Here is a 129,080-nt window from a genome sequence, read left to right on the forward strand (position 1 = left end):
GGACAATTTCCTAGACAGATACCAGGTATTGAAGTTAAATCAGGAACAGATAAACCAGTTAAACAACCCCATAACTCCTAAGGAAATAGAAGCAGTCATTAAAGGTCTCCCAACCAAAAAGAGCCCAGGTCCAGATGGGTTTAGTGCAGAATTCTATCAGACCTTCATAGAAGACCTCATAACAATATTATCCAAACTATTCCACAAAATTGAAACAGATGGATCACTACCGAATACCTTCTACGAAGCCACAATTACTCTTATACCTAAACCACACAAAGACACAACAAAGAAAGAGAACTTCAGACCAATTTCCCTTATGAATATTGACACAAAAATACTCAATAAAATTCTGGCAAACCGAATCCAAGAGCACATCAAAACAATCATCCACCATGATCAAGTAGGCTTCATCCCAGGCATGCAGGGATGGTTTAATATACAGAAAACCATCAACGTGATCCACTATATAAACAAACTGAAAGAAAAAAAACCCACATGATCATTTCATTAGACGCTGAGAAAGCATTTGACAAAATTCAACACCCCTTCATGATAAAAGTCCTGGAAAGAATAGGAATTCAATGCCCATACCTAAACATAGTAAAAGCCATATACAGCAAACCAGTTGCTAACATTAAACTAAATGGAGAGAAACTTGAAGCAATCCCACTAAAATCAGGGACTAGACAAGGCTGCCCACTCTCTCCCTACTTATTCAATATAGTTCTTGAAGTTCTAGCCAGAGCAATCAGACAACAAAAGGAGGTCAAGGGGATACAGATCGGAAAAGAAGAAGTCAAAATATCACTTTTTGCAGATGATATGATAGTATATTTAAGTGATCCCAAAAGTTCCACCAGAGAACTACTAAAGCTGATAAACAACTTCAGCAAAGTGGCTGGGTATAAAATTAACTCAAATAAATCAGTAGCCTTCCTCTACACAAAAGAGAAACAAGCCGAGAAAGAAATTAGGGAAACGACACCCTTCATAATAGACCCAAATAATATAAAGTACCTCGGTGTGACTTTAACCAAGCAAGTAAAAGATTTGTACAATAAGGACTTCAAGACTCTGAAGAAAGAAATTGAAGAAGACCTCAGAAGATGGAAAGATCTCCCATGCTCATGGATTGGCAGGATTAATATAGTAAAAATGGCCATTTTACCAAAAGCGATCTACAGATTCAATGCAATCCCCATCAAAATACCAATCCAATTCTTCAAAGAGTTAGACAGAACAATTTGCAAATTCATCTGGAATAATAAAAAACCCAGGATTGCTAAAATTATCCTCAACAATAAAAGGACTTCAGGGGGAATCACTATCCCTGAACTCAAGCAGTATTACAGAGCAATAGTGATAAAAACTGCATGGTATTGGTACAGAGACAGACAATGGAACAGAATTGAAGACCCAGAAATGAACCCACACACCTATGGTCACTTGATTTTTGACAGAGGAGACAAAACCATCCAATGGAAAAAAGATAGCATTTTCAGCAAATGGTGCTGGTTCAACTGGAGGTCAACATGTAGAAGAATGCAGATCGATCCATGCTTATCACCCTGTACAAAGCTTAAGTCCAAGTGGATCAAGGACCTCCACATCAAACCAGATACACTCAAACTAATAGAAGACAAACTAGGGAAGCATCTGGAACACATGGGCACTGGAAAAAATTTCCTGAACAAAACACCAATGGCTTATGCCCTAAGATCAAGAATCAACAAATGGGATCTCATAAAACTGCAAAGCTTCTGTAAGGCAAAGGACACTGTGGTTAGGACAAAACGGCAACCAATAGATTGGGAAAAGATCTTTACCAATCCTCCAACAGATAGAGGCCTTATATCCAAAATATACAAAGAACTCAAGAAGTTAGACCGCAAGGAGACAAATAACCCTATTAAAAAATGGGGTTCAGAGCTAAACAAACAATTCACAGCTGAGGAATGCCGAATGGCTGAGAAACACCTAAAGAAATGTTCAACATCTTTAGTCATAAGGGAAATGCAAATCAAAACAACCCTGAGATTTCACCTCACACCAGTGAGAATGGCTAAGATCAAAAACTCAGGTGACAGCAGATGCTGGCGAGGATGCGGAGAAAGAGGAAAACTCCTCCATTGTTGGTGGGATTGCAGACTGGTACAAACCAGTCTGTAGGTTCCTCAGAAAATTGGACATTGAACTGCCTGAGGATCCAGCTATACCTCTCTTGGGCATGTACCCAAAAGATGCCCCAACATATAAAAAAGACACGTGCTCCACTATGTTCATAGCAGCCTTATTTATAATAGCCAGAAGCTGGAAAGAACCCAGATACCCTTCAACAGAGGAATGGATACAGAAAATGTGGTACATCTACACAATGGAATATTACTCAGCTATCAAAAACAATGACTTTATGAAATTCGTAGGCAAATGGTTGGAACTGGAAAATATCATCCTGAGTGAGCTAACCCAATCACAGAAAGACACACATGGTATGCACTCATTGATAAGTGGCTATTAGCCCAAATGCTTGAATTACCCTAGATGCCTAGAACAAATGAAACTCAAGACGGATGATCAAAATGTGAATGCTTCACTCCTTCTTTAAAAGGGGAACAAGAATACTCTTGGCAGGGAATAGAGAGGCAAAAATTAAAACAGAGACAGAAGGAACACCCATTCAGAGCCTGCCCCACATGTGGCCCATACATATACAGCCACCCAATTAGACAAGATGGATGAAGCAAAGAAGTGCAGACCGACAGGAGCCGGATGTAGATTGCTCCTGAGAGACACAGCCAGAATACAGAGGCGAATGCCAGCAGCAAACCACTGAACTGAGAATAGGACCCCCGTTGAAGGAATCAGAGAAAGAACTGGAAGAGCTTGAAGGGGCTCGAGACCCCATATGTACAACAATGCCAAGCAACCAGAGCTTCCAGGGACTAAGCCACTACCTAAAGACTATACATGGACTGACCCTGGACTCTGACCTCATAGGTAGCAATGAATATCCTAGTAAGATCACCAGTGGAAGGGGAAGCCCTGGGTCCTGCTAAGACTGAACCCCCAGTGAACTAGACTGTTGGGGGGAGGGTGGCAATGGGGGGAGGGTGGGGAGGGGAACACCCATAAGGAAGGGGAGGGGGGAGGGGAATGTTTGCCCGGAAACTGGGAAAGGGAATAACACTCGAAATGTATATAAGAAATACTCAAATATAAGTTAATAAAAAAAATAAAAAATAAAAAAAAAAGTAAAAGGGGAACAAGAATATCCTTGGCAGGGAATAGAGAGGCAAAGATTAAAACAGACACAGAAGGAACACCCATTCAGAGCCTGCCCCACATGTGGCCCATGCATATACAGCCATCCAATTAGACAAGATGGATGAAGCAAAGAAGTGCAGGCCGACAGGAGCCGGATGTAGATCTGTCCCGAGAGACACAGCCAGAATACAGCAAATACAGAGGCGAATGCCAGCAGCAAACCACTGAATTGAGAATAGGACCCCCGTTGAAGGAATCAGAGAAAGAACTGGAAGAGCTTGAAGGGGCTCGAGACCCCATATGTACAACAATGCCAAGCAACCAGAGCTTCCAGGGACTAAGCCACTACCTAAAGACTATACATGGACTGACCCTGGACTCTAACCTCATAGGTAGCAATGAATATCCTAGTAAGAGCACCAGAGGAAGGGGAAGCCCTGGGTCCTGCTAAGACTGAACCCCCAGTGAACTAGACTGTTGGGGGGAGGGCGACAAGGGGGGCAGGGTGGGGAGGGGAACACCCATTAAGAAGGGGAGGGGGAGGGGGATGTTTGCCCGGAAACTGGGAAAGGGAATAGCACTCGAAATGTATATGAGAAATACTCAAGTTAATAAAAAAAAAAAAGTCACCAGTTCGTGTTTCACCAGTTGTTTTGAAACCCACAAACCTAGTGTTGAGTAGCTGTGATTCTGTGTTAAATCTCTTGCCTCTCCCTACAGCATGGCTATCTACATACAAGTCCTTCTTTTTTTTCTTCCTAAACTAAGATACTATTTCTGGAAATTGAAGAAGAGGAAAGGGAAAAAAAAAGTCTGAAGCACACCAGAAAACTCTAGGCTACTTTCTTTTTCATTATAAGTCAGACAAGGTTCACGAGAGCAACCATCAGTGCCTCGGCGCTGTGGAAGTTGGAAATTAGATCAAATGAATGGGAGGGCAACTGCATCCCGTGTTAATGTTTTCTTCCTCGAATGAAGACAATGAGGTGATGTGAGCCATGACTCTGTATGAAAATGAGACTTTGTATTTCTATTTTCTTCTACATTAAAGCACTCTTTTTTTATCATTTTAGACTCTTTATGTTGGTAAATGTTTCAATATTTTACATTTATTAGGATCAGGCCCATTTACTGTTGTGCAAGTTAGACAAGCACAGATAGAGAATCTCTCTAAAGCATTATTTCTAAATTACACAGTAAACATATGAGACTGAGCTAGAAACCCACCCCACAACACTTCCACTAATGTGTTAGAAAATACTAACGCTCTAGTCAAACTTTCCTACTTTTAAGAGGTAAGTGCACATATTGGCCACTGCATTTTTCCTGGATCAAGTGAACAGATTAGTCAGGAATACACTAGGTACCCTATCTGTCTCATAACGTTCAAAAATGTTCTCGATTAAGCCTAGACTAATCAGATTTTTTTTGCCTATGTCTTACAAATAGCAACACATAAGAAACTTGATTTTGCTGTGAAATGCCCGTTGATTTCTGATTAGCTGATTATAGAAGTCAGAAGCAATGCCAAAATGAAGTGATGACTCACTACGAGATGACAGTGAACAAGGGTCTTTAAATTTATAATTGCCCTTGGATCTACTTAATTTAGCCTAAAGTCACGAGGTATCATTAAGACAAATGGCTGCACAGGGCAGGTATCAGACATGACAAGAGGCTGCCTGTGATCATTTTGTTGCACTATTTCCACCTGAGGACTTTTCCAGCCAACACTTCTCCTATAATGGCTATTAAATTTTATAGGATTTTTTCCCACCATTAGCCGTAATGGCATTTACATGTTAAATGCTCACAACAAATGAAAACCATGATTCCATTGTTTCACAGGGTGAGAGCCATGATTACTGCTATTCTGAATGGAGAACAGATCTAAAAAGCATCATTTAATTTCTCCTCCTTTTGTGGTACCTATGTAAGCTCTGTGGGAACGCCTGCTTACTTTGCAGCCCTTCTATTTTATGAAACAGAATGGGTTCTTACACATGCTTAAAGGGTAAAAAACTGAGGATTTCACAATCAGCCAAGCAGAAGACACTTCAAATGTTATTTTTGTCTAGGAGACTTGTTTACAATTAAATAAAATTCTCTCTCAAGTACATTTGACTAAGAAGTTGTCCTTTTACAGTGCTTCAAGCAAACAGTTCGCTGACTGCTTTTGGCTATTGTTTGTCTGTTTGGTTTTAGTCATATAGCATAGGACAACACTCTCCAGGACCTGTATCAGAAGCTATACTCAAACACAGAAACAGCAGGGATGGGAGACATTTAGGATTTCATAGCCAATTTTCTCTGCCAAGAAAATTCAGCAACTTACTCTAAACATGTTAGAGTTTATTGGTCCAGGAGATTATTCTGGGTTATAATTTATCAGGAAATATTAAGGGTCATTTAGATCTAGTAAAATAAGTATAATAAAGTATAGTAATGACTTTATAAAACTATTAAAGTCTACAGCTATTTGATCATTCTAGAACTTTTTGACTTGGTGTCCCATTTTTCTGATCATTTCTCTGCTACCAATAACTTCCCAAGACACTTTGGCCTTCACCTAGAGCAGCAAACAAGCTACAGGATGCTCAAATTCTATAGACCAAACATCTTCATAAGAACCCAGAGGTTTCAAGGATGCTTCCAAAGGAGTGGGGTTTCTATAGTTATGTAACCAATGTTCAATTCAACTTTCAAGCTTCTGGAAATTTTCATTCTTCTGTTTTTTAGTTGTTTGTTGCAGGAGGTTTTTATTTTTGTTGTTGGTGGTGGTGGTGGTCTTTAGTGTGTTTTTTGTTTGTTTTTTGTTTTGTTTTGTTTTTTGCTTTGATTTTGGTTTTGTGGTGCTATAGATTGAGCCTAAGCCCTCACACTTGCTAAAACTACTCTGTCAATAAGCTAAGGGATCCACTTTCAGACCCTGAATTTTCATCTTTTTTTTTTTTTTTTTTTTTTTTGGAGCTGGGGACCAAACCCAGGGCCTTGCACATGCTAGGCAAGCACTCTACCACTGAGCTAAATCCCCAACCCCTGAATTTTTATCTTAGTTTGACCTCTCACTGATATATATTTGAACTTTCTTATGTTTCTTTTCCATATATTGAGAACAAGAGTAGGTCCCACATAAGAATCTGAGTTGATTTTAAACTGCATGACACGTGTTATCATGGGACATCCTTGTAAATTGCTCAAAACTCCAACCTAAACAGGTTTCTATGTTAGCTTCAATGAGAATGCACCCTCCCCTTCATGGGTTGATATGTTTGAATACCTGGTCGCCAGTTGGTGGAATTGTTTTTGAAGGAAAGTGTATGACCTTGTAGGAGTCATGCCATGAGGGTAACTTTGTAGCTTCAAACTCCTTCTGTCAGTCCTTATGTACTCTATGCCTCCTGCATGCAGTTTAAGATGTGAGCCCAGCTCAGTTCAACTCAATTAGGCAATTTATTGTATAAGCTGCCTTGGCCATAGTACTTTATCACAGCACTGAAAAGTTCCTAACACAGAAATCGGTACCAGAAATGGAGTATTGCTGTGACAGGTCTAACCTTGCTAACGGTAGTATCGTGTGCGATTTTCTGTTTTGTTTTTGCTGTTGTTGTTTGTTTGAGCAATGTATGTGGCTTTGGAACTTTGTACTAGAAAAGTGGTTGACGATGTAAATGGAGCTTAATGGTCGACCCCAAAAGGAACTTGGAAGATGGTGGTGCTGAGAGCTATGTGGACTCGGAGGCCCAGTTCCAGAGGATTCAGATAACAATATTAGCAACTGGCCTAGAGATCATTCCTGTATATTCTGGCCAATGATGTGGCTGCCTTTCACCCTATCCTAAGAACTTGCCAGAGGCCAAATTTAAAAGCACTGGACTAATTTCTTTAGTGGAGGGCATTTCAAGACAGCCTGGTGTTGGTTCTGTTACATAGTTATGAATAATCACGCCCCTGTGGGTACGCCATGAAAGAGAGCAAGTGGGGCAGAAAGAAATGGAAAACTCCAGTTTCGGTAGAAAAGGACACTGGCAAGATTAATGCTACCACTAAAGCTTGTTAACTGTTAAGAGATTAGCTCCATAGTAAGACCCAAATCTGCATTGTAAAAAAGAAAAGATACGCTCAGGGCAACACCCAACTCAGCTAAGCTTCCGATTTGTAATGAATGTGGCTTAAGGAATTGTCTGCTCCAAGGAAGGAACAACAAACAGAAGCTGCCCCAAACGTGGTTCAAGGAGGCTTAATCCCAGCAAGTAGACAGACTTGGCAGCCTCATCCCTGTGGTGCTGGATTTAAAGTCAGGACAGACAAATGAGTAAAGGGATTGTAAAATCTCCCTCCAAGGTTAAAGAGGGACACCGAGGGCAGGAAAGGTCTGTGGCAGGGATCTCCCTTCATGGAGGCCATGAAAAGGCTGTTGAACGAGGCTGTGAAAGTGAAATATGGATTGAGGTTAGAGACCCCAAGATGTTAAAGATACCAGAGCTGTGAGACATCTGCCAAGGAGAGCTGCAGACAAGGAGTGGAGCCATCTTGAGAGAGGACCTATGATGCAGTCAACAAGGCTGGAAGGACAGAATCACATAAGTTCTCTGACTTAGAGCTACAAAATTTGAAGTTTCCCTGCTGAGTATTGGTCTTGCTGGGCCAGGATTGTTTCACTATACCCCCCCCAAATTTTCCCTTTTGGAATGTTAATGTATATTTTGTGCCACTGTATGTTATAATTCGCTTTATGATTTTACAGCAGTCTCAGGAGAGACTAGACGACTTTTAAACAGTGTTGAGACTAAAAGAGTGTGGAGCCTTTTAAAGTTAAATTAAATGACTTATGATATGGCCACGAGTATATGGGCACCAAGGAGGGGAATGGGTGGTTTAGGTAAGACTTGTCTGTTTGAATACTTGGTCTGCAGTTAATGGAACTGTTCAAAACTATTAAGAATAGAGAAGAATTGATAAGTGGCTATTAGCCCAAATGCTTGAATTACCCTAGATGCCTAGAACAAATGAAACTCAAGACAGATGATCAAAATGTGAATGCTTCACTCCTTCTTTAAAAGGAAAACAAGAAAACCCTTGGCAGGGAATAGGGAGGCAAAGTTTAGAACAGAGGCAGAAGGAACACCCATTCAGAGCCTGCCCCACATGTGGCCCATACATATACAGCCACCCAATTAGATAAGATGGATGAAGCAAAGAAGTGCAGGCTGACAGGAACCGGATGTAGATCTCTCCTGAGAGACACAGCCAGAATACAGCAAATACAGAGGCGAATGCCAGCAGCAAACCACTGAACTGAGAATAGGACCCCCGTTGAAGGAATCAGAGAAAGAACTGGAAGAGCTTGAAGGGGCTCAAGACCTCATATGTACAACAATGCCAAGCAACCAGAGCTTCCAGGGACTAAGCCACTACCCAAAGACTATACATGGACTGACCCTGGGCTCCAACCTCATAGGTAGCAATGAATAGCCTAGAAAGAGCACCAGTGGAGGGGTCAGTCCTTGTTCCTGCCAAGACTGAACCCCCAGTGAGCGAGATTGTTGGGGGGAGGGTGGTAATGGGGGGAGGATGGGGAGGGGGATGTTGGTCTGGAAACTGGGAAGGGGAATAATAATCGAAATGTAAATAAGAAATACTCAAGTTGATCCAGCTATACCTCTCTTGGGCATATACCCAAAAGATGCCCCAACATATAAAAAAGACACGTGCTCCACTATGTTCATAGCAGCCTTATTTATAATAGCCAGAAGCTGGAAAGAAACCAGATGCCCTTCAACAGAGGAATGGATACAGAAAATGTGGTACATCTACACAATGGAATATTACTCAGCTATCAAAAACAATGACTTTATGAAATTCATAGACAAATGGTTGGAACTGGAAAATATCATCCTGAGTGAGGTAGCCCAATCACAGAAAAACACACATGGTATGCACTCATTGATAAGTGGCTATTAGCCCAAATGCTTGAATTACCCTAGATGCACAGAACACATGAAACTCAAGACAGATGATCAAAATGTGAATGCTTCACTCCTTCTTTAAAAGGGGAACAAGAATACCCTTGGCAGGGAATAGAGAGGCAAAGATTAAAACAGAGACTGAAGGAACACCCATTCAAAGCCTGCCCCACATGTGGCCCATACATATACAGCTACCCAATTAGACAAGATGGATGAAGCAAAGAAGTGCAGACCGACAGGAGCCGGATGTAGATTGCTCCTGAGAGACACAGCCAGAATACAGAGGCGAATGCCAGCAGCAAACCACTGAACTGAGAATAGGACCCCCGTTGAAGGAATCAGAGAAAGAACTGGAAGAGCTTGAAGGGGCTCGAGACCCCATATGTACAACAATGCCAAGCAACCAGAGCTTCCAGGGACTAAGCCACTACCTAAAGACTATACATGGACTGACCCTGGACTCTGACCTCATAGGTAGCAATGAATATCCTAGTAAGATCACTAGTGGAAGGGGAAGCCCTTGGTCCTGCCAAGACTGAACCCCCAGTGAACTAGACTGTTGGGGGAGGGCGGCAATGGGGGGAGGATGGGGAGGGGAACACCCATAAAGAAGGGGAGGGGGAAGGGTTAGGGGGATGTTGGCCCAGAAACCGGGAAAGGGAATAACATTCGAAATGTAAATAAGAAATACTCAAGTTAATAAAAAAAAAATTTTTAAATACTCAAGTTAATAAAGATTAAAAAAAAAAAGAATAGAGTAGAGACAGAGAGAATGGCCAACCAATGACTGGTCCAAATTGAGATCATCCCATGGGCAAGAACCAATCCCTGACATTATTAATGATACTCTGTTATGCTTGCAGACAGGAGCCTAGCATAGCTGTCCTCTAAGAGGGTCCACTCAGCAGCCAATGGACAAAGATACTAGCTGGAGCTCAGGGAGTCTTGGGGAAATTGTTGGGGGACCCAAAGAGGACAGAGACTCTGCAGGAAGACCAACAGAGCCAACTAACCTGGACCCTTTCGAGTCCCAGAGACTGAACCAGCAACCAAAGAGCAAGCATGGGCTGGACCCACCTCCTCCATTCACTGCGCACATGTGTTACAGATATACAGCTTGGTCTCCATGTGGGCCCAACCACTGGGGTGTGGGGGTCTATCTCCGAAACTGTTTCCTGCCTGTGGATTCTGTCCCCTCAACTGGGCTGCCTTCTCAGGCCTCAGTGGTAAAGGATATGCAGTGACCTGACATGCTGGGTAGGCTCCCCTTCTCAGAGGAGGAGGACAGGGGGAATATCTGTGTTAAGGGGGTACTTGGAGGGCAACTGATATCGGAAATAAAAGCGAATACATAAATATTTTTTAAAGTTTTGCCTTGTGGAAGGGCGTGTAGTGTGTCACTGGAGAACAGACTTTAGTCAAAAGACTCACACCATTCTCTGCTTCCTGCTCACTGTTTGAGATGTGAGCTCTCAGCTGCTCTAGCCTCCATTCTTTTTGTCCCACCATCGTCTAACACTCTAAAAGGATAACCCCAATTTAGCACTTTCTTTTATAACTCGCCTTGGTCATGGTGTTTTATCCCAGGAAAAGAAAAGTAACTAATACACTAACTTAAAAGCTCTTTCTCTTCTCGTTCTTCTGTACTTCTCATTCCTACCCCCTCGCAGTCTGTCCAACCCCTGTACTACTCCTCATAAGAAACAGAATTAGGGGCATTGTTCGCTGAGGGAACCCATTAGAAGAAAATTAAATTAGCTGATTCAGCAGTTTTTTCATTTGCTCACTTAGGCACTTTTGGAGTGGTTTTTGTTTGTTTGTTTGTTTGTTTGTTTTTATCTTTTATAGCAAGGACCACCAGAATTTGTATCACTGTTGTTTACCCAGAGTTGCCCAGACTTTGAGAAAATAGACCCCTCCCGACAGATGGGGCCTGTTTTCGAGCTGTGAGATGAAATAAGAGATACCCTGTTGGGGGCAAGTTTCTGTTTATTGAGAAGCATTAGTTTTATAAGCATTAGTTTTCTTTCTGTGTCGATACATAAACACGCATGTACACTACAGTAGACTTGCCAGAAGTCCAACATAAAAGGGAGGTGGATTATGACTGCAGCACAAGTCAACAGACCTAACTGAAGCAAATCCCTTTGTTTCTCTGTGACTCGGTTTCCAAATCTTCGGAATCAGAGATGGTACTCACATCCCTGCAGGATTTGGGGTTCTCAGTGTAAGAGAAAGGAGTCACACCTGCACTGATAATTCACTTTATTCTAATGACACATTCACAGTTCCAAGATTTTCTTCCCTTCTGTTTAACCTTTCCAAATATTCTTTGTCAAAGTGTTTCCTTCCAAAAGCACTTCAGGAAGCGTACCACAAATTGGTTTCAACAAGGTCAGTGCAATCTATATATCCTGTTTATCAAAATTTTTCTTTTCTTGCATTGTCTAAACACTCAGTCCAGATTCATTCCAATCGCTGTGTTTCTGAACAGCTTCTGAAGTAAAATATTAAATCTTTTGTTACTGTGATGCGAAGCTTGGAGCAACTCTAGTTTATCTCAGAGAACACCAATACTATTGAAAGTAGAAACCACCTCCCAACTGTTTTCATTTTATCTAATGAACACAGAGGAAAGACTCAGGTCCAAGGAAGAAAAGGTCAAGGACTCAGCAGCTGGAATTGTGTGAGGAATGTTGGCTACAAATTTTAAAGACACAGTTTGCTTAAGTTACAGTTTGCTCACTAATCAGAAATGTCAAATCTACTTGAGATGTTCAAATAGATCACAATCTTTAAAATGCTGAATGGTCATCTGCCTGGGTTTCTTAGATCATTTTTGTATGTTAAGTTACATAGAGGTATAGACACATGGAATTGCATGCTTACTAGCCAGCCATGACACAGAAAGTTGTTGATGTTGGATAACATTGACTGCATTGTTGCTAAGCCCCCAAGAGCTCGTGCTGACAATAGGCTCAAATCCCCAAATATTGGTTCATTTTATTCAAGGCGTCGCACACGGTGTTCAAATCACTGCGCAGGTCCTGCACCACATTCTCAATACTTCTGGTGTCTTTCAGAATTTCAATGCTCTGTGTGTAGGGGTTGAAATATACTGAGAAAGGACGGGTAATTGACTTTGCAAAATCCCTGTAGAATAAACAAAAACAGAAGGAAACACAATCAACCACCCTGGGTACAAGAGACAGATAGACAGAAGGAACAGCCGTTGAAATTTAAGTTATTTTCTACAGAAGGAAGAAAAGCAAGCTTACCTCATCTTCTCTTTGGCTTCTTCAAAACTTTCAGAAACAAAGTAAGCATCTTGGAAGGTGGTGATTAGGCATTCCTGCAAGCAGGTTGTCTTCGGGTCAAAGGCTTTTACACACGCCTTGTCAGAAAGAGCATGCTGCAAAACATACCACAGAACCTATTCAAGACCAGAAAGGGGCTTCCAAAATGCCAGGGCAGCACATTTCCTAGCTTGGCAAGCCATAGAACTTCTCAGTTACTAGTCTACCACAGACATAGAAGCCTCCCTGCAGCAAAGTGGGTGTTAGGAAAGAGATATGTTTGTTTGTTTTTCTTTTTTAAGTCTCTTACAGAAGTTGAGGGAGAAAATGAGCTCATCTTAATATTTCATATACTATCAACCAATTTCTGCAGCAGGACAGTTTAGCGCTATCCCCTGACACAAATGGAATTTTAAATCTACCCTATGAATAGAAGCAGGTATAGCAGAAATATGCTCCTAAATGTGTTTCTATAAGCAATGTGCTGAAATTTCACTTAAATGGCAGAAGTAATAATTACCTGCGTGGAGAGGTAATTGAGACTCTCACTCAACTATTTGTGGACTCATTGGGAGACATTTTGAGGCCAGGTACTGTGTATCAACAGAGAGTTGGGGTGGGCCTGTATATTGAAGGGTGCTTGCAAAGCACTCATTCACCTTCGACAAAGTACAGTAGAGCAATACACAGCAAATAAATATTGCTGGTGGGAGTGCAAAGAACCAATATTAATAGTTATACTTAAACCCAAAGCAGGCATTAGAAAACCAGGAAAGCTGGTATGATTACTCTTTGAGCCTCCATTTAGCTCACCACATGCCTGACACTAAGAACAGTAAGGAATCCTGAATGACTATGTCTTCAAGATAAATTCAGTGGGGTTAAAAGTTAATGGTCATTTCTTACCACGGGCCACCTGCCTGTTTCTAGACTCTCAATGGATGGTTCAGATACCAAGCCTCCATTCTATCTCGTAAGTCTAGATGAAATCCAGAAAAGAGGTTTTTTAAAAGCAACCAAGGTAACTCTGGTGTAAGAGTTTTTGAGTGATACTCGTGTAGATTTCATTCTTAATTTAAGAGGTAGTTCCATTGGTAGAGAAGGAGAAGGAGGGTAGCAGAAATTGCCCTGAGCTGAGTATTAAAACACAGAGGCTGTAGTCAACATGCTGACGCATCCATTTATCCATCCAAAGAATTTCTCTCCAGTCTTTGCCTTCTCAAGCAAACAGTGAGAAATTCCTGAAAGCGTACAAACCAATGCCCTCCCCATCAATATTCTAAGTGCATTCCCTCCAACAATTTCAAAGTGCACACGATTATTTACAGCCCTTGGTGGGGAAGGCTGTGGTCTTCCGTGTTTGGAAACACAATTGAGAATCCATACCAACATGAACAGAAGGGGACCAAGGGCTCGTAATTTGTTTTCCACAAAATCCTGTTGTCCAGATCAAGATCAATGCATATATGGATCATGGAGTGTGGGGGATGTGGAAGACCTTCAGAATGAGCTCATTCTTTTTCTGGCCTGCAGAACAACTTCATTCTGAAGCAGAAGGTCATTACACCTACAAACACTCTTTCGTGGGACTCAGCACAGCACAGTGAACATCAGGGCAGTTTGGTTCCACATGACCAATAAATCCTGTCCACATTTTCCTAACAACTTTACAGTTTTACAAACGAAAGTGTCTTTTGATGAGAGCTATTGCCCCTTTGAGAAGAACTGGCTTCCTGTTGGCTATGGCTTTCAGAATTAGAAGTTGTTTTCATTGCAGTCATACACTGTGATTACATTTAACTGATGTGTCTTACTCAAATTGTCCATTCATTCATTGGTACGTGGAAGGAAGGACACTGATTGACTCCGTGTCCTCAATCTTCCAACTCTCTTCCCTGTCCTGGGAGCCAGAGGCAGACTGGTAGCAGCAAAGGCTGTAAGAACAATTAAGCCGTGGATCCTTGGGACATCTCTGCTGAGCCAAACACTTTTCACAGAGTTGAGGACAAGCACAAAGGGAGATGAAACTCATCAGTGACTCCCATCCATCTCCAAAGCCTCTAGAAGACTTTAGCAACCAGTCACAGTGTGCGCAGAGCACCTGCACAATGTGCGTACCCGATGACAATGACTAAAAACAGCATAGGCTCTGAGCCATTCATCATGTGGTTATTTCACTGACTCTCTAGATGTCTACATTCGTTCATTTTTAGCAGGAAAAGAGGATTAAGAGTAGATCAAGAAAATCCTCAGAGGACAAGGTGCCCTGCCTTAGATTTCACGAGAGAAAACCCACTGAGTAAACAGTTTATCCTTTAAAGCAAAGACCATTAGGTCATACATATGGCACTTGGCCAATATAATAGTTTAGTGAAAATTGGTAGTTGCCTGGAATTTGTTGTTGTTCAGTAGTTGTTTGGTTCTTTTTTTTTTTCTCCCGGAGCTGGGGACCGAACCCAGGGCCTTGCGCTTCCTAGGCAAGCGCTCTACCACTGAGCTAAATCCCCAACCCCAACAGGTTTCACTTTGTAGCCCAGGATGGCCAGCACTATCTTATTGCCTTAGCTTCCCAAGCATGAGGATTACAGAAAAGCACCACACAGACCCAGCAGGAAGTTTACTGTTTTAAGTGCTCAAAACTATGATTTATTCTCAGGAACTATATATGATGCTCTGTTTTATAGAGTCCTCTCCGCCCATAAAGCATCAAGGCGGGACTACTTCTTATCTGTTAATGAATGTGAGGTCACTAACAATAGCCATGGATTAGCCTGAAAAATAGTAAGGGTCTGAACTTGAGAGAGCGGCCTGTGAACGAAAAGCCTGTGCTTAAAATCTCATCCACCTAACATCCAGCTCATCTTTGTGGTGACTGGCAGCAACATCCAGGCTGTCCATGAGGTCTCCATGTCTGAACGCCCATGTGTTCCAAGAGATGCAAAATAGCATCCATGTCTCCTTTGCTACAAAAAGCCACTGACGAATTAGGTTTCTTGAGTCTATCTCTGTTCTTGTAGGTCACCTCTCTTTGGGGAAACAGCTACTACGCTCTCCCCTGTATGTTATGGAAGACGCCTCTGAACACTGTCTAAGTTTTTTGATGTCCCAGACGGACTCCATGGTGAATTCCGTCTTAAGTGTTTACCTTCTGAAACCCTAGAGTATTCAAGAATTAATTGGATATTCTATAGAAAGCTTTATAATGCTCAAGCCATTGCAAATGTGCAAAGATATTTCAGAGTCATCTGCTCCTGTCTGAATACTTTGTAACAGTGGTTTTCAGCCCTCCTAACACCACAATCCCTTAATATAGTTCCTTATGGATGGTGACCCCCCCAACCATAAAATTATTTCCACTGCTACTTCATAACTGTAATTTTGCTACTGTTATGAATCATAATGGAAACATCTGATATGCAGGATATTTCATATGTGACCACTATGAAAGGATTATTCAAGCCCCAAAGGTCAAGACCCACAAGTTGAGAACCACTGCTTTCCTATAGTGCTAAAAACGGGGATATACGATTGGAATCAGAACTCCTGGCTTCTCAATGTGACCACGTCAAAAATCTAGACATATTAAGCCTGGCTAGGTACAGCGTTAGATATGAAGTAACCTAGAAAAATGGCAGCTGGCCCTTGGAAGCTTTGTTTCCTGATAGCCCAAATGCCCCTTTGCCATTTAAGCATCTTGAAAGCTATAGTTAGGCTCCTGCTGCTGTCTCAGAGACTAAAGCACCCAGAAAACCTGCACAGTTGCCTCATACATACACTAACAAAGATTCTGCATCCTCAAAAGATGCTGGCTTCCACATAATGTCATTTGCATCACGATTTTAAAACTCCCACCCACTTCCAGTCTTTTCAAGATCATGGGAAGAAAACACCTTAAAGGAGATAAATAAATATTCATCAAAGTTTCTGAGGAAATCGATTCATAACTCTCCCTTTGAGGTCTCCTGTTCCAATCTCCCTTTGGGGAATCTACACTTCTTTGCTAAATAAACTTGTACTTGATCTAGCTGTTTCTCAACTGAATTATTTCATTCAAGAAGGCAAGTACTGAAGAGAAAACATCACCCAGTAACACTGCAATACCAAATAAGGAAGTGTCTCGAAATGAGCTGCGGTTTCCTCTGTGGCAAATATAAAAAGTCTGACCTACATGGATCTGAGAATCCTCTCGCAGTATAATTTTAACAAGACCTATAAACACAGAGCACAGTCCACTTTGCCCGTGTAAACTGACCAACACTGCCTTCCCTATTTGTCCTGAGGTTGGTTACCCATGTCACCCTTGACTGCCAAGCACCAGTTACTTGGTACTGGTCAATATCCTTTGGACATCAAAAAATTTCCAGTTGCTGGTAGATAATAAGACAAGATAATTCAGAGCATACATCTTAATCTTGGAGATTCGATTTGGTTCCGTTCCTTCCTAGGAATTAGGTTCCATTCCTTGGGGAACCTAATGGACTCTAGAGCCCAAGGTTGTGGTCAGAATTAAACGGGAAATGCATGCAAATGGCTGTCACGGGACGCGCTCCACATATTTACTTTTCATTCCTAATTCAGTTCAGAGACGATTGTATGTGCTGCCCCATAAGCATTTCTTCCCTCGCCTCCAGAAGTCTAGAACCTATAGGGAAAGAATGGTCCCAGGTATGACACTTGTGAGACTCAAAGTGCAATAGTAGCTTTCCTAACTCAACAGCTTGACATCCTCCTTCCTCTCAGACAACCGTTTCTACAGTGACACAAAGGTATTATCTCAGCTACTGCAGATGTAAGCCCGTTATCCTCACTCTCTATATTAGGACTGGTTAAATTTGGGGAGGGGGGAACTCAGCTGTGAAGTCAGATTCATAAGTAGTTTGGGTCCTAGAATCCAAGCAAAGTTTTGCAAAAATTCCTATGCTCACACCACAATGCAAACACCCCTGTGCTCACACCGTAGTCATCTCTTCCCCATATCAGCACAGCAACGAATAGGTAGATTGGACCATGTATACAGATACTATGCGGGCACGTAGGCAGTAACTTTTGAAGCCTCACTTGTTTGCTCACCATTTTAACCAGGCAGGATATAAATTGTGGATGCTGAAGCTTTGAAGCACTACTTGGCATCTCCTTCCTTGGAGGTCTCACTGTTTAAACATAACAGATTTGATAGCTTGTTGGTAAGGTGAGGTCCAGCTTGTCTCCACTAGGTCATCTTCATGTGAATCTGGTGGTTATACGGTTTTGTTCTAGGGATATTTCATTTTTTTAATAACGGTTTTAGCTGACATTCATGGAGAGAATGAATCCTTAGAACTGTGCCACTAGTGAAAGGAAATCCTGTCTAGAGTATGTTTCTTTACAAAGCTGTGTCACACCATCCTTTGGGCCCTCTGCTGGAAAAGTAGAATCAAGTCTCAAATAATGCCTTTTAAATTGTATCTCTAGTATTATAGATGTAGGACAGTACTGTATCATACCTCTGTGGATGTAAAATAGCTTGTACCTGCTTTATGAAAAAAAAAAAAAAGAAAGTCGGAGCTACATTCATGTATCAAGCAAATGTCTGCCCACCGAAGGCTGCTTAGGTAGAATGGTTTATCGACTTGTTCAGCCTATTGTGCAGCTAAAGCTTTCCTATGCTATCAGATTACATCAAGAATAAAGTAACCTGTGCATGGAAATAATCATCCACACACCTTACTCTTGGGAGCTGAAATGTGTGGAGTAAGTAAGATAGCACCTGTACTGTCTAGTTTTATGACACAGGCTATAGTGATGTGTGAAGAGAAACCCTCAATTGAGGAAATACCCCAACCAGATTGGCTAGTGGGAAAGCCTGTGGTGCATTTTCTTAATTAATGGTTAATGGGAGATATCCTAGCATTTAATAAAGGATGCCACCGCTGGGCTGGTGGTCCTGGGTTCTATAAGAAAGCAGGCTGAGCAAGCCACAAAGAGCAAATCATCATGCAAGACTCTTCCATGGTCTCTGCATCAGCTCCTGCCCTCCTGTTTGAGTTGCTGGGCTGACTTCCTACAAATACAAGTTGGACTATTTGCAGCGCTAAACCTCTGAGGAAGGAGGAAAAAGCCACCCTCCTCTCAATAAAACGTGAGCTAGCACTTTGATCGCATAGATCACTGTCTTTAAATTACAGCCATGCCTGCTTCCGGGTCTCTTACTGTTCTTCTCGCTCTACCTAGCTCTGTGAACCTCGAGAGTACGTTCTCTTTTCACACCCAAGTGCTCTGCATTTTTTTTTCCAGACCAGATTCATGACTTGAGTTGTTTGTTTCTGCTATTAATAAAAGTTCTAACGGCCAGATTCTGAAGGAAAGAGTTCATGCAGTCGCTGGATGGGTAAAGAGGATGGTAGGCTCCTTAAGAACCGTCTCCGAGAGTGTCCCAAGCCTGATTGCAGGACGAGTGCTTTCTCAGTCACTTACATCTTAAGGGAAGGCAGGATTGAAGCCTAGCCTTTTGACCCTCACCTTTAGTGGAAGTTCTCTCCCACAGAGACATGAAGATGGATGCTTTTAAGGGAGCTCTTATGGGTTATGTTTTTCTGGAGGCTTTAGGAGGCTTGTTTCTGGAAGGCCCCAAATTTCTTGGATCATGGTTTCTTCCTGACATCCTCTGGCCTGACTTCTGCCACATTGCCACCCTTCATTCATATCGCCTCCTTATTTTGTAAGTAACCCTGTGAGTGTATTTGGTTTATTTAATAATCTTTCGATATGATAAAAACCTTAGTTTACCTTAATTGTCTTTGCAAAGTAATATTTCCCAGTGGAAGTAACATATCTGCAGGTTCTGGGGGTCTAGGATGGAGAGAGCCTTGAGCTCAGCCTCCTGCTGTTCCGGAACAAAAGCAGCAGTGTGAGCCTGGGTCCTGTAATCACCGCCACCACCACCACCACCACCACCACCACCCACCACCACCACCACCACCACCACCACCACGGTCAACTGGAGGACCTGGCATCAGGGGCTGAAGTTCTCCTCCCAGAGATCTAGAGTGTTGGCTGTAGCTCTATCTTTCTCACTGGACGGTTGTAAGAATAAACTGAGCAGACAGACAAAAAAAAAAATAAAAAAAAATAAATTGTGGATGCTGAAGCCTCCAGCAACTGAGGGACCACCTCAGGCCAACAGTTACAACAGTAGAAAATATTTCAGTGCGATATATAATCCTTGCAGTCCATTCGAAACTGCAAGGATGTTTGCATAGGGATTATGATAATGCTATTAATTAAAGCCATCCCTCTGTTGGATCAATATCTCTATCACGCAGCTCAGCAATGGTTCCTCACACTTAATTTTCCTCAGTGATGCTAGGCTTTCTTGGTTTGAATAAGATTCACAGGCAAGGGAGCAGCCTCCTTCTTCAGTGGACACAGCCCAGGAGTTTCTGCCCTTCAGTCCTCCAACATTTACTCTATCTTTATTAACAGGCCTCCCTTCAGGAAAGGCTGCAGAGCTCTGCAGCTGAGTCTTCACTCCGGCAGCAACACTGACCTTCCAGGTAACCTCAGAAAACCTGCAAGGCCCGTGAGACTTTTCTCCACAGCCTGGCAGTAATTCTGACCACCTCCAAGCACTGCTGGAAGTGGCAATAAATACCAATGATTGTAATAAATAGAGAGCTGTTTGGAGAATGCTGATTAATAGCTAGATAAAGGTAAAATAATAATTAACCGTGCGAGGACATCCTAAAACCAAAGCCAAAAACAGGTAGTCAGATTTGCTTAAACCTGAAACACAAAGGAGATATATTTATATGCCGTATTACAGCAATTACTGTGCGACTAAAGCCACCAAATCTTTGCCTTGAAGGGAAGAAGGAACTAGAACTCACCCTTTTCCATCAAAAGGAGTAGAAACTGCCACTTTTGCATTTGAAGTAGATCATTTTCTTTTTCAAGGCAAGACTCACATTTCGTCGTTAGCACTCACTTCCTAACCACCTATCAGAGTGTGATGTGTGCTGTACCCCGACAGGCTCATGCAACTCCACACTCGGTTTCCAGGCAATGGCACTGTTCTGTGAGGTGTGTGTGGCTCTTTCAGGAGGTGGAGCCTAGATGGAGGAAGTGAGTCGCTGGGTGGAGAGTTGCAGCCCAGCACCGCTCTTGCTTCTGGGCCAGCTGGCGTGGTGAGAGCAAAGCACATCACCATCTCCCTCCACCAGCCGCTCCTGCCACCATGATGATAAACTGTCTCCCTGGAACCTGAGAACCAGATGAAACCTGTCCTTCCCGATGTTGCTTTAACCAGGTGACAAGGGGAAATAACTCATGCCCATCCCAGAGTGAACGACTTTCCCTGTTGGCTCTGTAACGTACTAATCCCTTTCTCGGGCCTTCCCTACAAGACTCCGTTTCTCACAACTCAGGCCATCAGCTTTGGAGTGTGGTGAAGAAAATGAATGGATAAGCAAGGGCATAAGAAGCGAAAAGTAAGTTATATTGTTAGAGCGACTGTAGAATGGGGAGAAAAAGGGTGACGTGCGAGACACGGGCTAGGCAGTTGGTAAAAGAGCCCACTTATCGCGTTTGTACTTAGCGCATGGTTAACCGTTCTCTGCAATGATGAGACATGTAGAAAAGCCCCACCTTCACAGGCTTCTGGAGTTCCTCCTAGCGTGTGAACCCTCATACTGAGGGTAGGTTTTAATCAGATTTATGCTCACTTTATAAGTTTTCTCATATTTGCTTTATTTTTGTCTCTGAAAATAAAATCAACTATGATATTCATGATATCATATATGTATGTGTATGCTTATGTGTATGTGTGTGTATGTGTGTGTATGTGTGCTATTAATAAAGCCATCCCTATATTCAGTCTAGAATCATAATATCTTTCTTCAAATATATGCGTGTATTTGTGTGTATATATAATATAATATAATATAATATAATATAATATAATATAATATATATTGTGTGAATAAAAAAAGTGAAAGTCCTCCATTAAACTACAGATACTGCTCTTAGAAACACTTCTAAGCCACCGCTTCTCAGCCTTTGGCTAAGATCGACTGTAGAAACACTTGGCCAGCTCTGAAGAGCAGCATCTCTGCCCTCGGGAAAATTACAGCCCCAATCTTAGGAGTTTTATGTTCTGAGAGAAAAGGTGAGTTGTGCCTACTTAGATGAAAGTTATGAAGACTATACTAAAAGCCTCCAGCAACTTAGGGACCCATATTAGAACATCAGTTAGAAAAAATACTTTCCTGATATAAGATAACGTTTTTTCAAAATTGTAAAAACATTTACATAAAACTTGTGATCATGCTATTAATAAAACCATCCCTACATTGGGTCTAGGATCATATCTCTCTTCAAATTAAAAAAAAATATGTTCAGGGAACTGGAGAGACAGCTCAGTGGCTAAGAGTGCTTGCTGCTCTGTCAGAAGATGAGACCACCTGGGGGTCTGACACCCTCTTCTGGATTCGGTGAGCACCTGAATTCACATGCACACGCATACACACACATAAAAACACACAACTATAACTGTTAAGTGTTTAAATGAGCTGTGAAGTGCTCTGGACACTTATAAGAGCAAGACAGACAGGGAGAGAGGGGCTGCTAAAGAAAACGCCAGTGTTCCAGATTCTCTGTGAACAGTTAGAAGGTATTTCTTATGCAACAAACATCTAAATTGTATAAACGGTCCAAAACAGCAATCATGGGGATGCTGGAGTGTTGAAGTCTGAGAATGGAAGAATGCTAATGTCCAGAGGTGATGGACCTGAACAGGAAGCTGCACGGCAGACAATGCCCTTTGCTCTACATATTTCTAGCTGATTTCCATTTCTAGATGATTCTGTCCACACCAGGACAAACAAAAACAACAGATTCACCCCAGTGCTGCCTAACATATGCCTCATTAACCAGACCAAGAGACCCTGTCAAAAGTTGGGAGCCACAAGAGAGATTTGTTTCTTTTGTTTCTGGAATAATTTACAAACCATCTGAAGGGAATGTAAATAGATATGGCTCAGGAGTTTTGTTTTCTGACTTTTTCAGGGGAAACTAAGAAGCATTCCTAGTGGGTACGGTCTTATAGGCAGTCATGCCATATTATTGCTGTAGGATTTGACCAGTGGATTAAGATTAGCACTAACTATATTGACTATTTTTTTTAAGAGCCGGCAAAATGGCTCAGCAGGTAAATCGGCTCGCTGTGTGTCCCTACTGACCTGGATTTCATCCTCAGAACCACACGGTAGGAAAGAACCAATTTTGCAATGTTGCTTTCTGACCACGCATGTGCTGTGGAATGTACACACACACCACACACACCACACACACAAACTACACACACACACTACACACACACACCACACACACACACCACACACACACACTACACACACACACATGCTACACACACACACTACACACACACACTACACACACACTACACACACAAACTACACACACAAACTACACACATACACTACACACACACTACACACACATGCTACACACACACAATACACACACATAATATACACACACATACACACACACAAAAATACACACACAATACACACACACCACACACACACATGCTACACACACACAAATACACACACACCACACACAATACACACACACAATACACACACACAAACAATACACACACACTACACACACACAATACACACACACAATACACACACACAATACACACACACACAGTGGAGAACACTTTCAAATGTTATCACATTATACCAAGTTTCTGTTATTTTGACAATTACCTTTTGTTCTAACCACACCCAGCCTTAGTCAGCTGCCCAGATGTGCAGGGCTCTGATTGCAGCCCAGCTGGTACTCCCTTGGTCCACTGCTCGTCTGAGCATCTTCTCCTTTCCCAGTACCCCCTCCCGAATCCTCAAGCCTCACTGTGAGCAGCAGGGTCCTCCTTAGCAAGCCTTCTCAAGCATGGCCCGGGATGTACTAGACACAGTTGTCACGCTTTTTCTATTAGCTACTTGGTTTTTTATCTGGCACTAGATGTCAAGTCCTGGCTAGTAAGAGCCTCAGGCCATTGAATCTAGAGCACGCTGACACTGCGGTCTACACTGCCTGCCTTTGGGGCTGGCTCTAGCACATTAGCTGTGTGGCTTAGGCAAGTCCTGTAATGCCTTTATGCCCTCAGTTGTCTCATCACTAACAATAATGACATCATGTTCCTGTGGGGCTGAGCTAATATGTACAAAAATCTGAAACTCAGGGGGAGCTGGAGAGATGGCTCAGTGGTTAGGAGCACTGACTGCTCTTCCAGAGGTCCTGAGTTCAAATCCCAGCAACCACGGGGTGGCTCACAACCATCCCTAATGGGATCTGATGTCCTTTTCTGATGTGTCTAAAGACAGCCACAGTGTACTCACATATAAAAATAAATAGATAATTCTTTTTTTAAAAAATCCGAAACTCTAAGAGTTTGGTACGTTTTGTTATTTTCTCCACGTCCTTCATCACGCTCTGACTTTCAATCTCCAGTATTTGGCACACTGTAAGGAAAGATTTTTAATGAATGAGTAAATTATCTGATTATAGAAGTTATAAAACTGCCGTGCGATTGCACCTCTCAAGAATACAAATAAGCGAGCCATTGCAGGAACAACGCGTTCCCGCTGTAGTACAGGACAGCAGTCAGTGCTGAAGACAGCACCCTAAGCCAGTCTATAATCCTGATCTCAGGCGGAATGATAAAGCAAGATTAAGTTATTTTTCAGTGTGATTTCCAGATTATACATCATATTGCCTTCTAAATGCATCAAATCTTACTAGAATGTTAAAAATTATCAGAGTGTCCCAGAGCCTACCATTTCCAAATAAATGATCATTTTACTATTTAAGGAAAAAACTGACAATTTTTAAGCATCACTCGTACATACAACATCTCTCCTTGAAACTATCTTCACTCAGTTTGTGCTCTTTTAAACTGTTAATATGTACAGATCTTTTTGGTTGTGGTTCCTGCCGCTGCTGCTGCCGCTGCTGCTGCTACTGTTTTTAGAGACAGGGTTTCTCTGTGTAGCCCTGTATGCACTGGAACTCACTCTGTAGACTGGGCTGGCCTCAAACTCAATGATCTGCCTGCCTCTCCCTCCCAAGTGCAAGGATTAAAGGTGTGCACCACCACTACCATGTTAATGAACAAGTATTTAAAATACATTAATTTGGGGGGAGAAGAAATCTCCAATTTCCCTTTGAGAGGTAGAAGCTGAGGTGTCCATGGAGCCACAGAGAAGACGGGAACCAGAGTAGCAAAGCCAGGCTCCCCAGCAGTCGTCAATCAGGAGCATCGCTGTGAATTCATTGCCTGCTCTCAGCTCTAAGTTCAAGACAGCCATTTGTTGTTCCCCAGCATCTGAGTATGCATTTGTCATTCCTGTTGGCTCGGACACATGGCTGCTCATCCATTTGAGTCACACCACGAACACAGAAAGGCTTGACCCATTTTCAGAGCTGCAAAAAGGGAGGTCAGCACCCACATCTGAGGTGCCAGATCGTATATATTAAATATGTATGGGGAGCTGTGAGCAGAGATGCTCAGACAAACAAATCAATATCTTCCATGACCTTGAACCAGTCTGCTTGGGAAGGGTATTTTCATTCACAGCTTCATACCTTCAATTCTCCGATGGAGGAAAGTAACCCTGCTCCGTACGCCCGCAGTTGACCTTCTTGCTTGCAAAGGCCGAACTCGATTGTGAAGAAATAGCACTAAAAAGAAAGAAAAGAAAAGATGGACACCCATTCAGTGAACTGGTCAACAAGCTCCTTCACGGAATAAAATGGCACCCAAAATAAAATGCTGCACTGTACATAAATGCCTTAAAATTTTAAAATAAATTTAAGTCCGGAGTATTTATTGTAATTCATTCTCTTGCTTAATGACCCTGCCCTGGTTTGTATATCTCAGTGAACTTTGGTTAATTTCAGCACATGATTTTTTTTGCAATTTTTTATGATACCATTTTAAATAATAATCCTGCTCTAAGTTGAAAAAAATATAGGAAAAAGTGTAAATCACAGGGAGTCTTTTGATTCCTGTATGCAGACTTTGTGCATCAAATCTTATCTCCTGTAATAATTTTAAAATTAAAATTAATTTTAAAATTTCAGGAAAATATGAAAAAATGAATTGGAATCTAGTCACCTCAAACTTATATTTTCAATTTGATTATTCGTTCAGAAAACTCTTTTAAGTTTTATTATTATTATTATTATTATTATTATTATTATTATTATCATTCTTACTATGTACGCAGTGTTCTGCCTGCGTGTATGTCTGCAGGCCAGAAAAGGGCACTAGATCTCATTAAAGATAGTTATGAGCCACCCTGTGGGTGCTGGGGCTTGAACTCAAAACCTCTGGAAGACATTAATTATGTGCTGTGACTCTAAGGTGAGGTCTAAGCAATAAAATGCATATCCTGATAGAGTTACAGGAAGGAAATAAAAAAAAGAAACTAATTAAAAACAGAATATTTGGGGTTGGGGATTTAGCTCAGTGGTATAGGAAGCACAAGGCCCTGGGTTTGGTCCCCAGCTCCGGAAAAAAAGAACCAAAAAAAAAAAAAAAAAAAACTCTGGAAGAATAGCCAGTGCTCTTAGCATCTGAGCCAATTCCAACCCCTCGGTAGGCACCCATTAAGCTGGAGAGAAGACGGTTATTATCAGTGGGCAAAGCGTGCCCTGAGCAAGCACAATGGTCTGAGTGTGGAGGGTTTGGACCCCTGGTACTCCCATAAAAGCTAGGCATGGTAACACATCTGTAATCCCAGCACCAGGGAAAACAGGCAGATCCCAGGATCTCACTGGCCAACCAATCTAAAACAGTGAACTTCGGGTTCAGCAAGAGACCCTGTCTCAAAAACTAAGGTGGTCAAAACCAGAGATCAATAGTGATGACCAACGTCAACTTCTGGCCCTCACTCGAGCAAGCATAGCCAAGCTCGTAAATAAACATAAACACACAAACAAATAGGTGAATAACCAAATCTTTCCAGTTGCATTTGTTGAAAAACTACTGGGCGCCTGTCTTTCAGAAGTGAAAGAGAGACAAAGAAAACAAAAACACACTGACCTACCTATCAAAACTATTGTCGGTGTGTTTTCAGGAAAATCTTAAATGGATACTAATGTACGCATATGTATACGCGTGTCTATGCATAGTTTTTAAGGAGACCGTTGGGTGGGTTAGAAAAGGGAGTCTGGGAAGAGCTGGGAACAGGGTGGATGTGGTTAAAATATATTATACAAAATTCTCAGAGTAATAAAAGAGCAGGGGGGAAAAGTAAACAGAATCTGCAATTGCTTCTGTTGGGTTCAAGAAATCAACCTGGACAAGAAAAAAAAAATGTCTGCACAACCATAAAACTCTTGCGAGGGGCTGAAATCACACTGTTCTTGTTCTAATCGAGAAGTGAGAAGCCAGCAACACGTAATAAGAATTGAATCAAATTAGCGCTGTCCTGCGTCCGTGGTGCTAGGGCACCGAAGGTGTTGAGAAAGAAGAGAGTTTAAACACTCCTGAAAGGGGACAGAAAATAATTATAATTTCTAGCCCATGACAGCCTGCTCTATTTTTACCCAGAGGTTGAAATGCCCTCTGATTCTGAAGGGTTTTGTTTGCTTGTTAATGCAGGGATAACCTCCGAGGTCAGGCGGTCCCATGCTCTGCATAACTGAGCTGCACCCAAAGGAGTGGCCACTTCCAAGCCACGGGGCCTCACCTCCAGAAGCAAGGCCTCCTTCCTAATTCAGTTGCCAAAGAAATGCCAAAATTAAAGACCGTGTCGCCAATGAATATGCCTCCTTACCCTGTCTGTCCCACATTTTCTTTGTTTTACAGTATACTGCTTTTCTGACGGTATCTGGGGTACTTTTATGGGTGATATAAAACTGCTTTAATCCGTCTCACCGCATTGAAGTATAAGGCCTATGCAGCACGTGTTATCTCCTAAAAGCAAAATAAATTCCAGTGCCATTGATACTGTACAACATTCTTTGTTTGGAGAGGCCGTCCTGTGTTACAGGCTGCTTGGCATCATTCTAGGTATCAATAAAAATCCCCCACCTCAGGCTTTTGGGCAGCTCCAATAAAGTGGCTGTGATGCTTGGTTTTGTCAATTGACACAAACCCTAAACATATCTCAGAATGGAGGCTTTTAATTGGAAAAAAATATATACCTCCATAAGATTGGCCTGTGGGAAGCATTTTCTTGATGCCTGTGGGTGGTGTCACTCCTAAGGCATGTGATCCTGGTTGCCGTAAGACTGAGCAAACCACATGGATCGAGCCAGTGAGCAAGCCTTCTCCTGGCCTGCTGTATCGGCTCCGGATTCCGTGAGTTCCTGATCTGCCTTCCTTGGATAACAACTCCAAGTTGTGAGATGAAAGAAATCCTTTTCTCCCCAAGTTGCTTTTGGTCACGGGTGTTTCATTGCAGCATTAGAACCCCTAGCTAAGACAGGGACTTGTTTACTAAAGCTTTGTTATAAAGAATTTGCAAAAAAAAAAAAAAAAAAAAAAAAAAACCCTCACACACCAAAATTAACCAGATCCAAAGTCTGTCGTCTCAGCGAGCTTCTCCACAGTTACAAGTGGAAATTCACACTGGATTTTGCAGTCTCACAATTGATGATATTTTTATGCCCAGCTTGACATGATGTTTTAAAGGCTACAAAAGGACATGTGTTTTCCTGCCAAGAACCATACAATGGCATTGTGATGGCCCTGGAAACATAGATGAATCTGGCTGCAGAGCTTTGCGCTTACTATCCCCTGTAGCAGTGTATTCCTCTCTATAGGTATTCGTGGAGTGGTCATTTTCTTTCTTTTCTGTGAATTTTTCTTAATTGGAAATAAATTCTTCTCTCATAAAACGCATCCCAACCACCCTCCCTCCATTCCTCCTAGCTCCCCCAACCTCCTCTCTCCCCCAGACTTGCTCCCCCTCTGTTTCCTCCTCAGAAAAGAGCAGGTCTCCAAGAGATGACAGCTAGATGTGACAAAGCAAGGTACAGTAAGTCAAGGCAAAGTCCCTCTCATCGAGGCTGGACTAGACAACCCAGAAGGAAGAAAAGAGCCCCAGGAGCAGGCAAAAGAGTAAGTATGCGCTGGCTCCCACCATGAGGAGTCTCACAAGAACACCAAGCCAACGGCCACAACACGCAGGCCCTATGCTTACCATCTCAGACTCTGTAAGCCCTGATTAGCTGATTCAGTTCTCCTGGTGTCCCCCATCCCCTGTGAGTTCCTACAGTCTTTCCTCCCTCCCTTCTGCAGGGCTCCCTGATCTCCAAGGGAGACCTCAGTTTTAGACACGCTCTTCACACAATGTCTGACTGCTGGTCTCTGCAACCACGCACGTTTGCTGCTACAAGAAGCCTCTCTGAACTTTCCTTTCTCAATGAAAAGTTAGTTCGTGAAAATGATTGCAGCATAAATGTCAACCATGCTCTCTGTTTAGTATGAGTCTGAAGTGCTACATGAAGACCATCTTCCACCCAACACCATCCTGCCCATTGACTGTTACCGCTGCCATTGCCTACGTCACTCAGTAGTATGAGCCATGATAGGACCAGGGTCTCGCCTCCTTCTTCACTGCAAGATCTTAATATTTAGACAAGAGTCTAGCATCAAATAACTGCTAGAAATGTCTATAGAGTAGGTGAATGGGTCCGCGGGTGGAAGCCACTGTCAGGAGGGATCCGGTCGCCTAGCTTAGAGAGGCAGATGCTAGAGAACAACTCCGGTCTTTGCTGCCTTCATTTTCTCTTACTTCAGAGTAGACGCGAAAACCGAACCTGTCATCCATTCGCCCATCAGTTCGGTATTTATGCACGGGTGTTCGGCAAGCCCTTACGGTGTGTTTCAGGAGTTACTAGGAATCAACCAGGGACGAATGGTACCGCATCTCTAGGAATAGTTTGTTTGTTAAAACTGAGTGTTATCCTCAGCTCCACGCGGAGCGAGGAGGGGCCGTAGGGCGGGATGTGGAGATGCTAGAAGTCAGTCTCCCTAAAGTCTCGTGAGAATAACCAAAAACGAGAGTTGCTAACGTGTTGGAAAGCTGCAAATAAAAGCCCTCAAGTCTGCCATCCGAACAACTGTGTACAGGCTGCTCACAGTGGAACAAAGTTCTTGCTATTCACAGAGAAGCCTAGAACACACGTGGAGACAAGGCCCTTCTACTTCACCAAAATGGAAAGCTTGTGTAGGAAGGCAGGGTGATCTACCCAGCACCCATCGTGACATTTACAAGATCCAGAGCTCAGTGTCTTACAAAGCCCAACATCAGCGTCGGCCTTCCTGTAAGGTTTCTAAATAAAATAATTATTATTATTATTATTATTATTATTATTATTATTATCAGTGGGTGTGTGATTTCCCTTTACAACCCAATGACAGGCAAATGAAAATCTGGAACAAGGAAGCTGGAAGCTCACGGTGTCTCCTTGGAGTGCCTTTGGTTCGCCTCCCTGATTTATCTTACCTTTTCAGCTCACCACACAACATCCTTGGAAACTTAACGTTGAATATAGAAAACTCAGTGGGCAAATGTGTCGTCTTAGTCAAAGGTATCCGAAACACACATGCGGTGCCCGCTGCAGGAGCATCCAGGTCGACTGTTAAGTGCGTTTTTAATTCCCCACACTGCATCATTGAAACAGAATGCACAGCCCCGGTTAGCACCAAATCAGAACAGGCTGACAGGGCTCCTGAGAAGACTCCACACATCACACACCAGCCTCGGCGTCTTCCCCTGGATGTGGGCCTCTGTCTGGTTTTAATAACAAGAATTAAAAGGCCTGCATTGGTTTGACTAAAGATTCAAATGTTGAGTGGAGGATTATCCAGTGTATCCTACGCTAATACACTTCTAGCAACAGAACGGCCTCCAAGGGAAGAAGAGCCCTGTGGATCTTCCTTCCCATGGTTCTAGTGCTCTCTGGCCCCTTCCTGCATCTGGGAGTCCCTCCAAAATGTCTGCCCTTCCATGGCTCCGTCTGCTCCTTGTCTGCCTATCTTTGCCTTCATCATCAAGAAAGCCCCTGGCTGCAGCTTCGGCAGCCCGCTTTCCTCATAGAAGCAGACATTTTGCTCTGACGCGTCTTCCCATTGTCAGCTCTGTGTGTGGCTGACAGATAATAAGTAATGAAGAATTACATCTAAAACTGAAGTGTTGGCGAAATTGGAATTAGGGACTTACTAGAGATGCTTTTTTGCTCTCAATAGTAATGAAGACCTCTCTCAGATCACGAACTGAAGGAAGACACCGGCCACACATGTCTACTGCCTGGCTTTCTAGGCAGAGCCAGCTCACAGTTGAACTGAATGACCCCCCCTACAAATGTCTTAGAGTTCAAGGATAGCTAACTGCTTCTGGAAATTTTAAGAAAATGTAATTTATTTTCCTCACACAACTCTCCAGATGTGGATCTATAATATATTCCCTTGAGGTTTTTTTTTTCCCAGACAAATATCCTACCTATTATCACAAAATAAATATGCAAGAGGTAAAGAAAAAAATAAAAACACTGAGCTTTGTAAAAACACCTGCGAAAGAGAATTGCTGATTCTTGGCCGCTAATGTCTTTTAAACAGAAACAAATAATAATAGTAAAACTAACACCTCCCAAATTGAAGGCTACCTTTCATCATCAGCGCTGATGTTCATGAATTCTAAATCTTACACGCACTCGTGATATATAATTATTTGTAAATATTTTATTTGAATATAATTACATATAATTATTAGCTTAAAACCAAAACAGGAATGATAGATGGGACCTCTTCCGCAGAAGAAAGCAGAGTAATTTACATTCACAGTCATTAAGCAGAAAAAGACAGAAGCGTGAGTGACAATCTGAACTCTGAAGGGCTGTGGAACACACCTAAGGATTGCTCAGAAAAAAAAAAAAAAAACAGATAGGGTGCACAATGCTGCCATCTTCAGATCACTGCGGGTAATACACCATTCTCAACCGCGATCCAAGTTTGAAAGAACCACCAACGTGAAATCATGCCAACATAATACAGAATGGTCTCATGTGGTGATTGAAGAAAGGTCTCTCTGCAGGGCCCAAGTGATGATGCTTCAATCCCACTTGGGAAGGAGAAGAAAACAATCATGGGAGGCAGAGGGAGGGAGGGACCTGGGTGGGAAAGGAGAGGGGGAGGGGAAAGGGGGAACATGATCAGGTATGGAGGGTGTGGAGAAACAGGAGAGAAGCCTTGAGGGCCAGCAGAATGAAAATATACAACCTCGTGGGGGTGGGGAGGACGCTCTAGAAAGTACCAGAGACCTGGGAGGTGAGAGACTCTCAGGACTCAAAGGGATGAACCTTAGATGAAATGCCCTACAGTGGGGAGAGGGAACTTGAAGAGTCCACCTCCAGTAGAAAGACAGGATATCAATTGAGGCATGGGGTTGTCATCCCACAGTCAAAATTTTTGACCTAGAATTGTTCCCGTCAAAAAAAAAAAAAAAAAAAGGAGAGACTGAGGGGAAGGCAGTCCAGTGACAGGCCCAACTTGGGATCCATCTCAAAGGGAGGCTCCAAGGCCTGACACTATTACTGATGCTATGATGTGCTTACAGATGGGGGCCTAGCATGACTGCCCTCTGAGAGGCCCAACAAGCAGATGACTGAGACAGGTGCAGATACACCCAACAAATAGGCAGAAGCCAAGGACCCCTGTGAATTAGGGAAAGGCTAGAAGAAGCTGAGAAGGAGGGCAACCCCATAAGAAGACCAGCAGACTCAACCAACCCAGATCCCTGAGATCTCTCAGACACTGAAGCAGCATACACCAGCTGGTCCAAGGCTTCGACACATAAACAGCAGAGGACTGCCTGGTCTGGCCTCAGTAGAAGAAGATACACCTAACCCTTGAGAGACTTGAGGCCCCACAGAGTGGGGAGGGTTGTGGGAGGGTGGACATCCTCTTAGAGATGGGGAAGAGAAATAGGATGAGGAACTGGGGGAGGGGGGCAATGACTGGACTGTAAAAAAATAAAAGTAATAATTTTAAAAACAAATGAAGGAAGGAAAGGAGGGAGGGAGGGAGGGAGGGAGGAAGGAAGGAAGGAAAAGCAACACTGTCTTTATGTTTGGGGTTAACATCTTGAGGGACTTGCTACGGCCGCATATTCCAGTTAAAGAGAAATCCAGGTCTATCATGGAATACTAAAAATGGACATTTTCTCTTCTTGTCTCTCTGTTGAAGAGCCTCTCTGTCTTCTAAAATCCCCTGTATGCTCAGAAATAATTAGGTTTCCCTTTTCTGAGAATCATTCTGTACTGATGAATCAGGTTTAAATGGTACGTAGGAGCTTCAAGGCTAAGGATGCTAATTCTTCCTCTTTTCTCTAGGGAACAAACTTAACATGTCACTTAACAAATTCCTGAGTAGATGGGAACACGAGTGGCATATTTTCTGTCACCTTTCCAAAACAAAGCCTTTCTTGCATAGTAGTAGTATTTTTATTTAATAATCACACACATTCTCTCACATCTAGAATTCTATTATCCACTTACCCAGGCGAGAAGTAAAAAGTTCACAAAGAAAGCTGGAGAGAGCCTGACTGAAACTGTGATCCTTGCAGAAACTGCACTAAGTTCCATGTCTCTTGTTTATACAAAAGACTCCTTCACTCCCTTATTCCAATCTGACCTTCCACACGGCTCTAAGCGAGCTTAGTTACGGGGCTCCTAAACCCACCTAACATAAGAGAACAAGAACAATACACCAGAAGGAAAGCCAAAATTGTCCAAAAATGCCAAAGCACAGTATCCGGCAACTGAATAGCAAGGTGCTTCCTAACTTGGGGTTATCACTCCATAGTAGGACTTACCTCAAGCTTCAGGGCATTGACTGGCAACCTAGGCAGGCTTAACAACGCGTTCTTTTACAAGTTGTCCTCCTACCTGCCCGTGAAGCAGACAGAGAAGTTATTGGCTGCATTGTTTGCGTGAGAAAACAGGGACCCAAAATTCTGGAACTATTAGTTATGAATCAAACTTGAGTTTGCAACCTCAGATCATCCAGCAGTGATCAAGCTTCTACATGCAGAGCTACTGTGAGCTGCTGTGCTGGCAAGACAGGGCCTAGTGCTGAGGTAGTTCCAGGGGGAGTGAGTAGCCATTATCCTCACTCCTCGGGAGTCATTGGAAACCCTCCCTTCTGCAATCCCCTGTGAGTTCTGTCTCCACCACCACCACTACTTCTTTGTGGTCTAACAGATCAAGGCTCGGTGCCTGCAGAAGATGGGTGTTCCAGCACAGGACAGGAAGAACATCCAACAAATACCTGCCCCAAGGTTGTCCCTGTCATGGCCAAAGGATAAGGCTCAGAAAGAAGGAATGGTTCTGAAAGATGTTCCAGTACCAGCAATCGGTCATGTGGTCAGGATAGAAACACGTAATGTAGAAAGCTCGCTAGTCCTTTGAGGGTATTTGCTGGATTGTTTCCACTTTTGTCAGTGTACTGCTTTGCCAGGTTGTCGAGAAGGAGGGATCCAAGTCCCCCTCCCATATCCCTTTACGGCACTCCCACCACCATACTCCCATCCCCTATCCCAGCATCTACCCCTGGCTAGTTCAAATTTTAGCATCATTGAGATTTCAGCTCTCAAAGAGTGCATGCCTTCCTGCCTTTAGCCAAAATTCCTTAAGCCTGATTAAATCGCAATTGATAATAGGCTAGCAGTAAGAACTATGCCTAGGAGCGGGGCAGAAAGCTTTAGAATAGAAATATTAGCACAGCAAAAATAAATATTAGAAACAAAGGTGAAATTAATGACCGTGTTACTTAAACCATGGGGCGGGGGGCAGGGAAGTCTCCATGCCCTGGTAATGCCACACCACCTCCTCACCTCCCCCTCTCCACACACAACCATTTCTGTTGTCATTTCTTAAACCCTTTGAGCTCTTAACCACTTCTAAGAGTCATACACAAAACAGTGACTGCCCAGTTCTGCCATCTTCAAAGCAAAGGTTCCTGAGGAGGGAAATCCCCCCCCCCCCAGGAATCTGGCTTGTTGAAAGAAAGGAATTTTGCATGGTTTGTTGGTCTGCTCTGAGTCTGTGGGTTTCACTCTGTAAAATAAAAGTGTGAAATTAAAAGTATCAGACTTGGTCCAGTGTTCTGATTCCCAGTGAGATAACATCTCTAAATAAAACCTGTTAGATCGCTAAATAAAACACGCTATTAGGTCACAATGTAGACCAAACCTGTAATGTGGGGAGGCAGCCTAGGGATATGGCTCAGATAGATATAGAGCACGTACCTAATATGCACAAGTTCATGGGTTTGATTCCAGTACCAAACCCAAAAGTGTGTGTGTGCGCATGCGTGCATGCGTGCATGTGTGTTAAATTCTACTATACTGTTCTTCAGTTAAAATTCAAGGGAGGAGATTTCTCTGTTCTCGGGGATGGAATAAAATGGATCAGGAAAGAAAACTAATAATAACGATTTTTAAATGGTCCTGGGTGTGATTCTCCCCTATGTTCTCACTCTACTTTAAAACTATGGTGTTGGGAGAATTTGAAACCCATGTTGGATTTTGAAGAATTCCTAGGTGAGCTTTAAGGGATGAAGTTTCTGGAAAGAATGACACAGTGCTTCCTGCAGAACCTTGAGACTTGAGGTATCAAGAGAAGGGCTTAGAAGAACCCAAAGGTTCATCCCAGGAAGGTGCATTATGCAATGGCCAGATTGTCCTGCAGGGACTTAATGCACCAGGGTGAGGATACTCAAGAGGGCCACCCTCTCAGAGGTGAAAGGGAGGGGGTTGGAGGAGGAACCTTGTGAGGAGGGACTGGGAGGGGGCAGCATTTGGGATGTAAATATATAAACAAGTAGAACAACTACAACCACAGAACCTGCAGTTTGGGAAGTGGGAATAACTCAGCGGTAGAGCGCTCACCCAATACTCACAAAGCCCTGGGTTTTGATCCCTGGTTCCACGTAAATCAGGCATGATAACGCACACCTGTAACGTCAGTGCTGAGGAAGTGGAGGCAGAAGGATCACAGGATCAAGGCCAGCCTTGGCTACATAGCTACATAGTGAGTTCAAGGCCATCCTAGGATACTGAGACTGTCTCAGAGAGAAAGGAGAGAGATACAGAGAGAGAGGGGAGGGAGGAAAGGAGGAAGAGTAAATGGTGGGGGCAGGGGGAGAAGTCATTTCTTTTTCCAGTAGCTGTCCTCCAGCCAAAACAGAGAAAACCAAGTAGAAAAAAAAAAAGGGGGGGGGCCGGATTTGAGTGCCATCCTGTTAGCTACGATGACCCCCAAGTTGTGAGAGCAACAGATATTGTCTTAGTTGCAAGCGCTCATTGAATGAATTAAAATGCAAAGTCCTACGCTCTGAGGAAGCATTATGGCAGACCTTGTGGAAAATTGATCATCAAATATAAAAGGCACACTAAAAGAGAAAAAGAGCGTCAGCAAAAAAACAAAACAAAAACAAAAACAAAAAAAAACTTTTATTGAAGAATACGGCATAGGCTGTTTTCGGCACCTAGTGATAGTGGGAATTTTCCTGTATGTTTAAATAACTGCTGCTCCTCACAGCTCTGTGTGTGTGTGTGTGTGTGTGTGTGTGTGTGTGTGTGTGTGTGTGTGTGTGTGTGTGTACAAGCTCTCGAGCTTTTGGAATAAATGCATGATTTTTTTTTAAGAGCCCTCTGGTCATTTTAACTTTACTGCCTCACCTCCAGCTTATCTGAGAGAATTTTCCATTTCAAAGAAAGCGACCTGACTTATTATCGTTTAGCATTTACCTTTTCTACATCAGAATTTAATGGGTTTTTTTTAATGGAAAAGAGAAGAAGAAAGAAATACCCCTGCCTTCTTCCATCCACTCAAGAGCTAATGGGAATGCTATGCATTTATTTAACATGAGTACCACCTAAGCAATGGGTCCATCCTTCTACTCAGACAAGACCCAGTTAGGACACGATCACATCCAGAGCTCCGGGTCAAAGGCTGGAGGTTTCCATATGACTCTATAGTAGGAATGCTATGTTGGGGGTATAAGGACAGCCATCTAACAAGGCTAGCAGGGATTTGACAAAGGCCTGTATGATGGCAATGGCCAAGTGGTAGCCCCATCATGACTGCCGTGTACCACAGCCCTGGAGTAGAGGTCAAAACTTACTCAGGTGGCAGAAAGACTCCATATTCCTGCCTGTGCCTTCTCCAGGTTCCAAATGGCCATCATTCTCCTGTCCTACTACCCTCGAGCTGGTTGCAACTACTCAACTGACCTTCCTGCTTCTGTCTGCATTTTTATACTTGTGTTTCCACTGCACATAAAGCTCTCTCTATCACATAGCCCACTGTCAAATCCCTGCTAGTCTCCGGGTTTGATGGCCCTCCTTACATCCCCAACATAGCGTTCCTAGTACAGAGTCATACTGAAACCACCACCCTTTAAGCCTGTCCCCTCCACTACACTAAGCTTCCTGACACCAGGGAACATGATTTATTTTCTTGTGGTGGTATTTCTGTTGACTGACTGGCATATTCCACTAGCTGACACGTAGTAGGTCCTCAACAAATATGGAAGATAAGAAGAGAATGTGGATAAGCTTGAAGAGGTTTTTGGTTGGCCATGCCTACAAAGTCAATGCCAGCCAACCTGGATTATTAGTCACTAAGCTCAGCCAGTTTTTCTAATATTAAAGATTTGGGGGGAAAAGAGAGAGAGAACTTCTCTGTAGTAGCCCTCAAACAGATTTCTCAATTACAGGTTCAGAAATGGATCTAGCCATTCATGACCTCATCCAATGTTTTACCTTAACAGTAGCCCCACCCCCACCCACCTCAGTAAGGAAAGGAGGAACTGGCCTCCTTGCCACAGTCAAGCCCTGAGCATCGCAGGACCTTAGCAGCATGACTGGAGGCTAATTGGCAGGCACTGCCTACAGAAGCTTGGAAGCTCAGGCAGCCTAGTGTTTAAGTAGCTTCTGGCCTCCTCGTTACAAGTGGTGACTGAAAACTCTGTTGATTCTGACATCTGGATCCCTATCTGAAAACGTCAGGGGGAAAGTTTCTCAGTTTGCTGTTTGTGAGGAATGGGAGCCAACTGAAGCCTAGCCAGGGAAAATGCTAACAGTCCTTGGTCAGAATGTGGAAGAGTTTATGATGCGACAGACTCGAGCACTAAAGTGCCTCCTAGTCCAGACTGTTCAGAATTAGCAGCTACAAGGAATTTCTGTCAGCATCACCGTTCAGACCTTCACTCGGCTGATGACAGCACGTGAGATCAGAAGGATGCTATTTTCTCCAGGAGATGAATCTCTAAGATGTCCATCCATCCAATTCTGCTTCCCACAATATCCACTGCTCTTTTAAAAGCATATTAGGAATACAGATAGGCTTCTCTTCATGCTCCATGGACCTGCAGGTATTTTGAGTTTCACAAATCAAACGCTAGTTTTGTATTCCCCATATTGCCTCCCGGACCCTAGATGCAGTACAAGAGCCCCCATTATAAAATCTCTATAACAGGAATTCACAAAATATGGTTATGATTTTAAAGCAATACCAACATTTCTTTCCAAAAGCCTTCATTGAACTCATTAAGCAACCAACCAGCTGCCTTAAAACAACTTGACTTTCCTGTGAACACACACACACACATACACACTCACACACACACTCACATACACACATGTACATACACACATACACACCACACACACATACACACACTCACACACACACTCACATATACACACGTACATACACACATACACACATACATACACACACATATGCACACTCACACACACACTCACATATACACACGTACATATACACACATACACACTACACACACATACACACACACTCACATACACACACGCACACACTCACATACATACACATGCACACATATACACATATACACACACATACATACACACACACATGCGCACACACATGCACACACATATACACACACAATACATGCCCACATCATTTTCTTACCAGATGCATGGATCAGCATTCAATCTATATATGTGCTTAATCTTCCTTGCACGGAAGACCCACTGAAGCATATGTTACAGGTTTGGAACTACCCACGAACTGACTGGTAACCTAAGCAATTTTGTGCTCCCTGAAGGAGAAGTGAACTGATGAGCATATCCTTGGCCATCCATCCTTAGGCATGCCCCCAAAATGTTCTGCATCAAATCACACATTCTCCCCAGATGTGGTGAATTTAAAGGTCAGCTCTCCAATGCTCTGATAAAAAATGAGGTTTTTACTGACTTCCAAATGAGCTGTGGGTAACCACTATCTTTAGAGGGTCATTTTATTTTTATCCCTGCATTCCTAAAAGCAACACCCTCCCAGACATTAGGGCTAACAACCTTACACTTACTCACTGACTCCTTTCCAGGCAAGACCGGGGATTCTAAAAGATGATTATATATCTGAAAACTTGTCGAGGGGAAAAGGTATTTTTAGCAGGAAAAATAGCAGATCTCAGCACTCCACTGCATTGATCAGACTTCTTACTTTATGATTTTATTAATGAGATCCTGTTTCTCTTCTAGTCACCAACACCACCACCATCCTCATTTCTCCAGCTCACAGCTGACACCAACCATCTGTATGTGGAAAGGGGGTTGGAGAGATGTACTCATGAATCTGAGTACCTGTCACATGATGGTCTACAGTAATTGAAACTCTAGACAGCATTCAAGCTCACTTGAGCTTCCCTGTCTCTAGCAATAATCACCACCAGATATTGGAGCCTACACTCTACGAGACACAGTACTGAGAACTTTACAACATGCTCACAGCAGCCCTAAGAGGAAGACACTGTGGAGATAATGTCATTTAGAAGTCTGAGCACATTGACTTCGAAATGAGAACCACAGTTTAGGGGCAACCTCTGCATTGACCTCGTGAAAGTTATTTCTACCAATTCTGTGTCTTAGGCTCTTTGTCTATAAAACAGGAAAAGTATCATGAATAACCATTTATTAAACTATTACTATGTTTCGATGCTAAGTCCCCCCCCCACCCACCCATTTTACAGGTAAAATGACTAAGTCTTGGGTTGAGTAGCTTGGCAAATTTAAGGGACAAATAAAGATGAATTACAAGCATGTGAACCTGGCTCCTAACTCTGTGTGGTTTGCTCTATACATCAATGTCTGCCTTCTGTTCCCAAGGTGACTGGACACTGTGGGACACTACAACTGGGGTTCTTAAGTGTGTCATTCACAGAACCGGAACAGATTAAGGTCTGTCTAGCCTTTCCATGACCATCCTCTGTTAGACTGCTCTGGGCTGGGTACCTTCACCTCCTTTGTGACCCCTAGATCATCTGGGCATCACAATACACACCTGTTGGAAGTCAGTGAGTAGCCCATGCTATAAACGAGGCAGGAAAGAAACTGAGTCATCTGGGACTTACTGGGGGAAACAGTACTGCAAAGAGCATAGTTCAAGAGGGCCAAGACTATGACGAATGAGGTTAGGTCAGAAGTATAATGCACCATTTTTATAGCTTAAAAGTCATATTACAAAGCACAAAGTCGAGTAAAATATAGCACTAAAACTACACCAGTCCATGTTTGTACTTGATTTAGAGGCATCGTTTATAGCCACAAGATTAATTCTAGATCATTGAGAATTCATGAGATAATAAAGAATACCATGACTTGAGCTATTTCTGAAGTCTTCCGGGAATCATTGTACCAAGCTCTCTGGCTACTAGGCAAGCTGATGTTTTGTGACTGCCAGGGATGATGGCCCCATTCCCCCCGGCTTTCCCTTTTGCTTAATACATGGAGAACATAGAAGTCACACTGATCCCTGTCTAGCGGGACAAGAGTGTCTCAGCTCTAGCCAATTGTCACACTGCACAAGGGCATCAGATTGCTTTGGAAATCTGAGAACCGAGGCATTTGTATAACTTCTGCTGGGCAAATATGGGCAATTTTTTTAATTTAACCAAGGTATAGGGGTGTGTGTGTGTGTGTGTGTGTGTGTGTGTGTGTGTGTGTGTGTGTGCAAGAATATATTTACACATGCGCGCACACACACAAATTACAAGTCAGCTTCTTTTGGTCTGCTAGAACAGCTTTGTAAAGAATCAGCGTCCGTTGGCCATCCACCAGCCAAAGCCTTGATTTTATCTAAGCTAAGACTGTATCTCAGCTAAGAATCAAGAATTCTTAGTTGCATTTGAGAAAGGAAAAAGTAAGCAACTAGATTGATAGATAAATAGACAGAGAGAGAGACAGACAACCCACCTTTGTAGAGCTCAGCATTTAAGTGTTTCTAAAGCAAACCATTTAAAGGTACTTCCCCTTGGCTCGTTACAAAGAATTTTTAAGCCTTGGACATCAAACATAGGGCCCGTGTGTGCACATTGGAGATGAAACCAAAGTGCATCTGAAGCCAGAACAAACAACCTTTTTTGGCTCTCCTCCAGCACCTGCTTTATGTAATTTTATATTAAATTCAGTCGTCTTCCATCCAAACTGCGAACACCTGGACGGGGTTATCAGAAGCACGAGCTCACAGGGTGGAGCAGCCAAGATCTGAGCCCCCAAACGCAACGCTTTGCTCGGTTATTAAGGGAGGGCTGAGTTGACTAACAGCATCACTCTTAATCTGCTTGAGAAGTTCCATCAGGAATTCATATTTCACGCGCTCTCTCTGGCACACACGATACTTCCTCATTTATTTTCCCAAGCTGTTCCCTATGACTTGTCTTTCTCTCTGTGTTTGCTCAGGGGAGGTGCGCTATTAAGTCAGAGGCAGCTCCTCCATCTCCAGGGAGAAGCTTGACATCTTCCCGGAGAGGCCCTCCCTTCTATTATTTATAGATAAAACATTTTACACTGTAAAATAGCAGACCGGCCCCGTCTAAGACCCTTTTATGAGTAAACTGAACCATCTGCATTTCAGAAAGACAGAGCTGGGGTACTGAAAGTTGGATTACCCCCCCAAGGTCACACGCAAATGCAGAAACTCTCCAGGGTCTTTCCTGTGTGTGTGATCACTCCCATGGCCACCTGGGTGCCTAGGAGCATAGCGATGCGAAATGGAACGCTGGCACGATTTTCACACTCACCACTGTGCCAAGCAGCTTCCCGGTGCATTAGCTCATCAATTTTACATCTCTCTGGCATTAGAGAGCAGTATCAGTCTCCTTTTAAAGATGATGACATTGAAACACGGAAGATGTTATGATTCTGTCCTTGGCCACAGTCTTGTCTGTCCCAGCCAGGCCTTGAATTGTACGCTTCCGAGTTTGTTCCTACATTATCCCGTTTGAACGAGAAACTTGTTAGTTTGATGTAGCCAGGCTCCCCGATCCCCAGAATCGAAACGGGCTCCTTTCTCCCATCATCTCCCAGGCAACCTCAGCAATGGTCCTATAACATCAGATTAACCAGAACACCTCCTCATCCCTGGGAATTCTCTTAGGAATTTCCCATGCAGTGACCACCACCTTTCTGCACAGTGGTTATAAAGTCCCACTTGTCTTTGTTGTGTTGGAAGTTGAGCCCAACTATCTCCTATTGCAAAGCCCATTGCAGGCCCCCTGGACCAATTATGATGCCAATGAACCAAGTTTGCCTTACTATTCTTTGGCAAGGATCATAATTAATATTTGCTGTTATGATATCCAGCCTGTAGTTGACAACACCTAGATTTGCACCCCAGTACAAATCATCCACTACACTATACTGCCTCCATGCTGGTCCCTAGGGATGCACAGGCTCAGGAAGTTCAGAGAAGAGGTCACTGTGCTTTACAGATCTCTGGTCCTGCCCTAATTCCTACTAGAATGAGCATCCTGGGAACATGTGCTGCGGAGAAGTTCGAGAACTTTTTGGCTACTGATAGATGTGTACGGTTTTACTCAGAGAGAGAGAGAACAATAAGAAGAGGTAAGGATCAATTAAATTGTATCAGTTTTCACTTACTAATGGGAATATGACCAATGAAAGGAGTAAAGATTGACAAAATGTGTGTGATGATCACAAAACCACCCTGAGACTTGGCTAAGCAGAAAGCTATAGGACCTCGCTTTCCGGGGTTTTCCCAGTTCTGTCTTCTGTGGAGGTAAAAGATATGCTCTGTCCAAGCAGCACAAGTATTTGATAAGCAAATGAACACCTCATTAGTCCTTTCTTTAGAGCCCAGACTTACATTACGGACTTATTTTTTTGATGTGGTAAAATGGCCTTTGAGGAAAACTCGAGGGCTCTATGCCAGAGTGCTAAGTGTGGCCATGGCGGTGGTGAGATCACAAATGGCCTATGTTGTCTCTTCCTTCTCCATCCAGCTTTTAAAAACTTCGCATAATGAGCGTGTGTCAGTCCCATAAGAAGGAGAAACAATGGCTTTTGTGAAGACTTTGTAGTAGTGGAATTACTGAGACAGCCAGCACACACACGCACACACACACACACACACACACACACATACACACACATACACACACACATACACACATACATACAAACACACATATACACACAAACACATACATATACAAAGCATACACACATATACACATACAACAAATACATATACATATACACACAAACACATACACATACATACACACAAACACACACACATACTCACACATACACACATAAACACACATATACACACACATAAACACAAAAACACACATACACAAACATACAAACACACATATACACACATACACACATACACACATACACACACGAACACATACACAAACACATATACACACAAATACTCACACAACTTTACTACTGTTTTTACAGACACTGGACAGGGCAGGATTCCAAGCACTGGGAAGAATGACAGTGACCCCCTGGGTGATTTAGGATTGGTCCTTCCAACCCTAACTGCATTTCTCCCTTGCACCTCTGTCTGGATTTAAGCTTTTGAATGACAATGTCTCTACCTTCTGTAAGACCTGTCCTGAAGTTTCAATCCACCCACCAGAATTATTCCGCAGATGACCATCCTTACAGCAACAAGCATGTAGAACTCCAGAAAAATTGCAGGATTGCTAAGAAGCAAGCAAGGAGATTTTTAATCACTGTGTGTTCAATCTCACGTCGAGTTTCTTATTGTGCTACCATTGAGCGCAGTGCCTCATAATGTACAGTAATACATTTTACATCTCCTAAATGTACTCTGAGTTTTTATATCGCAGTTCAGAAGAATGGCTTTGAAAATCCTTTTGACTCCTTTATTTGAAAACTACATTTGTGGAATGGGGTAATTAAATTCCTATAGTTTGATATAACATTACCTCCACTATTCTAGCTCATAAAGAAAAAAATGCCAACCATCTTCTTTCCGCTTTTGCTGGAAAATGGAATTACACCGCAGATATTTCTGTTAATGCGAGTTAAGATCCTGATAGCCTGTGCCATTGTAGTTAAACTGGAAACCTCTCTCTCCAGCATATCATCATGGAAATGAAAGGGACTGCAGAAATCTCCCATAGTTGATGAAAGCATTCAAACTCCCTTTGAGAAGAAAAAGTAAGGAGACCTCAAAGTCAGGACTTTAAAAGCATGGTGCGATCTGGAGGGCTGGGGTTTTGACATGGCTTTAGAATTCTTCAGCAGTGTGGTTCTTAGGATCTCTTAGGCAGTGATGAGAACAAATGCAGCCATCCTGAAGAGGGTACCAATGATGTCACAGTGCCCAAGGTAACAGTGGCTTATGTCATTTGTTCTTCACTCCCTATCGGGTCAGAAAATAATAGTACTGTTTTGTTGAAGGCTTTGGAGGCAGAAGGATGTAACAGAATTAGTGCCTAGCCTGAGGACACATTCAGAACTAGTCAAGCTGCCTCCCAAATCCACCTATGATAACTGTACATTTAGGCCCTCTCCTCTGCTCCTGGGGCCACGCCTTTCGCTGCCCTCCAGACTCAGAAATCAGTGTTGCATGTTGTTATTCTGAATTTCTAAGTATGAGCCCCTATGCTTGTGCACACTAATAAATATATATGCTTTTGTCCTATGATAATCTCCAATGTGACTTTATTTCAGCAGACTCTAATACTTCAAAGGGAAAGTGTGGGGGTTCAGTTCTTGCTCCTGGTAAGAGCAAGACCCTGAGTTCAATCCCGAGGTCCAGAGGAAAAGAAAGGTAGAGACTTCCCTATGCTATCTGCCAGACAGCCTGAATATCCTCTCCACCAATGTCTGTGGAGCACTGAGAGGCGCAGCCATTGGCTGTGGGGACAGTCGGGACAAACTAATGCTACTATATAGCAAATAGACCCAGTGTTCTCCCGGTGATCGGGGAATGATGTTACCACAGCAACTCTGTTTTTATGAGTTTTCCAAATTTCTAAACTAGGTGCTCTATATTTGTTCTCTTTCCTCTGTTATATGATGGCTCTCGGAGGCCCCTAGGATACAGTTATAAATGACAGAGAAAGATGCGAGCTGCGAAAGTGTACAAACACCTCACACTACAAAGAAATTTGTTCCTGAACCAGGTGAAGGAGGCAGAGCTCTTGTAACATGAGCCGATGACAAATCCTTCACAATGGAACGGCACACATGATGAGGAAAACACAAAGGGATAGGACCAAACAGCCTTGGCTACAGAGTTAAATATTCTCGGAAAAGAACTAGACCAAAGGTAGCAGGGCCTCAGGGCATCTGGACAACAAATGAGTGATAAAGAAAAGCAACGAAAACAAATTCGTTAAAGAAGCAAAGCGTCGCTTACAAGAGGATTCTACTTTTCTATATGCACAGCAGATATAAAAGTGAGAGTAATGAGTTGGAATAGATATTATTAACTTTTAATTAAGTTCTTTGGTAATAACATACAAACTGATCATTCACCCGAACATCTCAATTAAGGATATAGAGAGACACGTTCCTTCCAGCCCTTCGTCAGCTTTGTATCAAATGATTCAAACAGCTGAACCAGTTCAAAGACTCCACACAGAATAAATAAGCCTGCGGCTTATTCGAGCTCCCTATAAAGTGGTCATTCTTAATGTCATCCGTGTTCAGAAAGAAGGACAGCTGCACATACATCTTCTAGCGTCCTATGTTTCCCCTCCCACGAGCAGCTACGTGAAGAAAAAAGACAATTCAAGAAGCAAGCAGATGTGCCCAGAAAGTGGGAAATACCGATAAGAACTTCATACACTAAGGCTAACCTTATCTTTGTAATGGGAACTCTAATTGGTTTTTAGCTTAAGACCGATCGTGCATTTCAGAGCCACTCCCAACAAAAGAAAAGTGCAGGTTAGACGTACAAAATCAAGCGCAGTTGAGGATGCTCATCAAAGCCCAAGCCAGTGCAAACGATGGCAGAAATAAAGCATTTGTTTGATGAGAACGTACAAACAGAACTCGGCATTGTTAATACCCTGATGATTTTTACTAGGGAACAGTTTAGCCAATTGGTCAGGCCTCTGCCATTTTCAGAAGACTGTCTAGACTTCATCTCCTAAATCATGTTTCTTAGACGATCTGTGGAATGGGGATACTAACATGCACTCCATGAAAGAGGACTTTTCCTCGTTCTCAAGTTCAGTTTTTTCCCACGTTAGCTTTTTCAGAGTGGACCTTCATCTTTCAATGTCAGAAAAAAAAAGTTTGCTAGTTGAAAGTTCCACCTCAACTAACGAAGTGAAACCCACTATTAAACTAGCAGTCTGTGGTACGGCCACTGTCATCTCAGAATGGAGGAAATGTGACAAACTTAGAAAACTAACTTTTGTCACTTGCAGAGACTCTGCATATATCTTATTTAAGGTTCTAAATCGTCCTCTAAGTTAAAGCTTTTTGTTTACCCAGTGTTTCCCGAATTGCGCCCGTGGTTGTTTCTGTTCCGTGAGACTGACGCTCTGGGAGCAGGTCCTGGGAAAGATTGCTTACTCCTCCTTTGCCCTTGGCTAGTACTCTCCTCTCGTCAGCATTATCGAGACCCACTAATAAAATCCCTTCAATCGGAAAGCGAAGGTGAACACATTTCAGGGGCAGCAGAACTGAATGAATGACCTAAAGCCCCATATAGATGGAAAATTCCAGCTGGACCAGGGGCCAATTTATTCTGCTTAGGAAACATCTGTGTTCCTATTGATTGCTTCTCCTCCAGATGATGTACCACATGGTTGGTTGCAAATGCCTTTATGATGTGAGGAATAAACTGACCAAAAAAAAAAAAGAGAGAGAGAGAGAGAGAGAGAGAGAGAGAGAGAGAGAGACTTTAGCATCATAGGATGGGGTACACCAGCCACTGACAGATTCTCTTATACATCCTCCCTTTGGGAGGAAGGAACATCTGTCTATTTCTAGGGCTGGTTTCTAAGTTCCCTTGATCAGTTCATTTCCGTCTGTGCATCAGTGTACAGATGAATAACTAGTCTCACAGACAGAAGAATAGCGAGATACAAAAAAAGCACCAGCTCACAGACAGCTCTTGTAGTTGCCTGGGTCCAGTTGCAGGCTGTGAAGCAGGAAGTTCTGTAACAAAGAGGATAGCCTAGAGTGCTAGTGTTTGCATAAAAAGGATCTTGGATATACAAAGGAGGCCAAAAGGTTACTTGGGAAAGGCATTTGGGCGCATGGTCTAACTACGCTACCTCTCTTCAACATCACCACCTCCCTGTGCTACAAAGGTTGCTGCTGTCGAACTGAAAGATCTAAAATCAACTTGGGAGGGATTATCTGGATGAAGGTTAGCCTCTGAGAAAGTCTATAAGGGATTGTCTTGATGATATTGATTGGTATAGGAAGACTCATCTTAATTGTGGAGGGGGGGTATCCCTGGGCAGAAAGAAGATGAGGTAGAGAAAAGCAGCTGAGCTCTGGCATGCGTGGATGCTCCCTTGGCTTCTGCGTTGTGGAAGCTATGGGACCTCTAGTCTCAGTCTCCGTTACCTTGGTTTCCTTGCAATGATGGGCTGTGCCCTTGACCTTTGAGCTCAAGTAAACCCCTTCACCCTTCCCTTGATCCCACCATGGTATTTGTCCATGGACATGCAAATGGTATCTGCCTGGTAGAAAAATTAACCTCGAGACTGTGGCTTTAGGCCAGGCCCTGGAGTGCACTCCTATAATCTCGCACTTCAGGATGTAGAGGCAGGAGGATCAGAGGTTCCCAACTAGCCTTAATAGTGAGCCAGACCAGTCTCTGGGCAGAAGATCCTGAGCTGTATTTGGTGGGGAATTTACTACATAGGAAGTTCAAGGCCGGCCTGAGCTACATGTGACTTCATCCTGAACAAACAAAGAAGTCCCAGCTTTATTGCCTACAGAACCGTATGTCATTTTCTATCTAACCATGGAACTCTTTCTTTCTGTGGCCATAAAGTCCCTCAGTTCCTGGAGTTGCACTTTGTCTGACTGTCTCGCTTTTTCCAGATTAATGAACTGAAACATGCTCAGGATACATGTATGAAAATCGTGTTTACAGCCATTTTAAGTTATAATTCAGGGCCTGTGAGACGGTTCAGCCGATAAAATACACTACCACCAAGCCTAAACACCTGAATTTGATCCCCAGATCCCACATGGTAGAAGAGAAAACCAACTCCCATAAATTGCTTTCTGACTTTCACACTGTACTAAGGCACACACACACACACACACACACACACACACACACACACACACATGCACGCACACGGAGACACATGCATGCACATGAACACAGGGATGGACACACACACAAAGCCAAGTATTTAAACAGATATACTTAAATATTTCAAATCAGCTTGCCTTTCAACACAATAAGATAATTTACTGTCGTAGCCATCTTAGAAAAAAAATATTCTGTTGTCTACCAAACAGAACCGAATAACTGGGAATAAACAGTATGCTGTAAGGATCATGTGATCTTGTCCCTTCAACATAGTGTAGTCCAGTGTAAAACTCTCTGGTCCAAAACAAAGGCTGACCACCTTGATCCTACAGTTCAGTTTCTACTTAGAGATGTGATTCATTGTTGACAGACTTTTGGTTTTGTTTTAATTTTGCATCTGAAAACCTTTAGGCATGACGTGTTTTCTCCCATTCTCCAAAGACTCTAAAGCTTCTTACTCATTTATAGCTGACTGTTTTATAGATGTTTGCTACCTACCTGGCCACTGACAGCATTTGAGTCTACAAACCCAATGTGCACACTAATGTATGAAATCCACCTTAACCAGAAATGGGAAATAGTTTTATCTCAAAATTAGAACACATGCTCTTATTGGAAATATTTTTGCATATCTGTCATGCACAGAACTGCGACAGCTATGAGGGGTAAGAAAAGAATCTAGCAGCCAAAACTAATGGCCTTATTCATTATCCACCAGAGGGCAAATTATTTACATGTATAACAATGCATTTGAAATACACTCGCCAAGCATCATCATCAATTTCTTTAGATACAAAAGAGGTTCATTTAAATGGTTCTCAGGGCGTAAAAACCATTGCCCACAGAGAAGCAGCTGAGATAGCTTCATTCTCGAAACTGAACATTATTAACATGTCAAAATAAATATCAGGCAGAAATATAGCAAGGGAATACAGTGTCTACAGGCAATGCAGCCTGAAGCCTCTGGAAACCAGACCCAGATGTCCAAAAGCAGCCTTAGACAAAACCAAGTTTAGCAATGCCAATTAGTCTGAGTGGATGTTGTTTTTCTCCTCAGATTTGTTGACAGTGGATTCCAGAAAGTTATTAAGTGTCTTCTTTCATGAGTCATAATTCTTTTTTTATATGTGCTTAAATTCACCATAAACAAGGAAAAGCAGGCACTATATAAACAGAAGCTTTAATAATATAAATCTCACCCGGAGTATAGGAATAATACAGCCTGTCTCGCAGTCTACATAAATAGCAATGGATGTAGTTTTCCATCTGTCCCCTCTGTGGATTTTTCTCCTTTGGTACAACTCATCTCTCGTTCTCACCTACTACTTCTTCAGGGGAGTTGACGCAAACAAGTTGGCGGGATGGAGTAATAATAGCTCCATTTCTCATCAGGTGTAGCCAGCTACAACTCTCCCTAGCCATTGAACTTTGCTGTGGGTGAGCCTTAAAGGCTTAAACTCTTGGTCTTTACAAGCGAGCCCCTCAGTGTGTGGCTTGAAAGCCATTAACATGCACGGTACCCAGCAGGCTGTTTACACAGCCCATGCTTTGAAATGGTCTGGTCAGAACCTGTGTTGTCTTCCAAGACCAGCTCCCAGTACTTTCCCAACCCCCGTTGTTTTTAACTGAGAGATGAGCAAAGGTTCTCAGATGCCAATAGCAATTGGATTCCCGTGTCATGAAAGTCACCAGCTTTATCAGTGTGAGTGTCCTTCTCCTCATTTTCCTTGCCATACAGATAATACTTTTCCTGATCCTTCTTGGGTGTGCCACACTGCAGGGTAAACAACCAATTTACAAAATTGGAAGGAATTGAAACTGTAAGGCTTGTAAGAATCCGAAAGTCAGAGGGATGTGGGATGGGAGATCGAGCAATATCAATAAAAGTGAGTAAACCAGGCAAAACGGGTCACTACACAAATGCGCACGCGCACACGCACACCATGCACGGATGCGCATGCGCACATTTCGAGTAAACTGACGAGAGTCAGAATATTTTGCCTTAAAGTCCTTCACAAGCTTACACTCTTTTTTTTGTCAATCAAAACCACCGCAGGATTGCAAGCAGGCTGCCCTTCTCGGTGGACATTTGGTCCTCCCTCACTTGCCGCCGGTTATTTTGCAGTTAGAGAAAACTGTCTTTTCTAGATTCTGCCCTCAGAATCCTAGTCTCAAACACTGTGCTGGTTAGTTTTGTTTGTTTTTTTGTTTTGTTTTGTTTTGTTTGTTTTGTTTTTGTCAAGCTCATAGAAACCACAGTCATGTGAAAAGAGGGAACCTTAGTTAAGGAACTGCCTCTGTAACACTGGCCCCTGGGGCGTGTTCATGGGATATCATTTTGATTGATGATTGACGTGGGAGGGTCCAGCCCACTGTGAAAGGAGCCATTCCTGGGCAGGCTATCTTGGGTTGTTTAAGCAAACTGAGCAAGCCATGGAAAGCAAGCCAGCAAGCAGCGTCTTTCTACAGTTCCTGCCCTGGCTTCAATAATGGACAGAGGTTAGGAAGTGTGAACCAAAGAAAGGCTCTCTGCCCCAAGCTGCTTTTGCAACCTTTTTATCACAGAAACAGAGAAGCAACCTAGGTACAGTTGCAGGAAAAGACAACAGAGTAAGAAAAGAGGGAGAAAAAGACAAAAGAATATGAAAAACAGTCTAATGAACTCTACCAGTCCCAAGTGTTTTAGCTTATGGAGCTAAGACTGTGAAGTCAAGGATATTAGAAATATAATAAAAAAAAACTTTCCTATCCCAAAAGTCTATTTGCCCTTGTAAGAAAGGTAACAAATTAAAAGTAGTATATTTAGCCCCAGAAAATACAAAAATGGAAACAAAGAATAATGCCCCCAAAGCTATCCATGGCTGAATCCTCAGAAACTATGAATATGTTACTCTTTTAGATATGTATATGCATACGTATATGTACACACACACACACACACACACACACACACACAGAGTTTGTGGGTTTTGGTTTCTGGGCAGGTTTGGTTGGGTTGGGTTGGGTTGACCAGTAAAAGATCCTGTTTCAAAAAAGGATGGACAATGCCTGAAGAATGACATTTGAGACTTGTCTTAGGATTTTACTGCTGTGAACAGTCACCACGACCAAGGCAAGTCTTATACAGGACAACATATATGTGGGGCTTGCTTACAGGTTCAAAGGTTCAGTCCATTATCATCAAGATGGGAACATGGCAGTACTTAGGCAGGCATGGTGCAGGCAGAGTTGAGAGTTCTATATTTTCATCTGAAGGCTGCTAGTGAAAGACTGGCAGCTAGGGTGAGGTCTTTTAGCCACACCCACAGTGACACACCTATTTCAACAGGGCCACACCTTCTAATCATGCTATTCCCTGGGTCAAGCTTATACAAACCATCGCAAGACTGTCTTGTGAATTTCTACTCACACATATAAATATACATGTGTATGTGCATGCACATGCGCGCGCGCACACACACACACACACACACACACATCCAGATGAAGGTCAATATTAGACATTTTCCTCTGTTACCCTCTACCATATTTTTTGAGACAATGTCTCTTCCTGAACCCTGAGTTCACTGACTGGTTAGATTCCCTGTCCAGCAAGACCCAGGGATCTTCCTGTCTCCCATCACCATCACACTACTGCAATGAACAGCACATACCACCATACCTAGCTAATATCTGGATGCTGAGGATTTGAACCCAGGTCCTCATGCTTGCATCCTGAGTACCTTTGCCCCACTGAGCCATCTCCCAGCACTGAAAAAAAATGTTTCTTGTTGGGAGTAAAGAGTATTGTTTTGCTATATAACTGTGGCAAACACACTCAGTTTAAGACCTCCTTTCCCGTTTACCAGACGACCATACTCATTTAAGCTTTCTATCCCGGCAGGTTGGGAAGCTTCTAAACATCTTTCTATTCCTAGACTCTGAAATAAGGAAGAGTGCATACGCTTTCTAGATGTGATTCTTTAACGTCTTAAACACAACATCCAACCCCGCTTTTCCTCTTACATCATCTGGGGAAGAACGTTCCTGGTATCATAACATCTAGTCCATCTTTTCTTGGTGTGTACTTAGAATAACTGTGACGCTCAGTCTCTTAACGCTGTCCTCACCTCATATCTGATGATAACCACATCAACCTGTCAGAGAAACAGTACTGCTGCAATTCCCACTTTGCTGCCAATGCACGCCTTTTACTATGACAAATGTTTTCACAGGATTCAGTAAACTACAGCCTGTAGACCGAATCTAGCCCACCCCTGCTTTTTGAGAGTAAAGTTTTGTTGGAATATACCCATATACACTCACTTATGTGTCATCTATGGCTGCTTTCTGCTCCACGGTAGCTGAGCTGACTAATTGTGACAGTGATTACAGGGCTCTAACCCTAAAATACCAACTACCCCTTTATGTCCATCCATCCAACTAAACAGGAAAATACGTGTTTCAGTAGCTAATAAACCTAGAGTTCATTATCTCTTTGCAAAACTAGACAGAGTTAGGGTAAAATCACGCTCTCCCCAGAACATTAGCCGAGGCGTTATGGTCAAAGGCCGTGAGCTTTACATCGTCATACAATTAGGCACTGAACAGTTCTGTAAGTTGAGCGGGTAGCTCACCGTGGCCAGTTTCTGAACGTCTTCATCTGAGGCTCCCAGAGAGGCTAAGCCTATTTCTTGAGAAAACTGAGCGAACTTGGGATCCGCCAGCAGTGGCACATGTCCCAGGAGCTCATGGCATGTGTCTCTGTGAGGAAACAAAGAAAAAAAATCACAAAGGCATGTTACACACAAGTTTTAAAGTATTGCCTATAGAACGAGACTGAAAACCCTAAGTATAATCTTATTATAAGAACTATAGATAATTTATTACATAATTATATTATGTGTTTATTATATAATGGCTATTAATCATACCTGAAATGCAGTTATGTCATATGATTAAAGACAGGTTAGGCTGAGTGATATGTTATTTACGGGTAGGGTATGAAATCATGTGTGAGAGACAGCACATGTGTATATGAGAGGACATGAGTTCAGGTGCCTATGGAGGCCCAGAACAACCTCTAGCACCATGCACCTCTTTTTTTTTCCTGTCTTTTGAGGCAGGGTCTTTTTTTTCTTTTCCTTTAACATGGGTTCTGAGCTCAAATTTACAGCCTCATGTTGAGAGACAAGCACTTTACCAACTGAGACATTTCCTCGGGCTGGGATATAATACTTTTTAATAAAGCACAAGAAAAACCATTACATTTTTGAAGACCTGGCCCTGCCCAATTGCCAATTGAGGCCTGGAACTTGACATCTTCCCAGATGTGTTTCCTCAGGGAAGGAAGCTTCCCCAAGAGGCATGAGCTGCCCCTCAGGAAGCCACTTGTTTTTGAGTGTTACTACATGCTGAGCACATGGTGTTTGTTTTACATAGTATATCATATCCTCCAGACAGCCTCAGGAAACAGAACTTCTTGGGGTGAGATCCTGCAGCTCAGGATGGGCAAACTACTTCACCCGCAACGCGGCCATATCATAAACAACGTTTGATTAAAACACAGCCGTGCCCACTTACATACAGACTGTCTACGGCCATTTTTGTCAGCAGCTGCAGAGAGCTGTAACTGAGATCACATTTCTGCAACTTCTAATAATCGCTCTCTGGCCCTTTAATAGAGAACGCTTGCTGATTTTAGGCATAGGTAGTAATAAAACTAAATTAAATTTGGGCTGGAGGACGCCTTTGGAATTGAGTCTCTGTGCAACAGACTACAGCCTAACTTGGTACAAAGTAACTGAAAGCCTAATTTGGGGGTAACCTCTTATAACAAATGGCTGAGGTGGAGCGGGTTCCCCCAGCTCAACTTCAATCACAGGTAGCTAGCGGATTCAGACAGGACAATCACCCACTATCATCAATGAAGCTGTCCCTGTGGGTCACTTCCATTTTGTGCCCATAATCGTTCTATGACCACCTTGTAGCCTTGGCTTACTGTGGTTTTAAGGCCCAATTCAGGAATCACAAATAAAAGCCAATTGTGTGTGTGTGTGTGTGTGTGTGTGTGTGTGTGTGTGTGTCTGTGTGTGTGTCTGTGTGTGTGTAACTTATATGCATGTTGCTTTCAATTGAACATAGTATGGCTTTTAAACTAAATTCTCTGTCTTTTAATAATAGTAATAAGGCCAAAATTTCAATTCAACTTCTCATGACTTTGAAAATCTGGTGCTCATCCTTAATTTGCGTCACAGCTAAATAAGCCAGTTGCTTTCCTAAAGCTATTGTCATGAATAAACTGTTTCTTGATACCAAGCTACATTGAAATTAATTTTCCCATAATTCTCTGAGCATGGATCCAGATGCAGAAAGACTTATACTGATGTGTAGGGGAATGTCAGGGCGGGGAGGTGGAAAGGCAGTGGGTGAGTAGGTGGGGGAGCACCCTCATAGAAGCAGGGAGAGATAGCGGGTTTCTGGAGGGGAAACCAAGAAAGGGGATAACAGTTGAAATGTAAATAAAAACTATCCAATAAAATAAAAAATGTCAAAAAAAATTTATGCTCATGATCAAAAAAAGTTTTAAAAAAATCCTAAAAGGTTACATAGTTACTGAAAAATGTTTCTGAACTCACTGAGCTTCTCTGAAATGTACTACTTTATAGGTGCCATACAACTGGTGCTCCCACCAGTATTACAAAGATAAAGCTGGATGACGAAATAGTGACTGACAGTAAATGTTATGATCTTGATACTCACATCAAACAGATAATGTCACTCAAATGTCGTTCTAACAATTCAAGCTATATGACCAACCTTGACCAAACACTTTAGAGACAGACCAGGTTGAGTGTTTAAATGTATGTGATAACCCCGCCCCTTTCTTCAGCACGATGTCATGGCCCCACCTCCCCGTCCAGCTGAATATAATAAACACACTCGGCTTTGGTGGTGCTGCAGCTTCTCCAGCTTTGGTCTGTTTGTGGTTCTGTTTTCCCCTCATTCTCGCTCTGTCCCAATTCTTGCAGCTGTGCAAGGATGAGGTAAGAAGGATACACAGAAGGCTGAGGATGCCCATCAGTGGGTAAGGCGTTTGCATAAGAATTTGAGTTTGGATCCTTATCACCCAGGTCAAAATCCTGGCATCTATAACCCCAGAGGTGAGGGATGGAGACAAGCGTGAGCTCCATGTTCAGTGAGCAGTGACAGTGATGGGGAAGAGTGACCCTATGTCAACCTCTGACCTTCACACACACACACACACACACACACACACACACACACACGCATGCATGCACATGCACACACTCACAGGAGTACACATACACACAGGCACACACACACATGCACACGTGCACATGTACACACACATGCAAAGATGCATGCATGCACATAGGACTGTATGCTGAATCTTTATGATTAGGGTACAGTGCTTAAAGTTTTGTAACATGTTAGTGATTTAACCTTCCCTTGCAAAGAAGCTTTACAATATCCTTTTGATCAATGGGGAAACTAAAATTGAGTAAACTTAATCTTCTCTATTGTCATACTTTAAGTGAAAGAAAGACAGGACTTGAAATTCTTCCGACTTAAAGCTTGTATTCTTTCTGCTCTCTGCTGTTTGAACTTTACAGATACAGCAGAAGTGAGGACGAAGGCCATGCTTAGCGCATAGATGGAGAGCATAACCCGCATAGTTAGCATAAGGAAAGTCATAGTTAGCGTGCCCCCGGGTCTCTTTTCCTGCTGTTCCCTGGCCTCATGTTTCCAAAGCACTTGGGGGACCTTTTAAAAAATACCAAGTGCCCAGGCCCCATTTATGACCATTTCAATCAGGCTTCCTGGGATTGACCGGAAAATCATTTTTTAAAGTTCCCCAGGTGAAAATGAGAGACAGACCTATTCTCACAGCTAATGGCACTGGGCTGTCTCCCAGCAGGCTTACAAACAACCAGCGGCTGGGCTGGAGAGATGGCTCCGATGTGAAAAACTAGGCTCGCAAACAACTAGAGCTTAAAACTACCAGTTGAAGGTGCTTGTAGAATGTGGGGATGCTAAGTTGATTCCCTCTAAAGTTACCCAGTGACCCTGTAGATGAAAAGGATGAAAAGTGGAGACTGAATAACAGGCAACTAATTACTCCTCCAGTTGCACTCAATCCGGGCCGCATGCCTAACACCTCCATTCTGGAAGTGGAGTCTTTGATCTCATTCCAGGAGTCTACATCAAGGCTGAGATTGAGGTCAAGTGCCTTGCCATGGAAAACTCTGGGCACTCCCACATTAGCCTTTGATGTCACTACTAAAGCGCCCCTCCTGATCCTGGAAGAAATAAAGCGACAATAACTCCACAGCAGGGCAGATATATGTCACCTGGGAAAAACACTGAGACTGGTGTCAGCCCAGTATCAGTAAAGCATGGGAACAAAGAGACAAGTAAGGGTTCCAGGGAATGCTGAAGTGAGGCAGGTGTGACAACGAGATGCTTCATGTAACAGGCTGTGGTCATGACGACAATCATGTAATCAGTGTAACAGAGAATCAGTATAACAGATCACAGCTACAATAAGTGTTGATCCTTTGGGGTGACTTCAAGTAAACCCGAAAGCTTATTTAATTGTCAATTTATTTAATGTAAACTGAAAAGTCTGACATAGAAGGATCCATGTACCCAGGGAAGAATAGAGTTCAGAATTTGCTTTAAAGTAAAGGTCCGCAGCTCCAGAGGAGAAAAGAAAGAAAGCACACAAAGGCAGACGAGCGACAGGAAGGAATCAATTCCTCTTGGCTAAAAAAAGATCTGTGACCCGGATTTTAAATTAAGGTGTCATTATCAGAAGCCAGTAACACACTACCCAACTTCAAAATCTCTAAGCTCATCACAATGACAAGGTAAGCAAGCTGTGTATAGGATGAAAGAAAGGGTGGATTTGGAAGAAGCAAGTTATACAATATAACACAGTGAGTTACATTGTTCCATTAAGGATGAAAGCCTGAAGCAAGATGTCTAACCGAACCCTTAACGGAATGTTAGAGACGCCCTCTGCTCTGTTACGGGGAAAAATGATTGTGCCTGATTTCACTACTTTCTGCTCTTCTCTCAGCATTGTCTCCATACAGAAACCCTGAGAAATATTCCCAAAGAAAATATGGATGCAGAAGGCACAGTAGCCTTACTTCTCATGGGCCAAGGCGATGAGGTCCCATATCTCAAGATCAAGAACAAGGTTATTATCCTTTGAGGCTGGTGGAACATTGAAATAAACACTGTATCATTCTGTCTCCCATTGTCTTTAACAAAGGGACTTGGTAACAAAGAAGGAGGCATCCAAGGAGCAAATGAGCAAAGAATTCTACCAATGAGCAAAGAAAGATGTTCAGCATTTCTAATTAAAAACAAAACAAAAACAGTTCACTGGAGGCTACAGAATTAGCTCAGCAGCTAACAGCATTTGGTGTTCTTGCAGAGGATCTGGGTTCAATTCCCAGCACCCACATGGTGACTCACACCCATCTCTAAGTCCAGCTCGAGGGTACTGATACCCTCTTCTATCCTCTGTGAGCCCACAGGGGCATGGGGTACACATTTATACATGTAGACAAAACACTCCCTCACATGAAATAAGCAGATGAAAGGTTACATTTCCTTAAGTTTCTTTCTGAAGGAGATAGGGCTGAAGATGATCATCGTTTTAGGGGTCTGAGAGGTTCCAAGATGTGGAACGAGAGCGAGAGAGGCCAGCACCAAGGTTCCTCTCCAGCTTTCCTGCCAATTAGAGTCTGGAGGACTGAAGCTCTGCCACTTCGTCCTGATTTTCTGCCACTATGCCCGCCTTAAAGCAGACCAAGTTGCTGGAAGTTGAATTCTCCACAGCTGGACTCCGTAGTCTCTAATGAACCTGCTCCCATTGGGAGACCACAACTACTGCTTTATCCCATCTTATCTCTCTTAAAAGATTCAATTATTTGGTCATAATTGCGCCTGCCAGCACAAGCTGCTTCCGATCTCTACATCAGCAAACTCTTCTCTCTTTTTTTTTAAACTCCTTTTGATGCACTCTTTTTCTCCTGAATAATGCTTTTCAGAGCCCTTCACACAAAAGCGCTCTGTTGCCTGCAAACGTAGGACCTTTCGAAATTGTTAGTGCCGTAAAACATCATGTCTCTTAAAAAAATAAAAAAGCTAGCACTAATATCAGACACTAGACTTTTGCTGCTCTAAATTGGAATCTTCTCTGATAAGCCCAGTTAGGAGGATTCTAAAGCCGCTGAGATGGGCCCACAAAGGGGCCCGGGCAAAGTGTCTCCGGGGGGGATTCTTAAATCATCCTAAGAAAGTCGCGATCATTTTGCTGCAGGGAAATAAGGGTCCTGGTGGTTATGTTCAAATTTAAAATGAGTCTAGCATTTTCCCCCTCTTATCAGTTTTCAAAGCCGACTCCCCTTGCTCAGTGTTCAACAACTGCTTTTTATTTTTGCTGTAAATTAAAGCCTTTGAGAGGTGGCGAGGGAGCGTGTGACGTGGGCTCCCCCAACCCAAACCAACGCACCGCCTCGGTCCTTTTAAACGAGTCTCCAACAGGTTTTGTTTGTTCTACATGACAGAAGCCAAACACATTCACTAAGTCATAAAAAGAAGGGAAATTAGATAAGAGGGGGAATTGGGGATCTGTCTCGGAAAATAAGTAGGAGGGTGAGCTGGGATATTTCTTCAGCCTTCACGGGACATTTTGTGGGGAAGGCAAGTGATGTGGAATAAAAGTAGGTGCAGAACAAGCAGCCGGGCAGGAGACTGGCTTTGTTTTTACTGCAGTAGGATGATAAGGCAGAATTAATTTGGTATTGAGGCAACTTGTCTTTGAAGCCTGCTAGGGAGTCAGTTTCCTTACTTCAGATCTAAAAGCTCATACTGTAAGCCAGACCTGGAAACCAAAGCAGAAACAGGAAGTAGAAACAGGAAGATCAGAAGTTCAAGACTAGCTTCTGCCAGAAAGCAAGTTCAAGACTAGCCTTGGGCTATATGTGACTGTCTCAAGAAAACAACAAATAAAACCAAGCCCACAGAAGGGTTTTTTGGCGGCTCTTATGATCACTTCATCTACAACCCATCACAGAATATATAAACAGAAATACGGTCCTCTTTTTGCAAAGCCACACACTCATATGTTGCCTGGGAGGAAATTTTTTATTTTCCTCCCCTAAGAATCCTAAGAATTTCTAACAATCCTGTTCTTCACTATATTCTTTTGGGAGTATGGATAATGTAACAGATCTCTCTCTCTCTCTCTCTCTCTCTCTCTCTCTCTCTCTCTCTCTCTCTGTGTGTGTGTGTGTGTGTGTGTGTGTGTGTCTGGCTATCTGGCTGTCTGTCTCTGTGTCTGTGTGTCTGTATATGAATTTCTGTGTTTGGGTCTGTGTGTATATGTGTGTTCTGTGTATGTATTCTGGTGTGTATGTATTCTGGTGTGTATGTGTCTGGGTGTATGTCTCTGTGAATGCCTGTGTGTGTCTGTATGGGTGCATCTCGGTGTGCCTGTGTGTATTTGTGTGTGTATCTGTAAGTTTTTGTGTGTCTATGTGTCTGACTATCTGTGTTATGTCTGTATCTTATGTGCATGTTATGTGTGTTGTGTATATGTTTGTATGTATGTTGTGTGTATGTGTCTCTGTGTATATGTGCCTCTATGTATGTCTCTCTGTCTATTGTGTGTGTTATGTCTGTGATGTGTGTATGTGTGTTATGTGTGTTGTGTGTATGTGTCTCTCTCTGTGCATGTCTCTTTCTATGTCTCTGTCTATCTGTTGTGTGTTATGTCTGTGTTGTAGGTATGAGTGTGTATGTGTATGTGCGTGTCTCTCTGTGTCTGTTTCTCTCTGTCTGTCTGTCTGTCTGTCTGTCTGTAGTGTGTGTGTGTGTTATATGCGTAGAGTATTGCATTTGCCAATGCACATGTGCAAAGACCTGAGGAGACCATTGCCCTGCACTATCTCTCTCTACCTATTTCCTTAAGACGAGTCTTTCACAAACCAGGAGCTAGGCTGGCTACCACAGGCTATAGTGACCTCCCCTCTCTCCTCACATCAAAGCTGGGACTAAACACGGCCATGCCCCACTTTTAAATAAGTACTGGAGATTTGAACTCAGATCCTCGTGCATCTGCAAGAACAAGTACCCTTACCTGCTGAGGTATCCTCTGGCTCTCTTTCTTAAAACGATTTGTTATGAGCTTCATATACATGAGTACTATGTTAGGAGCCACAATTTAAAAGTAAATAAAGCATAATTTTGGTAAAACACCTTGCAAAGGTTACCTTTATGGTGTCTATCCAGAGAGAGTGGTGACCAGCACTAACTCTCTTCTCACAAAAGAAATAGCTTCCAGAGGTTACAAAGACTAGAGCGCTGCAAGGACATTTCCTCTACATCACTAATGCCCCTCTATTTCTAGAATATTTCATGTCCCTCATAAAAGCAAGAGAAATTTGAAATCCTCTCCCACTTCACTAAGATTAAGGCAGTAATAAAATGCACTCTGTAAAAGCACGTACTCTGGGAGTTGGGGTGGGGGGGAGCTTGTCCCCAAGGTAGAGGATTAGGCCAACATGAGCAAAGCCCTGAGTTTGATCTACCCCTAAAACAAATGTTGTTTGCCTTAGTTACTTTTGTATTGCCATAACAGAGTATCGTGACAAAGGCAACTTATAAAAGAAAGCATGCAATTTGTGGAGCTCCCGGTTCCATAGTCACCATAGCAGGGAACATGGCAGCAGTCATGCAGGCATGGTACTAGAGCAGTGGCTGAAAGCTGACATCTGACCCGCAGGCCCAGGGCAGAGAGGACAGAGAGGGGGAGGCGGGGAGAGAACTAACCAGGAATTGTATGAGCTTTCAAAACCTCAAAGCCTGCCCCCAAAAGACATACCTCCTTTGACTAGACCACACCTCCTAATCCTGCCCAAATAGTTCAACCAACTGGGGACCAAATATCCAAACATGAGCCTCTCATTCAAACCACAACACTGTTGGTGGTAGACATTTAAAAATAAATAATTTTAAAAAGATGTTCTCTGGAGTCATCTCCTAGTTGATTTCCCATATCCCCATGAAGGCGAATGACTTAGCCCTACCCATTAGGACACTCTGCAGTGATTGTACCAGTCCCTGTATCGCTGCTGTCCAGTGAAATGGCCACTTGACATTATAGCTGCAGAACATTTGAAATGCGGCTAATGCAACTGGATATTTGATTTATAGCCTTAATTAATTTCACTTAATAACTGTCAGTAGGGATATTTTATCATACTGGTCAACAGAAACCTACTTATCTTTTCATCTAGAAGGATGGAGGTTTTGAGTCCCTTTCACCAGACAAGGTGAACATTTAAAAAGGTAGGAATATAACGTATTGAAAACATTGTTTCCCTAGTTAAATATTATTGCTCACAATGCATTAAATTGAGTTTATGTCTCGGTTTTCATATTTCAACGGGATTTTGCTCTCTCCATACTTTATCACTAAGGATCTGTAAGTAGCCCCAGGATAGAGGCCACACCACATGCCTTTGGAGTAGCTGGTGCTTGGACAAGCCTGACACGAGAAATGCCCAACTCGACTGAACGCAGCAGGTGTTGAAGAGACACCATTGCTCCACACCAGGAAGAATCCAAGTGAAACTCGCACCATTCCTAATTTCCAATCACATTAGGGCTCTGGACCAAATCATGGTTTTGCTCTTTTCTAGTTGTACGACCTTAGGGAAATTACCTGACTCCTGTGAACCTTAGAATTGCCATCTGTAAGATAGTAAAGGTCTCACAGACCTCTCCAGAATGGGCAGCCTGATGCCAGACAGATAGGATGGGGGGCTGGGGGTTGTCAGTTTCCTCTCCTTTCCTCTAATGGCAGTGTCTGTGACAAGCCTACCCACGGGTGTCATTCTTCACACGACAATGAAGAGGCTTGGATGGCGATTACCTCTTTTTTCCTAGAATTCAATCATTTTGAATTTCTTCTTCTGAACTTTCAATTTAAAAATGCAAATATTTCTGAAAAAAAATGTCCCTGGTCATCGCTATCCTGCACACCTGAAGATGCATAATGAATTCTCTCTGACTCCAGCCAGCTGAGGGAATAAGAATTTTCATCCAGGTGTGGTGGCTTCTGAGTGCTCTAATTTTGGATCGTGGGCACCACACATAGAAGACAATCCTGGGTGTAGAACAGGGGCTGCGGGAGGATTGTTGCTTAAAATCAGCTTTTAAAAAGGGAAAGAGAGAGACTCTTTTATCACAAGTCAGTGTAGCTATCTTCAAAGCACAAAACTCAGGTTCCGGTGGGCATTGAGGCACAAATTCAGTTTCACAATGCACAGGCTTTAAATAATGTAGAGTACTTTTTAAAATGGAATGCAGTACTGTGAAGGGTACTCAATGCTCCTGAGGCAACGGGCTCTGTTTGCTTTTAGGCACGTCAGAAAACAAGGCATAATAACTGTGATTGGAAACTTCGGACTTTATGCCTAGGAGTATCACCCTTTCACTAAGAATACTCTGGAATTTTATGAGAAACATCGGTCTCCACATGAGTGTAAGAGGTACAGAGGAGGACGGGACCTACTCAGAATTTATGTCAAGCTTTCTTCTCTCCAAAGATCAAAGCGTTATTTCATCATGCAGCACACAGGGAGGTTAAATGGCTTGCCAATGTCACACTGAGAGCTGATGGTGGGCCTCGGATGCCAGGGCATGGATTCCTGCGTGTTTCTGCCTGAGGACAGAGCACATGGCAGTCTCCTATAGCTTCAGCATGCTGTCCTGAGGTGCTGTGCCCTTCTTTTTTCAAGTAGCATGGGAGATTTGCCTCCTCATGATAAATGGGGGGTGGGGGGGATGAGCAACTTCAACCCTATGAAGATCAAAAGAGAGGACCACCTTCTAGCAAGCCTGGTAATTAGGTCAAGGACTGGACCAGAAAGCATAGAGTTGGTCTTTCCAATAGGCACAGAGAGTATTCAGAGAACAACCGAAGAAAAAAGTCATTTCTGAGTCTTGTGCAAACTTTATAATTAAAATTTTGAGAAAACTGTTCAGATTCAATACATATGGAGGTGTTGAGTCTGTATGTCTACTTATCAAAAGTATGTGGTTAAACCCACATATTATTGTAATTATTGACCCAGTTCAGATCCTGGCTTCCCTATTTATTAACTGTGTTACCATGGGCAAATCACTTAACCTGTCTCTGCCTCATTTTCCCCACTCATAGATTCAAAACAACTCAGGTAGTTTTGAGTTTTTAATGAGTTCCTTCGCATTAAATACTTATAGTTCCCGGCGCTGTTACTAGACACATAGACTACTTGTTTGCTATTACTAGGGAAAGCGTCATTGCTACCATGACATTGAGAGTGGTGCTCCCTGTTGAAATCACTAAGATTCAAGGATAAAAGGTCTGATGGTTTGTATATGCTTGGCCCAGGGAGTGGCCCTATTAGGAGGTGTGGCCCTGTTGGAGTAGGTGTGTCACTGTGGGCCTGGGCTTAAGACCCTCCTCCTAGCTGCCTGGAAGTCAGTCTTCCACTAGCAGCCTTCAGATGAAGATGTAGAACTCTCAGTTCTGCCTGCACCATGCCTGCCTGGATGCTGCCATGTTCCTGTCTTGATGATAATGGACTGAAGCTCTGAACCTGTAAGCCAGCCCCAGTGAAATGTTGTCTATAAAGTTGCTTTGGTCATGGTGTCTGTTCACAGCAATAAAACCCCAACTAAGACAGAAGTGATACCAATATTTTTCAAGGCTCTACCACCTTCATTGGCCCTGAGTATATCACATTTTCCCTGAGGGAGAAGGCAGCCACTGGAGTGGGAATGTGAGCTGTGAGCTAAAAGGCAGGACAGGGAGTCCAGATGTATTGGGCTTTCTAAAAACACTGCTGCAGCCTTGAACGGCAAGGGTTATGATAGCACAAAGAAAGCCAGATGGCCAGACAGGTTTGGTGCTGAGCTTGTGTGTCCTCTGGGAAAGAGGAAGCTTAGACACAGGCTCATCTATGCAACCAGGCCCAGACTGGACTTCAGGAAGCCTTTATTCCGAAAACACTCATGGTGGCCAGGGTTCATGCTGGACCAGAGTCCCCAAGAGAGAAGGATAGGAAAGGCAACCTCGTATTTGTGTACAGACCCAGCAACAGGACCAGTCAACCTTTGTGAATGTGAAAGCCTGCATCCTCACCTGCCCGCCATTCTTACCTAACAAACAGGAATCTATGTCTGAGCCCCAAGAAAAGGAAACGGACCACATCTTCTGCCAGCCCTGGGAGGATTCTGTTGTCATAAGCAAGAGTTAAGCTTAAACTGCACTCAGTCCCCTTAGACATAATGAAAAATATGGTCTGAGATAATCCACTTTTACTCTTCCTGTAAAGTAGAAACATAGCAGTGATTAAAAAAAAAAAAAGCACCTAGCTGCAAAACCTTTTTTAAACTCTAAAACAGTTATATTTAAAACTAGCATTAACGGCCCCTAAACTGTTCAACCGTGAGGAAGAAAGACCACATTTGTGTTTAACGCGCATGCATTATTATGGCAGTAAGCACCGTGGGGTTCGTCTACAGCATTGTGGTTTATTCCTGATGGTCAGAGGCGTGATTTAACAAGCCACAGCACCAGAGCAGAAGCTATGCCCCATGTTCATGAGCCGAGGGAGCCATCGTCCCAGCATAGCACTGAGTCTAGCTCCCCGATCTGAAGAGCATAATCGTGTTGCAGATACGCTAAACACGGCGTCTAAAACACCAGATAAAACCAGTAGCTGCTAATGCTTTCGTAGAGACATTTTTAAGGAAATTTCTGGTGCATCTCTGCTTTTCTCTCTTCCACTTTGGCAATGACTCGCCTCCTGGTTGGTTTGTTGTTGCTGCTGTTGTTGTTGTTGTTCTTGTTGTTGTGTTGGTTGGGTTTTGTTTGTTTTTTTTGTAGGGTTTTTTTGGCAACTTGACATGAACTAGAACTGTCTAAGAAAAACCTCATTTGAGAAAAAAGTCTCCGTCAGATTCCCTGGAGGCAAGTCTACAAGGCATTTTCTTGATAAATTTTTGATGTGTATTGATGTGTAAGGACCAAGCTCACTAGCGGCAGTGCCATCCCTGGGCTGGTATTCCTGGATGGTATAAGAAATCAAGCCGGTAGCATTCCTCCATGGCCTCTGCTTCAGTTCCTGTCCCCAAGTTCCTGCTTTGAGTTCCTGCCCTGACTTCACTTGACAAAATGAACCCTTTCCTCTCCAAGTCGTTTGATGGATATTTTATCACAGAAATAGAAAGCAGACTAAGTTACCTCTTCTTGGAAAAGCACATTGCACAGGCTTGAACTGATAATGCCGAAGTGTTTTATGTTTTAAATTCTGGTTGCCCCTCTCTGAAAAATGGAAATTACTTTAGGAAGTCAGACTATGGCTGTGATTTCCACTCTGTTGGAACATTGAATATGAACACTATAGAGGGTACAAGGCACTGAACCATGAGAGACTTGGACATCTTTCACCTCCATCCAGAAATCTAGACCATGGCAGGCTTAGCCTATATTGAAGAGAATAAGACTATATGATTACACAAATAGATCTGTAGCAATAATTTGGAAAATAGAGCCTTCCTTCCATGACCTCCTCCATATGCTAGTCCTCAGTCAGTTCACGTAGCATCTCAAGAAGGGTGTTACAGCAATTTGAACAAGAATGTCTCCCATATGATGTTCTCTGACATCATCAACTGTGCTGACAAACCGTAAGCTGTGTTGTTTTTGTGCCAGTTTTCCATAGCCGCCTCTTCCAGCATCGTAGTCCTCTGAGACTCATCCCGAACCTGACCCCCAGACTGCCCACGTCTATGCTGCCTGACCTCCTTTAAGCCTGCATCCTAGCCTGCGCGCATGATCCGGTCGCCTGGACGAGTTCCATTCGTGTACATAATTGTGGTCTCTGCATCTGCTCTTGAGTAGTATTCCACAGAGTCCACGGGCTGTTTCCTCCATCCTATCCAGACCCATGACGAGCTTCTTTATATCACCACTTTTGCTGGAGTTTATAAGTCTGTTCTTCAGTTGTATAAAAAGGAAAGATTTCCAACGTACGACGCACAGCTTTCTTCAGCAGCTTTTCTTGTTCTTCACTGTCACCGCGGAAGTGCTGGGCCTGGAACTCTCTGAGCTCCACTTAGGAATCGCTGCACAGCGCCCTCAGGAGGCCACCGACATGATGCAGAAACACGAACTATGACTGGGCCACTGCTGGGCGGACCAGGCGGCCGTGGCCTGGATTCACTTTTTAAAGAAGACAAGAGCCCTCGAGATGGTGGCTCTAGGCCTTGGTGACCCAAGTTTGGTCCTCTGGACCCACACGTATAAAGCGAAAACAAATTTCCTCCCACATGGTTCTGTTGACTTTGAATGCCGAGACAGACTGAAATCCTGGCCCCCTGACTCAGTTCCCCAAATCCATACTTTGTATTAATGATAACAAGCAGTCTGCCCAGTCGCTGAGTAACTCTGCTTTGGACAGTTCATCTAGGAACATGCCTGTGTACAGGTGAAGCCTCGTATCTTATTTTATCTAGGTGAAGATATAGCATGATCATGTCAACTCAAAAACACTTAATTAGGGCTGGCTTACAGTTCAGAGGTTCAGTCCATTACCATCATGGCAGGAAACATGGCAGCATGCAGGTAGGCATGGTGCTTGAGAAGGAGCTGAAACGTCTACATTCGGATCAGCAGGTAGTGGGAAGAGAACTGGTTTCCCTCTCAGAAAGCCCTGGAATGGTCCACTGACCACGAATCAGTTTGGAGGTCACTTCGCCCCACCTATGGTACCCTGCCTAGTTACCAGTGTGCAAATTCTGCCCCAATTGTTTGAATTCTGCCCCCAGTTGTTTGCAAGGCATATAACTCCTTGTTAGAGTCCGCTCAGGGTTGTCTCTCTGAAAGGGAGTCCACCCTAGCATGTTGGAATAAAGGGGTTCAAATCAAAAAAAAAAAAAAAAGAATGTCTCCCATAAAGAGAAGCCCTCGGTCCTGCCCAGGCTGAGCCCCCTAGCATAGGGGGACATCAGGGCAGGAAGAGGGGGTGGTTGGGGAGGGAGAACATCCTCATAGAAGAAGGGAGAGAGGAGATGGGATGGGGAAAACCAGGAAAGAGAATAACATTTGAAATGTAAATAAAGTATCTAATAATTTTTTAAAAAGCACTGATACCCAGAAAGACAAGGCAGTTGCTGACAGTGGTGACTGCTTCTATTCTAAGTAATGAAGCCCTTCATTTTGTACTCTAGGGTTTCATGTCTTTTACAGCAGGCCAGCTTCACAATGTCTGAAATGTACATGCAAATAAAAATAAGAAGAAGAAGAAGAAGAAGAAGAAGAAGAAGAAGAAGAAGAAGAAGAAGAAGAAGAAGAAGAAGAAGAAGAAGAAGAAGAAGAAAAGAAGAAGAAGAAGAGGAGGAGGAGGAGGAAGAGGAGGAGGAAGAAGAGGAAGAGGAGGAGGAGGAAGAAGAGGAAGAAGAAGAGGAGGAGGAAGAAGAGGAAGAAGAAGAGGAGGAGGAGGAAGAAGAGGAGGAGGAGGAAGAAGAAGAAGAGGAGGAGGAAGAAGAAGAAGAGGAGGAGGAGGAGGAAGAAGGCCTCCCATAGTCTTGGTCATAAAAAACCTTGGTCCCCAGTTGGTAGCACTGTTTGGGGATGTTTTGGTGGTACAGCCTTGTTGGAGATAGTATGTCCCTTGAGGTAGATTTTCAGAGTTTAAAGACTCACTGCTGTTCTCTGCTTCATGCTATGGTAAAGGATATGAGCCCTTAGCATTATTTTTTAGCCACCATGCCTGCTGCTTGTCTTCATGACTCCCCACCATAACAGACTTATCCCTTCAGAAACATAAGACAAAAAAAAACAAAACAAAACAAACAAACAAACAAAAACCTTCTCTTACAAGTTGCCACAAGAACAAAAATGTGACAATACAGGCATGGATTATGAGTCTAGGAGATTTTTTTAACTATATTTCTTATTAAAGAACTCTGCATTTCTACAGCATTATTGAGTACAGTGACAATGTTAGAATTACAAAATCATATACACATGTAAATGTATACATGCAAATGAAATTACCAGTATTCAGCATCTACTTAGCATAGGATACATTAAAGAAAAGTATGAGGACCCCAAAGAATAAAGACCGTAATCCCACCAGAAGGAATTATCCAGGAAAGAAAAGCCAAATGAACTGAAATAGGCAAGAAGGAGAAGAACCAACAGAGCAACTGAAAAGCCAAATGTCTCTCCATGTACCAGAAGCCTGATATCGGAAACCAGACCCACGTAAGCTGCTTGGATAAGGGGTTGGGGGAGGGGGGAAAGATTTCCTTTCTCCAACTTCAAGAATTTCCTTAACTATATCAACTCCCAACTCTGCCACCTGACCCCGCAAGCCTTTTCAGACAAATCCAGAAGTTCCTTAACCTCCTGCTAGTCTTTTCCTTGGGGAAGAAGCTCCTACCTACATCAGTGTCACTCACTGTGGTGGTTTGAGTAAGAAGGGTCCCCACAGGCTCATTTGTTTGAATCCTTGGCCCCCAGTTAGTGAAACTGCTTGGGAAGGATTAGGAGGTGTGGTTTGTTAAGTAGGTATGTCACTGAGGATGGGTTTGGAGATATCAAAAACCCATGCCAAGCCCAGTCTCTCTGTCTCTGTTCCTGTCTGTCTCTCTCCCTGTCTCTCTCTCTCTGAGTGTATCTCTGTGTCTCTCTGTGTCCCTCTGCCTGTGTGTCTGACTATTTGACTGCCTGTCTGACTGTCTGTCTCCAACTTTGGATAACATGTAAGTTCTCAGCTACTTCTTCAGCACCACGTCTGCCTGCTGCCATGCTCCCCCACTGTAATGGCTATGAGCTAAACCTCTGAAACTGTAAGACAGCACCCAATTAAATGCTTCCTCTTCTAAGTCGCCTTAGTCATGATGTCTCTTCACTATAGCAGTAACTAAAACACCCACACACATCCTGACATACCAGCCCCTTAGACACCTGCACCAAAATGCATGGCAGCAATTGCCATTCTCACAGACTTTGTTCTAAATTTCTACCTTAATATTTAACGTAGCTCAGATATAATTTTGAACATAGCACGAGTGAATTATTTGTAAGGCAGGCAAGCCTCTTTTTTACCTTCTAAGTAAAACAATGTTTAAAGTGAGATACAATACTGGCTGGTATTGTGTGTCAACTTGACACAAGCTAGAGTCATCAGAGAGGAAGGAGCCTCAGTTGAGGAAATGCCTCCAAGAAATCTAACTGTAAGGCATTTTCTCAATTAGTGATCCATGGAGGGAGGGCCCAGCCTATTGTTGGCAGTGCTACTCCTGTGCTGGTAGTCCTGAGTTCTGTAAGAAAGTGGGCTGAACAAGTCATGTGAAGCAAGCCAGCACCCTCCACGGCTTCTGCATCAGCTCCTACGTCCAGGACCCTGCCCTGTTTGAGATTCTGTCCTGACTTCCTTCAGTGATGAAACATGATGTGGAAGTGTAAGCCACATGAACCCTTTCTTCCCCAACTTGCTTTTTGATCATAGTGTTTTGTCACAGTAATAGAAACTCTAAAACTCTAAAAACAGTTACCCAGAGAATAAGACAAATACATTTTTAACACCCTGTGACATACAGCTGGGTCTTTTTCATACCCTACCTCCATCTCTTTCTTTTTTAAGGGGATATAAAGGCAACTTTCACATCTTCCTTAGCTCCTTTTCCTCAGCTCCATAATAGTTACCTTTTCTTCTAAAACTATCATCCTAAAAGGAAAGCAAATGGCCATAATGGGTTATTCCTTATGACCCATTTTTTAAAAAAATTTAAAGAATATCCTGATCAAGATGCCCTAGCATCACAGCCTCTATTGATGTTGAAGGCACTGCCATTAAGGCTTCATGAATTTGCCTCACAAGAGGAGACTGAACATGTGAAAATGTTTGATTCATGGAGGCAGGACCAGCATTAGTTCCTGAAGTCAGTAAAGTTTTGGGGACAAATGGAGGACACATGAGCCATTCAGAAGGAGGCTACTACCCCAGAGTATAGCTGAGATTCATCTGGACCTGCAAGCTTGACTTTTCCACAGAGCTCAGACATGATCTGTGACTGGGTATATCTTAAATCGGACACTTCCTGGAGGCACTGCCCTCATGGCTAAGAGTACTCTCCACTTGGATTTCCCTTCCAACGCCAGGTGTAGAGATCCACTCTGCATTGAGTCTGACTCTTTTCATCTCTGAATTACCTTTGCCATCTGGTCTTGAGTTCATGACAGTCCTATAGAGCTGAAACGAGGTATGGACAAATAAGTACCAGGCAGTGTTGTAAAGGCTGACATAGACGTAAGGCAGAGTGCTGTAGAAACATCTAACTCTGACTTTCAGAAAGGCTTTGGAGAAGGCTGAAACTGAGCTGAATCCAAGGGATTTCAACAGAGTTGCTCCAGGCAGAATGAACCTCCTTTCTTGCCTTTCACAGAGGACTGAGACTTTCTCTATTTCTGTCTCTGTCTTTGTCTCCCTGTCTCTCTCTGTCACTCTGTGTATGTCTCTATCTTTCCATCTCTCCCTTCCTCTCTTCTCTCTCTCTCTCTCTCCCTCCCTCCCTCCCTCTCTCCCTCCCTCCCTCCCTCCATCCCTCTCTTGATATGGAGTATCTCAGAGGGGCTAGTTAATGGTTTGGTAAGAACAGACTTTTTCGTATATGTAAGAGGAAACTAACAAAAATGAAGGAATGCTAGTTTCCGGTTTTTCTGTTAAGACGAGCATCTACAGGTAGTGTCTGAAGGGAAGAGGCTCACTGTCGTTGGTAGAAGTTAGATTTCTTACTCTCTTGCAGTGTTTCTTAACCCAAGTTAATGTTACCCTCTGGTGCATGACTTAGGTTTCTGCAAATGGGAATGGGAGTCCAATAAAAATACTCTTGACGGCTAATGGGTGGTACCTTCCAATTCCCCTAAATGCCTTAAAATGTGCAGGACGTCTCCCTGTACACAACAGCAGCAGCAGCCACAAAGTGCCAATAAAGTCTATCAAAAAAAAAAAAAAGATGGACTGGCCAGAGATAGAACCTGGCAAAGCTCACAAATAAAATTCAGACCAGGAAGCCTTAAGGATGACTTCAAAAATCTTGCTTTGTCAGTGTACACACTGGACTATGCGCATATGTTCCTGTAACCTGGCACTCTGAACCCTTCTCTCTCATTCCACTGTGTGAGAGGAATAATCTAACTAAAATAATTTTTAATTGACCAATTGATATCTTGTAAAGGAAGTCATTTGTTGGTATTGATGCTTCATTAATCACAGCATTATTTGGGATCACAGCTGATCAAAGCATGCAACTGGCCTACACTGAGGAACAGAATTGTAGCCTGAGGCACTGCTTCCGGAATAAAAAGCAAGCATCCTTGCACTCTTAGCATATGAGTGACCTTCAATCCAGGCATAAACAAATGGAAAGGTATCTACCTCAATCAGAAGACTGACTCACTGACTCAATCGGCTTGTCTACAGGGCTACAGGCTAGAAAGACTTCTCCCAAGGAAGCAAGCTAACAAGTCATCGCTTTTCTAATTCGAGTCTTACTCTCTGCCCAAATTCAAAGAACCCAGAGTCTTTAAAATGCAAAATCTGAAACTGGATATATAGCTCAGTTGATTGGTTGCTTGAGTAGCATACATGAGGCACTGGGTTTGATCCCCAGAATTGCATAAATTGGGCATAGTAATGCATGTCTGTAATTCCAGCACTTGACAGGTGAGGGCAGGGGTACCAGAAGTTCAAAATCACTCTGATCTACATGGTGAGATTAAGGTCAGAAGCCTATGTACATGAGACCCCGTCTCAAATAAATAAATAAATAAATAAATAAATAATAGTTACTTAGCATTTGCAGGGAGGGAAAGGAGGATTAGGAGTTCAAAGCCATCTTTGGCTACATAATAAATTCAAAACAAGCCTAGGCCATATGAAAATCAGTCTGAGAGAGAAAGAGAGAGGGTGGGGTTCAATATCTGTGCTACAATGCATATAACCACAGAGGTTAGGTAAATAGTAAAGGCCTGGGGGGGAGGGGAGGTTCTCCCAAGGAAGTGGGTATAGAATATATTGTTATGGAAAGACTAAAGTGGGACAATTAAATAAGAAGGGGATAGAAGAGAGGGACAAGCAAGTGATGACAACTAACACTAGGTGTCATTTGAAAGCCCATTGCAAACCTGCTACTGAAGAAGCTTCCTAAAATATATGAATATATGATAGAAATCTAGAGTCACCAAATAATAGGGAAGAGAATGCTCCAACAAGACATCTTACACCACAAGGGAAACCCCCAGGAATGGGTTCTGTCTAGTTGAGTTGTTGGCCAAAGGGGTCCCATGGAAACTCCTAAAGCTCTCAGACTACTGCCAGAGCTACTGTATTACTCTCTACAAACTGATGTTAAGGCCCTGTTACTGAAGACAACACTTCTATGTCTCATTGAACATGAAGAAGTCAAGTCTAACTAGAAACTTCACTCCTACTGATTAGCATTAATGATACTAGAATGTACTCTTCATGCTAGCAGAGGAGAAATAGAATGGTCAACCCAGCTACAGACTTTGTTACCTTCCTGTGAGATACGTTGGTGCAACAGTAGCACAAATGTTGTAGAAGTAACCAGTCACTCTCGGATTGAACTTAAGTCCCACTCCATAAGACAGAACCATGTGTGACACTGCCAGTATAAGCAAGAACCTGAAACTAGATAGGTCATGAGCCTAGGGGAAAATCTGCTATTATTATTCTGTTAAAGAAACATAGCAAAAAAATGACTCATAGTGACGTTCTGCTGTGCCCATAAATCAGTGCCTTGCTCAACCATCTTCAGAAAAGTGTCTTCTTACAATGGATGGGAAGTAACACAGAGATCCACAACTAAACAATGTGATGTACTGAGAGATATTTGACTACTCAGTGTTAAATGAGATGTCTTCACTAAATTCCCCCATCAGGGGTATGGGAGTTATGCAGAAGAGGAGTCAGAAAGACATAAGAGCCAGGGAGAGGGATGATTCCAAGAAAACAGTGTTTTCAAGGATGGACCTATGGCTTGATCCACATATGTAGCAGAGGATGCCTTGTCGGGCATCAATGGGAGGAGAGGTCCTTGGTCCTGTCAAGACTCAATGCCCCAGTGTAGGGGAATGTCAGGGTGGGGAGGTGAGAGGGAGTCAGTGGGTGGGTGAGGGAGCACCCTCACAGAAGCAGGGGGTGGGTGGGATAGTGGGTTTCTGGACGGGAAACCAAGGAAATGGTATAACATTTAAAAGGTAAGTTAAAATGCAATTTAAAAAAGAAGAAGAAGAAAACAGTGTTCTCTGGACATAATAGGATTGATTTGCACATAAGTTCCCAGAGTCTGTGACTGTATTCCTAAGATCAAGCCAGACAGGTTTTCAGGGCTGAGGGGGAGGAGCTGACATGGCCTGCCCCCCAACCCAACTGAGAAGGTATTTACAGCTGGCACCCACTTGCAAAGGAAGTTTAGTCTTCTCCAATAGAGTCTCGCTGGCTATATTAATCACACTTGGGGGTAGGGTCCATGCCCAAGAGTAGATGGCCAATGTAAAATGAACTCAATGATATTTTTGTAAAGGATTGTCTCATATAACTTTGCTTGGACTTTTTTTGTCATATTAGCTTGTATATTTTGGTTTCTGATTTTGTGTATTTATAGAGTTGTGTGTCTATTTTGTGTGTGTGTATGTGTGTGTGTGTCTTCATTTGTTTTTTAATGTTTGATTGTCTTTTATTATTTGTTTTTTAAGGGAAAAGAAAAAGAAGGACATGGAGTAGGTGAGTGGGGAGCTTCTGGGAGGAACTGAAAGAGAGAGAAAGTGTGATCAGAATATATTGCATGAAAACAGTCTTTTCAATAAAATAAGATAACACTGGAAGCTAAGGAAAAGGCAGAGGAGGGATATAGTGGCTCAGAAGTTAAGTTTCTCTTGCAGAGGACAGCGTTAGAGTCTCTGTACCCACGTGGGTGCTCACAGCCGTCTGTAACTCCAGTTCCAAGGGTTCTAAAGCCCTCTTTTGGCCTCTGTTCTTATTAATACTGTTCTTTATTAAAACCAATAAAGTAAATATATATTTAAAGAGGAAAGCATATAGATAAGCCAAAAACAAGTTGTATGTATGTGTGTATTTGTGTGTGTATGTGTGTGTTGAAGTTGTGATGCAAAATGTACTTCATCTAGCATCTAGACTGGAAGAGGAAAATAGTCCTTTTTTTTTCCAGATAATGTCTCTTTGTTGCTTTCACTCCCATTTCTACCTGGGTCTTCACAGCTCACCTTAGTCTCATTAATGTGGCCTCCAGCACCACAGTTCAACAATTGGGGCTGTAATTTAGAGGCAGAGAACAGGCACCACACACAGTGACTGAGTTGAACCTCACAGATTGGAGAATCTGCCCTCTTGATGGTTTTCAATTGAGAAAATGGGATTTCATTATAAAGACAATGCCTGTGAAAGTGGCTGGGCAGGAAAGGGCACTTCCAGTACCGTGTTTTATGGGTTCAAACCATGTGGCTCAGAAGACACTGGATTTTGTGACCTGCAAGGATTAAGAGAAGCTCTACAGAAAACTTACTCTGCATAGCATATTTCTGGAAGGATATAATAGAAATCAGGATACGGAGAGGCCTCTGGAGAGGGACGAGTGAAGTTCAAGATGGGGGGGGGGATTCACTGTTTGACCATACCCTTTGAATTCCAAGCCCTATAAGTGTATCAGTTTTTTATGAAATAATAGTTTTTAGACAAATAAATATTATTAAAATTAAGACTGAGGAGACAGTGTAATCTCTAAAGCCTCGCCACACAAGCTTTAGGATCCCAAGGCAGATGACACCTGAGGCAGAATAACACTCAAGTCACCCTTGGCACATATACACCCACACATACTTACAAACATACACATAGACCACACAATCAAAAACCTGAGCTGATAAAAACACCAGGTTTGTGAATCTCCAATGTCTATACTGAGATCAGTCTCCTCCTATCTGTGTGCCCACAGGAGTCCTGTAATACTCTTATAATTTAAAAGGAAATTTTCTCCAAAAGTCAGGAAAGACAGAAATGAAACAGCATCTTCTGGGCATAACAGAACAGCTAGACACATGAGCTCACAGTGATTATGGTTATATGCACAAAGTCAAGCCAATCAATACTCTTACATGAAGGGAGAAGGAGTTCATGAATCATCTTCAGTCATGGGTTTGGGGGTGGAGACTCTGTGGTCTTTAAGGGTGTGGCCTCTTGTATATCAATCATGCGCTGGTGAATAGCCACCAGGCCTAGGAAGATCTGGGCAGCATCAATTGGATGTAATAGGTTATAGAGACAGAGAGGAAACAAAGTTAGGGGATAGAGGGGTAGGAATTGATTTGGGAGGGGGGGATATGGGGGCAAATGGGGGAATGTGATCAAAATATGTCAAATGAAATACTCAAATCATAAAAGATTCAAGTTCTCAATTCTTTATAAGACAATCTTCAAATTCACTCTTGAACCTCCAGAACTAAGGTCATCTTTTTCATTGGGAAATCCCAACCCTGAGCACCTCAAAGATAGCACATTCCAACCCAAAGCCTCCTCCTCATTTCCTCTTCCCCCAAGGTTGTTCTTCTCCTGGTAATTCTTAATAATCACAGGGGAAAAGGTCATTTGCTTTCTCAATAAAAGCTCTACCATTCATTTTCTTGGAGGGGTCCTCTGTCTTCCTGTCTTTAACTCTAGTTACAAAATACTGTTAAACCCTTCCCTATGTGGCTAAGAGAACATCCAATAGACATCCTCTTGTGCTATTGCACAGCCTTTTTTCTATCCCAACACATAGTGTGGAGCATATGCGCAGCCTAGCTAACTTGTCTTCTTTATTATTCTCCACACATCTGCAGCCCCTGGTCATCTTTCTCAAACACAAATACCGGAGCAGGCTTCAGGACCCTGGATAGTTCCCCAGTGCCTCCCGAAAGCCAAGGCCGGTTTGTCCTACATTGACAAATTGACCATAATGGGTTCTGATTATTTCACCTCTCTATAAGCTATGCCCTAGCCACTCTTGTTTGTGAAACCTGCTTCCTGACACCTTCTGCATGCTCCACAACTTTGTACTTGCCGTTCCCTTGGCTTGGAAAGACTTCTTTTCTCTTTTCACGAGACCTTATCCAAAAAAAAAAAAAAAAAAAAAAAAAAAGAGCTCTCTGCTTACCATTCCTGACTTCTATTCTGGTTCTATCTTCTTTGAATGATTCTATCCTCTGGGATCCTCTAATGTTTTGCGCATACCCAAGCAATAACCCTAAACAAATTCTTTTCTGAATGTTTGTGCTTCTATCTCCCTGACCAGAATGAAGAAAAAAAAAAAACTACTATATTTTATTCATCTTTAAGTCGGCTGTAACTCCCTGCTAATACTGCCCATAAATATTGCTGAATGAATTGGCTGAAAGTACCTTGGTAAAAATGTAACACAATATCCCCAAATTTTATAGACTTCTGTGGCTAAAATCTCATTTCTTGGCTCCCTTTTTGTGCATACCTATTGGCACGCTATCACCAATCTCAGGAGGGCCAGTTATTCAAAGAGAGCTAACAAAGTGCCTGCTATTTGTAAACAGGGCCATTTGTAAACCCTCTGGGCTAGATTTAGAGATTGCCTTTCTAACTCTGACAATGCTCCTTTGAGCACTCCACTATAAGAAGCATTTCTTTCCCAAATGTCTAGAGTCCTATAAGTAACCTTTGTTTACCCTGAAACACTTTTAGAGAAGCTGAACAGAGCTTTTAAAAAAAATGTAGTGACCCTACAGGGACCCACCTGGCCAGCAAATCGTGCCTACCTAGGAGGGGGATGGGGACTCCAGAAGCTTAGCTCTAATCCCTGCCCACCATCGAGGCTATTAGCCACTTAACTGCTTGGACCTCGAGGGCTCTCTGCTCCCCAGTGAAGGAAGACCTTGGCAGCCCATTAATCATGCGCTTATTCAAGTAAAACAGCATCATAAGCAAAGTGATAACTTGAGAGCCTTGAAGAACAGTGGGCAAGAAATTAGCCTAAGATTGGGGAGAGGCATTCATCTGGATGGAGCCCAGAGAGACAGACAACCATGGTGGCTCCCAGCCTCAGGATCTCTCTTTCTCTGCTCTCTCTGGATCAGAATTCTCTACCCTGAAATGTTTACATTCAGATCTCTGCCCTAATGTCTTCTGCCAGTGGGGAACCCTGGGGACCTAAGGCAAATTGTAAAGCAAGCGATTCTTTATGTCATCCTCCTGCTCCGTCAGCCCTCTCAGTACCTACCAGCACTCATTGGTGCTACTGACACCTACCACCTGTCTGTTCACACACTAGCCATTGCTCCCCATCTGGCCAGCTCAGGGCAGCAGGGTTTTGTCTCATTCTCAAACTACCCAAGCACATAGGTGTTTCCTAATAAATACTACACTTTTAAGAATGGCAAGTAGAATACAGGGCATCTGGTACTTGTAGGCTGTAGAATTCCATATGGGGTAGAGCTGCTTAACATGTGGGAATTCAGGGTCCCCATTCCCAATGCTCACCCATGATGTCATTTTAGGAAACAACCTCATTCCTTCTCTGTGTGCTCTCAGCTCTCCCATTGGCAAGGAGAGAATGGATAGATGGGCCTCAAGATGAGTCTTGAGGAAAGCTGACAGGCAAAGACGAATCATACGCATCATTGCTATCTTCAAGTTATGAACGACAGAACATTCAAGGAGCTAAGACTGCAGAAGGTTCAAGAATTGGAGAGAGAGAGAGAGAGAGAGAGAGAGAGAGAGAGAGAGAGAGAGAGAGGAAAGAGAAGCTTATATTGTGATGTCTGCATGTGAACTTCAACCTCCTCAACCTCCAAGGGGAGCCTCCCGATGAGAGGCACACGTATACCGACTGTGTGCTGATGTTTCCCTTCCTTTTCTCATCTACAGTGGAGACAGGCTCAATCAGAACACTTAGTGTTGCAGGGAAGTAAGAGAGACAGCCTGAGCTACGCTATCAAAGGCCCGAGCTCCCAGCTGAAGATGTTGATCGACCAGCCTGCTCGCCCTTCTCCACAGAAGTGCTGCTGTTCTTGTTGCTAAAAAGATGAACTCAAGTGCGACTCGACCATCTTTCAGTGCAGTGACCTTCACGCAGCTTAGCTCTGACAGCGATACTCACGGTTCCGGGGTGTAGAGGGGGTCGGAGCCATGCCGCACGTACTGAGTGCAGTGGAATACTCTGTAGGCCAGCCCAGCCAGGAAGTCTCTTGGGCTCAGGTAGCCAGCCACTGGTCTCACTGTGAAGCCAGATCGCTCTAAAGAGACAAGAGCAAGAACCAACTAAATGCAAACCTCAGGACCTAAAGGCCCACACATGGGTTGTTAGCATAAGGATTTTCTTTTTTCTCTTTTTTCTTTTTCCTTAATAACCTTTTAAGGACTAGAGGCTCGTTTACCATTTCTGACACTTTGCTGTGTGTGCTTTTGCCCTTTGGGAAAAATCTCTGGCGATGACAGATATTAAATAATACATTCGTACATGATGAATTTTTAGGGTCTCAATTATTTGTGAGGATGTTCCAGAGACAGAGTCATCCGCGTTCTAAAAACCCCTGATGAATGAATGGCATCTGCTAACAGACATCACGTTTCTGAACTCCGGTGACTAAAATATGCTTGTGAAAGATGGTTTCCAGGGGAACGAGATGTTCATTAAAAAGGAAGGGTAAAAATATTTTTAGGCACTTAAACTCAGGAGCCAAATTAGAATAAGAAATCTCAAATCCGTAGGAGAAGATTATAACCTAGAGCGAAGGTTACTCCATGCTCACAATTTCCTCCTCCGAGGATCCACCCTGCTTACCAGTAGTGTTGAGTAGTGCACTGCACAGGCAACAATCCCTCCACTAGGGTCTTGGAGTCCTTTCCTTTGTGGGGTGTGCGTGTGTGTGTGTGTGTGTGTGTGTGTGTGTGTGTGTGTGTGCATGTGCATGTGTGTGCATGTATGTGCATGTGTGCATGTATGTGCATGTGTGTGCATGTATGTGTATGTGTGTGCATGTATGTGCATGTGTGTAAGTCCCTCCCAGCATAACTCAATATCATTGCTTTTTGTGCCGTTGCGTGCATGGATCACCATGATGTACAGACATACTGAAGCACCATGTACGGTATCACTTCATGGTAGAAAGAAGGAAAATAAGAATATGATAAAAATCAAAAGTTGCCATCAGCTAAATGAATCTACAGTGTATTGATAGCCTCAAGAGTAAGGTGTTTTGCTGAAATAATGTATTTTAAAATGGATATTTTGTGTTGACTGTCCTGGGCTTGGGAGTATGGTCTTTTTTTTCCCCTCCCCCCCCTCGAGTATGGTTTTTTTTAGTAAAAAAAGTATGTGTTTAAATGTAAAATGTACTTTTTTTCTCATTCCTTTTTTTCTTTATTCTTCTCTCATATATCACATCCTGACTGCAGTTTCCCCTCCCTCCTCTCCTTCCTGTCCCTTCACCTCACCTCCTCTCCCCACTCCCATTCACTCTCCACTACTCCTCCATTTCCCTTCAGAAAAGGGCAAGCCTCCTGGGGATATCAACCGAACATGGCATATCAAGTTACAATAAGACCAGGCACAAGCCTTCATATCAAGACTGGACAAGGCAACCCAGTAGGAGGACAAGGGTCCAAAAGGCAGGCAAAAGAATCAGAGACATCCCACTCACACTGTTAGCCGGGAGTCCCACAAGAACACCAATCTATTCAACTATAACACATACACAGAGGACCTAGTGCAGACCCATACAGTCTCCCTGATTGTCAGGTCAGTCCCTGATTAGTTGATCTAGGGCCCACTTTCTTGTGGTGTCCTTGGCCCCTACAATCCCTCCTCTCCCTCTCCTGAAGGATTCCCGTGCTCCACCTAGTGGTAAAACATACTTATAGACAGACATAGGCTCAGTCAAACGATTGCTAAAGTCAAGCTAATGTGCCAATAGTTCCATGTGTGTAGTAGGAGTGCCATAAAAATCTACTCTTAGCAAGTCACCATTATGTAGCACAGGGTGGGTGCCCAGTCATCACCACCTGGCCGTAAGTTAGCTGTCTAGACTTATGCATTGTGCATCACTGCATCTTTGTACCCTTTGACAGACATCTGCCATGCCCTCCACCTGCCCACCACTGTCCGTTATCTGGTTCTGTATAGTCCATGGTTGTAGATTCCATGCACAATGGGGCCATCTGCTCTTTGTCTTTCTGGCTTTGGCTTATCTCTCTTAGCATACAGTGTAGGCCAGGGCTTACCCCTGGTGCGAGCATTGAACAAGCCCCTGTTCTGAAATTTTCAACTTATTAGAGGAGAGTACCTCAAGATGGTTGGAAACAGCAACTAAGTTTACAGAATAAATCCATCCTGGGACTTCTGGTACCGACACGGAAGTCGCATTGTTCTCAGGCCTCCCTGGAGCCGTAAACCTAGCAGCATTATATTTATGCCAAGAAATTTCCACCTTAGATCGTTCCCCTGAGTATCAAAACCATAAATGCATTTTTCTTCTTTTCTTAAAGCATGTCAATCACAGCAGTATATCCTATATTGAGGCATGAGTTGGTATACTGAGAAACATTTTTTATTTTAATAGTTTTGTACTTTATCCCATGCAAATTAAAATGGTATAAAATGTCGACATTGAGAACTTTCAACTTTGTATATATTGTTGGCTTAGAAGTTTCTGTTTTGTAGAAGAGAGTTTTTTTTTAAATGAGTCAATTAAAAGAAACCGAAGCCCACGCACTTGAACTTGTCTTGTTTCTGCCATGTGCCAGTGAGTGATTCAAAATGAATTCTACACTGACTCACGTGAGGATAGCAACCTGGGAGACAGATATAGCAAAAGGACTGTGCAATAATACACTTATGACTAAGGCCGAGAAACAAGAGAGCAAAACGTGAGCCCTGGGTATGAGAAATGGATCCCGTTATAAACATCCAGATTCATGCATCTCTGTGGGACGCAGAGATGTGAGCAGCGGGTATCTGGGAGATCCAGGTCTAGCTAAACCACGCAGAACTCGCTATTCAACTCCGTGCCAATGAAGAGATGCGGCTCGGGGCTTTCTATCTCTCCCCCTCAGTAACAAACGCAGGGTGGTGGACAATGTTCACACTCAAGCTCCTTCTCCATGGTCAGGGCTAGCGGTGGCTCTCGGTGGCCCAGCTGTCAGGCTATCACACATCCTGTTCTACACGTTAGACAGAATGAAAGCAGAGGGCAGAGTCATGATAACTGTCACAACCAGAAATCGCAGGCTGAACTTCATACTAGTCCAAGTTCGGCTCCTGGCCTGTGTCTATGTAACCTAGTGTTTAGTTAGCAGTGGGATATTAGTGAGCTGGAAGAACTGTTGATCAGACACCTTCCTCTCAGTCAGTAGGCTATCAGCCAAGAGCTGGAACAATGGGAGTCTAATTTCTTATCAAAAGAATGGGATTTGAGTCCTCTCTCTGTCTCTGGGAGATGTTAGAACGCAAACACACCAGAGGGTCATTAATAGGTCATTGTCTAACCTGGCTCTAGGAGGCCTCAACCTCGTCACATCTCTGCCCAGCAGAACAACGACACACACCATTGTCCCCTCCTGTAAGAGTCTATCCAAACAGGCCTGTCAATCACAGGACAGGACAAAGTCCCACAGGAAAAACTGTTTGTTCTAAAGAATATGGAAATAATATAAAACCTACCTTAAACATAGATTGAAACATCGGTCCCTTTGGTCATTATCCATTCTCACCCCTTGAGGCTATGCTTTGCTTTACTATGTGATAAATTCTGTTTGCTACACTATTCTCTGTGTGTCTCATTATATGAATTCCTTTGGTGGGTAATACATTCACCAGAGCAAAGAGAGGCGTCTAAACTGAGATCCCGTTGATAGCAGGAGAATAGTATTTTTGTTGTTGTTGTTGTTGCTTTTACTTTTTCATGTACGCAGTAAAATGACTATGTAAGTGCCCACATGATTCCCATAAAAACCTTAAACCACAAGACTCAAAATATTTACTAACCTAGCCCTACCCTTAACAGCCACTGAGAGTTTCTAAGCCAATCTGTGAGGGAAAAGGTAACATTTTAGGTAATGTTTCAGAAAGGAATGTTTGTGTGGAAGCAACCCTTGGGAGAATAAAGGGGAAAAGCCTAGGAATTGAGGTGGCCAATGGTGGAAACCTTCATGTGGGCAGAAGAGGTAGAATAAAAAGGGCGGATGGACAGGTAGGGTGTCACAAAGCTCCACTTGGCAACCTGGGAGAGTCCACAAAGATGGCAAGCTACATCCACATAATGGCCCTCTAAAGATGCCCGCCCACAGCCTAATCACCCTGAGTCTGCAAATGTTGTCTAACTTGTAAAAACCGAGTTGAGAGATGTGATCTAATAATGGCTCTTGAGATGAGGATGCTCTCCTGGATTATCCAACCAGGGTTAAAACCATAAAGGTCTTCATAAGAAGGAAGCAGGAGAAGGAGCTAGACAAGGCATGGTAGAGGTGGAAGTAAGAGGCTAGCATGGTAAAGAGGAAGCTGTGGGCCAAGCAGTGCAGGTGAACACCAACAGCTGAAAAGGGCAAAGGAACCGAAGCCCCCCAAAAAGGAAACAGCCCCTTCAACACCTTGATCCTAGACATCTGATCTCCAGTGTTAGCTATAAGTAATAGTTTGTGTTGAGAAGACACTCCAAGCTGATATTCTTCTCGGGTGTCCTTTGGGGCAGGCTTGCTATACGGCAGCAAGCCCCAAAGAAAGGCCTCGGCAGGCCCAGAGCTTCATAAACAGCCAAATCCACTTCCCCAACCAAGTGTCTGGTCTGCTGCCCCCCAGGATTTCGGGTTTATCCTTGGGTGAGTGCCCCTTGTCTTAAGTCACTACTTTTCCCTTTTGGAAAGGGGGCTATTGGTATGCCCTGTGTCCTTGAAAATCGGATGGGGATGGGGAACAAGGAACGGCACCCCGAGAGGTCTTACCTTTCAGAAACATGGAGACGTCTTCCAGCTGCGGGACGTTGTCTTCCCTGTAGCCGCAGTACTTGGTCAGCAGGGGGAAGTTTTTCAGGTACTCTCGGCAAGCATGAGTGGGGTAGAGTTTGGAGAGCTCCCGAAACACAACACCCCAAGTTTTAGTCTCTTCTTCTGTGTATTCCACCCTGGGAATGGGCTGGCCACTAGGCAGGCAAGAAGAGAAAACAGTGAATCTAGGCTACTAGGTTAAACAGTTTGACATTAATGAAAGAGAAGTTACACACACACACACACACACACACACACACACACACACCACATAAACACACAAAAGGATTCCATTAAGTATTGAAATAAGTACCGCTCTGCAAGTCTCTGTGTACATTTATGTCCTTGTAAGAGTTTTTAATGAGGTTACACCTTCACGTACCCTCTTAGAAACGTGACAAGACATATGGTCTTTGTATTTATATATGTGTCTGTCCTTGGGAGGGGGTATGTGGATGTGTATACATGTATGAAGTGGCGTGTCCACAAACACGCCGAAGCCAGAAGAGGACCTTTAGTATCCAACACTAGCATGCTCCACCTCATTCCCTTGACGCAGGATCTCCCACCGGATCCGGAACTCGCTTTGTCAGTGAGGCTGGCAGATTGCCATCCCCAGCATCCTCCTCTCTCCCCCATCCACACCAAGAACCGGAGTGACAAGCATGTAGTCACATCCAGCTTTTCACAGAGGTCCTCGAGTTTGCCCAGAGAGTGCTCTTACCCACTGAGCCGTCTCCCCGCTTCCAAGATTTATGTTCTTAGGCTAAGATGGGTAACGAGTGAGAGTGCTCTGTTGGAATGGGGTGCTTTAAGTACAAAAGTCTTAGGAGAGACTTTTCAACAACACCAGTAAGTGAACGTCCTCGGTTGAAAATAAAACTGCTTCCTGAGCTTTCTTTGTTCCTTGCCCAGACTCACCCCAATTTCCAAGTGTAATTTTGTGATTATTTGTTCAGCGCCCAAAATGTCTGGCAAATACTAAACGTCTGAGCTGAATTTAAAAGAGTTTTCTCAAACTACAGAAATAAGAAACATTTATTGCAGGTCATACTGAGAGGCAGACATGTGACACCCTCTTACTTAGAGGAGTGTTAACAAAGTTCCCCTGAAGAGGGCCAGATAGTAAGTATCATTAAGCTTTCGGGTCATGGGGTCTCTGTTACAATTCTGCTACAGTAGCTCAAGTGTAGCCAACGTCTCTATGGATAAAGTGGGTCTGGAAGCTCCTCTTTATGAACCCAGAAGTGGCAAGGTGCTGGTGACCCTGTTTGATTATTGACATCTTGGATCAGAGCAGTCATGGAACACTTCCTGGAAGAGGCACATCTTCAGCTGACATAGGACCTGGAGTGCCCTCATAGTAACAAGGAGTGCTGATTTAACACTGGATAGCAGCCATGAGCAAAGAACACGACCCCCAATGTCACCTGAGGCCGGTCAGAGAAGGGGGCCATCGCTGTGTGCTTTTGCAAGCTTGAGTAAGGGACTTGAATCTGAATTTAGCATCTCTCTGGGATACCTAGTCTGAATCCCAGTGTGTGGAACACTGAGGAAGAAGAAGGAAAAAGTCAAGAATGGTCTGGGTACATAGGAACTTTCAGGATAGTGTGAGTTACATAATTCCCTGTCAAAACAAGCAAACAACATAGGAATTTTGAGTTAGGTTTGAGAAATCCTATTATGGTGTACTTAAACATCACGTATTATGACCCCTAAACAGAAATTTTGTCCCTGCTGTTAGTAAGGAGAGGGAGGGAGAGAGAGAGAGAGAGAGAGAGAGAGAGAGAGAGAGAGAGAGAGAACCTAGCAGTTCAAATGCAATCTACTACTGTAGGTGTTTATCACAGGCACCCACCCTCAGACAAGATAGCCCCTGCCACTCAGGTCATCACAGCAGCAGGACACCACCAAGGAGCTGAGATCATTCTGGAGAACCCCTGAGGTCATAATGAAGAAGAATTGGACACTGAGAACCATTCCCAAACAGATCTCCCCACGGCCTCCCAACGCCAGCCCTCTACATATTTCTAGTTTCCTGTCAAAATACATTGATTTTTAACACTCATGTCCAAATGCAGTTCTTACTACCCCCCAAATTGTTTATTTTTTAATCAAAATATATGAGGAATGGGGGAATAACATATACCAAAGGAAGAACTAGAAATTAGCATTTGCTTTAAGTATCAAGAGTAGGACTTCTGCAGGCCAAATTAGAAGAAGATTGGCCTTGTTTAAATTCGGCTGTTGACAACAAAGGAAAAACTACAAACTGGCAAATATTTGCTGGGGAGATCAAGACGGCTAAGTCCTCATACCCGTGGTGAATTTAGAACAAAATCCTGATATGCAAAAAATAAAAATAGAAAAGATGCAAGGAAGAAATATATAAATGGGCTGCCTCTGGATCCAGAAATTCAGCTAAATCGATAAGTCAGGCAGGCCAATAAATGGAATCAGAGCTGTGCATGATCAGAAGGTGGGAAGGCAACGAGGCCGAAACAATAAATGAAATATTGAAAAGCCATTTGAAAAGAATCGTTAGGTCAAACTTTTCCCTTCAGTATCAATCTGCAGACGCGCGACGCTTCAAAGGCAAGCTGAATGTAGCCAACAGGGCACAGAAGAAGAATAAGTACGAATTAGCCCAGGAAGAGAGAATTGTACAGGTCTCTTGCTTGATGAATTTCCCGCAGCGCAATCTTGGGAGTATGGATGGCTGTGGATATTCTCATCCGTTCCTGCATGCCTGCCCCACTGGGGGTGCTCATTCACTTGCTGTCTGAAATGGTGGCTACTTAAAGAACTGCTGGTACCCTGAGCCCAGGTGAGGCACCTTGAGCCTTGACGAGTGATTTCTCACACCACCTGGACCCCTACTCTGGATAATTCTTTAAACAACCTAAAACTTCACCAAAAAAAAAAAGAGGCTAGTTTAATCCATTTCATATCTACTGGGAAATATTCAAAACACAGCAAACATAAGACGCTTCCATTTTCTGTCTAGTCCCAAGAAGTACATACTATGTACTTCGGACAGCATGCCAGCCGGACACTCTTTTAAGGTTGAGCACTTGCACACGAGTAAACCCATCTGATTCTCATGACTCCATAAGTAGATACTGTCCTTATCTGCACAATTCATATATAAGGAAAGGGAGACTCTAAGAGATTGTCCAAAATCTAAAGTCTAAGTCCTCCTAAAGGGCAGTCAGTGTTCTTAGATTCTGAGCCATCTCTCCAGCCCTGTGTTTCTTTTAACCCCTTGAAATGTGACATTTGGGAAAATAAAATTAGCCATGGGGAAAATCCAGACGTGTTGTGTTTCTTCGAATTTGCTGTGGGTTAGCAGAGAGTCGTGGATAGGGGGTTTGCTTCATTTAATAACTCCACCCTAGAAGCACACTGGAAGGGTGTCCTGACCTTCAAAGGTGTGGGATATAAATATATATATATATATATATATATTCTGATATATTTATCACTGGGTACATGTTTATCCATGTGTCTTATGTATATGAGTGCACTGTCTTGCACACCAGAAGAGGGCATCAGATCCCATTACAGATGTGGATGAGCTGCTACGTGGTTGCTGAGAATCGAACTTGGGACCTCTGGAAGAGCAGCCAAGTGCATGCTATGATGAGGGCATAACAGACTCTTGTCTCAGCATCCTAAAACTCTGCTTTGGACTGGAAATGAAATGACTTAAACAGTCTACATTCTAGGGAGAACACCTGGCATTTGAAGTCAGGCATGCCTTCCAGGTCCTCACCACCAGCCAACTCCCCCATACCACAGACCTCCCCTGCCAGCCTTATAAGGAGTCAGAGATGGAGGTTGGGGGGGGTCAACGTTTGCTGGAAAGAGCAGGGTTTTTTCTCTTCCTTCTGTCAGGAGTTTAGGCCACTGCCTATTACTTTTTCTAAGGACTGTAAACTCCTGTCGACTTTCACTAGCTTTCCCAGATGAAGCTTGCCAGACAAGTAATCCCAAGACCCCATGGTACTGCCTCCAGAGGACAGCTATCCCCAGGTCATCATTTGGGAACCCGGGAATATGGTATACCATGCTAGAAAGGAATGTGTCCTCTAAAACATAAGTTTAGCATGAATGTATAACCTAACATCCACCAAAATGTAGACATTTCCAGTCTGTTGTTCATAGGGGGATGCTAAGAAAATCTGCCCTGTTCAGTTCTCTTCAATTGTCTGCAGACAGAAGTCTCTACTGGGTGCCTTCACCCATGGTTGAAGAGGCATCACAGGGTCCCAAGCAATGGTATGTCTGATTCAGAGGAAAGAGTGGGGATGTGAATGAAGACAAGGCTAAGAGGGCAGCAAGCATGTTTCTGCATGCAAAGAGATGGAGAGAGAGACATCACCCTCAGAAAACAACTTAGAGCATGGTGTAGATGCCAGCACTCCAGCGGAGAGCACCTTGTCAGAGAGAAGCTGTCTGAACCAGAGTATGGTCTAAGGCTCACCCTGGACCTTCCAACAATCACATGAAAAGCAAAACAAAAATGTGTTAGCTGCCCCCCAACCCCCAGCTCCTACCTGACAGATACTATTGACAGAGGAACTTGAGTCAAAAGAAAAAGAGAGATTTCAGAACCCCAACTCAGAGATACCTCTAAACTAATAAAACCACACACATATTTAATCCAAATAACTGTGGGGGAGAGAGGATGCTCTTTGAATCAAGTTTGAGATTCATCTTTTCTAAATGAACAGGACCAAGTCTTAAATACCCAAGTGAGACTTTCCTAATAATTGAAAATGACAGGATATTAGATGTTGCTAAGGAACTTGCTTCCCTGCAGGAAAGTGAGACTCAACACGATACAGCTGAAAGCAATGAGTAGGAAAATAAAAGTATTTTGTGTTGCTGTAAATCCCAACAATACAATACTCCTCAGCAAGCTAATTATACATAAATATTTAATTGGATATGTAGGGAGTCTCCTCCATTTTTATAAAATTAGCTGGGATTGTGGAATTCTCAACAACTAACAGATTATCATTCATGGCGTCCTAGTTCTCCGCAGAAAAGCAGACATGACTTTTGATAGCTCTTAATGGTGGTAAATTCTACACTCTTGCCCCGGAATGACAAGCTAAGCTTCTTAAACAAGGGGACAAGACAAGAAAGGAGCCGATGGCCAGCATGGAGACTTAGGTTTGTCAGTAGGAAAAGGATAAAAACTCTTGATAGTTTACTCAGGTGACAAACTTTCTCTGGATATACTGAGATCTGTAAGAGGGGATCTTTCTTGTTGTGTGTTTAACCCCACAAGTGGGCTGAAGAGATGGGGCAGTCAGTGAAGCGGTTGCCAGGCAAGTGTGAGGACCTGAGTCTAAAGCTCTAGCACCCAGGTAAAAAGCCAGGCACAGTAGAGAGTTATCTAAAACCCCAGTGCTGAGGGAAGGGAAGAGAGGGGCAGGCATAGCCCTGATGCTCATTGGCCAGCTAGAAAATGAGAAGTTCAGAGGAAGAATGTGTCTCAACAACTGAAGTACAAAGTAATGAAGACATTTGACACCAATCTCTGCCCTCCACATGCTTGCATTCGTATGTGCACACAGCCACGCATGGAAAAACACCCCCCACACACACAAGCATACACACAACACACATGCGACATACTTATGCAAGCACACACATGCATTCACACATACACACAATACACATGCAACATACCTATGCAAGCACACACATGCATTCACACATACACACAAGCACATACATACACAAACACACATGTCTGTGCACACACAAAACACCCACACAACACACAGATGCAGATATTCACACAAGTGCACACACACAAAAAAAACACACCCACAGAAACACACAGGTACACATACAAAATGTACACAGAAATGCACACATGTGTACACACACACACACACACACACACACACTGATATATATAGAGAAAGACATGTAGAAAAAAGGAGCAGGTGTCTAGGGGTGAGCATTTGCCTGGCATGCACAAAGCCCCAGATTCAGTCTTAATCATAGAAGAGATGGAGGGCAGGGTGAAGGGAAGAATAAAGGAAGAGAAAAGAAAGAAATCCCATTCTTCCTGGAAACTAGGGAATATGTCTGGAATCCTACCTGTTTCCACAGGGGAAAAAAAAGATTGAAAGAGACACAGACAAACCAGGTGTGAGCAGGTAGAGACCACACACTCTGCACAAGCCCTGAGCTTCTTAGAGCAAAGTTGATTACCTAATAACGTTTTGACACAGACATCTAGGGACTCACACACCACAGAGACTTGAACTGCATGGAATCTTTTTTACAGTCAACCCAATAAGTAACAGGGTCTTCACTTAACTGTTGTCTGATCTTCTTCTCCAGTGCTACAGAAAGCAATGTCTTTTTTCTTATGCTTTCTTTTTTTAATTGGAGAACTACAAAACATGTGTGTGTGTGTGTGTGTGTGTGTGTGTGTGTGTGTGTGTGTGTGTGTGCAGTAGTACTTCTGGGCCACCTCCTAGAGTCCTTGCTGCTAGAATTCCCAGTCCAAGATGTCATTTCTCTGCCTGTGTTACCTTATAGGCACTCCAGTGTGGGGAACCCATTCAGTTATTCAATGGCGGGAGACAAGGCAGACCCCAATCGATGGTGTTGACATGGAAAAGACAAGACTGGATGGCACTCGATACAAACCGCCATCTTTGTAAACAGTTGAGTTTTCTCAGAAGCAAGGGCCAAACAGAGCCGAAGGGAAATGGGGAATTGGTTCAGATGGGTGACTCTGATTTTAACAAAACAAGCAAACATGAAAGAACTCATCTTTCTATTTCATCTCATTACACATCCCTGGGGGCATGAGGTGCCTCTCTTATTCAGGAGCTGCTCATCTGCCTGGAATAGACTCTGCCTCTTTTCCTCATCTTTTCTCTCTTTCCAAATCGGAGCGTGTCTCTCTTGATTGACACTCCTACCTGGGGTTGCAGGGAGAAAACGGGAAGAGAAGAAATGGAAAATACAGCTCATTAGCAATTAGTCGGCCTCTAAGGGATTGGAGGGGTCTCTGGAGAACATTTACAGGAACTTCAAGGCTGGTGGGCTCTGTCTTCGTTCCCCTTGACTCTTAAGGGGCTTTTGCTGTGCTGGTCTGTAAGCACAGCCTGATCACTGATCGTCTCTAGGGGGCCATCTCTAATGTAGCTCTTTCCTCTCTCTCCAAGAAGTCATGTGACAACAGACAACACCAAGGCTATCTCATTATAAGAGTCTGCTTTTGATCAAGTATATTTTTTAATTTGCCATTCCTAACGTTCACTTCTAATTGGTGGTAAGCATTTATTCCACTTCTGGAACCAAGGTGATCCCAGTAATCAGAAATTTCAGTAGCTCCCTAAGCATGCTTCCTGATAGCCAGAGATCAATCCTTACACTTCATGAAATCAAATCACCTGCAGGTGACTTAGAAGGGGATGGATATTTGATAGTAAAAATAGTTTATATGTAGGAAACTAAGGGGTAAAAAATATTGGCAGCAGAAAGAAACACCCTGTGTAAATTGAATGCTATCCGTTAAGGTTTAGCCAAATAGAAGATATTATTTCTCAGACTGATTTCTAAGGATATATAAGAAATGCCTGGGGCTCTTTTATTGGGTAAAGTTATGCTTGGAGAATTCATGAGGCTGGAGAGATGGCTCAGCAGTTAAGAGAGCTGAATGCTCTTGCAGAGAACCCAGGTTCGATTCACAGCACCCACACTGTGGCTTACAGAGATCCATGGTCCCACTTTAACATCTAACCCTCTTCTGACCTCTGTGGACACTGCATGCATATAAATACATGTGACTGTGATGTTCAAACGCATAAAATAAAATAAATAAATGTAAGAGAAAGCCAGAGAACAGAATAAGTGAAATAAACCAAACATAGAAGAACCCCATATTCCTTGTCATTCAGAAAGTAGAGAGGCCTGGACAATGGTATAATGGACTTTATCAGAACACACAATTTATATGTTTGGGAAAATCACACTGACCCCAAATTTTAAAATAATCATATATATATATATACATATATACATATATATTCGAATCCATCTGTCATTAAGATATATGCTTCTTCGATGTAAAAATTGTTATTTTAATTTAATTTGGTGAATTTTTTATAGTTTTATACCTGAATACAGTATTCACATTATTTCTGCCCCTTCCTCTCCCTCCAACTCCAACAATATATGTTTATAAATATAAACATGACATGATGACGCCATCTAGTGTGCCTTGTATATATGAGTATGTACATGCGTGTGCATGTGTGCACGTGTGTGCATGTGTGCAGGCATGTGTGTTCATGTGTTTAAGGTTGTCTGATTGGGACTTGTGGTCTGTTCATTTGTATTTCTGACACCCAGAGTGGAAGCTGCCGTGTGCTACTGTGTGATAAACAATATTTGCTGTATGAGTACATCCAGGAGTCAGCTTAAAGCAAGCTGTAATTTTAAGTATCGGGAAAAAATTACAGTTGTGCTTCAGGAGGCCAGGCAGATAAGATTCTGTCTTGCGTCATTTTTGCCTTGTGTATTTTAAGCTCCGGAAACTGCAACTGAAGGTCTTGGGATCCCCATAAGCTCCCCCGTCATGTGTTTGCACCCTCGCTTTTCATGCAATCGTTTCTTTCTCCTGGTTTTCTCCATATAGCTTCCCACCCCCTGCCTAGACACTGTCACCCAGACACCTGGAGTCGTAATTTTCACCAGGAAAGAAATCAACGTATGGAAACCCTCAAAGACATAAAAGTCTAAACATGACTAAATTCAGAGATGCTTCTTTGGCTAGGAAATCTGGTGAATGAACATACCAAAATATTTTTAAGGACACAGGCACAACAACTTGGGGATGCCTTCCATTGAAGGCAAATTCTTGCAGCAACTTACACTCCAGCTGAGTTATGCCAGGATTCTGACAGGTTCAAGCGGTCTGGCATAAGTGGGTGGAGGGTACAAAACTGCTAAGCCACACCAGAGAATACACGTGGGCGCAGCCGTCTTCAACTGCCCCCTTAGGCCAGTCAGCTAAGGAGCATTCGTGATCACCTATTTTATTTGCTTTTGCAAATGGGTTTCGTGCACATGAATTTTCGTAAATGAGTCTACGGGCCCTGAGGAACTTTTACGTGGTAGCAAACAAAATTGTTGGTTTTGTTTTGCTCACGTTGTTAATATTGGTGCTTCCTTTACAAGAGACATAATGGAAACAAACCACTTCACCTAAGGGGACTGGGGAGAAGGAAGATTTCACTCCTGGAAATGGGGTTTTATTTGTCCTGTGCCCCATAGGACAGTACTTCTTGGCATTTCCTAACCTTGTAGAAGGTCCTCTTCACATTACAGGGAGAGATCTTCATCTACAAACTCTAGCCCGGCATTAAATATCAACAGCTACGGGTTTGGCGCCTGTCATACGCTCGTGCACAACCAGCGTACGGATGTTTATGCTCAAAGATCCCAACCCAGAAAAGGCCTAAATTCTCAAGTCACCAATAGCAGGCAACTACCTCGGGACACCAAAATGAAAATACCCAGAGTTAGATTCTCTCAGGGCTCTAAATTCAATCTAGTTTGTCTTATAACCAGGCTAGCAAAAATTAAATGTTGCTGACTTGTGTCCTTTATGGTAGTAGACGAAGGAGAATGGTTAATTTGACATTTCAAGGCCTTAATCAAGTTTAGAATAGCAATTGTCCATCATTTGACTGAAACAGCAAAAATAAACATGGCAGCTCGTTATGTAGAACTTTGCTCATTTTACAGGAAACTATTAATATCCCCATTATATGGTTGAGAGGACTGAGGCTAGTCAGTTCTTTAGTGGCAAAGCAAGGACTCAGAACTGGCAACGCCAGCTCTATAGATCCCATTCTCTCTCTCCCCCCCTCCCCCTCCCCCTCTCCTTTTCCCCTCTCCCATGGTCTCATGTAGTCCAGGCCAGTGGCCTTCTGCAGCTGAGGATAAATTTCCATTTCTGATCTCTCTCCTTCCTATCACAACATGCAGTTTATATGGTGCTGGGGCTCTGTAAATGCTAAGTCAGCAACCTAACAACAGAGCTACACCACCAGCCCCAAGACTCACTCTTTTCTCAGATTTTTCATTTTATGTATGTGTGTGTTCCTAAGTATATGTATATGTGCATGTATACAGGTATGTGCAAGGACAGAAGAGGGTATAAGATCCCCTGCAACTGGAGTTGCAGGCCGTTGTAAGCTGCCCAGTGTTGGTGCCAGGTACAACCTGAAGACCTCTTTTAATCAACAAACAAAAAAATCCCCATCTCGAGGTGAATATCCAGTATGCTCCCAGAATTGTGGTTTGGTTTTCTGTTTCCACGATTGCAAAACTGAAGACCAGACACGATACTGTTTGAAAAGCACAGGAACCATTGCCTAGTACCTAACAGATACTCAGGGTAGCTGACTCCCGCTCCCTCCAGGTATATAAAATGAATGAAATTTCATTACTTCCCTGCAGGGTTGGGAATAGGTCTGGAGATAACAAAATAGCCCCATTCCATATAAATCCTTTCAACTCTCGGACGAGACCAGTGGAAGTAATCTGAATCCTTCGTGTTCACAGAAATCATTTTAAAGTAAAAATATCCCTGCCTCTTTCTCTGTGAAACACATTAGAATTTGCTGCAGCCTCTGTCCCTGTCAGCCAGTGATACAGGGCCACACTGAGTTAATGATTTCCACAGCTGGGAGAGCCACGCTATAATCAGACAACATCCCACTGTGGCATTCACACACACCTAAAACCCCACCAAGCCCCTCCCAAAAAAGTGGAAAAGCAAAACCTTTCTCCAATTCGATCTCCTCTTTGTCTTTCCTTGCAATCCTCAGGCCCCCTTCCTTTTAGTCATTTAGCTGAACGTCAGGTAATGGGAAGTACTTGGCATGAAAATGATTCTTCCATAATGCCTAGCGTCATTTAAACACTTGCAGGAGCTGTGCGTTTGAAACAGGCTGAGCCGTCCATAAAGGACAAACCTTTCACTCTGGGCCTTGGAGAGTTTCGAGGCTCCTCTCAGCCTACTCGAGTGGAAGTCGCTATGCAGTTTTGGGTTTTTTTGTTTTTTTTTTTTTTTTAAAGAAAAAAAAAAGAGAGAGGAGTGGCCTGGTGGGCAGAGATATTTAGATTCTTTGAAGGAAGGCATTCTGGAGCCTCTAATGTGACCCTCTCTCAGAAACCAGCCTTGTCATCAGGGAAATGACCCCAGAACTACAAATATTTGGGTTAGTTCCACTTTTCAATTTACCGCTCCATTTCAGAGAAATTAAAGCATCAACAACTGGTGTTTATGCAGGAGGCAAAAGGACCCAAACAGACACATTTATCTCAGTTTCATTCAAAACCTGGGAAAGCAAATCAATGAAGGATAATAGGAAAAGATAAAATTAGCCCAGGCAGGGAAGAAACACATATTTGCTTCTAGGGTGATTTTTGGCAAAAAGAAAAAAAAAAGAGGTAAAAATCAAAACTTTCTCTCACATCGAAGGATAGCTCATGATTCATCAAGGTGGCCATCTGCCATTAAAACTTGAGGAGAACACCATCACTTAAAGATTAAACACTTGCGACCCCCAAATCAAGTCGGTTGAGAGAGCTCAGCCCTCCCCTTCCTTTCTTCCCCTTCCTTGTTTCCAATTAAGATTCGCCTATCTAAAAGTAGGTACCGTGGCACCGTGACTCCGGTTGGTAATGTATTCCTTTAAGCTGCGTTCGGAAACCGAGCAGGGTCCATTAATCACACACACACCTCTTCTTGAATGAAATGAGAAATGCTAGGGTCAACTGAAATTTCTGGAAAGGGTGAAGAGGTAGAGCTACCCGGCGTATTTTTCCCACGAGTTTCGATAATTGCAGATGCCTCTTAGGAAAGACTCGGCTTCAGTAATTCTCCAGTTCAAACACAAAGTTAAACCGCCAGAGCTACCTGGAAGGAGAAACTCCCAGTATGCACTGCCCCCAGTCCCCGAGGTAACTCTGCTCCAGGCCTAGAGACTAACCTTTCTTTGCCTCTGATCGGCTTTCCTTTAGAAACTATTGACTGCCCCCTGCTGAATTGTGTAGTGAATGAGAAGATTCCAAAGACCTAAGAAGGGAAAGGAAAAGCTAGCTTGGAAATACAGCCTGTGTGTGTCCTAGAACACATCCCTCTGTGTTTACGAATCTGTTCAAACGCTCACCCCTGCCTGCTGCTACCCGGCTTCTTCTAGGCATCCCTTAGTATTTGGTGGTACAGGTAAGGATGAGGGAGTAGTGAAAGTTCCCCTGTCCTCTGCTGTGGTTAGGAGGTTAGAATCCACACACTCCCTGGTAAAATTAAGAGAAACTTTCCCTCCCTCTCCCCGGGGGAGCTGCGTGTCCGGTGCACAGGCTCACCCAAATCCAATGCGCCTGCTGGGCTGGCGACTGCATTTTTCAAACAGGCTGGTCTGCATTGGGCGTTGTTTCGTTTTAGGGTCTCTATTTCACAGAGTGCTTAGGTGCATAGCAACTCACAAAGGGTGCCACTTGATAAATCAAGAAAATCATGAAATAAACAGGAGAGCAACTAGTGAAGAAAAGAAAGAAAAAAAAAAAGAGTGACAAATCCCTGGTAGTTGTTTCTGAAGCCTCAGCCCAGCTGGGTTTATTTCTATCCACTCCCTATTGGGTTGGGAGGGTTGGACATTGGGAGGGAGGAGAAAAGCTTCACAATGAGGAAAATCACTTCACAGGATCGGCTGGTGGAGTAGACCAGATAGATGTCCCCTAACTGACAGACCATGTGGCCTTGAAGTCACCCAGGGCTGATTGGAATCCAGACTGCATAAAGCTTCAAGTGAATTAAATTCTGACAAGAACTGTGTGATTCAACTACGCTGAGACTTCTGTAAAGAGGTGAATTGCTTTTTTAAATGCCAGATCACTCTTTCTGTTGATGCGATTTTCAACTCGTACCTAGGTCAAGTGGAAGTTGCCACAGGTACTTCAAAACAAAATGAAAGGGGGGTGTGTTGTGGTAGGTGTGGCCTGCTAGGGGGTAAAGATAGACATTTAAATTCTAGAAAACACTCCCCAAGAGGGCTGACCTGTAGCAGCTGGTGTTCTCTCGCTAATTGTGTTACCCTAAAAACCTGTTTGCAGTGACCTGCACGTATGCTAAAGAAAGTCTGCCCCCAGCTGGCTCTAGTTAATAATAAAGAATTGCCGTACAGCCAATGACTGGGGCAGAGGGAGATGGGCGGGACCTTTAGATTAGGAACTGGGGGGAGGGGGGAGGAGAGAAAATCGCCATGATGGGGGAGAGGGGGTGAGGAGACAGATCAGGTTTAGAGCTGCAGAAGGAAAATCATCCAAAATGTAGGTGAGAAGGAATGCGGCCCCCGAAAGGACTGCCCAGAATCTTCTTAGACAGCTAGCTTGGGCTAGGGAGCGGCCCAGAAGAAGCTGGGGCAACAGCGAGTATTGCAAGCACTAAGTTCTACTATTCAACTTAGGGCTCTGTTCTGAGGAATTAAAACACCAGTGACTGGACTAGAGTGAGTCGGTTAGGAGCCTCGCAGTTAGTAAGTTGCTTGATGTCTCTAAACCTGAGTCCCCTCATCTTCAAGAGAGTGTAATAAAGATACCTACCTCAAAGGCCACTTACGGGTTAAATGACAGACTATAAATGGACTTGCCTAACGCAAACGCCCAGCCCTTGCTGGGAACTGAGCAAGCGGAAGTTGAGGATTCCTGAGCCTTAAGAAGTCAGCCACAATGAGCATCTTCCTGTCATTACCCAGAGAGTAATGAACGCAGTGTTGCCAGTCCCAAGCCAAACCCCAACCTTAGCCTACCTTTGACTCACAGCCCCTAGAGTTACGAGGGTCAGTACTTCATACTGAAGAAGCAAATTGTATGTGTCCACGAAACTACAAATGGCTTCCACATACAAATGGGTTTTGTCTGTTTAAAGATTTTTTAAAAAGCAAGCTCTAACTTTTAGGGAAGCTACAGACTGAAACCCTTAATTCAACCACTTCCAAAAGGTCATTTACTCATTTTAGATCAGCCTTAACACTTGGTTACAGGGAATTAAGAAACCATTACTAATTTAACACGAGACAATAATAATAAATAGTAATAATATCTATCACTGATCCAATATCCCTTGAACTCTGTTTACAATTGATATTTCCCTCAACTACACAAGATAGAGTCGTCACCCAGTATTTTAAAGATTTATTCATTTTATGTATATGAGTGCTCTATCTGCATTGGCACCTTCGTGTCGAAACAGGACATCCATCAGACCCCATTACAGATGGTTGTGAACCACCATGTGGTTGCTGGGACTTGAACTCAGGACCTCTGGAAGAACAGCCAGGACTCTTTTAACCACTGAGCCATCTCTCCAGCCCCCAATTTTTAAGATAAGGGCTCCGACACTGAGAAAGGGATGCTCATGGCTACAGTCCAGGTAAGTGTTGGGTGAGGATTCAACCCGGGTTCCAAAGAACTCCAAAGTCTACACGTTCTGACTCTCACTCCTAGTGGCATTGCCCTACCTCTGCTGTCTCCAGGATTCTTTCTGCCCATAGAGCCTTCTCATCATACATTGGCACTCGCCATAACAGAGCCACCGCAGAAGAAATGATTATAGATAAATGTGGTTCTAACCCCCAAAATGGTTCCCCAAAGGATCTGACCCTTAGCCCTTCCATTTTCAAGGCGAATCTGTGAATCCAAAAGAATCTTGCCAGTAAGATACGTCACCCCCAAGATTAGATTACAAAAGGCATCATGGAACTGGGTTCGTGATGGTTCCGCCGGTGCAGGTTCACCCTCCTAAATTCTGTCCCCAGAAAGCATGTTGGCATGTTGCCCATGATCCCAGGGAGTTGACAGCAGGTTCAGAATTTCAAGGCCAGGTTAGGACATTTGTTATCAAGCCTGGCAGACTGAAGTTGATCCCTAAGGTCAACGTAGTAGAAGGAGAGAACTGATTTCTATGAGTTGTCCTCTGACCTCCTTACACACACTATTAGCACGCCTACGCCATACATAATAACCACACATGTATAGCACAGGCACACACAAAATAAATAGATTTAATTTAATTTTTAATTTAAAAAAAGTCACCTTTAGCTACATAGTGAACTAGTTCAAGGCTAACCTGGGCTTCATGAGACCCTGCCAGTCTAAATAAAATCAATAATAATAATAATAATAATAATAATAATAATAATAATAATAATAATTTAAACGACATTGCACATTCTGACTTGCTTTCTTACTTGGAGCACTTGATTTGAGGGCTGTCACCTGCAATATCATGAAGACGTCCAGGCAGCCCATTGGACAGATCACATTTCAAGAAACTGAGGCCTCCAGCCCCACTGGGCCTTCAGATGACTGCGGCTCTAACTGTGAGAACCCCTGATCTAGAACCACTCAGCTAAGCTACCCCCTACTTCTTAGCACTCACACACTGTGTGGAACAACAAATATCTGTGGCTTTGAGCTGCTCAATTTGGGGGTGGGGGAGGTCTGTCGTGCAGAAATAGATAAATAAAACAGATTCAAAATCAGACAGAAGTCAAGACAGAGAAAGCCTTAGTCAAGGCCAATAGTGAAAGGAAGCAAGCAACAGGAAATAAAAGGATTTGGAACACGTGGCCAACAAAAGGCAGATAATTGTTGGAGTGAGAAACTAGTCCTTGGGTGGATTTCCTAAGTACCATTTTGCAGGAAGGAAATTAAGGCAGAAAAGTCCTACCCAATGTGTCCTGACCAGTCAAGAGGTGAACAGTAAAGCTAGGACTCCCACTCGGATTGAAAAAGAAATGGCGAGCAGAGCGGGTGCCTACATAGTGGCACAGGTCTGCGTAAATCCTGAGACCTTGGCTGGGTTCTCAGACTGTAACTACAAGGTACATTGTACACCCATGCTGACCACCACCACCACCACCACCCCAATTGTTTCATTTAATCATCAAAGTACTCCCAGAAAAGAAGCAATAGACATTTTCTTTTACCTCCATTTTACAGGGGAGACTACTTAAGCTAAGAAATGCAAGAAATTAGGCAGTGGTGGTCCACACCTTTAGTCCCAGGCATGCAGAAGGCAGAGGCAGGGAGAGTTCTGTGAGTTAGAGGTCAGCCTGGTTTACAGAGAGAGTTCCAGGACAGTCAGGACCATGTCACAGAAAAAGAAAGAAAAAGAAAGGAAGGAGGGAAGGAAGGAATGAAAGAAAGAAGAGGAAAGAAAAGAAAAAAGAAGAGAAGAGAAATGGAAAGAAGAGGAGAGAAGAAGAGAGTAGAAGGAAGGTGAAGGGAAGGGGAAGGGAAAGAGAGGGGGGAGGGGAGGAGAGAGGGGGAGAGACAGGAGAGGAGAGGAGAGGAGAGGAGAGGAGAGGGGAGGAGGGGAGAGGAGAGGAGAGGGGAGGAGGGGAGAGGAGAGGAGAGGAGGGGAGGAGAAATCTCCTGGGTCCCTGAATTTACTACCAAGAGACTTACTGGGGGTATAGAAAGGGGTTCCAACCCTAAATTTGTCTGGAATTTTGACATGGCAAACCCCTCCTGCTAACCTTACTTGGGGACATCAGCCATTCACCAATTTACTTCTCAGATTCCTGGGGTGTATGTGGAGTGGGGTGGGGGTGCTAAAACCAGAACAGCCTGAGCCTCCAAGTCTCCTTCACTTCAACCAGGAGGAATCACATTTGCTTCAAGGCAGCTGACTGCAAACAACAGTGGTGTAATTAAAGCCAGAGCTTGAGGCCTTCTTCCAAGAGAATCAAATTGAAATAACTACCACCACCCCACCAAAAATATGATTTAATTAAATATCATGCACATTGTTGAAGAGTAATCATTAAACCAGCCTCCGGGGAAGGGGGGACGTATTTGCGGGTTAATTTAAAAAAAAAATACAAAACTGTATTCCTGATTTCCCCCTCAATCTCGCTCCCCAACAATTCAGTGTAGAAATGTAGCTAGGTTAAAACATGAACGTGCTACTGACAGAAAAGCTGGACATTCAGACTCCCTGGAAGCTGCATCAACAAAACCACCATTTCATTTTTGCCTTCTGCCACATGCCATCTGCCCTCCCCGACACACCTTCTTGGAAGTACAAGTCTATGTGCCTGTCATTGAGGGGTGCCCCTCCCCCAGTTACCAGAGAGTTCTTTTATTTGAGTTAGAGAGGACAGGATGTGATCTGCATGTCAGGGGTTAGTGGGGTGTCCTCCCCAGGCTGGATGGGTGCTCATTCTCAGGTCTGCCATAAGGAATAATACTTGCACTAAGGACGTTTCCTATGCTATTACTGGGGAGGCAATTAAGACTTGCAGACACCGAGCGGAGGGGGCCTCCTGTCTGCAGGTGGCTGCAGGCCTCTAGGTAATCAATCAAGTTTCTCATCTGCACTGTCAATCAGAGCTGTGCCTGAGTGGCATCTATTGGTGGTTCTCAGCATGCAGGCGCTTTGCCTCTCCCTCACCTCTTCGGAGTTCACGGTAATATGGACTTTGAGCCTGCTGTTTTTCATCATAGAGTGGAATTTTTTCATTTTTCTCTGCCCGTGTTGATTCTTCCCCCCTGTTTTATCCTTTCAAGACTATCATAAAAAAAAAAAAAAAAATACAGCATTCAACACCAATCCCCTAGAGGGCTTCGTGGCTGTGGTTTCAATACATAGTATTTTGTACCTCATTTCTCTCCCTCCTTACCTCAAGACCCATAGGCTACGGCGTGCGATCCCTTCAACAACCTTAAAACAACTGCACTCCATCTCTTTCAATGTCTCTGACCATGTACCTACCAGTGCTCGCCAGGGACCAGGAAGCCCTCTACCTAATCTCTGACAGCAAATTGTCCTCACGGTGACAGACAGCACCTGTTTAAACTTTTTATTGAATATTGATAAGTGGTGTGTGTGTGTGTGTGTGAGAGAGAGAGAGAGAGAGAGAGAGAGAGAGAGAGAGAGGAAGAGAGAGAGAGAGAGCGCGCGCATAAGACAATGCTCTGAATCGTGTTCCTGTACTATCCCTTTATGCCTTTGGTCAGCTTGGAACGACACCCCCCCCCACAGTACCTTCCTCATCTCCACCACCCCCCAATGGTCCTAATTGTGGCATCAAACTCTAGGCAGGCACCTCACATGCTGACCTATCAGGACTACCCGAATTCCAAATCGTCCAACCCTCAGACCTCCGACCTCAGACCTCTCAGTTTGGACTTGCCGAATCTGGCCAAAGAGCACGGAAACGAACTCGATTTAAGTAAGCTGATGCACTAGCCCATCGCAGCGCTGTTCACTCACACAGTCATGGCACCCAAGCCCACCTAGCTCAGTGAGAAACTGCGGCTTCATTTTCTGTAAACAAAAAAGGAACTTCGCCTGCTGCGTGGCAAACAGGAAAAAACAGCCAAGGCCCATTTGGAACTTGTTAGCATGTGTGCCTCTCCTCCACCCGACTGTAGCAGCTGTGGGAGCCCCAAAGCATGAGCTTGTAAGCACACACACCCACACATATGCGCACACGCACACACATACACATACATGTACACATATAGACTCATACATGTGCACACACATACACACGCATACACACGCATGCACATGCATACACACATATACACCAACACGTATTCACACACACATGAACACATATGCGCACACACACATACACATACATGTACACATATAGACTCATACATATGCACACACACATACACACGCACGCACATGCATACACACATATACACCAACACATATTCACACACACATGAACACATATGCGCACACACACATACACATACATGTACACATATAGACTCATACATATGCACACACATACACACACATACACACGCATGCACGTGCATACACACATATACACCAACACATATTCACACACACATGAACACACATGCACACACGCACACACATGCACACATGCACATACACATATGAGAGGGCTATCCTTTATCCATCCTCAAGTTCAAACAGTAGTAAGGTGGCATCTGTTGCTCACTCCTTGGCACAAGTCCTGGGGTCCCGTTCTCCTGGTTCAACAACTCCTAAGTGACTCCTTCACACTCTCCATTCACAAGAAGCACCCAAGACAACTGCCAATTTGCTATCGGTATCTTGACAGCTTCTTTTACACATTAAAAAGGGGTGGGGGAGTATAATCTCTTTTTATGAAATCTCTCCACAAAAAAAGAACGGTTGTCAGCACAAAAATAATCAGTTTACCCAACAGCCTCTTAATGAGCAAGCAAAGCGTAGCGGGAAGACAGTAATAACAACTGACACTCTGAGCCCTGATCAGGATCCAGGCACAGCGCCAAGCACAGCACATACATCCTCATTTTACATCCCTGCTACGCCCTGTCAGATGGGGCCTGCTGATATAACACTCCGCAGATGAAGGGACTTGTGGGTGTAACAGTGCCAGCTCTCCAACCCAGACGGTCCGATTCCAGTTTCCAAGAACTTTGTTATTCTGCTTGCAGAGCCTGACTCTGCACACTCTCTTAGGAGCAGGTCGCTATGTTTCTGGATTACAACCTTTCTGGGGTAAGCACTCTTAGATTGGCTCTATACCTCGACAACCAATGCCCAGATGTAATGTGACCTCCCCGATATGGGAGACAAGAGAATCCCTCAGACAGCAGAGTCTTAGAGTTGTCTCACAGCTTCCTGCCTAGTCCTGTCTCCTGAGCCCTCCCTCAGTTTTAAGAGTTGGGTCCTGGGGCTGGAGATTTAGCTCAGTGGTAGAGCGCTTACCTAGGAAGTGCAAGGCCCTGGGTTCAGTCCCCAGCTCCGAAAAAAAAGAACCAAAAAAAAAAAAAAAAAAAAAAAAAAAAAAGAGTTGGGTCCTTTGGGCCTGAGCTCAGCACACCAGCCTCAAACTAGGTCTGGAGATGACCCAGCTTTAGTCAGTTCTTCTCCATTCAGCACAAAACCTTCACCGTAAGTCCTACTTCAGACACGGCTGACAGTCACCCCTATAGCTATTAGAGGTGACAGAAGCAAAATCTTGTTAAGGCTTAGACCACCTCACCCCAACCCTCGCACTCTCTTTCCCCATATAAACACACTTCCTTCAAGCCAGTCCTTTGTTCCCAGTGTTCCTTGGGACATATCACTACCACATCAGCTTGTCTTTGCCCAGTGTCTGGGTTCTTCAAGGAAGAGAGAAGTAACATTTAAGCTGCCCGTTTGGTCGTTATGCCCACAAAAACGCTGTGTTTAAATCATATCTGTGTGTGTGTGATATTACACATAGTATCTACTATGAAATATGTCTTGTTTTTGTTTTAGATTTATTTATTTGATTTTCCTCTATATACCTGGTTATTTCCTCTATATGCATGCCGTGCCTGTGGAAGCTGGAATGGTTTTTAGTCATTTGTTTTCTCTAAGGGAAAAGACAACTTGACCTTGAACTTTTATCATATCCTGGATAGACCAGGCCCTAAAGGACTACCTTCCCACATCCTCTCAAAGGATCTGTGACCTTAGTCCATAAAGATAGTCTGTAAGTCAGAGAGAACCTCTCTAGGAACCCATATCCACTCATGCCCTCTACAGTATGCTCTGTGGGAACAGTGAATTCAGTCCATCGGAGTCCTCTCTTGCCTATCTGACTGGGATGCTCCGGGACATAGAATTAGACAGTGATGTCAGACATGAGCCTGGGTTTGGGCTATAGCCAGTCATGTGTTGATGTCAAAAGTCACAGCATGGGGGAAGCAACACTCCTTGGAACAGAGTAGACACTGTAGAAATCATGTGCCGTGTAGTTCTTGGTTTCGTAAATACGGTTTTTATAACGATGATGGGAAACAGATGAAGGTTGCCTTGGCCTAGGGGGAGACGTGATTCGGAGTAAGAATGGAAGCTAAGAATGAACAAAGTATTGGTCCAAAAAGAGAAAGGAGAGAGGTGTGGGGAGACAGAGACAGAGAGAGAAGAGAGAAGAGAAAGTAGAGAGCAGAAAAGAAATAGGAAGAGAGATGAAAAGAAGGCAGGCAACACAAATCCCATCTATAGTATGCGTGTGTCCTAAGTTCTCATTAGTGGTAATTTTGCCTCAGAAGTCAGTTAACTTAACTCCTCTCAACTAGAGTAAAAGAAAAGTCTTTCCCCTACAAGGCATGGCTTTCCATTTTGTTCCAAAGACATAGTTCCTATTGCTGATCATATACCAGTGAAAACAGACAGAACAGGTCCGAACACTTGCTCCATTTGTTTCTAGGCAAAGCAAATAGAAAATGTGTACATCAGAGGCCAGTCACACACCCAGCCTGACACCACCACTGGTTGTCGCTCACAATGCACAGTCCTCATGACATCTTCCTCCAAACCCTGCTATGTGACAATTAAACTCCTCCACTCACCAGACGGGAATTTGCTGGGCATTTTTTTCCCCATGTAAAGCAAACACATTTCTTTTCTACACTAGCTGCTTGCAGGATTCCTTTGCCAGTCCTTGCCTAATTCTCTCCTTTTCTTGGGAAAAGTGGACAGTGAAATGGATTATTGAAAAGTCCCACTCAAACCAGAGCACGGTTTACAAGCCTTGCAGAGTAAACAGAAGCGGCCTTAATGGAGCTGCTAATACAATGGCATCGATGGCACACTTGGGATGTAGCCCGCAGCTGATTATTTCACAATTATACCCAGATGTCAAACATCAGTGTTGGCATTTAAAGACGGGGTGTTGGAGGGTGTTTAAAACGCCTCCTGTCTGTCTTCTGCAAGAGTTACAGTGAAGGGGAGACAGCTCTGTTTAACACAGCATGTGTTTTTCCTAACTAGCCATTGGCAAGAAAGACTTACGCAGGTACTTACTATTTATAACCCATGGCCACATCCACAAAATACTTCCTCCTCTGTCGATAGACGTTGTCCTTGAATCCCTTAAACAGAAAAGAGATTAAGTCATTTAACGAAGTGCCGAAAAGTGAGCTGCAGAAGGCCTAAAAGAAAATCACTGCAGCGTTTATTGAGTGCCCAATTCAAATGTAAATCTTATCCTCGGATGACCGGCTTGATGACACAGGCAAACTCGGAATTGCGCTTACAGTAAAACCTTTTTCAATCTGGATCTACTGATTCGGGACGTGTGGGAATTTGGGCCGGAGTTTACCTTTCCACTAGGCAAGCAGCACAGCTCAGTTAAGCAAATTAATATTTCACACGGTATCTTTCAGTTTTCAAGAGTTATTTACAAGGAATTGATCTTAATAACAAGTTAATCTTAGCCTATTCATTTAAAAAAACGGGTCGGTTTAGCATGTTCAACTGAGTTTTAATTGCCATGTGTAAATAACTAATAAACGTAACATTTATTGAAGACTCAGTCACTCCAAGCAATTATCAAATCCCCAAATTAGCGGGGACTGAAGAGGTTTTGCTGTATTTTACGATCGCACAATGCAACCCTAGGGAGAGCCCCATGCACAAAGGCAGGATCGCTCCATTCATTCCACTGAGGAACTCTCTCTCTAGTTTATCTCAGCCGACTGCAAGCTTTTTTTATCTAGAATATAAAATGGTAATTTAAAAAGCATTTTAATCTAACCTCATCCACTTGGGAAATTTAACACTGAGTATGCCACTTATTGGTCACGTGGACTTTTGAAAGGACTTCCTGGTCTACTAAGCCATCTCTCCTCATGGCAATGGGCTTCTTACTTTCCTTTTCTTTTCATCTAAACATAACCAATTCTTGCTGGACTTGTTTCTTCAAGCTGTCAAAAGTCCAGGGGGGAACGGTGTCTACTTCTGATGTGTATACCTTATGCCTGTACCACCAAGAATGACCAGGAAGCTGAGGCTACAAACCGTGAAAGACAAGCAGGCCTGTAGGCCTGAGGACCATAAAAATCAGTGGTGATTAAGAGGCACCCACGGGGTCCTAGGCTACCGAAGCAGCAATATAAACATTTCTACAAGGTGGGAACCCAAACTCAGTAGAAAACAGCCCAGTTCTCTTGTCTAGCTGAAAGAGAATGAGGCTCAAGACCAGGCATCTTCCTTCACAGCGCTGTGTGCTGGGCATAACGGAAGAATTACCTGTCGTCTTGGAATAACAAAAGTGTTAGTAAGAGAGGAAAGAGAGGAAAGTCTCCTCGGGTCACTCTTGAGACTAAAAGGGAGGTGTCCCCACACAGTAACCAGCATTCTTTTTCCCCTTGAGCTTCCAATTCAGATCGGTTAAACTATGGCTCCTAAAATGCTAAAGTATCTAGAGACAGAGCTTGTGACCATAGCTGCCGCGTTTGCGTTTGCAAGCGGGTCTTTGGCCTAAATAAAAAGGTCTCCTGGGTCAGCAGGCTCATGTTGGAAAGAGGGTTGTTCTTCACTCACTAGTAGAACAGGCTACCAGGGGTGGGAGGGCTGAAGAATTCCAAGCACGTTTATGACTGGAAATGAGAACGGGCTGTGAAAAACAGGGAAAGAGCCCCATCAAAAGCCCAGCACCTGTTCCCTGTTTCCTGCCAGGCTGGACACCATGGTAACTGCATCGTAATCTGCTGGACTTCCAGAGGAACCTCAAGGCCCTCCTCAGCAAACACCTGCACCTTTTCCAGCGACAGCAAGAGAGAGATTTGCTCATCATGCCTCATTAGCAGAGAGTGGCAGTGATTACACAAATGTTGCGAGCCAGAGGGTACAGGGGTGGGGGTGGGGGGTGGGAGTGGGATCCAGAGCTTCCTGGATTCATCCATAGACTGGCAACGTAAGAGACGTCTGCTAACTGCACCAGCCATTCCAGACGCCGTGCAATCTTGGCCATCCATTCTGAACTGAAGCCAGGGATGGGATACCAGATAAAATACGAGGTGCCCAGTTAAATTTCAATTTCAGATAAATGACAAATTTTTCCACTTTTACTGGGCCACCTTATATATTTTTCTGTAAAACTCTGGCGACCCTGGTACCCAGAGAGAGCCTCCTGTACTCCTGAATTAAATCAAAATGAACTGAAACCCTAATGTGCCCAACTCAATTTATGCTGCCACTCAGCGAAGTGTCTCCAACAGCTCAAACCTGGTGTGATATTAGAACCACTTGGGGAGTTTTAATAACACTTCAAATGGGGCCATTTCCCCAGAGGTTCTGATTTAAGCTCCAAAGACTTAGAACATAATTCTCACACTCAAAGCACATCAGAATCATCTAAAAATCTTTCTCCAAAGAGACTCCCCAGTCTGTTGGTGGAAAGTTTCCTTCCCTGGGCTCTTGGGGAGTGTCTTGAGGTTGTGTCCTTTAAAGTGTCTAAAGAGTGGGCCTTGAACCTCACCTTGGAAAACTCTCCAGGCTTGGCCCAAGCAAGTCAAAAACATGGTCTCATATCCCCCAGTGTGAGCTTCAACTGAGAGCGCTCAAGAAATACAGACTCTTGCGCCCTGGGGAGGAGGTACTGTCTGTATTTCCTAATATTTCCCAGGCAATTTCTTTGTCTATTAAACTTGAAAGCCATAGGCCCATATATCTATTACTTCCTCAGAACAGCATGACTCACCTCCCCAGACTTTCCTGCACTGTCCCACGTTAAGAGCCTGTGTCTGTCTTCGAATGACTCAGACATAAAAATTACTTAGACAACGCCTCCCGTCTACACCAAATTTTTAGAAAAGCACCATCTTGCCAGTATCAAATTTTGCATAATGAATATTTGGTATGTGCTTAGAAAGCGAATACATGTGGTTTAAAAATGACAAGAGGCATAGGGGACTGCTAAGTACTTGCAATTATTTCAAGTGGCTGCACAGAAAATAAGTGGAGGTATCATAAAGCAGGTGTAATTAGGAGTAATGGAATAAAATTAAGCGCTGAAAAGTTTACTCTTGCTGTTGGAATGTGCTTTGTTCACAGAAAGGTCAGTGGTCCCCACGGTGGTGCCATTCAAATGGCCGAACCCCTTCCTCCAGGTTAAGTAATTTTCAAACCTCACTTAGGGAGCGTTTGGAAATGAGAGGTTCTCGAAGGCTCCTTTACTGTCTAAGTAGTGATCTGGATGGTTTAATGCAGCATTTCCTTGCTGAATTTAAACATTTCCTATTGCCAAATTGCCTTTTTTTTTTTTATTAACCAGGCTCTTCAAACACCCCTTTGGATTTTTTCAATAAGAATTTTTATTTCTATTTTTTCCGTTAAAGAGCCCTAAGGTGGGGTTGGGGATTTGGCTCAGTGGTAGAGCGCTTGCCTAGCAAGCGCAAGGCCCTGGGTTCGGTCCCCAGCTCCAAAAAAAAGAAAAAAGAAAAAAAAAAACAAATAATGCAATAATACCGGGTGTATTGAACCACTTATTTGGACCTACTGGCATATTTGCACCAGGCTGAATTCGTATATTACGCCAAATGACTGCTTTAAGCGAAATCTCGTTTGTTTTGAACTAGCCGTGGATCTCAAAATAAAGAAGTATGGGTTGGTTAAAGCAATGTCCCAGATGCTGTGACGCTGCCAATCCTGCGCCCACACTTAGGTACCACTATTCAGAGCACAGTGATACAATCACATTCTCCGGTTTTCTCCTCTTGAATAGTTTTCCTGTAAACCATTACCCTCATAGCACGCAGGCTTAACACCAAGCCACTAAGCACGACCGATCCATTTAGATCTCAGGGCTGTATCCGCCCACTGCAATCCATCCGAACACTCGGGGAGGGGAGAATGTTCGTAATGAATGTGTATATTGCTTACTTCATGGAACTTCATTCTGGCCATAAAGAAGGTTCCAGGTCTCTTGTGTTAAATAAAAACCGGTATAAGGTGGGGAGGGGGTGAAAATGGGAAATGCTTACCCAAGTGTCATATTTCTCTAAAGATGGTCACTTTTATTGGAGTAGAGGAGGGAACGGTGGTAGATAGATTCAGACTAGATGTGGGAAGGGATGCCTTTTCCATCATGGCCCTACTTTAAAGCTCTTCTGCCTTTCCATTGAGACTGAAGTCAAGACATAACTCTGCCCTTAACTACCTCCAGTCAAGGAAAATGGCAAGAATTTTAATTCTCTCACCAAGCGCCATCACATCTAGTGCTCCCTAGTTTCCCAAAGGTGTGATCAATTTCAGTTCACTGTTCTTCCAAGGGTCACCATCCGCAAGTATATTTTAAGCTGTCTAATTCCACAGAAATATTCTCCTCCTCTCCCCAACCATTTTATAAATAAACCCTATGTGAGAATGTCATCTTTCTAACCTACTTGGTGCTAACACATGTACGGTGAGACTTAATCATCTCAAAGTCTGCTCTTGGTCATGAAGGATAAACACAAAATTGCTCTACAATAAAGCGTTACAGCACAGAACACGGCACATTGTTCGGAAAGTGGCAGAGCTGGGAGTGGGCAGGTAAAACGGACACTTACTGGGTGGTCGGCGTCAAGCTCGGTGCCGTACATGAGGACTCTGTGAGAGCATCTGTCTAACTCAGAGATCTTCCGAGGGAACCACGGCACATCCTCTAGTTCTGCTGAAAACAGGGCAGGTTTGATAATATTAACTCCCCTTTGGAACATCTGTCATATTCCAAAATCACCCAATAAAGAGAAAAAAAAGAACCACCCTTGCCTTCTTCCTCCGTCCAAATGTTGTCAGGTGGATTCAGCGTCACAATGGTGGTCTGAAACTTGAGCAACTGAATGAGCTCGTTGAATTCTGTTTTGCCACATTCACAGTCCACGAAGATTTCGACTTCAGAACTTCTTCGCCGGGACCTCCTGGATTCAATATGGAGCATGTTGACGTGTTTTTCCTGTGGAAAACACGGGGGAATATCTCTAAATCGCACTCAGGTCACAACAAATGGAATGCTGCCAGTCTTGTGCAGCTATGGAAGAATAAAGTGTGAAGCACTCACAGCAGAGCATTGGTTATGCTGTGGATGCGAACTTTTCCAGCTACTATTTTTTTATCAATAAGAAAGGCAAGTTGTCATGCCTCTGAATAGGTTGTCCTGTTTCATATCAAAAAGAAGAGGGCACTGAAGACATAGAAAAGACACTATAAACTATATCCTGGCCATAAGCATCACGTCTCAGAGAGGCCCACATCCCATGGCTACCTCAGGATTGTTGACAAGGAGATTAGATTGTCTATTACATTACCGTAAAGTGATATCCTAAATTATGCATTTCCATACTCCTGAGAAACAGAAAATGCAAACTCTTAATCTTAGAGCAATAAAAGGCTTACGTTTAAAATAGAGTTTAAGAATGAGGCAATCATTTACAGTCAGACATTATAACTCATAAAATCCCAGTGATCAGATTGAGGCAGGAGCATTGCAGCTTCTTCTAGGCCACATAGAAAGACCCTGCTATATGTAATAATAAATTTAAAATAAAAAGCAAAGAAACTCTGTTTTTAAAAAGTGAAAAGTGTTTTTAAAAGTGATTAGGAAAATATTCATTGAGACGTAGCCCGGGTTTTAAGGGAAAAACTGGAAGCAGGAACAGCATTCAAGGGAGAATCTCCCAGGCCAAAAAAAAAAAAAAAAAAAAAAAAAACAACAACAACTCGGGAGGAGCGAAGAGGCAGGACACAGTAATAATAACCCCTAAAGAGGACTGCCTCGGAACCGTCTTCCGCACCCTCCAGGTTAGCACTGGACGATATATTCCGCAGCTGACATTTTGTGAATGTCTTTGTAACAAGCTGTTCTGAGAAGAACAATAACTTTAAAGCTTAAAAATCTGGTTTAAGTCTCCCATCAATACACCTTTGTCCTTTGATAATTGTAGCCTAAGGTCTCTCCACACGCCCACGAGCCGCTCCGTAGGCACTCACTGCCCCATTACTTCCGTGGCAGTGCTCTGGTTCCCACACCGTCTCTGAAACAATCCTGGATGCTCTGTTTCTGTTTTTATTAAGTTTTGCAATAGTGCCATATTTTATAAATTGCCTAATAATAAAAGTGAGATCGATATTAAGTTCAAGGCCCAGGGGACTCCACATTAATTGTGTCACTGGGGGCCTTTAACGTTTGGTAGAATCAGAGTAGGTATTTTTAGGCTGGGCACTGAGGTCCCAACGGGTTAAGTGGTTTAGCTAAGACCTGGTGAATAGCTGACAGCAGAGTGCAAATTCGAAGTGCGAACCCCTTCTCCGGGGATTTTTTCCACTGCACCCAGCTGTCAAATTGAATTGGCTTGCCTTCGGGCGCCGTATGGACACAGCCCTGCATGGCGTAATTATGTGTAAAATACTACTCTAGATTTCCATTAACACTGTTTACGGTACCTGATCCTTTCTTCGAGGCCAAAGGGGAACAAGGAAACATTTTCCGAGTCAGGTTAATTCCCAATCTACGGTCATCTAGAGGCATCCCAAATAACGTCTCCTGTCTGCATTTTACAAAATTGCTTCATCCAAACAAAGCTGGTTAGGTAGGAATTATTATCATTGCTGTCTCACAAATGAGGAAATCAAACTAAGGAGCAGAGAGCAGTTAGCCAACCCGGCAGAACACAGCTCCAGATCCCACATGTGTCTACCACACAGCAGCCCAAGGCACCAGAAAGAGCGGACGTTTATCTTCCCGCTCTGGTGACCAGCCGCTGCTCCCGACAGAATGCAATTTGTAAGGGTTTTTGCTTCAGGCGGAGAAGACATCAGGTGTACAAGGTGTTCTTCCTCCTCACCCAAGCTCTTAATTTAGGGCTCAAAACAGGGATTCGTGCCGGGGACTGTGCCATATCTTTCTATAAGTCTCTCCTTCGATTACAGATAGAGATGGCAATCCCACTTTACAAAGCACACGTTATTAAGTTCATGAAGTGAGGCCGATGAGAATAAGTGCTTGTATATCTCATTTTATGGCACAAACATGCTCTTACTACAGGCGTACAGTTCAGATTTAGTAAATCAAAGCAGGGTAAAGATTTGATATTTTGAAGCACTGTGTGCGCGTTTGTGTGTTTGTGTGTGCGTGTTGTATATATGCGTTGTGTACATGTGTGCTGTGTGTGTTGTGCACATGTATGCGTGTATGCATGTGTTGTGCACATATATGTGTGCACTGTGTTTATGTGTGTGCTTTGCATTTTCTACTTCAAAGCTCACATGTTTGAATTACAGACTTCTCACCCGGCAACAGGTTAACAGAGATGCTATAGGCTGAGCCTGAATTAATAAATCACACCTCATATAAACCTGATTACTTCACTGTTGGGCAGAGCAAACCCCCTTTTTAAAGCTTGGTGACATTTGGTCCCTTTGACTCTTTCACTGTGATATATAGAAATGGATCCAGAAATGCCTTAATAACAGGGGACAAGTCTGTCGCCAGGCACACAGCTACCTGGAGGCTGCAGAAGAGGCGTGGTCTGCGTTTACCTGGAAGAGTCTCAGTGCTCTCACCAGCCCGCCAACTTCATTCTTCAGGGAGAACACAACCGCAGTCTTGCTGCTCTCCGAAGTGTCTTTGCCGCTTCTCTTGTCCTCGCTTTTGCTAGCGGTAGCCTTATTTTGCTTCAAGAGAGTAGGAGCACAGGAGTCACTTGTATCCCAGAGGTTCCCATAATTCAATTCATCCAGAAATTCCTCTTAAACGCTGCAAGCCCCACCCATCATTCAAACCCAAAGTGGAGTTGCCACAGCACCCGGGAAAGTCTGGAGAGTGACTGCTACATTTCAGCCACTTATTGAACGGGCAGTTGGAAAGGCAGAAGAGAGAAAGAGAACTGGCTGGGTAGCCATTAGGAGCACACAGGAGAATTTGAGAAATAACTAAGCTCTTCTGGCTAAAGGTAGAAACAAGAGTCTAGCAATCAGAGCCCATTGCAGAATTTGAAAAACAAACCCCAGGAACGTCCCATTGGACAGACGATGTAAGATTCTGGTGGACTGTTTTATACTCATTACACATGATGTAGAGTCAGGCAAACAGAGGGCTGTCTTCCTGGCTAATGGTGAGGTGCCATAATCACACCAGTCTATTACATCCTCATGGAACTAAGACCCGCATATTTATATGGAGCCCCGTGATAAGAGATTTGCCATTGTCTTCCTTCTATTCCTCTACTGGCTTTATTTTCATGCATTAAGATAACCTCACTCACTGAGCTTATATATAATGGGAATGGATAGTTTATTATTTATGACTTGAGGGAGAGAAGTTTATGCCGGCACTGGCATTTGACAGTATGTTTAGTCATTAAAAGCTCAAATGTCTTCATATTCTCAACATCTGCTCCCTCCTCTCCACGTAATGCCCAGGTCTCGTATGTCTAAGGAGCATTTTTATGGGAAAGTGTCATACATTAACCATAACTGAGGGGTTTTTGTGCTTTTATTATGACTTCAGAATCGAGGTGCTCCTCAATGTAATGCCTCATCCAAATATTCATGATACTTGAGCGTCAGAAAAATCTATTTTACATTTTGGCCTCATTTCCACAAATCGACTTAAGTAGTGCTAAGAAAGTTGCCGTGGCTGTTTTTCAGCATTTGTGGAGTAATAAATAGAATGGCCATGCCCGGAGCTATGGCATTAGCCTGAGCTTTCTCTGACAAGCTGAATTTGCAATTGGTTGATAAACAGGAAGGACAGTGGTGAAGCATCCCCTAAAATTTTTAATGACAGAATCCTGAATATGTATTATATGCTAGCAAATCAAAAGTGCTATGTTTATTAAATCTCACAGTTGTTGCTCAAATTAAGATGTAAACCTTTGCAAGAACTGTAACTTTACAAATACCATTCTTTAATGTTAGTATTTAAACACACACACACACACACACACACACACACACAAATCTTGTAAATATTGACACAAGCAGAATGCTTCTTTATCTCGTCAATTAGGGTTTAAAGGGGGAGTTACGTGGCAGGCAGGAAAACCTTCTAAGGGCCCTGGTTCCTCTTTTATTCCAAAACCTACACCTAATCTCAAGAATACACATATTAGTTCTGCAGGGCATGGGGGACAATACAGTCTTGTAGAAACCAGAGAGATGTATTTAATTCTTTTCCCAAATCCTCCTTATCGGTCTTTCAAGTTCTATACTTTGAGGGAGGAGTGAATGTAGCACACCGCTTCACATAATCTTTCACTCTTCACGATAGGAAACTTCACTTTCTATTTGAGGAAAGTTTATCTCCCAGCAACTCGCCCAGCTGCTTTTTACCTTGTGGAGAGCTAAGGCAGACAGAAAGGAGGGAGTAAGACAAGACTACAGAGGAAGAAGGAGTTGAACTGCATGCTTACTCTACAGCAGGTGTCCATATGGTGAGGTTAAGACAATTGAAGCCCCAGAGAACACTGGAGGCTGCCAGATACTCCATACTCACTGTTAAGCCGCCAAGTATCTGATGCTCTTCTGGCACCGCTGAATCCAAGGACAACCCTCTCCTGGCCCAGTATTTACTGGAAAACATCATCATTGCGGGCTGCATGGATCCCGATGTAATTTTCTTTCTCAGCAGCAGGGGGGACCAGAGGGGCAGCCTTGGCAGAGATGTAGGAGGAAGGTGAGCGGCAGCTGGCTGCTCGAGGCGCTGTCCAGAACCCTGGTGCTGAAGAGCAGTGCGCTTCCTCCCCTCCCTGTGTTCCTTTATATGAGTGACTGAGGAGTGATGGGAAGCTGATTAGAAAAAACTCATTTCTGGTTGCTGATGGCCACAATCAGATTACACGTCTGAAGCCTGGGGTTATCTGTGCTCATGATGAGATTTGTTTGTTTCATAGGTCGAGTAGCCCTTTGGGAAGAGATGGTGGAGAGCTATGCGTCAGGGTTTATTATTATTTTTTTCCTTGCAACAAAATAGCAGTCGTCTAATTTTAATTCTAGGGCCTGCTATTGGAAGGTTACCCTCAGTCTTCCAGTAACTATGAGTTTGAGTGCTTTGTGCTTTCTAAAAGTAAGAAAATAGCTTAAGGAAGGCTTTTCTGCACCATGACATGTTACGATGTGCAAATTTTATGTGTATGTATGTGTGATGGCTTTCGTAAGAGGTCTGTTTCCAAAACCTGTGGTGTCTCCAGGTAGAAGGTTACTCAGGCTATTGAAATTCGAGGCTTGAACTTAGCCAAGATGCTCACCTTCTAGAATGTTCTTCACTAAGTAAGAAATATATGGAAATGAAATGCCCATAGGCCCACTATCCCTTTGATGCTTTTCTGATGCAATTCTGCTGCTCCCCATCTATAACTTAATCAGACCCAGCAATCTGACAGGCATAGACAAAATTCTATAGGTACCTTCCCAACTTTAGAAAGCCACGGGAAAGCTTAGCAATCCTTTAAAGAATGGAAAGTTTGGGGCTGGAGAGATAGCTTAGTGGTTAAGAGTGCTGACTGCTCTTCCAGAGGTCCTGAGTTCAAATCCCAGCAACCACTAGGTGGCTCACAATCATATGTAATGGGGATTTGATGCCCTCTTCTGGTGTGCATGAAGACAGCTACAGTGTACTCATGTACGTAAAAATAACAAATAACTTTTAAACATGGAAAATTCTTAACCAAGAGTACATGTTTAACTGAAGAACTAAACAAAATCTGGGACTCGTACAATTGGATTGTATAGAAAACAAAATGAAGATTCTTCAAAACAAGACTGTATATGTTAACATTGGTTGGATTTTAACTGTTTCTGGAGACTTGAGGGTTTAGGATTATTATTTGATCCAACTCTGGAAATAATCATTTAGCTCCTATTTCCTCTGAAGACTAAGAGGCTAAGAGGAAAAGAAATTATTAATAAATTAACTGAAGTAATTGTAAAAAATAATAGCTAACAATGCTAAGTAATCATATTCTGGATTTTTATGCACGTTTATAGGTCAGAACATAGTCAGTTATCATAAGACTGGTGTGTGTGTGTGTGTGCATGTGCATGTGTGTGTGCATGTGTGTGTGTGTGCATGTGTGTATGTTTATGTGTGTGCGTGTGTGCATCTGTGTGTATGTTTATGTGTGCGTGTGCATGTGTGTATGTGTATGTGTGTGCGTGTGTGCATCTGTGTGTATGTGTATGTGTGTGTGCATCTGTGTGTATGTGTATGTGTGTGTGCATCTGTGTGTATGTGTATGTGTGTGTGTGCATCTGTGTGTATGTGTGTGTGCATATGTGTGTATGTGTGTGCATCTGTGTGTGTGTGTGTGTGTGTGTGTGTGTGTGTGTGTGTGTACTAAGGCACAAAAGAATGTCTAAGGTAGGATCTTAATTCAGTCAATTTGACTTTGGGAATCCGTGTTCTCTTCCAAAGAAGGAGAAGGGTGTAAAGAAAAGCAGACTCGACAGACTACAGAGCCAGACACAGAACAGATGTATAACTCAACAAAATTTTGTTGAGCCCTGAGTTTCTAGTAAGCTGAAACTGAATCCCAAGCATGCAAAGAAGTGTTCGATGCAGCACTGACCCACGGAGATCACAGTCTGGCTGAGAGAATCAAGTTGTGCGATAACCAAGTAGAACAAAGGGTATCGACCTCTCTGCAGAAGACACGAAAAGCAAAGGCACGGAGTGGTCAGTACTACAGACACTACAGAGGCCCAAGACTCTCGAGGGAGTTGTTTGAACTGAATTTTAGAAGTGATTTTGGCAGTGTCATACATAATGGAAAAGAGCAAGGAGATGGTTTGAAATATAGGGAACAATACAACAAAATGTGGGGAACCATTATTCTTCAAAAGTGATGTAATCTAGATGTAGGGAAAGGATGCAGCCATGACACAAATTAAAAAGGAAAGAAAGGGCTGGAGAGATGGCTCAGCGGTTAAGAGCATTGACTGCTCTTCCAGAGGACCTGAGTTCAATTCCCAGCAACCACATGGTGGCTCACAACCATCTGTAACCCTCTGGTGCCCTCTTCTGGTGTGTACGTGATCTGATGCCCTCTTCTGGTGCTGTCTTCTGGTCTGCACGAAGACAGCTACAGTGTACTCATAAATAAACAAATCAAAGGAAGAAAGGAAGGAAGGAAGGAAGGGAGAGAGAGAGAGAGAGAGAGAGAGAGAGAGAAAGAAAGAAAGAAAGAAAGAAAGAAAGAAAGAAAGAAAGAAAGAAAGAAGGAGCAAGATCTAGAGTATGGCAAGATTTCCATGACACTGTATAGCTTGGTATTTTATCACCTTTTCCTGTAACTGAAAGTCAATCGGAAAGGCTTTCTACAGTGTAGTCATGTAAACATAGTGTCATTTTAGAAAAGTGATAGCTTGGAAGAGGACTTCAGGATAGAAGATTAAAAGCTGAACTTTAAATATCCCACTCAGAATACAATTGCCTGGTTTAAGATGGCAGACAGACAATGCAACAAAAGCGACCAGAAATGTGAAGTGATAAAAGTCCAGAGGCTACTGCCCCTGCTTAACCATGGGAGCTGGTGAAAGAAGGCTGTAACTGTAGATCAATGGACCATCCAGCCCTCACCAGGGCAGCTTCTCCTTGGAGTAGATGTTAATCAAGACACAGACTGGCGACGGACAATGATCAGAGAGAATGGGGGACCTTCCAGCAGTCATCACTAGATGAAATGTCCTTATCCTTCAAGGTATCAATGCTGAGAAAGCAGAAAGAGTGTATGAGCTAGAGGATGTCTCCAAGGAAACATTGTCATCCAAACACAGCAAGCCCACTGCACATATAAACTCACAGAGAATGCAAAAGCATGCACAAATCCAAACCAGACAAACATTTCAGCCCAGTGATAGGAAGTGGACACAAAGTCCTACTCCTAGCCAAGAAGCTATTTGCAAGTGATACTTGCTAAGAAAGGAAAAAATCTATTATCTCTAATCAAGCATCATTGGATATATCAATCGCACTCCAGGGCAGGCCCCATGCCCAGAAGCAGTTGGTCAACTCCGTGTGTGTGTGTGTGTGTGTGTGTGTGTGTGTGTGTGTGTGTGTGTGGTTTTCTTGGTTTTGGTTTTTGGTTTTTGGTTTTTGGTCTAATTGTTTTTATGTCCTTTTTTTGGTCTTTGTTTTTTGTTTTGCTCTTTTTTCTTTTCTTTTCCATTTGGGGCATGTTTTTGAGGAAGAGAGAGAGGGAGAGAACATGAAGTAGGGTCAATGAGGAAGTGATGAGGATCTGAGCGGAGTTGGGAAAGGAAAAAATATAAACAAAATAAGTTATATAAAATGCTTTAAATTAATATTAACGTTTATTTAAGGTATTTGTTGAGTCTATTAAATACTATAACCACTTTTGTTCCTTTAAATAATATATGGAAAAACATAAAGGGTTTTCTTTTCTTTTTAAGGCATACAAGAATAATGTAAGATCACAAGCATCAGCAACAAAAACTAGAAGCTTAATAGGATCTGAGTGATCAAAGACTTTGGAGACACAAGGAAGCTGAGTTAACAATAAAGTTGCAGAGAAGCAACTTGATTTACACTTGAGGAGCCCCTATGTGCTCCATATCTCTGGCATTATGAGGAAACAGAGGAGACTGTGAAAGATTTGTCCAGAGTCTGTAAGTAGGAGTCAGACAATTCCAAAATCCACAACAAATTTAGTCATCAATACAGTGTGATACTTCACATGGACAGACATATAGATAAATGGACTAGATCTGATAGTCTGGAAATAATCCACTGTATTTGTGGTCAATAATTTTCTGAGAGAGGCTCCAAGATAATACAATGGGAAAATAGTAATCTGAGCTAATAATAGAGTTCCAATCCCAGTTTATACATTTATAATGCAACCCTTAAGTCTGCAGCTCAAGGGAAATCCTGGAAGAGGAGAACAGAAAGATTGTTAGAGCCAGCAGACTTAGACAGCTGCTGCTAAGTGGTACCTTCTAGACTTGACAGAGAAGCTGAAGCCATGAAACTTCAGCTGTATCGTTACCTAACAAATCTGCATAATGACACATGCCAATGTGGAGTAGGGAAATTTCATAAGCTTCCTTCCCCAGTTCAAAAGCTACATGCAACCAATGGCTGCTGGAATGAGCCCTCTAGTAGGTTATCCAACCTCAGTGGATCAGTCCTATTCATGTGTAAAGGACAAGCCCTGGGGAAGAGTGTTTGGGAGCAGTAAAGAATGACTTGAAGTCAGTCATGGGTACAAGCTGACAGCACTGTGCTCTGCTCTTGCTGGCTCTCCAGACAGCTGTGTGGGTAGCTCTCTCTCGCAGACCAAAGCCCAGACTTTTATTTACATATCAAATCAACTATTTACCCAGGTTCCATTTTGATTATCCCATGAATCAGTCAGTATTTTATGACTTAAGCTCCTTGATTCTTAAAGACAGTAAGTACATTTTTTAGCAAATAAACTCAGAGATCTGCTTGCCTTTGTAAGCACAAACAATAAGTTTAGCTGGGTGGGATCCCATCCTGAGATTACCATTCCCACCGTGCCAAGATCTAAACTCCCTCTGTCCCGAACTAACTTTAAACTCAGGAATCTGTCTGCCTTTGAATCTTTCTGCTCATTAGTGCAGCTGCCTTTGTTCTTTCAAGTCTGTGAAGCCCCTCGTAAATTCATATTGCATCCTTATATTTTACATAGTTGAGAAATTATACATTCTTGAACTCATGTTTTCAAAGTTCTTTCCCACAGCCTTAATGACTGTCTTGAAGGTCACAACATTTTACCATTTTGCTGAGAACATTAGACACACCCTCTCCTCCCAGATGCATGCTGTTTCTTATTTTCATGGAGTCATTAACCTTGACAGGGAGAACATTTCCCAAAGGAGGAACATGAAGCACAAACCATATACATCATTATAAAAAAACAACCTTACACCTAAGCAACCATCAGTACTTGTGGAAGCCCATGCCCTGCTGACTCTGTTTCAGGGGTGGGAACTGTATCACATTGTCCCTTCCACAGTGGCCATGTAGGACTTCGCACACACGTACAGACAAGCAACCATAAATGGACTCTGTGAAGATTTGTGTGCATGTGTGTGTGAAACAGTAATAATTAAAGAAGCAGGAGCCATAAATTTGACATGAGAGGCAGTAGAGGGGGAAATGATACAAATATAGTAAAGTATGAAATTATTTAAAAAATTTAATTAAAAAGACAATTTATACTATAGAAGAAAATATCTACAGTTCTTCATTGAAAATAAAGAACTCTTATAATTCAGCAACATTAAAGGAGTTGAAATTTAAAAAAAAAAGAGTTAAAATTGGGGCTGGAGACATGGCTCAATAGTTAACAGAACTGGCTGCTCTTCCAGAGATGGTTCAATTCCCAGCACCCACATGGCAGCTCACAACTGTCTGTAACTGCACACAGGGATCTGACGCACAGAAATACATGCAGGCATAACACCAAAGCACATAGAATAAAAATAAAAAGTTAGGGCTGATAGACACATCTCCAAAGATGTGTTAATAAGCACATGAAAAAATACTATACATCGTTAATAACTGGAGAAATGCAAATCAAATTCTAAAACGTGAGATGCTACTTCAGACCCAGTAGGATTTTTAGAATCAAAGTAACAGATGATATGCATAGGATTGCTGAAGAAAATGTTGGCTTTTCTTACATTGCCAGTGGCTCTGTAAAGTGATGTGGTCATTCCAGGTAATAGTTTAGTGGTCCCTCAGTGCTTCATTGAGTTATCATATGACCTAGAAGTTTTTACCCCAGGTATGTGGAAAATAATGTAGTTGTTGGAAAAGAATATCTGACAGTTCCTCAAGACTAAGATTAACTAGAACTCTCAACAACTCAATTCTTTAGGGAATACATCCCCCAAAAAGTAAAAATATAACCACAAAAAAAAGATTGTACACAATTGTTCACAGCAACATTATTCATAAAAAAGAAAGTAATCAAATATCACCAGATGATGAGAAGACAGGCAAAAATCATATATCGTAAGCTGAGTAAGACCAGATGGTCCAGAGGATGGAAATACATCATCCCCTAAATTGATGCAAGACCACAACACCATAGGTAAACCTTGAAAACATTATGCTAAGCAAAGAAAAAAAAGACACAAGAAATCATGAGTTCACATGATTTTGCTTACGTGGAATGGCTAGATGTGAAAAGAAGCTATAAAGAAGAACACTAAGGCAGATTCATGATTGCCTGGGGATACGAGGGTGGAGGTAGAGAACTGCCACAGGGTTTCTTTAGGGAGTAAAAGCAATCTAAAATTTGGTGATAGTTGCTGTCTTACATGTTTCATCTGTTGATAAAATACTCTGAACAAAGCAACTTAAGAGCAAAACGTTTATTCTAAGTGACTCTTCAAGGGTATCGTGTATGATGGCAGGGACATCAAGGCGGCCAGAGCGCCCATCACATTTGATTCACAATCAGAAAACAGACAGCGATAAATGCAGGCCTGCTTGCACTTGGCTTGTTTTCCCCATTGAAGCTCAGGATCCCTGCGCCAGGGGACGGTTTCATTCACAATAACGATGTATTTTCCCACACAAAGTAATGTAACCAAGGTAATCCCCCTCGGGCATGCCCAGAGACCCATCTGCCAGGTAAATTCTAGATTCTGCCAAATTGACGACACTAATCGCCACAGTTGCATAATTCTGTGGACATACTGAAAGCCAGTAAAGTGAATTCTTTAAAAGTAGTTCTTATAAATGTTGACTTTTGTAATAAAACAGTGAGAAGTTTTTTAAAGTGATTTTGTGTTACGGGAATTATAGCTCAATAAAATTTTTATATTAAAAAAATTAGAATCTTATGTATTTTTCTCCCCTGTGGTAGACAGTCAAGCAGATTCCTCCTCCTCTTTATAGACAGAGGATTACTCTGGAAAACGTTAAAATGCCAGGTATTCAGCACCAGGCACAGTTGAAAATATAGGAGAGTAATTAAGCAAGTATACAAACTGGATTTTGAGGCTCCTGGACTCAGAAGGTGCAAAACCCAGACATTGAGCTTCAAGCCAGAGAAAGGGGAATCTCCACTTCAGAGAACCTGACCTTGCTAATGATAGCATGAGTTACATTGCCTACAAACACTAAGACTGAGACCTAAACACAGTGATGCCATCACCGGTGACATCCGCTGCTGCAAAGCCCGTCTGAATACCCGGAAGAATGCGAGGTTGGATTCGTGACCGTACAGAAAACTGACCAATGAAAGAGGAAAACGGAACTTGAGAAAAAGCCAAAGAGGAGCAACCCAGTTAAAAACTGCATCCCATGCCAACATAACCAATGCTATCTCAGCTGCATGGCAACATAGAGAGGCAAGAAGAGCCTGTGCCCGTATGCATGTGGGGGTGGGGGGTGAATAGTGAGGAGAGGCACAAGCTCATCCTTTAAAGTGAGACATCAACCGCTAATGAAGAAGACTGAAAATCAAAGTAGCGATGCACACAGGGATGTGGACGTGAACGCTAGGTCATCGGCAGGCAGCTGGACAGTTGGAAGCTTGCATTTGGGAGAGGGACTTGAGCATGAGTAGTGGAAAAAACGGTTTCTCATGCGAGCCATGTGTATGTGTGGCCTTGGTTACAATAGAGATGCTTAAACTGTATTTCATAAAATGATGGTTTTAATAAACCTGAATTCAAACTTTAGCTCTGACACTTGCCTCAGCTCTACTTTTTCTCAGACCCTTGTGGAACTGCTGTTCTGATTAAATTGAATGCGTATGAAGTCTTTAACGTGTTGTATACTGGATGCTCAAAATGCTAGTTAAATCTCCGTGTATATCTTGTTGAATCAGAGTCATACGGAATGAGGCATTGGCTGGGGATAAATGGTTGGCAGAATTTAAAGAAATGTAGAAACTGGGTCTCACTGTGGTTGTCTTCATAGTCAATGAGCAGGAAGTCTTTAGCCATGAGGGGAAGATATTGGGAAGAGTTTTAACTTAATCAAAGAAAGAGGCCAGTAAGTAGAAAGAGGACTGTGGGAAACATAAATTGAAACATAATAAGATCTACACTATAACTTCCTATAGGTGTAACAGAACCATGTGGCCATGAGCGGCCATGGTGGTGAGTAGCTGATGTAAGTATAAAGGGTCTATATAATCTTTATATATGATAGTGCCTTTTCAACATAGGTATCTTTTGTCATTAAGAATAATAATGACAGGGGTTGGGGATTTAGCTCAGTGGTAGAGCGCTTGCCTAGCAAGCACAAGGCCCTGGGTTCGGTCCCCAGCTCCGAAAAAAAAAAGAAAAAAAAAAAAGAATAATAATGACAGCAAGATAAACCACTATCAACCGGCCTCAGTCTATAGAAACAAAGACATGGGAGAAGTCTTTATAAACACTAAAGGTAATCTGTGTAAACAGAGAATCAAGGAGATCCGGAAGTATCCATGGTCTGCCACAGGAAGTTTCCCATCCTATCAATTTGTTTCGTAAGTAAAATGAACTGAGATCTGTGTATTCTTCCTTTCTGTACACCTTCACAGTCTGGTTAAATAAGAAACCAAGTGGAAACACAAAGCCACCAAGAGAAAGTCAGGCTGGGTGTGCAAGCCTCCAGATGACTTGCCTAGCATGTACAAGGTCCTGAGTTTGACCGCTAGGATGAGGACTTAAATAGAAATTTCCCTTTCAACTTCCCAAGAAGAGTGGATAAGGCACACGATAAATTACTTAAGGGCAGATGTGTGAGTGGGATGGAGTATGAGTATGGATTTATTGAAAAGAAAAGCAGCGATTGTTTGGAGGCTAGGATTCCACAAAAATCTGATTGTTTTGCCTTGAATAACTTGTCTTCTTGACTTCAAAACATCAGACCAGTACTTCACATCTATGTCTCTTAAACTCTGAACAAGGCACTAGAAAGGGTTGATTTTTCTAATATACATCAACTCGATAATCAGTGTGTGTGGATGTTTTCCATGGACATATGATTCTACGGGGTACGTACTTCAGGTTCTACAGCAGGGACAGCTGTAACGTTATCCACTACTAATTTCTCTGATCACTTATATTAAAGTAACCCCGGAGCCTTCTTCACGTGATTTAGTAGTTTAAGAGCTTAGCAACAATAGGAAGTGAACCTGAAATGATTTACCTTTAAAATGCACGCAAGCATCATTTCCCTTTCCATCCTCCATCCATTCTCAGCCAACACACGTGTAGTTAATGAAGTACAGAGCTATCTGGCCATGTAAATATGTACAAATGAACATAGAAAAGCAGGCAGAAGCATGAGAGCTACAAGGTCAGCGTTTTCATTGGGACATGAGAAAAATCCACTGTTCCGAACCTCAGTAACCCATCTCCTTAACATTCCTAGCCATTATGGTCAGTGCGCTTCTCAGTGTGTTCATATGAGAAAATCTGAGTTATATTACACTCACGTGACTTCTGCCACTTCGATTCACAGTACAAGTTAGGCGCAGCACACTTACTCCTGTCAATCATCATTACATACTATATAGACTACCATTTTGAAGGAAAACATAAATGAAAGGTCCTTAAACTTCGAGGTTGTATTAACCATTCAGAGTTACAGAAACAGCACAATCTAAAACTAAGTCAAGAAAGTCAGTTGGATTGGCACCAATCAACTCAGTAGCACAGTGTTGTTTCAGACTTTGTGACACGGGGTAGTTCAGGTATATTTAAGCACAGCACAACTTACTGGAAAAAGAATCTTGGTGATAATTAATGCGATACTATGTGCACAATGAAATTTAAGACATGACTACATCGAAACTGTAAAGGACATGTGCCATCTTCCATAGACAGGGCTTTATAGATAGACTGAGCAATAGGTAAGGGTCTCAGGGGAGGCTCTAGTGTGGTCTCAGTCAGTCAGAGATCACCAGGCTATTAACCACCTCTGATCCCAGACTTCTGGGCAAAAACCAAGCTATAATCTCTCCCTTTGACAAGACAGCCTTTCGTGTTCAACATTCCTGGTTTCCCTAGTGCTTATCTGTGAGCACAGGAACCTCTGTGCCTCCTACATGCCACCAGACCCAGCTGCTTAAAAACCTATCAATTTGCTCTCTAATAAAATGCTTAAATAGACACTTATCTTTTCCCACACTACTAAAAATGTTTATCGCTGTCATGCCTAGGTGTCATGAAATAGGGCTTCCTTTTTTGCAGTTTTTGTGATATTTGTTATATTGACCTAGAAAGGGAGCTTGAGAATCATGCTGCATCGGTGGGAAAAATACGAGGTAGACAGTGTTTTCATGACCGCCTTCACAAAGAGAATCAATAAAAGGTGAGCACATTGAGGCTTGCTTGAAGATGAAACTGAAGTACAGAGACAGCGCTGTATAGTGGGACAGTGAGGAAGCAGCTCCATGAAACCAGAACACAAGCTGAATTTGAAATAAAAATGACCTCAGTAGGAAACAAACTGAAGGGTGTCTCCCTTAAGGCTCTATTAGCAGCATGGTTTGTTTTGGAAGAAAAAAAATTACACTTAAGATTTTAAAAGATGCCCAAAGATGGTGGCAGTATCTCTCTGGCATCTTATTAGAACATCTGTTCCTGCTCTGTCATGCTGGGCACTGCGTTAAACATTTTCACACGCACTTATTCCCACCGGCAGATGAGGAAATGGGGGCTTAGAGTCATGGTCACATGGCTTAGTGATTCCACTTGGTCTCAAACCCAAGAGTGACCCTCAAAAAATATCTTTTGTGTGCTGCCCAGCATTTTACGTACAGTCCCATGGATTCCACAGTAGTTCTACATATAGATTCCATAGTAGCTCACAGAATGGTGGACATACAAGCACAACAATTAAAAACCTGCATTCTTGCAGATAAGCAGTTGACAGTTTATACATTATAGCTTAAAATGGCTGTCACCTATCCCAACATGGACATGCTGGAGAGGCAACTGGACACAGCCAACCATCATGCCACCTGCATCCCCAGGATAAATTAATTTTTTTTCCTTTCCTTCTATGTCCTTAAAGCTCTCCTTTGAAGAGTTCCTTGCTGACCCTAGAAAGGAAAAGGGGCTTTGGGAAAGGATGCTCCACCTTTTCGTTCACTCTTTCCAGATAATCACATTCCTAACCTCTCTCAACACAACGAAGGCTGTCATGTGGCAGATGAACCTGGTCTTGGAAACTTTAGATGTGATGGCTGCTGTTCTTGGTTGTCAACTTGACCATATGGGAATCAACTAAAAACCCAAGTAGGTGGGTAGACTTGTGAGAGACTTCTCTGGACAGATCACTTGAGGTTGGAAAACCCACCCTAAATCTGGGCCACACCTTCAGGCCATGGAAGCAGCTCTTGGCCTGCTTGCTCACTCTTGCCGAGTCCACATATCCTGCTGCCGAGGCATTTCTTCACTCAAACTAGAGCCCACGTCTCCGGGATTCCAACATGGAAGATGCATAGTGAAGGCATCTGACCGCATGGATTGAACAACTATTGGGTCCTTGGACTTTCCATCAGATGACAGCCATTGTTGGACTAGCCAGACCACAGCAATCTATGATGTTCTGTATCATGTTTGTCCCTTTGACTACCAGGGGAGTACAATTCTACCATCTTGGAACTCAAACAATAAATTCAGCATGTCACTAATTTACTCTCCAACAAGGAACTTGAGGAACTACTGACTCTGAATAAAAAATTTGGCAGAAAGTCCATCTTTGTGATTGTCTGGAAAATCCAATCACCACAGGGCAGGAATGCTTACATTCACTAAAGTGTTAAAATGTAGATGGGTTCACTAACCTACTCTTGATTTCTCTTGTAGTAGACTTCAGCAAATGCAGAGGCCAGCAATGGCCATTTCCTGGACTAGCCAGAGTATCAACTTTTCTCAGATTAGGCAGGATGTGAGAGAGCCAGGTCAAACGAAGAGAATGGCACTTTACTTGCAACTGAGTGGGAACCAACTCATTGAGCGGCTGTGTTCAGAATCCCTGTGGATGGCTCTGGACTTCACTCACATTCATTTTATTTCATGATAAATGGAGACATCCCCAGTGGTAACATCTCAAGGAGTATAAATGTTGATTTTGAAACAGTCTATGTGACTGGAGAAAAACACAAAAGACCTTTATCTTTCCAAGAGGAGGAAATGAAAAATCAGGGCAAATAGTTGTCACAGGGCTATTCAGAAGCCACCCCAACAGTTTGGTTAATGGTCACTGAAGGGAAAAGGAAACGAGCTGCTGGTGAGCATGCAGGAGACATCCAAAGGAGAACAAGCTGTGAGATAGAGCCACAAAGGGCCAGAAGGATGGCTTCTGTGTGGTTCTGCTTGAGGAAGTCAGGTCAAAGCAGGCTCTATACATCCAATGGAAATATGAACTCCATGTTCATGTGGTCCAACAGCAGCTGATGCCCTGCTGAAGAACGTATACAACAAAGGTCACGCAGTCTTGTCAAGATGCCAGAAAGCCAGGCCACAAGAGCTAAACAGAGGAGTGAAGAGTGAGATCGCAGACATGTTGGGACCCAGAGGAAATGGAAGCAGAAACCAAACTAGAAACTGACAGAATTGTTTGAAATCACAACAGGGCCTCAGGGCAAAACATTCAGTGAAATGGATACTTCCTGAACCCTAACCTCCAAGAGGGACTGTGTCAGAGGGAAGAGATTGAGGAGCCAAGTAGCCATTCCAAAGAGGGGATGCTCAGGTAGGCCCTTAGGCTCCCCAGTCGTCCTGCGGTGCAGGAGCCCTTTCATGTTCCCCTTGCACTCCACCTCTGCCGTGAGGCACTCATTACACTATGTTAGTATGTCTTCAGTCTTGTAGCGAGTGGGGACCCACAAAGGGATTGTTCTTCCCAAGGTGGTGTAATTAAGAATCTTTTCCTTTTCTCATGAAATTCTTAGGTTAGTTGACTGAATGTTGAAGGTTCCAAATATAAGATACTATGTAAGTATAACTGAGTAAATTTCTACTTTAAAAAATTCAAGGGGATAGCTACAAAAAATAGGCTGTCACTTCCTAATGAAAAGGCAAGCATAACTAGAGCAAATTTATGTTAGAACTTCAACAAACTACCTTTTTAAAACATAAGAATATGCCTTATCAATCAAAATATTTTTAAGAATTATGTGAGCACACTGTCGCTGTCTTCATATACACCAGAAGAGGGCACAGATCCCATCACAGATGGTTGTGGGCCACCATGTGGTTGCTGGGAATTGAACTCAGGACCTCTGCAAGAGTGGTCAGTGCTCTTAACCACTGATCCATCTCTCCAGCCCCCTTCAAAATATTTTTTAAAAATTCAACATAATGGGAATCCTTTAACTGCGGGGGAACTCAGGGGATTGCTGGGCTTCCCACTTTTGAACACTGCTTTCAAAGACTTCACTCAGTGGGTCTGAGGAAACTGAACACGCATTTTGATAATGGAGACAAAGGAAGTACAGCTGAACACTCGCTCGGTATTTTAATTGAGGTTTGGCACATAAAATTAACCCAAATCATAAATTATAGTTATTATTCTGTTAAATAACTATCGATATTTTGACTTTAGAGAAAATTTTCTCAAGATATTTTGGGAAACCATGACTTCTCTATAAAAATGCACATATAGGCGCACAAGGCTTTGTGTAGTGTAAGACGTTTGAGCGCCTCTGAAAACCCATAGTGAAAATGCCCACGCTGGAGTCCTTGGCACACTGACGCACATGAGGTCACATCACACAACTATGTCAGGGATGGGAATACAGGGCTGCCCCGTAAGACTCAGTGCCCATTCTAAACACTGGGCACTGTCATGGTTCGATAACCATCCCTCTCCCAAAAGCACTGCAGAAAAAAGTTGACTCTCTAATTAACCAAGACTGAAATTTTC

The 129,080-nt window shown here is 43.1% G+C and overlaps 1 protein-coding gene and 1 pseudogene across 2 annotated transcripts; both read right to left on the minus strand.

Annotated features, from left to right (window-relative positions):
- Positions 1-11,207: 11,207 nt before the first annotated feature.
- Positions 11,208-114,939, minus strand: Tph2 (tryptophan hydroxylase 2). 2 transcript variants are annotated; one of them, XM_087557625.1, is made up of 11 exons: positions 114,705-114,939; positions 112,748-112,882; positions 109,982-110,165; positions 109,780-109,883; positions 105,251-105,318; positions 83,329-83,525; positions 78,491-78,626; positions 52,819-52,945; positions 25,190-25,285; positions 12,515-12,648; positions 11,208-12,389 (listed from the first exon to the last, which is right to left on the minus strand). In XM_087557625.1, the coding sequence occupies exons 1-11, from the start codon at positions 114,807-114,809 to the stop codon at positions 12,215-12,217; spliced, it is 1,461 nt and encodes a 486-aa protein (XP_087413751.1). In that variant the 5' UTR covers positions 114,810-114,939; the 3' UTR covers positions 11,208-12,214. The 2 variants fall into 2 exon arrangements, with proteins under 2 accessions (XP_087413751.1, NP_776211.1); NM_173839.3 differs by having other exon boundaries at positions 11,210-12,389; positions 109,780-109,880; positions 114,705-114,926.
- On the minus strand, positions 65,868-70,508 carry LOC103692856 (nuclear cap-binding protein subunit 2 pseudogene; annotated as a pseudogene).
- Positions 114,940-129,080: the final 14,141 nt, after the last annotated feature.

The sequence above is a fragment of the Rattus norvegicus genome, chromosome 7, assembly GCF_021556685.1.
Source record: "Rattus norvegicus strain SHRSP/BbbUtx chromosome 7, alternate assembly SHRSP_T2T, whole genome shotgun sequence".
Classification (NCBI taxonomy): domain Eukaryota; kingdom Metazoa; phylum Chordata; class Mammalia; order Rodentia; family Muridae; genus Rattus; species Rattus norvegicus.

Coding starts and splice junctions, on each gene's coding strand:
- Tph2 (XM_087557625.1), bottom strand. CDS start 114,809: ATGCAGCCCGCAATGATGATGTTTTCCAGTAAATACTGGGCCAGGAGA. Junction 52,946..78,490: donor CCCCTCTACACCCCGGAACC/GTGAGTATCGCT, acceptor GTTTCCTCACAG/AGACACATGCCATGAGCTCC. Junction 25,286..52,818: donor ACGTTCAGAAACTGGCCACG/GTGAGCTACCCG, acceptor CTTTCTTTTTAG/TGCTATTTCTTCACAATCGA.